General features: G+C 42.4%; 4 protein-coding genes, 1 long non-coding RNA gene and 1 pseudogene across 10 annotated transcripts; 4 read left to right on the plus strand and 2 right to left on the minus strand.

Moving 5' to 3' along the window:
* Nucleotides 1-5,474: 5,474 nt before the first annotated feature.
* Nucleotides 5,475-7,157, plus strand: LOC129824536 (uncharacterized). The gene is made up of 3 exons (XR_008754762.1): nt 5,475-5,955; nt 6,769-6,869; nt 7,083-7,157. It is a non-coding gene; the product is annotated as an uncharacterized LOC129824536 (long non-coding RNA).
* Nucleotides 7,158-17,479: 10,322 nt separating this feature from the next.
* Nucleotides 17,480-37,958, minus strand: LOC129824049 (E3 ubiquitin-protein ligase RNF31-like). Of its 4 annotated transcripts, none has more exons than XM_055883334.1 (23): nt 37,669-37,958; nt 37,108-37,309; nt 33,119-33,265; nt 32,240-32,395; nt 32,089-32,145; nt 31,746-31,914; nt 31,240-31,399; nt 30,948-31,090; nt 30,534-30,706; nt 30,142-30,375; nt 29,507-29,854; nt 29,081-29,266; nt 23,837-24,043; nt 23,484-23,657; nt 23,165-23,263; nt 22,669-22,758; nt 22,397-22,511; nt 21,877-21,989; nt 21,526-21,636; nt 18,819-18,867; nt 18,631-18,727; nt 18,334-18,499; nt 17,480-18,241 (listed from the first exon to the last, which is right to left on the minus strand). In XM_055883334.1, exons 2-23 carry the CDS (start codon nt 37,306-37,308, stop codon nt 18,191-18,193), a joined length of 3,246 nt encoding a protein of 1,081 aa, XP_055739309.1. In that variant the 5' UTR covers nt 37,309; nt 37,669-37,958; the 3' UTR covers nt 17,480-18,190. The 4 variants fall into 4 exon arrangements, with proteins under 4 accessions (XP_055739309.1, XP_055739308.1, XP_055739307.1 ...); XM_055883333.1 differs by having other exon boundaries at nt 30,948-31,087; nt 33,098-33,265; XM_055883332.1 differs by having other exon boundaries at nt 33,098-33,265.
* Nucleotides 37,959-43,118: 5,160 nt separating this feature from the next.
* Nucleotides 43,119-79,253, plus strand: LOC129824604 (uncharacterized). The gene is made up of 5 exons (XM_055884288.1): nt 43,119-44,950; nt 45,086-45,190; nt 46,018-46,128; nt 78,804-78,883; nt 79,038-79,253. Exons 1-5 carry the CDS (start codon nt 43,123-43,125, stop codon nt 79,251-79,253), a joined length of 2,340 nt encoding a protein of 779 aa, XP_055740263.1. The 5' UTR covers nt 43,119-43,122.
* LOC129824052 (E3 ubiquitin-protein ligase RNF152-like) lies at nt 68,932-82,816 on the plus strand. Of its 3 annotated transcripts, none has more exons than XM_055883337.1 (2): nt 68,932-69,344; nt 81,716-82,816. In XM_055883337.1, the coding sequence occupies exon 2, from the start codon at nt 81,900-81,902 to the stop codon at nt 82,422-82,424; it is 525 nt and encodes a 174-aa protein (XP_055739312.1). In that variant the 5' UTR covers nt 68,932-69,344; nt 81,716-81,899; the 3' UTR covers nt 82,425-82,816. The 3 variants fall into 3 exon arrangements, with proteins under 3 accessions (XP_055739312.1, XP_055739313.1, XP_055739311.1); XM_055883338.1 differs by lacking the exon at nt 68,932-69,344 and adding an exon at nt 71,269-71,397; XM_055883336.1 differs by lacking the exon at nt 68,932-69,344 and adding an exon at nt 76,703-77,611.
* A 25,622-nt stretch (nt 82,817-108,438) lies between these two features.
* LOC129824053 (melanocortin receptor 4-like) lies at nt 108,439-110,476 on the plus strand. Its single transcript, XM_055883340.1, has one exon. The coding sequence runs from the start codon at nt 108,904-108,906 to the stop codon at nt 109,903-109,905; it is 1,002 nt and encodes a 333-aa protein (XP_055739315.1). The 5' UTR covers nt 108,439-108,903; the 3' UTR covers nt 109,906-110,476.
* A 23,113-nt stretch (nt 110,477-133,589) lies between these two features.
* On the minus strand, nt 133,590-137,497 carry LOC129824605 (UPF0489 protein C5orf22 homolog; annotated as a pseudogene).
* Between the last annotated feature and the right edge of the window lie 6,682 nt (nt 137,498-144,179).

Raw genomic sequence — 144,179 nt, forward strand, 5'->3', positions numbered from 1 at the left:
ACAACAATTATACATCAAAGGAGTTTCTGATCAGTCTGACCTTCCTGTCAGAAGGAGTTCATTTCACTCTTGCTATCTGCAATGATTAGATATGTAAGACACACTGATGCAGAATTCAGAGGTGATGAATATTGAAAAAAGTTATATCTATCAGCAGGTCTAGAGCAGATCTTGTATAAAGTATGCACATCATTCTGTAAATGAATGAATGTGATCTGTTTGTCAAGCGAATAATCTTTTCATATGTTATTAATTGAATGCAGCTGTAGCTGCTCCGCAACAAACACCAATGTTTAAAATGAATTGAGTGAAGATCTGTGGTGAGACAACATGTCATTGTGACAGTTCAGTGTGAGTAGTGAGAGAGCTACCAAGCTGAAAGTGGGACAGTGGCTTCTGCTAGCTAGAGCCACTCTCTCTTTTCAGACTGGCATGTAACAGTGGAGATGGTGACACAGGGAGGCTTGTCTACTGAACCAAACAAGCCCTGTCAGGAGAAGAGGCTTCGGCTGAAACTTTAAAAAACTGGGTTAAATGTCTTGGGTATACTAGAATAGAAAACGCCAAGTGTCAAAACATTAAAAAGCTATGGTGCAGTTCCAAAATAATAGTGACAAAATTGGCTGTGGAAATGGGTTTGAAATCCCCAAATCCTTTGAAGTGAAACAAGCCACTAACCAACAGATAAAGGTTCAATATCATTAGCTTCATTCTTTGATTTCTCCTTTTATTGTGTTTTCTGAGTGAGAGGGAGAGAGAGAAAGAGAGAAGCACAAGTCAACAACAAAATCAAAGACCTGCTGTCACCTGCCAACTCAGCCAATGGGTTAGTGAGTTCCATATTCAAATAATTTCTCTATCTGTCAATCTGTCACTCGTTCCACTGTATAACTCCCACTGGTAGGGGAACACTGTGCCTGCTGTCTGTCCCAGCCCCACTGTGTACAACCCTAAGATATCTTGTCTGCATACTGTCTGTCTGGCCCCCGGGTCTGACACCAGGGTGTTTGTGATCCATGGTCTACTGGGGGGTGGGGGGGGGGCTGGATCGGCTAGGGGAAACAGGATTCATTAGCCCAGACTTAATTGCTGTGGCATTGCAAATTAGATGTTTTCATTGGTAAACAACACAGAACGATGCATGTATCGCTCACATTTATGAAGAAGAAGCTGCTTATGCGTTGACTTGTGTTACATAATGCTGTATAGGAGCAGAGACAATTTCATAACAACCAACCACAACATAATATGTTGTCCTCAGAGTACAGAGGGGTTGTTGGCAATATCTTGGTTATATAGAAAGAAATGCAAGTGCTGTTTCAATAATATGAAAATGAAACAAAACATTTCAATGACAATCAACAACTAAAGCTCTCATACGTTGACATTACACAGAGCCAATGAGTGTTCTAATCTAAAGGTCTATTTGGAGGGTGCTGCTGCTGACCCCATCCCCTGCCTTTGTCCAGTCTTTTCCCAGCAGGATAATCTGTAGAGTGAGATAGAGGGAGTGACACGTCTGGGTGGCAGTGGCCAGACCCGCGGGGCCATACCAGAGTTCAGGCGAGGAGATGGGAGGAGACAAGCTGGCCTTGCGGCCCCCTTAGCTGCTGCAGATAGGGTAGATGACCATGCCCTGATTTATGCGGACAATCACGCATCAGCCACATCACACGATAGATGTATTTAAATCTCTCACTTGAACACGTTAGCTAGCTCTTACAATAGTAAGATTGGCAAGTAAGTGCTGATGACGCCTTAACTGCTTGATACATTAAATAAAGCAACAGTTCAGTATTTCAGATTTTAAGTCATTCAGTGTTGACAGTAAAATACCAAAAATCTGTATATATTAGACTGATTGTCTATCAAGGGTACATAAACCTACTGATTATATAAGGATGTCCCTTCAGCTGTTCATCATGGTTTTAACCTATCTAGACATACAGCACTTAGTTTTACACTTTTGATATAATAACCATCACATCGAAGCAAACTTAGTCACACATGTGTGGTCCTCCCCAGAGTGAAAATCGTTACATTCAGGGAGGCGGAGTCTTTACTTTTTTCTTGTCCCCTCCCAACACACACATTTTGCATGAGAAATTATTTGTTTTGGCAAACTCACTTCAGCTTAGTGGGATAAATTAACTGTGAACTTGTCATGTCTACTCAGGTTCCTCCCCTCCGGCGTTCGATGTCGCTGTTTTACTAACCACCGGTCCTGGGAATCATCATTACCGCACCTGGCTTTCATCATCAAGCACACCTGTTCTCCATTACCGCACTCCCCTAGGTTCCTTCCCCAGGCAGTATTGTTTCTGTTTGTTCATGTCTAGACGCTATTCCTACGTTGTATTGAGCCATGTTAATTGTTATATTAAACGTATCACATGCTTCTCGACTCCCAGTGCATACGTTACAGAACCTTGATTCCAAACGGTAATATTTGTTGTGCTATCATGTACTGAATGGTGAGACTACCTTCTCATTTCAAATCAAATCAAATCAAATTTATTAGTCACATACACATGGTTAGCAGATGTTAATGCGAGTGTAGCGAAATGCTTGTGCTTCTGGTTCCGACAATGCAGTAATAACAACAAGTAATCTAACCTAACAATTCCGCAACTACTAATATGTACATAAAGATATATGAATGAGTGATGGTACAGACGGCATAGGCAAGGTGCAGTAGATGGTATAGAGTACGGTATATACCTATGAGATGAGTACTGTAGGGTATGTAAACATAAAGTGGCATAGTTTAAAGTGGCTAGTGGTACATGTATTACATAAAGATGGCAAGATGCAGTAGATGATATAGAGTACAGTATATACATAAGAGATGTGTAATGTAGGGTATGTAAACATTATATTAGGTGGCATTGTTTAAAGTGGCTGGTGGTACATTTTTACATAATTTCCATCAATTCCCATTTTTAAGGTGGCTGGAGCTGAGTCAGTTTGTTGGCAGCGGCCGCTAAATGTTAGTGGTGGCTGTTTAACAGTCTGATGGCCTTGAGATAGAAGCTGTTTTTCAGTCTCTCGGTCCCTGCTTGGATGCACCTGTACTGACCTCGCCTTCTGGATGATAGCGGGGTGAACAGGTAGTGGCTTGGGTGGTTGTTGTCCATGATGATCTTGTCATTAGATGACAAATCCTACTGTTTTGAGACACGCGATGCAACTGCCATACCTGGCATGAAGCAAGTTCTGGCCTGGAGCACCAATCATATCATGTGAGGCCTACAGCGTGTTCAAGACCAAGATAAAACAATATGAGGGGTATAGGGATGGATACTCAATATACAGACTTCGGTACACATCCTGTCCCTAACAATTGTCAAAGACCCCAGCCACCCCAGTTAGAGACTGTTCTCTCTACTACAGCATGGCAAGCGGTACCGGAGTGCAAAGTCTAGGACAAAAAGGCTTCTCAACAGTTTTTTACCCCCAAGCCATAAGACTCAAATCAAATGGCAACCCGGACTATTTGCATTCTGGCTGCAGAGGTTGACTATTAGCCATAGCCAGCAAGCAAGGACCTACCTCCAGCCTACCTGGTGAAATAAATCAAATAAAAAGGGATAGGAATGTTGCCAGCGAGAATGGTAAGGGAACATAAAGAACGAACAACTGGGTCTTGTCTAGTTAATCGAACGAACGACTGGGTGACGTCTAGCAACAATAACGCCTCCGTTCTGTACATTACCTTGGAAAAAATGAACTCCGCAAAGGGACACGGCTCCACCTCATCCCACTGCGTCGTCCGTTATTTCTAAGATAATGTACAGAACATTGACGTCTATCCCTTACATAAACTGGTTACCAACGTAATTAGAGCAGTAAAAATAAAAGTGGTCATACCCGTGGTATATTGTTTGATATACAACGGCTGTCAGTCAATCAGCATTCAGGGCTCAAACCACCCTGTTTATAATTCCCTATAATGCACACAGTATATTTACACAGTAGAATGCAATGTCTATAGTTCACTTTTACATGTTCTATTTTTGAGCTGCTTTTGAAAGCTAAAGTCGAATTGAAAACATTGGCTTTGTTAGAATTTGATTTTCATAATAGCAAGCTAGGACTGATGGTTTGGTTAGCTAACTAGTAAGTCAATCAACTGATCAAAGCAGCCTACTGCACATTGTATTAGCATATTAATAAGGTGGTAACACAGACCATTCAGCGCTTCAGGGTGTGTTCATTGTCATAGTGACAACTGTAAATAATACTTCAATGTATGCTACATGTAGCCTGATGAAAAATATAATATAGAAAATCGTATTTAAATTAAATGTAGATATTCAACAACAAACGCTGTTTAGCCTGCACATCATGCCATTGTTTGCCTCATTGCTCACGTGGTTTGCAAGTGATTTCCATTTTTCTAATGGATGTCAATTGGTTTGGATTTGTTTTTCACTACTCACAACTGTCTGTTCTGTGCAACCATTTAATACATCAGTGCAACAATGTTATCGTCACCCTCTCTCCGCAACTTTCACAGACAGTTCATTTGGTCTAGGCCTATTGTACATTCAGCAATTAGCGAGAGCAAGCCTACTTCTCTCCATGAAAAGCCTATTAGGACGAGTATAACAAATACATCTCCTATAGATTTTGTAGCCTATGTTTTTCCTGGGATTTCACGAATCTTGCGTCCGTTGCCTGTAGCCTATTGCGCACAGGAATAGCTGGAAGAGAGAGGCTGGACTTGTGTAGCCGAAGAAGCGAAATATTAGGCTATAAATATTTTACGTGTCAAAGTGCAAGAAAAAAGTTAGATGATGAAATGGCATTCCTCCCATAGCAGCCATGGGCGTATTCATTAAGGAACACTTTTACCGTTCATAACCAAATGAAAGCAAACAAGAGTTTCTATTGGACAAATTCAGGTAGGTCACTCCCTGTTTGCTTCCATTTAAGAAAAGCTTTGCAGCAGAATAGGCGTAATGAATCCACCTCAGTTCTTTTGGTTTCTGTATTTTACGTTCAGCAAGCAAGAGCAAGCTGTAGTAGTAAATAAAAGGCTAGAAATAAGTGTACAACAAGCAATCTATCTTTTCCTAGGACTCCAAGAGGTAAAGAGTAATTATTAGGAATAATACTGCAGTGAATAGGCCGACCTAATGAATTTACACAAGGAAATATTTTTTTACAAATCAGATTTATATGACATGACAGGATGCCTACGATAAACATATCACTCGAAAAGGGGGAGAACAACTCATATGCATACAGATAGTCCACATGGACTGTTGTCCTCCCCATTAGGTAGCAACTCCTCCAACACTTGATATAATCCATTCACCTTTTTTCTTTATTGAGGAACCATCTCCTTTCGACTCCAAAATTCCATTGAACTTTTCTAGACTCTCTTCAGTGGCAGAGATTGGCAAGAAACCCTTATATTATTGTGAAGATAACTTTTCACAAGCTGTGGTCCTTGCGTAATTGTGTAACGTCATGCTTGTTGTGATAAACCCGTTTTTTTGGTGCTTTCAATGCAACTGGGAACAAATCATGACATCAGTGATATTCAGGTCGGAAGCCGGAGCTTTAGAAAGATGCCAGAGTTTCTGACTTTGAATTCAGAGTTCGATGACCGTCCATAACGATTTTTCCCAGTTTGTTTCCCGAGTTCTTAGCTGTCTTGAGCGCTCGGAAGTCGGAGATTTCAGTTTCCAGTTTTGAACCCAGCATTTCTGTTGCGCCCTAGCTCCATACGTCATCACTACAAGTGCTATTTTATCTGCCAGATACTATAAACGCCCACGTTCTGGATACGCCAAGCAAAAAGAGGGACTGATCGAACAGCCAATGGAAAGGCAAAGGCAAAATGCCCACCCAGCCGGAGTCAGCTAGGAGAGAGAGTACTTTTTGTCTTTATTGAGGAACCATCTCCTTTCGACTCGAGAGAGAGAGATCAGGGTTGTACAACAGGTTTGTTACACATAGTCGAATTCAATATGTAAAAACTCTTACAAAGGCCTTGAGTCCTATAGTAAAGCTTAATAAAGAGCAGTGATACTAACAGGAGCAGTGTGCAGGTTTCTTTTTTCTCATGCTATTCAACTGTTACCATGCACCTGCATCAAAGATAGCTCAGATATGAGTGCCTTTTGAATTTGAATAAGTAAATTCCAAAATGCTGGCAATTACATGTAAGTGTTTTGAAACTGATGGCGATTTTTAAATTTTTTATTACTAGGCTAATGGCTTCTTGGCTAACACTTGACAATGGTAACCAAGTCACATGGCTGATCATGTTCTGTTATAATCTCCACCTGGCACAGCCAGGAGAGGACTGGCCACCCATCATAGCCTGGTTCCTCTCTAGGTTTCTTCTTAGGTTTTGGCCTTTCTAGGGAGTTTTTCCTAGCCACCGTGCTTCTACACCTGCATTGCTTGCTGTTTGGGGTTTTAGGCTGGGTTTCTGTACAGCACTTTGAGATATCAGCTGATGTAAGAAGGGCTATATAAATACATTTGATTTGATGACCTTTCATGTACGTAAATAAGGAAGTGATTGCATTTAATTTGTAAAGAGGGGTTTACAACATTGTTTTTCTATAAAATATCACATTATTTTCATTGAAATACATTATAATGAATTAAAGTGGTCATAATTAACAAATAGTTTAAATACATGTATCAATTTATATTTAAATCTAACATCACTTTCGGTTTTACTTTTAGCTTGCTTGGACAGTTTCCCCACCTCAACCATGTGAATTCTCTTCTTTTCCCTTACAGCTTAGACTACAGGGATCACAGAAACCACACACACACCTAGCATTTCACTGTATCCTATTTCTAACAGTTCAGCAGAAGGCCACCACACCACATTAGAGTTGGTAAGTGCATGATAACACAATACATTTACTAATGAATCTGTTTCTGGTGGTCTCATTTGTCCAGTAGTCCAGTAGTCTACTAGTTAAAGGTGAGTAGGTTTCCTTTACTACTACAGTATATAATTTGCACTATTTTGTTTCTGTTTTTCATCTAACACACACACACATCAGCAGTTATATTGTGAATTCTCATCTCTCTCCTCTCCTCCCCAGTTAAGACAGAGCCTATAAACAACAGTTAGACTGATTACCACAGGAAGCAGTACTGGACAGCCATGCAGGCCAAGGTAACACACACAGTTTCAGCCTCTCATTTCTCCCTTTAAAATGGAGTCTAACATTTGCATAGCAGTACTCACAGAGGTTGTTGGTGTACCAGCCATTTTAAAACCAACTATCACTAAGTTTACCATTGCAGACATCCTTTTCCATTCACACTAATACACATAAGCTGTTCATGTGATGTCACCATTACGCTCACTCGTTACAAAATACGCTTTAACCATATTTATTCAAAATCTCATATTTTCTGTCTCCTAGGAACTATCTTTCATGCAGTGTGTTTAATATGGACAATCAAACCCATCTGCTGTTGCTGCATTGAATAATAAAATTGCCATGCAATCTAATGTCTTGTGCTTTCTGTCCATTCGTTTGAAGGAATGTGGATTGTCCTACAGGGAATTCTCTGAAGGATGAGGAAAGGATCCTGCAGGTTGTCCTACAGTGAAGATCTTGTGGAATTACCTGCAGGAATATTACCTACAGGATATCCCACAGGATTTGGGTGCCATTTTCCTATAGGACAACTCCTGCAGAACTACCTGCATGATTCCTAGTGTGTCCTGCAGGATTCCTGCATGAATTTTGTCCTACAGGAAAGTAGCCCTGAAAATCCTGTGGGATATCCTGCAGGACTTCCTAAACCTGTAGGATATACTGGATATTCTGCAGGATTGGTGCAGGATTTTTCATGCAGGATTCCTGTAGAAGTTTTTTTGTAAGGGATGGTTGGATGGAAACCAGGTTAGTGCTGAGATTATTATGGACAGAAGAGCGAGATTATTTTAATTTGTCAAATGGCAGCCAAGCATCGATCATCATGTCACCAGAATAGAACCCACAATATGTATTGGAAAGGAGCATCAAGCTCATCACCTTGCATTTTCACCACCCTGTAAAGTTCATCATTTATTTCATCTGTAGCCTAACTGCATGGTTTCCTGAGTTGTAGTGGGAGGACCACACACCATATCATCGCATGACTCCAAGTTATGTCAATATTTGTGCATAAAGACGTTTCTACCGCCATTTCTCACATAATTAATTTTACAAATGACCTGTAGACATTTCTAAAATTGTACGGAAACGTCCTGTTTCCATCACATCTGTCGTGATTTGTGTTTATATGGTAGGACTTTACTTGCATTACAACTGTGGGTGGATGGATGGCATGTGGTGACTGTGATTAGTGATGTTGCAGTAAAGAAAGTAACCTACCGCTATATGAACAGTATTTTATGGTCTCATGCTTCTACTGTTTCCAATGTTCTCCTGGATCATACTCTATTTGTGTTTTTCAACTTCCAGGGCTGCCAACTTTTAAAGAAAACTTGCTGTGAAATCTTCTATGTGAATTTCATTTCCCCCTGGCCCAACCCCTAGACATTTTTATTTTTTAACTTTTCAAGCTAATTTCCTGCAATTCTGTATTTTGACATGGCCTATGACCGAGGTAGACATTTTTAAAACAAAATTAAAACCACAGGTAGGGTGTACTCAGGATGCTTTGAATGTTAAATGAACACTGAAAATCCGACAACTGTTTGAGATTGTTTGGGGATGAACATATTTTTGGGGTGTTTCAAACTTTTCCTTCAGACAGTAATGAAATGAAATGGGTAAACAAGCTAATGGGAGAAATTGTGGGAAGGTTTGAAGCAGGGATTGTTGTCCAGTCTCCTTGTCCTTAGACTGCTTTCAAGGTAAGGACACAAACATTTGGTAATTTGGGTGAACTTTCTCTTTAAAATAGGGCTGGAAGAAAATCCTGCTTTCTCTCCAGGAGGGTTGGCCACCTCTGATATACAGTATCAGTCAAAAGTTTGGACACCTACTCATTTACATTTACATTTACATTTAAGTCATTTAGCAGACGCTCTTATCCAGAGCGACTTACAAATTGGTGCATTCACCTTATGACATCCAGTGGAACAGCCACTTTACAATAGTGCATCTAAATCTTTTAAGGGGGGGGGGGCAGAAGGATTGCTTTATCCTATCCTAGGTATTCCTTGAAGAGGTGGGGTTTCAGGTGTCTCCGGAAGGTGGTGATTGACTCCGCTGTCCTGGCGTCGTGAGGGAGTTTGTTCCACCATTGGGGTGCCAGAGCAGCGAACAGTTTTGACTGGGCTGAGCGGGAACTGTACTTCCTCAGTGGTAGGGAGGCGAGCAGGCCAGAGGTGGATGAACGCAGTGCCCTTGTTTGGGTGTAGGGCCGGATCAGAGCCTGAAGGTACTGAGGTGCTGTTCCCCTCACAGCTCCGTAGGCAAGCACCATGGTCTTGTAGCAGATGCGAGCTTCAACTGGAAGCCAGTGGAGAGAGCGGAGGAGCGGGGTGACGTGAGAGAACTTGGGAAGGTTGAACACCAGACGGGCTGCGGCGTTCTGGATGAGTTGTAGGGGTTTAATGGCACAGGCAGGGAGCCCAGCCAACAGCGAGTTGCAGTAATCCAGACGGGAGATGACAAGTGCCTGGATTAGGACCTGCGCCGCTTCCTGTGTGAGGCAGGGTCGTACTCTGCGGATGTTGTAGAGCATGAACCTACAGGAACGGGCCACCGCCTTGATGTTAGTTGAGAACGACAGGGTGTTGTCCAGGATCACGCCAAGGTTCTTAGCGCTCTGGGAGGAGGACACAATAGAGTTGTCAACCGTGATGGCGAGATCATGGAACGGGCAGTCCTTCCCCGGGAGGAAGAGCAGCTCCGTCTTGCCGAGGTTCAGCTTGAGGTGGTGATCCGTCATCCACACTGATATGTCTGCCAGACATGCAGAGATGCGATTCGCCACCTGGTCATCAGAAGGGGGAAAGGAGAAGATTAATTGTGTGTCGTCTGCATAGCAATGATAGGAGAGACCATGTGAGGTTATGACAGAGCCAAGTGACTTGGTGTATAGCGAGAATAGGAGAGGGCCTAGAACAGAGCCCTGGGGGACACCAGTGGTGAGAGCGCGTGGTGAGGAGACAGATTCTCGCCACGCCACCTGGTAGGAGCGACCTGTCAGGTAGGACGCAATCCAAGCGTGGGCCGCGCCGGAGATGCCCAACTCGGAGAGGGTGGAGAGGAGGATCTGATGGTTCACAGTATCGAAGGCAGCCGATAGGTCTAGAAGGATGAGAGCAGAGGAGAGAGAGTTAGCTTTAGCAGTGCGGAGCTCCTCCGTGATACAGAGAAGAGCAGTCTCAGTTGAGTGACTAGTCTTGAAACCTGACTGATTTGGATCAAGAAGGTCATTCTGAGAGAGATAGCAGGAGAGCTGGCCAAGGACGGCACGTTCAAGAGTTTTGGAGAGAAAAGAAAGAAGGGATACTGGTCTGTAGTTGTTGACATCGGAGGGATCGAGTGTAGGTTTTTTCAGAAGGGGTGCAACTCTCGCTCTCTTGAAGACGGAAGGGACGTAGCCAGCGGTCAAGGATGAGTTGATGAGCGAGGTAGAGGTAAGGGAGAAGGTCTCCGGAAATGGTCTGGAGAAGAGAGGAGGGGATAGGGTCAAGCGGGCAGGTTGTTGGGCGGCCGGCCGTCACAAGACGCGAGATTTCATCTGGAGAGAGAGGGGAGAAAGAGGTCAAAGCACAGGGTAGGGCAGTGTGAGCAGAACCAGCGGTGTCGTTTGACTTAGCAAATGAGGATCGGATGTCGTCGACCTTCTTTTCAAAATGGTTGACGAAGTCGTCTGCAGAGAGGGAGGAGGGGGGGGGGAGGGGGAGGAGGATTCAGGAGGGAGGAGAAGGTGGCAAAGAGCTTCCTAGGGTTAGAGGCAGATGCTTGGAATTTAGAGTGGTAGAAAGTGGCTTTAGCAGCAGAGACAGAAGAGGAAAATGTAGAGAGGAGGGAGTGAAAGGATGCCAGGTCCGCAGGGAGGCGAGTTTTCCTCCATTTCCGCTCGGCTGCCCGGAGCCCTGTTCTGTGAGCTCGCAATGAGTCGTCGAGCCACGGAGCGGGAGGGGAGGACCGAGCCGGCCTGGAGGATAGGGGACATAGAGAGTCAAAGGATGCAGAAAGGGAGGAGAGGAGGGTTGAGGAGGCAGAATCAGGAGATAGGTTGGAGAAGGTTTGGGCAGAGGGAAGAGATGATAGGATGGAAGAGGAGAGAGTAGCGGGGGAGAGAGAGCGAAGGTTGGGACGGCGCGATACCATCCGAGTAGGGGCAGTGTGGGAAGTGTTGGATGAGAGCGAGAGGGAAAAGGATACAAGGTAGTGGTCGGAGACTTGGAGGGGAGTTGCAATGAGGTTAGTGGAAGAACAGCATCTAGTAAAGATGAGGTCAATCGTATTGCCTGCCTTGTGAGTAGGGGGGAAGGTGAGAGGGTGAGGTCAAAAGAGGAGAGGAGTGGAAAGAAGGAGGCAGAGAGGAATGAGTCAAAGGTAGACATGGGAAGGTTAAAGTCACCCAGAACTGTGAGAGGTGAGCCGTCCTCAGGAAAGGAGCTTATCAAGGCATCAAGCTCATTGATGAACTCTCCAAGGGAACCTGGAGGGCGATAAATGATAAGGATGTTAAGCTTGAAAGGGCTGGTAACTGTGACAGCATGGAATTCAAAGGAGGCGATAGACAGATGGGTAAGGGGAGAAAGAGAGAATGACCACTTGGGAGAGATGAGGATCCCGGTGCCACCACCCCGCTGACCAGAAGCTCTCGGGGTGTGCGAGAACACGTGGGCAGACGAAGAGAGAGCAGTAGGAGTAGCAGTGTTATCTGTGGTGAGCCATGTTTCCGTCAGTGCCAAGAAGTCGAGGGACTGGAGGGACGCATAGGCTGAGATGAGCTCTGCCCTGTTGGCCGCAGATCGGCAGTTCCAGAGGCTACCGGAGACCTGGAACTCCACGTGGGTCGTGCGGGCTGGGACCACCAGGTTAGGGTGGGCGCGGCCACGCGGTGTGAAGCGTTTGTATGGTCTGTGCAGAGAGGAGAGAACAGGGATAGACAGACACATAGTTGACAGGCTACAGAAGAGGCTACGCTAATGCAAAGGAGATTAGAATGACAAGTGGGCTACACGTCTCGAATGTTCAGAAAGTTAAGCTTACGTTGCAAAAATAAAATAAAATAAAAGATCTTATTGACTAAAATGATATAGTACAGCTGGCTGGTGAAGTAGCCTGGCTAGCAGTGGCTGCGTTGTTGAAAGTGAAGCTGGCTAGGTAACCTCGACAATTTCTCTAAATTTCTCTAAACTACACAATTATCATGGATACAAGGACAGCAAAGACAACTAGCTAACACTACGCTAATCAAGTCGTTCCGTTGTAATGTAAGTTTCTACAGTGCTACTATTCGGTAGAAGTTGGCTAGCTAGCAGTGTTAGCTAGCAGTGTTGGCTAGGTAGGAGGACGGCAGCGCGGCAGGCGAAAATAGCTGGCTAGCTAACCGATAATTACTCAAAGCTACACAATTATCTTAGATACAAAGATAGCAAAGAAAACTATGTAGCTAGCTAACACTACACAAATCAAGTCGTTCCGTTGTAATGTAATCGTTTCTACAGTGCTGCTAATCGGTGGCTAGCTGGCTAGCTAGCAGGGTTGACTACGTTACGTTACGTTAGGACGAGAATACCTGGCTAGCGAACCTCAGCGAACCTCGATAACTACACAATTATCTTTGATACAAAGACGGCTATGTAGCCAGCTAAGTAGCTAGCTAAGATCAAACAAATCAAAGATAGCAAAGACAACTGTGTAGCCAGCTCACACTACACTAATCAAGTCGTTCCGTTGTAATGCACTCGTTTCTACAATGCTGCTATTCGGTGGCAAGCTGGCTAGCTAGCAGTGTTGGCTACGTTGCGTTACGTTAGGACGAAAATAGCTGGCTAGCGAACCTCAATAACTACACAATTATGTTTGATACAAAGACGGCTATGTAGCTAGCTAAGATCAAACAAATCAAACCGTTGTACTGTAATGAAAATGAAAATCAGACCGTTGTACTATAATGAAATGTAATGAAAAGTTATACTACTATTCGGTAGACGGTGGACGTTTGCTAGCTGCTGGACAGATAGCAGTGTGGACTACGATAGACGACGAAATACGATAATTACGCAATTATCTTTGATACACAGACGGCTATGTAGCTAGCTAAGAAGAAATTGCTAAGGTTAGACAAATTAAACCGTTGTACTATAATGAAATGTAATGAAAAGTTATACTACCTGCAGAGCGAATGCAAATGCGACCGCTCGCTCCAAACCGGATGTTACTAGTAGTGTAATGTGTAATGTCTCATTCAAGGGTTTTTCTTTATTTTACTATTTTCTACATTGTAAAATAAGTGAAGACATCAAAACTATGAGATAACACACATGGAATCATGTAGTAACCAAAAACGTGTTAAATAAATCTAAATATATTTTATATTTAAGATTCTTCAATGTAGCCACCCTTTGCCTTGATGACAGCTTTGCACACTCTTGGCATTCTCTCAACCAGATTTATGAGGAATGATTTTCCAACAGTCTTGAAGGAGTTCCCACATGTGCTGAGCACTTGTTGGCTGCTTTTCCTTCATTCTGCAGTCCAACTCATCCAAAACCATCACAATTGGGTTGCTGTCGAGAGATTTTGGATGCCTGGTCCTCTGATGCAGCACTCCATCACTCTCTTTTTTGGTCAAATAGCCCTTACACAGCCTGGAGGTGTGTTTTGGGTCATTGTCCTGTTGAAAAACAAATGATAGTCCCACTAAGTGCAAACCAGATGGGATGGCGTATCGCTATGGTAGCCATGCTGGTTAAGTGTGCCTTGAAAACGAAATAAATCAGTCAGTTTCACCAGCAAAGCACCCCCACACCATCACACCTCCTCCTCCATGCTTCACAGTGGGAACCACATATGCAGAGATCATCCGTTCACCTACTCTGCGTCTCACAAAGACACATCGGTTGGAGCCAAAAATCTCAAATTTGGACTCATCAGACCAAAGGACAGATTTCCACTGGTCTAATGTCCATTGCTCGTGTTTCTTGGCCCAAGCAAGTCTCTTATTATTATTGGTGTCCTTTAGTAGTGGTTTCTTTGCAGCAATTCGACCGTGAAGGCCTGATTCACGTAGTCTCCTCTGAACAGTTGATGTGTCTGTTACTTGAACTCTGGGACCATCTATTTGAGCTGCAATCTGAGGCTGATAAATCTAATGAATTTATCCTCTGCAGCAGAGATATCTCTGGTTCTTCATTTCCTGAGGCGGTCCTCATGAGAGCCAGTTTCATCACAGTGCTTGATGGTTTTTGCGACTGCACTTGAAGAAACGTTCAAAATTCTTAATTTTCCATATTGACTGACCTTCATGTCTTAAAGTAATGATGGACTGTCATTTATGTTTGCTTATTTGAGCCTGTTCTTTGCTTAATATGGACTTGGTCTTTTACCAAATAGGGATTCTGTATACCAACCCTAACTTGTCACAACACAACTGATTGGCTCAAACACATTAAGAAGGAAAGAAATTCCACAAATTAACTTTTAAGAAGGCACCCCTATTAATTGAAATGCATTCCAGGTGACTACCTCATGAAGCTGGTTGAGAGAATGCCAGGAGTGTGCAAAGCTGTCATCCAGGCAAAGGATGGCTACTTTGAAGAATCTGAAATATAAAATATATTTAGATTTGTTTAACACTTTGTTTGGTTACTATTCGAATCCATATGTGTTATTTCATAGTTGATGTCTTCACTATTATTCTACAATGTAGAAAATAGTAAACAATTAAGAAAAACTCTTGAATGAGTAGGTGTGTCCAAACTTTTGACTGGTACTGTATGTTTCCCAAGTGCTGGGTGTTTGAACATTTTCTTGATATAACAATTCATTTCTCAAAATAACCCAACCTTCAAGAAAAATGGAATGAATGTTCATATTCAAGTGGTTTATGCCAGTTGAAAATCCTTGCCATCATCTTACTTTACATTGACAAAATATGTGTTTATGAGTCCCTCTACCATCTCTGCCTAGCATATGCACAATAGTAAAATGTCAAATTATATTTGATGCCTGGAGCATTTAATATCCAATCCTTATTTTTTTTAAACCAGTTATTCAAAACTGTCCATGAATGGAATGAATAATTCATTGTCAAAGACACAAGTATGCATATCAAGTATGCAGATTTAAAATATGTGATTACACTGGAAAAATTGGGAAGAAGTGGAATAATAAAATACACTGTGTAAAACATTAGAAACATATGCTCTTCCCATCACAGACTGACCAGGTGAAAGCTGATGTTGTCACACCCTGACATTAGAGAGCCTTTTTATGTCTCTATTTTGGTTGGTCAGGGCGTGAGTTGGGGTGGGCATTCTATGTTTTCATTTTCTATGTGTTTGGCCGGGTGTGGTTCTCAATCAGAGGCAGCTGTCAATCGTTGTCTCTGATTGAGAACCATACTTAGGTAGCCTTTTCCGACCTGTGTTTTGTGGGTAATTATTTTCCGTGTGTGTTTGTGTGCACCTCGGATGTGTCACGGTCTATGCTGTTTACCTGTTTGTTTTTGGTTGTTTCGGTTTCACTTTTATTAAAAGATGTGGAACTACATGCACGCTGCGCCTTGGTCGATTTATGACAGGGAGTTTGAGGATAGCGAGCGTGACAGATGTAGAGGAAGGGAAGGTTGAAGAAGGATTTTTAAGCTTTGAGATAAGGATTATGCATGTGTGCCATTCAGAGGGTGAATGGGCAAAACAAAATATTTAGTGGCTTTGAACAAGGTATGGTAGTAGATGCCAAGCCCCGACCAATTGAGGCTGTTCTGAAAAAAGGGGGTGTAACTCAATGTTAGGAAGACGTTCATAATGTATGGGGAATAACAGTAGGGTTTTTGCTGACAAGCACACAAATTACCTTATATTTTAGTCCATTGTTAAATGACAATTGTTCAACGGATGAGACTTAATAGATAATAAAATCTGAAGACAAGATTACATTAATCCACACTTACACCCTAACCAAGTAATTGTTATATTTATTGTCCCCCATATAGAATCAAAAGGACACATTTGGGGTCACAATCTGTCAGTCAAAAATATCAAATTCCAAATCAGGTCACCCTACCAAACATCCCAGCTAAAAGATACTGTAGGTCTGTCTGCTGCCTTTCTGTTGTCACAGCCTAAATGCCATTCACCAAATTAAGGGACTAATGCGACAGGACAATGAGGTTCCGCTTGTGATGTTAAATTGCAGGCCCAGTTGAAAAGTTAATGCACTGACTATACAATGGACTAATCAGAAAAATAAAAGTAGTACTTTTCAATGTGTGAGATAAGAGGTGTGGCGCGTGAGAAGGGTCAAATGTATCTCACGGCCAATGCGGGAAAGTTGGCAGCTCTGAAGTTCACTTGTCATCTTTCAGTTTTTGCTCCTTGACACACTGAATGTTCTCATTTGAATTTATCTGATGGAGCCAATTTACTTTGACACAGCTGGTTGATAATCATTCCACAGATACATTTGCTTTGCAGGGCTGCTATCTGGTTGTGCAAGATAATGAAGGTCAAACAGGTGTTGTGCATGTTAAAGTCTTGCTTTCCCCAGTATTTCCAAACGAGATGCCAACTTCAGTCACACTACACCAGAGGTCAATTCCTGAGCATATACAACAAAATGTGTCTAGCTTGACTAGAGCTCAAAATATTGTGTTATGACAACAATTCTGGGTTAGGTTAACGTAAATATCATGGCCTGAGAGTGCGAGTTATGTCAGAAAATATATTGCTGTGTACTGACTGTCCTATTTTGTTCCTTTTATGGTTAGCCTCAGCAGGGGGTACAAATATGATGTCTGTCTCTTGGTAGTGTGCCCTGTTCTGTTCCAAATCCTGCCCTGTAGCGCAGGGACACATCACAGCAGTACCCATAACCCTGCGTGCTCTCCCTGCCCCCTCCTCACTAATCTCTGACCCTGCTGCTGCACCAATATCTATCTCAGAAAAGGGATGCTTCCAAACATCTAAGAGACACAGAGACAAACACAAGAGAGTTTATCCGTCACAAGACATTAGCAGCCATGTCAGTGGCTGACACATCTGACTTAGTATAGGAGAGAAAACAGCAATAAAAGTATGATTATTCATATTTGAGAAGTCAACAACTAGGCTTACTCATGCTCAGATGTTTTGAAATAGTAAGGCTCTTGCTCTGTGTGTTTGTCAGTCTGACCAGGTAATAACGGTAGCTGGTAACCATACAGCTTGGGGCTGCAACACACAGTGGGTCAAATCCTTTATAAATCAGTCCCAAATTAGTCAGTCAATTTACACAAAGAGGTATTCAGTCATAATAACCTGACACTGAAGGCAAAAGCAATTAAGGTAAAACAATGAATATCGAGTCAAATCTGAAGTTTATTGTTAATGACGGTGTATGATTCATTTACTGTAATGATTCTGTAGTCCTCAATGATTCTTGGAGGGGGAAAAAATCTCCAGTTTTGAAATGTCCTGTCTTGAAGCAGAATCCTTCCTCCTCATCAAGCTTGAGTTCACTGGCTCAATAAGCTTCAGGGCCAGCAGGGGCTGTGCAGATCTAACCCCCGAAACATGTCCACTAACTGTCAACCTTGCAGTTACTCTGAGGACACAACTACCTCCCTTACAGCAAGCATACAAGGAACATTTGGGATAAAGAGCATGACTGAGAACCATAAGAGTTTGATTGAACTTTTGATTGCAGACTGTGTCTGAACTGTTTCAAGTATTTTTCTTCACAAATGATACAGTTAAGAGCATGCACCTACAGACTGCGTGCAATGAAGTGATGCCATTCAATTATCACAGGTTATTTAAAGATGTCTTGAAATGTTACACGCACGTGCACACACACCTCTGTTTTAAAATAATGTGCCTCTGAGCATTTACTCCAAATATAGATTCATAAATAACTGCAGCTCAATCATGGGGATATACGCATAGCTTTCTGCTGTTTGGTGTAACAGTCACAATGACGCAAACACATTTGATGGTGATTTGAGTCAAAATCCCAACACTCAATACTAAAAACACTTGATTGTTAAAAGCAAACAAACAAACGAGTCATTTTCATTTCTTCCGAGGAACCTTGTCTCCAAGTGGTACTTCCTCAATAAGTTTCTGAAATAAAATTAGATGAGAATTGATTAAACCAAGTGACTAAATATTTGGAAAAAACCCAACACCCCTCCACAAGGATCATCAAAGCAAACCTCCAGCATTCGAGGATAGTACGTTACGTGGTCCTCCATCTCCCTCCGGGCATCATCCACTTGGTATCTCCGACAGGCCAAAACCAGCTCGTTGGCATTGAAAAGAGGAGCCGGGTCGATGGAATGGCCGTTGATGAGACTCACCAAGTACTCTCTGTAGTGTTTCCTGGAATTGATTAGGCAAAAAGCAGTTAGTTACATCGAGGCACGTTTTCATGTTTTTCATGGGAACACTCTGTTGTCTAAAGCGCCTTTGGGTCCTTGAAAAACACTATATTGTGGTTGGCAGTGACATACTCGCAGAGTCCTGCATGGCCAGGCTGAGTTTGAGCCCCACAGGCCGAGTCCGTCTGCTGTCCACCCTCATCCTTCTGCTCAATCACGCCACACATCCCTGAGGGGGGGGAGCGAGAGAGAATAAGTAGTACATATTTCAATTTACCCAGTTTTTTATGGTAAAAACTGAAGAACAGATAGAATCTTACCGGCTTGAGTTCCTGGAGGGGTGTCAGTGTTGAACTCAACACACTTGTTCTGCAAATAACAATCAAATTATGAACAGGTAATACAATCCATCTCCAGATATTCATAGAATAAAATCCATTATAACTAGGGCTGTCAGAGTTACCGTATTAAGAATGTGTTAATGCATGACATGTTTATCACAGTTAAATTATTTGAAACCGTTAATAGCATCTCCATTTCTTCACCGCACGGACCCTTTTAAGCAGAACACAATATCAAACACATCTACAGTTAATGCTTGTACCTTTACATTGCTCAAGACCGTGTGCCTCTAGCCAAAATCATGTAAAAGTTATGCCCAATATTACCAGAGCTATGCTTTACATTTTTTCTTTGGATTCATGCGCACGTCATGGGCTGTTTTAAACAACTTGCAATCCGCTATTTTATGGTTTGATAAGAAACAACATTGTTTAGCTAGCTAATCAGCTAGCTAATCAGCTAGCTAGAGAGAGAGAGTGTGGGAGGGACGGCGAGAGAGAGAGAGTGTGGGAGGGACAGAGAGAGAGAGGGTGTAGGAGGGACGGAGAGAGAGAGAGTGTGTGTGGGAGGGAGGGACGGAGAGAGAGAGAGAGAGAGAGGGTGTGGGAGGGAGGGACGGAGAGAGAGAGAGAGAGAGGGTGTGGGAGGGACGGAGAGAGAGAGAGAGAGAGAGAGAGTGTGGGAGGGACGGAGAGAGAGAGAGAGAGGGTGTGGGAGGGACGGAGAGAGAGAGAGAGAGGGAGAGAGAGGGTGTGGGAGGGACGGAGAGAGGGTGTGGGAGGGACGGAGAGAGGGTGTGGGAGGGATGGAGAGAGGGTGTGGGAGGGACGGAGAGAGGGTGTGGGAGGGACGGGGAGAGAGGGAGGGGGGGTGTGGGAGGGACGGAGAGAGAGAGAGTGAGAGAGAGAGGGGGTGTGGGAGGGACGGAGAGAGAGAGAGGGTGTGGGAGGGACGGAGAGAAAGAGAGAGAGTGTGGGAGGGACGGAGAGAGAGAGAGAGAGGGTGTGGGAGGGACGGAGAGAGAGAGGATGTGGGAGGGACGGAGAGAGAGAGAGAGAGAGAGGGTGTGGGAGGGACGGAGAGAGGGTGTGGGAGGGACGGAGAGAGAGAGAGAGGGGGTGGGAGGGGCGGAGAGAGAGGGTGTGGGAGGGACAGAGAGAGAGAGAGAGGAGGTGCGGGAGGGCCGGAGAGAGAGAGAGAGAGAGAGAGAGAGAGAGGGTGCGGGAGGGCCGGAGAGAGAGAGAGAGAGGGTGCGGGAGGGCCGGAGAGAGAGAGAGCGGGTGCGGGAGGGCCGGAGAGAGAGAGAGAGAGAGAGGGGGTGGGAGGGCCGGAGAGAGAGAGAGAGAGAGAGGGTGTGGGAGGGCCGGAGAGAGAGAGAGGGTGTGGGAGGGCCGGAGAGAGAGAGAGAGAGAGAGAGGGTGTGGGAGGGCCGGAGAGAGGGTGTGGGAGGGCCGGAGAGAGAGAGAGAGGGGGTGGGAGGGCCGGAGAGAGAGAGAGAGAGAGAGAGGGGGTGGGAGGGCCGGAGAGAGAGAGAGAGAGGGGGTGGGAGGGCCGGAGAGAGAGAGGGTGTAGGAGGGCCGGAGAGAGAGAGAGAGAGAGAGAGGGTGTGGGAGGGACGGAGAGAGAGAGAGAGGGGGTGGGAGGGACGGAGAGAGAGAGAGGGGGGGGGTGGGAGGGACGGAGAGAGAGAGAGAGAGTGGGTGGGAGGGACGGAGAGAGAGAGAGAGAGGGGGTGGGAGGGACGGAGAGAGAGAGAGAGAGGGGGTGGGAGGGACGGAGAGAGAGAGAGAGGGGGTGGGAGGGACGGAGAGAGAGAGAGAGGGGGTGGGAGGGACGAAGAGAGAGAGAGAGGGGGTGGGAGGGACGGAGAGAGAGAGAGAGGGGGTGGGAGGGACGGAGAGAGAGAGAGAGGGGGTGGGAGGGACGGAGAGAGAGAGAGAGGGCGTGTGGGAGGGACAGAGAGAGAGAGAGAGATAGGGTGTGGGAGGGACGGAGAGAGAGAGAGAGAGGGGGTGGGAGGGACGGAGAGAGAGAGGGGGTCTATGTGTGTAAAGTTGTTGAACAGTAAAGATGGTTAACAGTGTTTTCATAACATTGTTCGACACGTTTAAAAGCTCTTTGTATCCATAGAGCCAGTTCTTTTTTCCTATAGTTAAGTCCTTTAGAATGCCTGAAGCTTTAACAGTACTTAAAGCTGTGTGTGTGTGTGTGTGTGTGTGTGTGTGTGTGTGTGTGTGTGTGTGTGTGTGTGTGTGTGTGTGTGTGAGATAGAGTGTGTGCGCAAGTGTTGAACTTCAAGAACACTGATAAGAGGGAGTAGGGAGCATTTACAGCTGTATGTTACAGTGACTTGTGTTGTTTATGGTGAAAATGCTATGAAAACCTTCTGATGTTGATCATTTTGTGTTTCTGTCCATTACAATCAAATAATATTATGCCCGTTTCTCAATGCACTGCTTTTTTGAAATTGACACATCTTTTAGGGCTAAATTTGAGCAAATATATATTTTTTTATTAATCGCGATGAACTAATGCCATTAACTTAATTAATTATTTTAATCGTTTGACAGCTCTAGTTATAACTGCGATTGTGAGCCAGATAGCTATAACGTTGTTACGGTGATTGTAATGGCGTGTGAGCATCCGTGTTTGTGTGGATGGTGTGTGTGTGGTGTGTGTGCCTACCTGCAGCAGTGCTTGCAGTCTGACAGGCTCCCAGTCCCTCAGGTAGAAGAGACAGTCTCGAGGGTGATGGGCATGCAGGCCTGTCACACTGCACTGGATCACTGCACACGTCTACAGAAGAGGGAGGGAGGAAGGGACAGAATAGGGTAGGGAGAGAGAGAGGGAAGGAAAGAGTGTGGGAGGAGGGAGGGAGTGGGGAGAGAGACCGAGAGTGCAGAGTGAAAGAGACTGGAGGAGGAAAAACAAATTAAAGCGACATTCAAGTCAACTCTCATTGAAACCCCTTGCCAGGAACTAGCACGATCAACGAACACAACACAAAGACACCAAGTCATTTGAGAAGGAACTTACAGTGTGGAAGGGGTTGTTGCATCCGCTGCAGAACTGGTACCTACACTGGGAGCAGCAGAAATGCATACAGCCTCCTTTAGACAGGGCATATTGGAACCTGCAGTTTGGACAGGCTGAGGGGGAGAGCGAGGGAGGGAGAGTACAGACATGAGAATGCATCGGAGGAAGAGGATAAATAGTTTGATTCATTCATTCATTAATTGAAGGATGTGGAGGGACCTAAAACGCTCTGTAAATGGCTCTAACTCTTTGCTAAAACAAGGTCTTAATCAACTGGCTTAGTTCAAGCAGAAGGCCTACACTTCCTCTACGGGAGTGTTGTTCATGACGCTAATGAAATGTGCTGGTTTGGAAGATGAGTAAGTGAGTAAGACCAGTTTGATCTCTCAGCCCAACACCTAGTGAAGTGTCTGGCCGTTCACACCTCTGCAAGTACCTGCCTTTCCTGGTTAAACACTACAGTAGCTCACAATGAGGAGGTGTTGTTTCATTTAGAAGGTGTGTGTGCTGTGTGTCTCACTGATGCCGTTGTCGCGCAGGTATCCGGCCAGGCCTTGCCTCTGGTATTCTGGGTCATTCTCTCTCTTCCAGGACTGGTACTGTTCACATGACAGACCACCGTGCTGAGACTCCCACTAGAGGGCACACGGAGAGAGAGATGAGGGGATAATGGAGTGAGATGGGGCTCCAGCATCTTTACTCTAAAGCCAAATATCATCTCCTCATAGCCCCAATTAATTGCACTTTCTGATTCAGATTCCCTCACACACAGAGTTCATGTTTCACACTTACAGGTTTCTTGCATTGTGCACAGAAGCTATTCCTGCACTGGAAACAGGTGACCTTCAGTTGGTCTCCATCATAGATGAACCCATAGGAGCACTGGGGGGAGAAGTTATGAACAGAAGACAGGGAAGTGAAGAGGAATACTTCAACAGTTTTTTATTTTGTTTTACCTTTATATAACTAGGCAAGTCAATTAAGAACAAATTCTTATTTTCAATGACGGCCTAGGAACAGTGGGTTAACTGCCTTGTTCAGGGGCAGAACGGCTGATATTTTACCTTGTCAGCTCAGGGATTCGATCTTGCAACCTTTTGATTACTAGTCCAACGCTCTAACCACTAAGCTACCTGCCGCCCCGTTTAAGAGCAAGTACTGGTCATTTTTAGCTCGTGAAGATGGGTGTAGCATGTCATAATTGTTTTTTTACAGCCTCAATGGGGATTAGCAAAAATATATTTTTCCTTTGCCTTTGTATACATAGGATACTGGGATTTAAACTCACATGACTACACCAGAGGAACTTGGGGTCCTTGATGAGAGCTTGTTCAGTCAGCTTCTTATGAAACAGATCATATACCTCTGGCTCCAGACACTCCCGCAGCTGCGCACACACACACACACACAGGAAATTATTATTACAGGTGTAGCCATCATTATAGACAGTACCTCACACACCCTGAAAACACACTGACACCTGCATTTTGAAGGGAAAGAAGCCTCTGAAATCCAGAAAATTGGGCTTCACTCTCGGTTTCTTCTCTCTTCAAAGACAGAATCTGAGGGAGATTTTGTGTGAGGTTGTTCTCTGTGTGATGTACTACCTGGATGTCCAGGGTGGAGAAGTAGCTGTTGAGGTGTTCGGGGTCGTTGATGTCAGGTTCCCAGCAGACGGGACACACCATGTCTCTGATGTGCTTGTCTCTCACTGCTATGGTAAAGTGCTGCTGGAAGCAGCCACAGCACACCGAGCACTGACAGGAGGTCAAAGACTGCATCTGAAACAGGAAGGGAAGTTGAAGAGAGAGAAAGGTGTATGAGAGTTGTGGGGGGTTAGATACTGCAAAAAACACACAGAAAAGCTTCTACTTCATTTTGAACAAAGGCAAGCTAGTGCTGACATGCACGCAAACACCCACAAGTCCCCCAAAACACACACGAGAGAGAGAGAGAGTACCTTGCTGTGGGGAAAGTCCGATAGGCAGATGGGGCACTCTTTGGCCAGCACCCGGCGGATGAAGTCTCGGTCTTGTGACTCGCGTACGGCCTGTACTACATCGTCCAGGGAGTAGGGGGCGGTGCGCTCCTGCAGCAAGGACAGGGCCAGCTCACAGCGGCCCCAGCTGGGCAGGTCATACACCGCCAGCAGCCTCCGACACACACGCTGGTCCCAGGGGGAGGGAGGAGGAAGAGGACAGAGAGATCAGACCAGTGGAGTGGGCCAACTGATGCAGAGGCATGATGAAAGGAGAGATATGCTTTACTACAAAATAATGCTTTTCACTGTAAAATATACATTTACATGAGAGATCAAGCAACTGTCAGATGATTGAAGAACATATGTTGAAGAACATGTATGTATGTATCTGTGGACCTTTCTAATGGTGATAGTTGTGAGCACATTATCATCAATATAGCTATTCTCTGTTCAGCTAAATGTATGGGCCGAATTTTTTTATTTTATTTTATTTTTTTATTTATTTTATTTTATTTAACCTTTATTTAACCAGGTAGGCAAATTGAGAACACGTTCTCATTTACAATTGCGACCTGGCCAAGATAAAGCAAAGCAGTTCGACACATACAACAACACATAGTTACACATGGAGTAAAAACAAACATATAATACAGTGAAAAAGATAAAAAAATAAGTCTATATACAATGTGAGCAAGTGAGGTGAGATAAGGGAGGTGAAGGCAAACAGATATATGTATAAATAAATAAAAATATAAAAAGGCCATGGAGGCGAAGTGAGTACAACACAGCAAGTAAAATAAAAACTAAAAAAAAAAAACACTGGAATGGTTGGTTTGCATTGGAAGAAAGTGCAAAGTAGAGACAGAAATAATGGGGTGCAAAGGAGCAAAATAAATTAATAAATAAATACAGTAGGTAAAGAGGTAGTTGTTTGGGCTAAATTGTAGATGGGTTATGTACAGGTGCAGTAATCTATGAGCTGCTCTGACAGCTGGTGCTTAAAGCTAGTGAGGGAGATAGGTGTTTCCAGTTTCAGAGATTTTTGTAGTTCGTTCCAGTCATTGGCAGCAGAGAACTGGAAGGAGAGGCGTCCAAAGGAAGAATTGGTTTTGGGGGTGACTAGAGAGATATACCTGCTGGAGCGCGTGCTACGGGTAGGTGCTGCTATGGTGACCAGCGAGCTGAGATAAGGGGGGACTTTACCTAGCAGGGTCTTGTAGATGACCTGGAACCAATGGGTTTGGCGACGAGTATGAAGCGAGGGCCAGCCAACGAGAGTGTACAGGTCGCAGTGGTGGGTAGTATATGGGGCTTTGGTGACAAAACGGATGGCACTGTGATAGACTGCATCCAATTTATTGAGTAGGGTTTTGGAGGCTATTTTGTAAATGACATCACCGAAGTCGAGGATTGGTAGGATGGTCAGTTTTACAAGGGTATGTTTGGCAGCATGAGTAAAGGATGCTTTGTTGCGGAATAGGAAGCCAATTCTAGATTTGACTTTGGATTGGAGATGTTTGATGTGGGTCTGGAAGGAGAGTTTACAGTCTAACCAGACACCTAGGTATTTGTAGTTGTCCACATATTCTAAGTCAGAGCCGTCCAAAGTAGTGATGTTGGACAGGCGGGCAGGAGCAGGCAGCGATCGGTTGAAGAGCATGCATTTGGTTTTACTTGTATTTAAGAGCAGTTGGAGGCCACGGAAGGAGAGTTGTATGGCATTGAAGCTCGCCTGGAGGGTTGTTAACACAGTGTCAAAAGAAGGGCCAGAAGTATACAGAATAGTGTCGTCTGCGTAGAGGTGGATCAGAGAATCACCAGCAGCAAGAGCGACATCATTGATGTAAACAGAGAAGAGAGTCGGTCCAAGAATTGAACCCTGTGGCACCCCCATAGAGACTGCCAGAGGCCCGGACAACAGACCCTCCGATTTGACACACTGAACTCTATCAGAGAAGTAGTTGGTGAACCAGGCGAGGCAATCATTAGAGAAACCAAGGCTGTCGAGTCTGCCAATGAGGATGTGGTGATTGACAGAGTCAAAAGCCTTGGCCAGGTCAATGAATACGGCTGCACAGTATTGTTTCCTATCGATGGCGGTTACGATATCGTTTATGACCTTGAGCGTGGCTGAGGTGCACCCATGACCAGCTCTGAAACCAGATTGCATAGCGGAGAAGGTGTGGTGTGATTCGAAATGGTCGGTAATCTGTTTGTTGACTTGGCTTTCGAAGACCTTAGAAAGGCAGGGTAGGATAGATATAGGTCTGTAGCAGTTAGGGTCAAGGGTGTCCCCCCCCTTTGAAGAGGGGGATAACCGCAGCTGCTTTCCAATCTTTGGGGATCTCAGACGACACGAAAGAGAGGTTGAAGAGGCTAGTAATAGGGCTGGCAACAATTTCAGCAGATAGTTTTAGAAAGAAAGGGTCCAGATTATCTAGCCCGGCTGATTTGTAAGGGTCCAGATTTTGCAGCTCATTAAGAACATCAGCTGACTGTATTTGGGAGAAAGAGAAATGGGGAAGGCTTGGGCGAGTAGCAGAGGGGAGGGCAGTGCTGTTGTCCCGGGTAGGGGTAGCCAGGTGGAAAGCATGGCCAGCCGTAGAAAAATGCTTATTGAAATTCTCAATTATAGTGGATTTGTCGGTGGTGACAGTGTTTCCTATCTTCAGGGCGGTTGGAAGCTGGGAGGAGGTGTTCTTATTCTCCATGGACTTTACGGTGTCCCAGAACTTTTTTGAATTTGTGTTGCAGGAAGCAAATTTCTGCTTGAAAAAGCTAGCCTTGGCTGTTCTAACTGCCTGTGTATATTGGTTTCTGGCTTCCCTGAAAAGTTGCATATCACGGGGGCTGTTCGATGCTAATGCAGAACGCCATAGGATGTTTTTCTGTTGGTTAAGGGCAGTCAGGTCAGGAGAGAACCAAGGGCTATATCTGTTCCTGGTTCTAAATTTCTTGAATGGGGCATGCTTATTCAAGATGGTGAGGAAGGCATTTTTAAAAAATGACCAGGCATCCTCTACTGACGGGATGAGATCAATATCCTTCCAGGATACCCCGGCCAGGTCAATTAGGAAGGCCTGCTCGCTGAAGTGTTTCAGGGAGCGTTTGACAGTGATGAGTGGAGGTCGTTTGACCGCTGACCCATTACGGATGCAGGCAATGAGGCAGTGATCGCTGAGATCTTGGTTAAAAACAGCAGAGGTGTATTTGGAGGGCAAGTTTGTTAGGATGATATCTATGAGGGTACCCGTGTTTACGGAATTGGGGTGGTACCTGGTAGGTTCATTAATAATTTGTGTGAGATTGAGGGCATCAAGCTTAGATTGTAGGGTGGCTGGGGTGTTGAGCATGTTCAAATTTAGGTCGCCTAGCAGCACGAGCTCTGAAGATAGATGGGGGGCAATCAGTTCACATATAGTGTCCAGAGCACAGCTGGGGGCAGAGGGTGGTCTATAGCAGGCGGCAACGGTGAGAGACTTGTTTTTAGAGAGGTGGATTTTTAAAAGTAGAAGTTCAAATTGTTTGGGAACAGACCTGGATAGTATAACAGAACTCTGCAGGCAGTCTTTGCAGTAGATTGCAACACCGCCCCCTTTGGCCGTTCTATCTTGTCTGAAAATATTGTAATTGGGGATAAAAATGTCTGAATTTTTGGTGGTCTTTCTAAGCCAGGATTCAGACACGGCTAATACATCCGGGTTGGTAGAGTGTGCTAAAGCAGTGAACAAAACAAACTTAGGGAGGAGGCTCCTAATGTTAACATGCATGAAGCCAAGGCTATTACGGTTACAGAAGTCATCAAAAGAGAGCGCCTGGGGAATAGGAGTGGAGCCAGGTACTGCAGGGCCTGGATTCACCTCTACATCACCAGAGGAACAGAGGAGAAGTAGGATAATAGTACGGCTAAAAGCTATGAGAATTGGTCGCCTAGAGCTACCAGAGCAGAGAGTAAAAGGAAGTTTCTGGGGGCGATAAAATAGTTTAAAGGAATAATGTACAGACAAAGGTATGGTAGGATGTGAATACAGTGGAGGTAAACCTAGGTATTGAGTGATGATGAGAGAGATCTTGTCTCTAGAAACATCATTGAAACCAGGTGATGTCATCGCATATGTGGGTGGTGGAACTGCAGGGTTGGATATGGTATAGAGAGCAGGGCTAGAATCTCTACAGTGAAATAAGCCAATAAACACTAACCAGAACAGCAATGGACAAGGCATATTTACATTAAGGAGAGGCAAGCTTAATCGAGTGATAAATAAGGGTCCAGTGAGTAGAGGTTGGTTGGGGTCGTGGCGATCCAGACAGCTGGCCGGGTATATGGCTATCGGTAGCAGCATAGGATGGAGGTCTGTTTGTAGATACCTCGTGCGTTTCCGTCGGTAGGTTCCGTGTAGTGGGGTTTTGTTCAGATAGCAGCCGATAAGACAGCTAACGATTAGCGGGCCTCAGATGAGCGTTCAGGTAACGCCGGGACGGAGGTGCCGGTTGGATAAATCCCTCGGGCAGATAACGTCGGCAGTCAGTCGTGAAGGCCCGGTGGGGTTCCGTATCTGCAGCAGCAACAAAGAAGCGGGTCCGGATGGTGATGGAACTCCTCAGCTGGCTAGCTCCAGCATGATTTGAGTTAGCTCCGGGGTCGACGTAAGCCAATAGTCACACGGTATGCAGCTAGCTAGCTGCGAAATCAAGGTGCAAAATAGAGGCTGAGGCTGCGGTTGGAATCCGGGGAAACTGAGAGAAAAAAAGTCCCGGAATGCTCCGGTCCGAGTCGCGTTGCACTAAAGTGCCGGTAGATTATCGAGCTAGAGGAATAGCTGATGACCGCAAAACGTGGGCAGCTGAAACACCAACGCTAGCCAGCAAACCGGCTAATTTCGGGGCAGCTACAGATTAGCTTCTGGCTAGCTATCGGAGTAGCTTCTGGATTAGCTTTCAGGCTAGCTTCTGAATTAGCCCCTGGCTATCTTCCACGATGGATTTTCAGATTGAGGTGAATAGTACTTATTGTAATTGGTGAAGCGGGTTGCAGGAAAGCTTTTGCAGGAAAGCTTTTGTAGTTGAGTTCTTGGATAATAAAATAAATAAAAGATATGTGAAGAAAAGGTGTAAATATATATATATACAGGACACGACACGACAACACGGAAAAATACGTCTGAACTGCTAAGCTACCTTGGAATAAAGCACATAGTGCAGTTGAGTGCCCCAGTGTCCTACCTGTTTGTCGGGGTGGTTGATGTCGATGGTGGGCTCGGGCTGGTCGCTCCACATGCGCTGGTGGAAAGGCTCCATGAGGGGTCGCTGCAGCAGAGACAGAGCCCCCCGCACCTCTCCCCCGTTCTGCCTCAGTACCTCCTGACACCGCGCCTCGTCGGTGAACCCCAGAGAACACAGCTCCTTCACCTGTACATGACAGGACAGGTACATGAGAAACCAAACCCTTCTTTGAGTGTTAAAAGGCTAATTCAGGATTCAAAATAGTTCCTAATGGAGAATCTCCATTGAAAGTATGTTCTAGTCCAGGACTAGGCTTAATACAGGTCTGGGAAACGTAAGTAGAGTTCAGCTGGGAAAAGTGCCAGTACAACTGACCTTAGACCTGTTCTTAGACCTGGGCAATATACCTACTGCCCTGTCTCTCACCTTAGCGTGTCTGTCTCTAAGAGACTGTCTGGCTGCTCTCTCAGTTTCTCCCCCTGCAGACAACCAGGCCATCTTGGCCTCAGCCCTGGACAGGGTTACTCCTCCCCCTCTGGGCTGCTCCTCCTCCACACCAGTATCCTCTGCAGTACCAGTCTCGTTGGAGAGCCCGTTCTGGTTCAGTCCTGTTTTCAGGTCTGCTGCTCGAGACGACGCGGCCATGGCACAGATCTGGTCGAGCAGGTGAGGTAGCTCCGCTTTGAGCCAATCACAGGGTAGGATGTTGCCGTCCCCGGATACGCGCATGCCTGTGTACACCTCCTCTGGACTCACTCCTTTTTTCTCTCCATCCTGAGAGAGAGAGAAAGAGAAATAAAGACAAATCTGTCATACATATTGCCTAGGCCTCAGCTGCTGCTACTCAATCACACTGTATGAATAAGTAAGAGGAGGTTATTTTCACACATTTGTTTTCTGAAATCTGTAGTTTTAATATTCCTGCAACCAAATCGCCAAGCAATGGTACAATAAAGACTTTTCTGAATCTAAATCTTAAATTTGCTAATATCTTGTAATATTACTAGTGGGATAATGTGATTACACACCATATTATAGTTCTACAGAAAGCCTTCACTTACTCTAATAAGCTCAATCAGCTTTAGCCCCTCCTCCCTCATCAGTTTCTGTCTCCTCAAATCAGGGTCCTCCATGGGCGGGTCTTTGGGTTTGACGGACAGCACAGGAACCCTTTTGACCTGGGATGGAGGGTGGAGTTTGACTGGCATTTTGGCGGGCTCGGGACGAGGAAGGTCACACATCTCACACACTGACGCTGGAGTGTAATTGACATAAGTACAGAATTGGCACACCCACTGCAACAGAGAAATAGAGAGAAGATGGGAAAAGAAGAGAATTGACATGAGCTTAGAGACTCACGGGAATAGAGGAACAACAAACTGTTTGATGAAGGCAGAATCCAAAACGTTAATTTCAACTCAAATGTGCTGCTCCTGCACTAACAGTAGTTTACCTGGCTGTCTGGGTCTCCTGGCATGCCCAGTACTGGAGCAGCAGGCCGGTTGGGCGTAGGAAGGGGGTGTGTGGGGGTTGCAGGAGGCTTGGTGGCCAGGCGAGGGCGCTCACACACCTCACACAGGATACTACTGCCTGCGTTCACTACCGTACAGCTTTTACACTGCCACTCTGGTGACATACATAGTGAAAACACACTCAACACAGGGCTCTGGAAGAAGTGAATATGAACTCATCAACAACTTATATACATCTTAAGAGTGTCATTACATTTTCAGACAATAAAACAAGCATATGAAGTAAACACAGAAATAGAGAGGAGTGAGACTGATTGAAGTGGAGAAAAGGCAAACCACCACTATTAAAACACATACACTGTTGGTTGGGTGTGTGTGTGTGTGTGTATACTGACCAGTGATGGTGAAAGGCTGTGCGAACTCATCCTTAGCAGGGCCAGAGGAGGCCAGGCGTGGCCTCTCACACATCTCACACAGTATGTCCTGGATGGAGTTGACCCTGGTGCAGTGGGTACAGTGCCATGACGGGAGGGAGCTGCTGGGAGAGACAGAGGAAGTGAATATTGTGCCAAACACACAGAGCACAGAGACAGATGCATTTTCAGCAGTAATCACCACCTATGAAAATGTATCGATTTTCTTCCTTTACTGTGCAGTTTTGCTTTCGTCTTATTTGTCATGTTTTACCTGTGGTTCTTTCGCATTTTAGAGGATGTCACGACAGTCCTGTGGTGATTGGCTCGTTCTGCAGAGGAGTGGTACAGTCTGTCACATTCCGTACACAGCCATTGGACACAAGAGTTACAATGGGCAGCCACTGGGAATATAGCACAGATAGTGCAGTTGCCTGCAGGGGAAAAGAAACGAGAAAAGGTGAAATGTACGTTTCAGGTGTTAGAAATATACACAACACACACACAGTTTTGTATTGCTATCCTTGTAGGGACCAAATAATTGATTCCCATCCAAAATCCTATTTCCCTAACCCTAAATCTAACCTTAACCATAAGCCTAAACGTAACCCCTAACCCTGACTTAAATTCTAACCCTAATTGTAACCCTAACCCTTAAACCTAAAATAGCATTTTTCCTTGTAGGGCCCGGCAAAATGTCCCCCCCAAAAGTTCCTTGTTTTACTATCCTTGTGAGGACTTCTGGTACCCAACAAAAAAATGCCTTTCCACAGTTCTAACCTGTGTGTCTGGTAGAGATGGAGGTTGAGGTTGAGGCGTTAGCGGTCCGTACTGGAAGAAAGGCACTAGTGGGAGACTGAGACAGGGAGGACAGAGACATGTATAGGGGCTGGCTCTCTCTCAGGCTGGAGGGAATAGCTACTGTATCAGACATCGGTCCAAAGTCATCCTGGAATCAGAAAGGAGATTTCAGTCATCTGATGGCAGTGGACACCAACAGACACAAAACCACACATATATAAAAACCGTGTGAAGCAGAGAGAGGCTATTAGGGCGAACTAAAAACAAGTAGAAGGCAGAGAGGAAGAGGACAGGTTATGGGAGAAAGGAAAAGGAAAAATACCTTTTGGTTCAGTGATGGGATTATTCTCTCAAAGAACTCTGGGTGGGGGTGAGCTTCCTGTGAAAACAACAACGACTCGGTACAACTGATTTCATGAACCTCTGAAATATTTCAGAATAACCGTCTTTGAGACGATGCCATTGGTTCAGACCTTGATGAGCATGTCCAGTTCCATGCGTAGACTCATGACCTCCAAGGTGACCGCTGCGACCTTCTCAATGTCAGGCTCCACGACCACATCAGGGAAACTCAGGCCGTCTGGCTGCTGGTTGGAGTAACCATAGAGACAGAGCACTGCCCTTCCTCCCTGGGGTAGAACCGAGGAGAGGAAAGGAGATAGAGGGTTTCATACAAAAATGTTGACATAAAATTTAGTAGAGTTAATGGTGTGTGAACAATTAACTTGATCAAAACGATAGTAAGCTATAGACTCAATCAGTGTTTCCCAATATTAATTTAGCAGCAAATCGTTGCTGCTACTCCAATATATATAGGATGGTAAAATGTTTTCAGTGTAAATTTAAATGACTAAAACCAAATATAAAGTACATAGAAAAGATAATGGAGCTATATATTTTTTTAAATAAGATCATCTTTGAGAACTCACAATCACCAAAAGAAAAACTAAACGTTCTGTGAGAATCAAAAATTCCAAAAATGTCAAGGCATGGGGCCTCCATTGATTTTATTTACAATGTTTGAGTCACTCAGATACCATAAGACTTATCTCTCTCTGCCCTATGGTAAAATGTGTAGAATTGCCAGAAATTAGCTTAAAAAGAACAACATTTTGTTTCTGCGGTCAAGAGGACTGCCACTAAAATGTTAGGTCAGAGACCGCGACCTATGCCCCCCGCCCCCCCAGCCGCTACAGACTAACTTTGCCACTGCTGCTGAAAGAAATCCTCGGGGAAACACTGTATTGAACTAGGCCTATATCAACATATTGCCAATAAGTTTATAGTGATAAGGTAGTAGACAACATATCATTACCCAGAATCTAACCTACCTGTATTGAAGACATCCTCACCTGAATGGCATCTACTGTTGCTCTGAAGACGGGGTTGTTGTGCTTGACAGTGCGCCAGTACTTGGGCCTACTGGAGCTGGTGAGATTACAGCCATACTTCTCCAGAATGTTCAGTGCTGTGGACAGTCTCTGCAGGGAACCTATGGTCTGGCAGGAGAGAGAACAAAGATAAGAAGGTTTGATACAGAAAGAGGTTGACAAAAGAATTGACACTGAAAAAAAATATTTAGCACAATTAAAGAGAGAAATCAAAGAAATCGGTAATCAAAGAAATCGGTAATGCAGACATTGTCATCCTGCAAGAAACCTGGTATAGAGGAGACGGACTCACTGGTTGCCCTCTAGGTTACAGAGAGCTGGTAGTCCCATCCACCAAACTACCAGGTGTGAAACAGGGAAGGGACTCAGGGGGAATGCTAATTTGGTATAGAGCAGACCTAACTCACTCCATTAAATTAATCAAAACAGGAACATTTTACATTTGGCTAGAAATTCAAAAGGAAATTATCTTAACAGAGAAAAATGTCCTCCTGTGTGCTATCTATATCCCCCATATTTTAATGAAGACAGCTTCTCCATCCTGGAGGGGGAAATCAATCATTTCCAGGCCCAGGGACATGTATTAGTCTGTGGCGACCTAAATGCCAGAACTGGACACGAACCTGACACCCTCAGCACACAGGGGGACAAACACCTGCCTGCAGGTGACAGCATTCCCTCCCCCATATGCCCCCCTAGGCATAACTATGACAACATAACCAACAAAAACGGGTCACAACTCCTGCAGCTCTGTCGCACGCTGGGTATGTACATAGTCAATGGTAGGCTTCGAGGGGACTCCTATGGTAGGTACACCTATAGCTCATCTCTTGGCAGTAGCACTGTAGACTACTTTATCACTGACCTCAACCCAGAGTCTCTCAGAGCGTTCACAGTCAGCCCACTGACACCCCTATCAGATCACAGCAAAATTACAGTCTACTTGAACAGAGCAATACTCAATCATGAGGCATCAAAGCCAAAGGAACTGAGTAACATTAAGAAATGCTATAGATGGAAGGAATGCAGTTTGGAAACCTACCAAAAAACAATTAGGCAACAGCAAATCCAATCCCTTTTAGACAACTTCCTGGGTAAAACGTTCCACTGCAATAGTGAAGGTGTAAACTTGGCAGTAGAAAATCTTAACAGTATATTTGACCTCTCAGCTTCCCTATCAAATCTAAAAATCTCAAATAGAAAACCGAAGAAAATGAACAACAATGACAAATGGTTTGATGAAGAATGCAAAAATCTAAGAAATAAATTGAGAAACCTGTCTAACCAAAAACATAGAGACCCGGAAAACCTGAGTCTACGCCTTCACTATGGTGAATCACTAAAACAATACAGAAATACACTACGGAAAAAGAAGGAACAGCATGTCAGAAATCAGCTCAATGTAATTGAAGAATCCATAGACTCTAACCAATTCTGGGAAAATTGGAAAACACTAAACAAACAACAACACGAAGAATTATCTATCCAAAATGGAGATGTATGGGTAAACCACTTCTCCAATCTTTTTGGCTCTATAACAAAGAATAAAGAGCAAAAACATATACATGATCAAATACAAATACTAGAATCAACTATTAAAAACTACCAGAACCCACTGGATTCTCCAATTACTTTGAATGAGTTACAGGACAAAATAAAAACCCTCCAACCCAAAAAGGCCTGTGGTGTTGATGGTATCCTTAATGAAATGATCAAATATACAGACAACAAATTCCAATTGGCTATACTAAAACTCTTTAACATCGTCCTTAGCTCTGGCATCTTCCCCAATATTTGGAACCAAGGACTGATCACCCCAATCCACAAAAGTGGAGACAAATTTGACCCCAATAACTACCGTGGAATATGCGTCAACAGTAACCTTGGTAAAATACTCTGCATTATCATTAACAGCAGACTCGTACATTTCCTCAATGAACACAATGTACTGAGCAAATGTCAAATTGGCTTTTTACCAAATTACCGTACAACAGACCATGTATTCACCCTACACACCCTAATTGACAACCAAACAAACCAAAACAAAGGCAAAGTCTTCTCATGCTTTGTTGATTTCAAAAAAGCCTTCGACTCAATTTGGCATGAGGGTCTGCTATACAAATTGATGGAAAGTGGTGTTGGGGGTAAAACATACGACATTATAAAATCCATGTACACAAACAACAAGTGTGCGGTTAAAATTGGCAAAAAACACACACATTTCTTCACACAGGGTCGTGGGGTGAGACAGGGATGCAGCTTAAGCCCCACCCTCTTCAACATATATATCAACGAATTGGCGCGGGCACTAGAACAGTCTGCAGCACCCGGTCTCACCCTACTAGAATCCGAAGTCAAATGTCTACTGATTGCTGATGATCTGGTGCTTCTGTCACCAACCAAGGAGGGCCTACAGCAGCACCTAGATCTTCTGCACAGATTCTGTCAGACCTGGGCCCTGACAGTAAATCTCAGTAAGACCAAAATAATGGTGTTCCAAAAAAGGTCCAGTCGCCAGGACCACAAATTCCATCTAGACACCGTTGCCCTAGAGCACACAAAAAACTATACATACCTCGGCCTAAACATCAGCACCACAGGTAACTTCCACAAAGCTGTGAACGATCTGAGAGACAAGGCAAGAAGGGCATTCTATGCCATCAAAAGGAACATAAATTTCAACATACCAATCAGGATCTGGCTAAAAATACTTGAATCAGTCATAGAGCCCATTGCCCTTTATGGTTGTGAGGTCTGGGGTCCGCTCACCAACCAAGATTTCACAAAATGGGGAAAACACCAAATTGAGACTCTGCATGCAGAATTCTGCAAAAATATCCTCCGTGTACAACGCAGAACACCAAATAATGCATGCAGAGCAGAATTAGGCCGATACCCACTAATTATCAAAATCCAGAAAAGAGCCGTTAAATTCTACAACCACCTAAAAGGAAGCGATTCCCAAACCTTCCATAACAAAGCCATCACCTACAGAGAGATGAACCTGGAGAAGAGTCCCCTAAGCAAGCTGGTCCTAGGGCTCTGTTCACAAACACAAACACACCCCACAAAGCCCCAGGACAACAGCACAATTAGACCCAACCAAATCATGAGAAAACAAAAAGATAATTACTTGACACATTGGAAAGAATTAACAAAAAAACAGAGCAAACTAGAATGCTATTTGGCCCTAAACAGAGAATACACAGTGGCAGAATACCTGACCACTGTGACCAAAACTTAAGGAAAGCTTTGACTATGTACAGACTCAGTGAGCATAGCCTTGCTATTGAGAAAGGCCGCCGTAGGCAGACATGGCTCTCAAGAGAAGACAGGCTATGTGCACACTGCCCACAAAATGAGGTGGAAACCGAGCTGCACTTCCTAACCTCCTGCCCAATGTATGACCATATTAGAGACACATATTTCCCTCAGATCACACAGATCCACAAAGAATTCGAAAACAAATCCAAATTTGATAAACTCCCATATCTACTGGGTGAAATTCCACAGTGTGCCATCACAGCAGCAAGATTTGTGACCTGTTGCCACAAGAAAAGGGCAACCAGTGAAAAACAAACACCATTGTAAATACAACCCATATTTATGCTTACTTATTTTAACTTGTGTGCTTTAACCATTTGTACATTGTTACAACACTGTATATATTTAATATGACACTCGTAATGTCTTTATTGTTTTGAAACTTCTGTATGTGTAATGTTTACTGTTAATTAGTTTTGTTTGTTTCACGTTTGTGTATTGTCTACCTCATTTGCTTTGGCAATGTTAACACATGTTTCCCATGCCAATAAAGCCCCTTGAATTGAATTGAATTGAATTGAGAGAGAGGGAAAATGAGCTCTGTATTCCAAGATGTAGGCTAAGTGAAGGTGAAATTTGATATGGACATAGTTTGAGTGTGTGCTCGAAACAGTAAACTAACTAACCTCTTTCCTGTTGTTACCGATGCTGTTCTCAATGATCATGGTCTCAGCAGTGATGTAGTGGTATTTGGCTGACGGTGGTAAGGGTATGTTGGCCATGGCTAATATTCCTGCCCGGATCTCCAGCACTGAGCCAGTGGAATGTAGACAGGCTTCCGCATGGCATCGTACCTCCTCTAGCTGGTTTGAAAGTATACTGGCCATCCTGGAAAAGAGATATCATCATCATCATCATCATCATAATCACACAGATCAGATAGCAAATCATTGTGGGCACTGACACACCACATGCAGCATTGATGAGCAGTGGCAAGATTCTTGCCTTACTGACATCCATTCATAAGAGGTTAGCTGTATGCCCTGACAGTGTGTCCTGCTGTTAAACCGCAAGGATCAGTCATATCAACGGACACACATAGCCACCAGAGAAACACTGATTTACTTATTATGCAGTACTCAATATTTCCAACAACACAATGAGTAAACTAAACGTTGTTGTAGCAATTATAGCAAGGTTCAAGCCTACAACTGCACCTATGTATAAATACTGTCATATCCTCTTACCCAGTGCTTTCGTTCAGTTGTCTACACTGACAGCCATTGAATCACGATGAGATATCAATTCATTAAAAAACAGGTGCTTTCAAAACACCATGTTACGCACGCATCTCAACACAGACCTGTTCGCTAAAAAACTAAAATACGTCTTAATTCAATTCCAAAACCAGCAGTAACAGGGTCGAAAAGTATAACTGCAGTCTAGCTATAAATGTAAACAACTGCATGAGAAAAATGCCGTATTCTGCCTTGCGCAAAGAAACGAACCTCCATGCATCGCCATTGTGTGTCATAACCATAGAGAATGATAGAGACCTCTAGTGGCCGAAAGGCCATTCTCAGCCTGGGCAGCGCATGGGGGGCTTCCACCATTTGGATGGTGTCAACTCATAGGCAACAACAAAAAACAGTAAATAGTGACAATACTGATGTCATCCACGTATCCCCAAGGAAAACTCCCGATAGCACATGACGCCAGAAGTATTTGAATTGGAAACATGCCATATTGCTGAATGGCACCCAAAAATCGCTAAGGATCATGGTAAAAGTGGTCGTAACTAGCAAAGGATAATTGTCGACCCTGCCTGAGAGTCAACAGGAGCCTCCTTGTAGCCTGCTGGCCTGTGATTGGTCTGTGTCAGCACATGGTCCTGTGTGATGATAAATGTAGTAGTCAGAAGGTTTCCATATATCTCGATTTGTAGCACAATTTAAAATAATTCACTGTGGGGTCGAACTTGATCATAATAAAAACATTTTAGAGCCCAAAACGGCTGTCAATGTTTTTTGGGGGGCCTTTCTGACTATTGTAATTTACATAGGCTTTCTAGGGTAGACAAGGGCTTTTGGTACCGCTACGTTGCTACGCAGTAGCCACCCAGCAGAGCTTGTGACTTCATGCTCCAGACCGGACACTGGGGGCCTTTGTCAACTGGGTTCGTGGGACTTCCAACTTCATTGGCTGATCCCTTCTGATGACCCTGTTGGAGTCATGTCTGACCAAGTCATCAGGAGGGATCAGTCAAAATGGAGATGACATTTTTTAAACATTTTAGTCATTTAGCAGACGCTCTTATCCAGAGCGACTTACAGGAGCAATTAAGATTAAGTGCCTTGCTCAAAGGGCACATCGACAGAAATAACCTCAATGGCGCTGCCCATGCTGTCACAGATGCTATATTGGCACAGATACAAAGAGGAGTTCATCTATCTATCTCTATGGCCATAACCTTATTCTCAAAGAGAGATCAGGGGAGCCAAAATGGCTTGGTTTGAAGAAACGTCGTAAAGCTGATGCGGTACACGCATTTTTGTAGTTTTGGTGCCACCTTGTGGTGAAAATGACTAATTGCCTAATTTGACTGTCAGCTCACAGTTCGTTACACCCTAATTGGTGTGGGATGCGCGTGTTGCAATGGCCCACGCACCGTAGGTGATACAGCTGATGGGGAGGGTGAGTAATGGGTGAGTTTTGTTTTGCTCTCGTTTAATATACGGTCTCACTTTTCCCTGACCATTACGTTCACGGTTAGGTTTGTAACGTTATGTCTTTATTAATTTTTAGTCACCTCATTTTCATGTGTTTAACGCCAATGTAATGGCATATACTGTACCTATATTTCTTGTTGTTCATGGATGCAGTCAGATTGTTGCCTTATTGGAAGGCTTAGCCTCTGCAGCTCACTACCAGTTTATACACTGACTTGGGACCACAATAAAATGATGTGTGTAGGCTAACTGACATTTTAACTTTTAGTTTCCTCTTTGCAGTAGAATTGTGGTGTATAATATCCTGTGCTGTCTTTCTGCCCCTGACAAAGCAATGGAAGGTTATTTATTTATTAGCCATCTCAGTTTGATAAATTGAAAAATTACTCATTGATTCTTTGTGATGGATGAAGTGTCAAGTCAATCAACTACTGTATTTTCTCACTTGTCTCAAATATGAATAATCCTTCACACTAAATGGGAGTTGGGCAACCACACCGTATAATTAATCACACAAGGCCATTTTTCTATGTTCAACCACCAACTCAACCATTTTATAATATGTATCAATGGAACATCAATCCATATGGTCTTCTCCCATCAGGTAAAATGGCTACTTTCTTCAAAAATCTTTGTCAATTCATTTGTGTCATGTAATTTTCTAATAGAATTCTAATATTTTCTCTCTTTCAATTTCCAGCTATGCCTTATGGGCGTCCATATATGGCTTCATATGCCGTATCTGGGGTATGTGGCTCCACAGGCGCCGACACAGCCTGTCGAGTACAGTAGGATGTTTAACCCCCACATCTCCTCTGCAACCTATGACGTCCAGTTCTGCCACCACTACCAGCAGCAGGCCTGTGTTGTGAGAGAATGTTTGTTCTGAGGTTCAAACTTATCCCAGCCACACAGTTCACAAGCTGATCGACAGCCTGGACAGGCTCAGAACCAGTGAGAACCTACCTGGAGACAGGGAGTCCCTAATCTCAGACGAACGTGTCTTCCCCTGGGACGACCGTGTCTTCCCCTGGGACGGGAGTGTCTTCCCCTGCCTCTGCCACAGAGACAGCCCCAACAGGGTAGGATGAGGCCGAGGGACTCTCCTCTGCCCAGCAGCGTATTCAATGACTCCACTAGTACAGTGGTGGGCTATAATGCAGAGTCCAACCAGAGCCGCCTGGAGGAGCTGGCCAAGCAATACCACTCTGAGAAGCTCCACCTGAATACTGAAGAACCTTGGATAGGCCAGAGAACAGAGGGTCCACCAGAGGATGTAAAACATGACTGTGGGGCCTTGAACTGAACTGGGCTTCACATGACCACCACTCACTTGACTGTCTGGCTCCGTGACAAGGTTCTGATTCCATCCCACTCTGCTGAGCTGAAGGACCCTGTTTAAAATCTGCTGTGAGGACCACAATGAAGTCATGAAGAGCAGGAGCAGTTTGGGGAAACCCTGACCTAATATATAAATTCACTTGCACACCAAGCACATTATAATAAATTAAGACACTCGTAATGTTTGAATAAGTGTTACAAAAATAATATCTAAGGCAGCAGTTCAACAACTTGCTGTACAGTTGATGCCTGCATTTCCAGTGCTTGATTGTAGCCTTGATGGACGCTGTGCATCGATCCTAATCACAGCCTGGGCTGCAGCCTAACCGAACTATACTGTGACACTAACCCCATGTTGACCAGCAGACCAAACTGGACCTGGGAGGGATAGGCTCAGTCTACTCTACAGCATTTCAACTCCTCTTACAGTGTCAGTGTATTGTTCACTGAGGGTGAAGCCCAGGCAATACAAATATAAAGCAGTGGAAATGCAATTTCTTGGTGAGAGAAGATGTTTGGCTTCAAGTGCCAGCCGAAGTTTACATGTCTCGTTTTGTTATTATGCAGATATTTTGAACATCGCTGTGTAAACTTGCCTGCACAGTGTTGTCAATAAAACCTTACACTTTTAAAACCTGTTTTTTCATTTTACATTAAGAGTACAGGGCTGCATTCATCAACATGGATAATAGATTGATGCTTCAGTAGTTTCATGAAAGCTGTGGTTAGTGTTCTACAGATTGGATCAGTAATTGAAACGTGTTAGGCCCAGCATAATTAGCCTTGCAATCTAGGTTGTACGAATACTTCTAGATAATCACATGCATTCTTTATTCTGACATTAAATTAAGACTTTTATGAGGGAAATGTTGCATGTCTTCCAGTAACTTGTACACACCCCTGAAGTTTCACCTTCATTTTTGGAGAATAGAGACAGTAAACTCAAAACTATTTTGTAAAGCAAATGAAAAATAACTACAGTATAACAAATCAGGCTTGTTATTGAATGACTCATAGCTTTAATCAAATTATTTGGCGGATTAGGAAGAACTGTTCAAATGCATGACCTAATTGAGTTTGGAGGGGTGTACTGTAAAGGCAATACTCTAAGTGTCGGAAAGATATGTAGCATTTAGATTAAAGAGAGACCAGTGCTTGACTTGGTTAAGGAGCTGAGTACCGGCACCTCACATGTTTTACTACTGGAGCCCCTGTTCCTCTTGTAGATTATTAGCTCAAAAGTATTGTGGAGCTCCTGCACCTAAATATAAACAGTACCGGCACCTGTTCTAGTCCAAGTCAAGCACTGGAAGAGATTCATAAAATGGGGTGAGGGTTGACTTTTGATGTGTGCTTATTTTTTCAGAATGACTGAAATTACCGAATCAGCTTGGAAGTAAAACTGTTGTTTCCGAGACATCCCAGGAACTGTTTTTCAAACTGAAACCACACCTTTGGTAATCATCAACTTAAGGCCAGGTGTGTCTGGCTCACACTTTTAATCAGTTTGTTGTGAGGCAAGTCAAGCTGATCTAGTGTTGTGGTGGTGAGCAGGTCATTTCTTACATTTGTGTGCTCTGTATTTCAGTTATTTTCTTATTCACGGTAACTATAGTTAATTGGTGGTGTCACCATTTGTAAGATGCACTTATTTTTCAATGGAATTATTTAATGACCTGAATTCACTTAATCACCTTGTTGGTACTGATGGGCAAACAAAGCTTGCTGAAGTGTTGAGGCTTTCCATCCAATTGTATTATACTGCAAGTTCATTACTCAAGGCTTTGATCAACATAGTGTACACTAGTGGCACATTTATAGTTGTCCCACACCCCATAGTGCATTCGAAGCGTAGACTTTTTGTCTTCTACCGAAACCAATACAGAACCAATCGGGTTGTTTGATGAAACAAAGCTTCAGATGTCATTGATCATGTGCTTCTGATAGTGATACAGGCATCGGCCCACTGCTTTGAGGTAAACTGCTTAGCGATTTCGACACACCTCAGCGCTCCGTGACATCACTAATTGTTGGACTGTTCATTGATTTTTTTTTAAATGCATTTCCTTTTACTTTCCATCTGTTTCTTTCCTTAGTTTAGGTATGGCAGCAACACAATTTGAAAATGGACCACATGTGGCAGCAGGGCACATTGGGCCACACCAGCCAGTTCCTCAGCCCAACCCTGGCACATGGCACCCAGTGCATGGACCCGAAGGATCAGGGCCCCATCTGACTGATCATCAGCCCCATCCTCATGTGCACCAGTATCGACCATACTTCTATGTGCAGCCCCCTCCTCCTCTCCCCCTCTACCACTACGAGTGGCCCATGCCCTACAACCCCTGCTCAGGATTCCCAGGGATGGCTAAGTTTAAATATGTTTTTCTTACGCAGTAGTATAAAAGCTGTATAATGTCCAGTCTGGCGGTACAAAGTAATATTCATGATCAGTAAACCACATTTTTGTTCTGATCTACATGTATTGTACAGCTCAAAATGTATACCTCCATAATTTGAGGAACCCCATGTTTTTCAGCTGTCATTTTTTTAAATGTAGTTAATGTTATTCAATACAATTCAAAGATTCAATGACACTCATTCCTTCTAATTTTGTATTTAGGTTACGGTATGCCGGGAATGGTTATGCCACCTTTCCTTCCCCACCCATACATGGAGGTTCCAGGTTATGTTCTTCCTCATTCCCAGCTGCACCCTGCAGAATACAGACAATACCAATTCCCTCCTGCTGCCATGGCCTACCAGAACAACAGCAGGATGTCCAGAACATTTTACCACAACGCCACACCCATAGAGATGGTCAACTCTGAAGTGCAGACTGAACCACCACCTGAAGTGGTGAAGGATGGTTCCCCCTTGGCTAGGTCAGACTTTGGAAGAGGCACCAACTCTACCACCCCCTCATCTCTAAGCTCCAAAGCAGAGAAACAGAGCTGCACAGAAGAACCTAATTCCCCCATTGCCTCCAAAACTGGATTCCAGGGGATGGTGAGGAGCCAGGGTACTGGCAAAGACCCACCTGCAGGAAAAAAGACCATCCACTCACGTAGCATCTCTATAGAGTGGATGACACAGAATGGACTGATGGCGCCAGAAGATGTGGCACAAGAGTTGTCTGAAAAAGGGTCAGATGATCATCCTAATCAAAGCCAGATGTCCTTTTATAGTCAGGTACCGAAAAAGTTGAATGAGTCCGTATGGTCAGTGCAGTCTTTGGCCCCGTATGTCCCCTCCAAAGAGTTGCTTATGGAGAACGGCATTGTGGTGACTGAGAAAGAAGCAGATCCTCCCAACATCAGTCAAGACCTCACAGACAGTCAGGTCATAGTTATAACAGAGAGGAGGAGAAGTCTAAGGTTTTCGCTGACTTTAGAAAATGTGAAAGAGGCTGAGAAAATGGCTGATGTGAATACTTCTTCATGCCAAGAGTCCTTCCATGATAGCCAAATACAGCAAAAGGCTAATGCGTCTGTTTGGTCAGTGCAGTCTTTGGCGCCGTATGTCCCCTCCACAGAGTGGCTGATACAGAATGGGCTTTTGGATCACGAAGCGTCAACTGCGAAAGAATCAGATGCGAATGTCAGTCGAGGCCACACAGCTAGTCAGCTGTTGGCTATAACCGAGAGAACTCAAAGGTTGTCCCTGTCATCGGTAGACACACTTCCCCCTTATGTTCCCTTTTCTTGTTTGCTGGCCGACATGGGAAAAATGTACTACAGAAAGCATCAAGTAGGCACTGTAGAGCATAAGCAAGTTTTCAGCACACCAATTGATAAATTCATCCCATCAAAGAGGCTGAACGCTGAAGCTCTTCCCAGTATTAAAAGGCAGCTCAAACCTAGCCACAACCTACACATGGAGCTTGTGGAAAAAGCCAATGTGTATGGTTCTCCTACAAGCCAAAGTGCAATGATCCCAAGTGTTGAAGGATCATTGAATAGCACTCAAGGGCCAGTGAAACCCAAGGCTCAACGTAGCCCAAATCAGAAGGCTCTGGAAGTTACAGAGCCCAGGGTCCTGAGTCCTCCCTGCTCTCCAGATGACCCTGAAACATATTCCTCCAAATGCCTAGCAGGAGACAAAGCGCCTGGCTGCAGTTGTACGGGTCGCTGCAACCAGGAAATGGAGGCGGAGGTGATGGAACCTGCCAAACAGACTGGGCCTATTGTACCCAGTCGACAGGACTGCGAGCAGATTGCGGATGTTAGGATGCCAACGGCTCCCTCATCAAACGGACACTTTAAGACGTGTGGTCTGATGTGTTCAAAGCTACAGGAGAGGAACTGCTACTGTGAGGCGCCGAAGCCAAACGGAGTGAGTTTCAGGAAGCGCCCCACAGGCAGACTGAATAAGGGAAATGTGGCCAAGATGGCCGCCGATCTCATCAAGCCTCAGGCGCAGCAGCGTCTCATTCCACAGAATCAGAGAAGACAGATGGGTAAAGAGGGCATACCATACTTTTTGATAATTCCTAAACTTGGTCTAAGTTACTGTCTGCTTTGATATATTCTTACACAAATACACACTGAAACGATGCTGTAAAATGACACTTTATAGTACCTTTCTCCTGCAGATTCCAGGAGAGCAAACAAGGCCATGCCTGATCATGTAACTTGTGATAATGGATACGGGCTGAACAACTCAAAGAAATGGGGACGATGGCAAAATAGACCACAGGGTATGTATACTGAACAAAAATACAAACGTAACATGTAAAGTGTTGGTCCCATGTTTCAGGTCCTGAAATAAAAGATCCCAGAAATGTTCCATACAACAAAAAATATTTTCTCTCAATTTGTGCACAAATTTGTTTACGTCCCTTTTAGTGAGCATTTCTCTTTTGCCAAGATGATCCATCCGCCTGACAGGTGTGGCAAATCAAGAAGTTCATTAAACAGCATGACCATTACACAGGTGCACCTTGCACTGAGGACAAAAGGCCACTTTAAAATGTGCAGTTTTATCACACAACACAATGGCACAGATGCAATTTGCATGCTGACTGCAGAAATGTCCACCAGAGCTGTTGCCAGAGAATTGAATGTTCATTTCTCTACCATAAGCAGTCTCCAATGTTGTTTTCGAGAATTTGGCAGTACTTCCGACCGGCCTCACAACCGCAGACCCACACCTACCCAGGACATCCACATTCGGCTTCTTCACCTGCAGGATTGTCTGAGACCAGCCACCCGGACAGCTGATGAAACTGAGGATTATTTCTGTATATCATTTTTGGGGGGGAAACCCATTCTGATTGGCTGGGCCTGGCTCACCAGCTGTGCCCCTACCCAGTCTTGTGAAATCCAAAGATTTGGGTCTAATCAATTTATTTCAATTTACGGATTTACTTATATGAACCGTAACTCAGTAAAATCATTGCAATTGTTGCATGTTGCATTTTTATATTTTTGTTCTGTATGTTAGTCATTCTACTGACTATTTTCCACGGTATTGTTAGTGTTTTCAATGCTGAATACCTGATGATGTTACTGGTTTCTTCACCAGACAGAGCACAGACTAACCCATCAAACAAGCCTTTTGGACAGCAGAACACCCAGAGGAATGGTGACGAAGACCCCTGGACTGGGTATTATGTCAGATCTGGTAAAACAAGAGGCAAGGATAACAACCTTGATTTATGGTTTAGACTGATATGGATGCGTTCTATGAATGGCCAGTCACGCCATTCTGTCTGTTCTAGAAAGTAAGGTTAAATTGTCAATCAGCAGTTGAAACAATAACAGTGTTTTCCCTGCCCCCGTTTTGGTAAAAAGCTGAGGTATGAGGCTGGAGAAATGTAACTACTCAAATTCATAGACCGAACTATGGATGCAAGGACTGACAATCTGATATCATTAGTTTTAAACATGTTTTGAGATTACACATTGTTTCCATTTACTTTTACAAACATTGGAGTAAAACAAGCTTATAGTTTTGCTTCTGATAGGATACGACAGTCCACATGAGGCATGTATAAGTTATATTTTTCCAGAATCAATAGGTACATATAATTCATTTTTAAGTCCAAAAATGTATGTAGCAACTGTAGATTGCCCATTTTTTAAATTGTTAATTGCCAAATTCATTTTTGGACATACAAATTAATTACATGTATCTATTGATTGTACCTCGTTCAGAACCAAAAATATGTTTGTTTTACTCCAATGTTTGTAAAAGTAAATGGAAACAAACACTGTATAGTCTCAAAACATGGTTAAAACTAATATTGATATCATGGATTGTCAGTGCTTGTGTCAATAGCTCTGTATGAACTTAAGTTGTTACATTTCTTCAGCCCCATCCCTCAGCTTTTAACCTACAGAGGCCGGTTTAGCTTCAATTAACATTCCAAGATGAAGCCCTATGCTGAAGTTGTTTTTAATTGTTATTTATTAACGCTGTGTTTTCTCTACAGGAGCAAATGGAAGAAACCCTAGATACTGACTGACCAGAGACTGTCAACAAATGACAATGAAGACATTTTTAATAACCCTATTTATAGGCCTATCTAAAATAAACGTGTTTTTTTTTCAAATTAACTCATTGAATTTTGAAGTGGTGGAGGAATTTGAAATTAAAAGTAGAAACTGTTCATGAAATGGGGCTTATGATCAGTAAGGGGATCTGGACTCGTCATGACTGCTGAACTCTATAAAGACTTCACAAAAGCAAGATTTATTCACTATCGATTGCAAGAGGCACAGCAGATTCATTGTCAAGGAGTCCCAAGTGAAGGATGAATTTAAATATTCCCATAAAGGTTATCAAAAAGGTAGTCTACCCAACACTCCTACTGATAGGGCTGTGACGTTGCCTACCCACAATGAGGTTGGTAAGCGTGGCTAACTTCAGACGGGACAATGTTTTGACTGCACACAGGAGATCGAGGGTCTATGTTTAACTTGAGCAAAACAAGCAGGCTACCACAAGAATCAGCGCTGCTGGAAAATGAGACAGCATTCGATCCCAGTACTTTTCAATCTGTTTACCAGATATCTTAATTAGTCACGTCATACAAACAAATGTTTTGAAACGGAAAAGGAAGCTGCCGTTTCTTGTTGGACAAGTTAACCTAGTATCTCCCACAATTTCATCCTGTTTGCCTCTGTGTAGTGAATACAACCCTGTCCCCCCCCCATGCTCGCTGCGACAGTCAGTGGTCTCCTAGCTACAGCCTACAGAGTCATCAACCACACCTCAACTTAATTTGGTTGCACCAGCACCTCGTTGAACCTGTTATTTGACTCTCCACTTGGTTTCTTTCTTTGATAATGCACCTCTTCTGCCTGCCTTGCTGCCTGCCTCAACTAAACCTAACCCCAATCATACTGCTAAATTTATGCCTAAACCTAACTCTTTTTTTTTTTCAGCTGAAAGACTACGGTATGCCCGGAGCTTACCCATAAGGTTGTGTAACGGATGTGAAATGGCTAGCTAGTTAGCGGGTGCGTGCTAGTAGCATTTCAATCAGTTACGTCACTTGCTCTGAGACATTAAGTAGGGTTGCCCCTTGCTCTGCAAGAGCCGCGGCTTTTGTGGAGCGATGGGTAACGACTGTGCTTCGTGGGCGACCGTTGTTGATGTGTGCAGAGGGTCCCTGGTTCGCGCCCGTGTCAGGGCGAGGGGACGACGTAAAGTTACTACTATTACATTGGTGCCGTGACCCGGATCACTGGTTGCTGCGGAAAAGGAGGAGGTTGAGTGTAACGGATGTGAAATGGCTAGCTAGTTAGCGGGTGCGTGCTAGTAGCATTTCAATCAGTTACGTCACTTGCTCTGAGACATTAAGTAGGGTTTCCCCTTGCTCTGCAAGGGCCGCGGCTTTTGTGGAGCGATGGGTAACGATGCTTCGTGGGCGACTGTTGTCGATGTGTGCAGAGGGTCCCTGGTTCGCGCCCGTGTCGGGGCGAGGGGACGGTTTAAAGTTATACTGTTACAGTTGCACAATGATTTAAGTCAAGTCAAGAGATAAAATTACGCACATTTCGATCTGACTATACGTGTCTTGCGAGGGCTGGCTTTAGTTAATTTGGAACCACCTACAAAACATGTACATGTGTGGGCTCATTACCTCCGGTTTACAACCTGGTGATACGGCTTCTGTCTGTGATGCACTTAGTTCGATCTGGAGCCGTTGGAAGGGCTGACAGTGAGTAAGAAAATTGCCATTATTTTGATGAGCTACTGAAGTTCACTTGGCTATAGTAAGCAGCCTGGCAAGGCACACGTTAGCTGAATTATCAGGAGCTAGCATCATGGCTACCTAGCTAACATTAGCTGTAAGCTAGCTAGTGACAAAAGTCTATGAAGACATGGATAGGTGAAATGTCAACACAACTGGGATGCGTAGTTGTTTATGGAGACATGTTATGCACAGCAGTGCTACAGTAACATCAGCAGCAAGAGTAGGCCTATGGGCCACTAACACGTTTGGCTAGCTATCTATTGTAGGTAACTGCGGTGGAGTAAATCCATAAGAAGTAGCTAAGTTCATGTATAACTCAGTGAGTAAATCACTGCTCTACCAGAACTAACGCTACTGCATCCCCTTTGTTAACAAACACAAAGCTTTCTCAAACTACAACGTGTCTCTACAGTAATAAATCTAGCTGTCAAAGGGAATTTGTGCTTGCTGGCCAATGTGATATAAAAACGTGCTAACGGTTCAAGGAAAGTTGTAAGGGAAAAACAATAGTTTTAATTAGCTAGCTTGCTTTCAAAGATGAGCGATTGGGTGTATATAGCTTGTGAAATTTGTTCATCCCTCAATTTTGCACTGTTGAGCAGAGTAAAGTTCTATTCAACAGGCACGATGTGAGCGCTAATGTTGTAGTTGCCTATATGCCATTTTCTTTTAGGCTACCCATCCCAGCCCCCCTCTGCTCTGCATGGCCACAGAAGTGAAATCATGGCCAGACTGAAACCTTCAAGTTCATAACATTTTGAGATGTTTTATTGTATGGGCTACGTCTCAATCCGCATCTATATCGCCTTTCTGAAAGTGGCAGAGAATAATATAGATTTATACGCTGATTCGGTGAGTGAGTTAAGGAAGTGCATAGGAGATGTTGTAACCACTGTGACTATTAAAACCTACCCTAATCAGAAACTTTGGATAGATGGCGGCATTCACACAAAACTGAAAGCGCGAACCATTGCATTTAACCATGGAAAGATGACCGGGAAGGCCGAATAGAAACAATGTAGCTATTCCCTCCGCAAGGCAATCAAACAAGTGAAATGTCAGTATACGGACAAAGTGTAGTCACAATTTACCGGCTCAGATACGAGACGTATGTGGCAAGCTCTACAGACACTCACAGACTACAAAAAGAAAATTAGCCACGTCATGGACACCGACGTCTTGCTTTCAGACAAACTAAACACCTTCTTTGCCTGCTTTGACGATAATACAGTGCAACCGACGCGGCCCGCAACCAAGTACTGTGGGCTCTCCTTCTCCATGGCTGACAGGAGTAAGACATTTAAACGTATTAACCCTCGCAAGGCTGCCCGCCCAGACGGCATCCCTAGCCGTGTCCTCAGAGCATGCGCAGAGCAGCTGGCTGATGTGTTTACGGACATATTCAATCTCTCCCTATCCCAGTCTGCTGTCCCCACATGCTTCAAGATGGCCACTATTGTTCCTGTTCCCAAGAAGTCAAAGGTAGCTGAACGGAATGACTATCACCCCGTAGCACTCACTTATGTCATCATGAAGTGCTTTGAGAGACTAGTCAATGATCATATCACCTCCACCTTACCTGTCACCCTAGACCCACTGAAGTTTGCATACTGCCCCAATGGGTCCACAGACGATGCAATCGCCATTACACTGCAGACTGCTCTATCCCATCTGGACAAGAGGAATACAAACAGTTGAAGTCGGAAGTTTACATACACTTAGGTTGGAGCCATTAAAACTAGTTTTTCAACCACTCCACAAATTTCTTGTTAACAAACTATAGTTTTGTCAAGTCGGTTAGGACATCTACTTTGTTTATGACACATCATTTTTCCAACAATTGTTTACAGACAGATTATTTAAATTACAGTGAATTATATCACAATTCCAGTGGGTCAGAAGTTTACATACACTAAGTTGACACTGCATTTAAACAGCTTGGAAAATTCCAGAAAATGATGTCCTGGCTTTAGCAGCTTCTGCTAGACTAATTGACATGATTTGAGTCAATTGGAAGTGTACCTGTGGATGTATTTCAAGGCCTACCTTCAAACTCAGTGCCTCTTTGCTTGATATCATGAGAAAATCAAGAAATCAGCCAAGACCTCAGAAAAAAGATTGTAGACCTCCGCACGTTTGGTTCATCCTTGGGAGAAATTTCCAAACGCCTGAAGGTACCATGTTCATCTGTACAAACAATAGTACGCAAGTATAAACACCATGGGACCACGCAGCTGTCATACCGCTCAGGAAGTAGACGCGTTCTGTCTCCTAGAGATGAACGTACTTTGGTGCGAAAAGTGCAAATCAATCGCAGGACAACAGCAAAGGACCTTGTGAAGATGCTGGAGGAAACAGGTACCTATATCCACAGTAAAACAAGTCCTATATCGACATAACCTGAAAGGCCATTCAGCAAGGAAGAAGCCACTGCTCCAAAACCGCCATTAAAACAAGCCAGACTACAGTTTGCAACTGCACATGGGGACAAAGATCATACTTTTTGGAGAAATGTCCTCTGGTCTGATGAAACAAAAATAGATCTGCTTGGCCATAATGACCATCGTTATGTTTGAACGAAAAAGGGGGAGGCTTGGAAGCCGAAGAACACCATCCCAACCGTGAAGCACGGGGGTGGCAGCATCATGTTGTGTGGGTGCTTTGCTGCAGGAGGGACTGGTGCACTTCACAAAATAGATGGCATCATGAGGTAGGAAAATTATGTGGATATATTGAAGCAACATTTCAACACATCAGTCAGGAAGTTAAAGCTTGGTCGCAAAATGGTCTTCCAAATGAACAATGACCCCAAGCATACTTCCAAAGTTGTTGCAAAATGGCTTAAGGACAACAAAGTGAAGGTATTGGAGTGGCCACCACAAACCCCTGACCTCAATCCTATAGAACATTTGTGGGCAGAACTGAAAAGGCGTGTGCAAGCAAGGAAGCCTACAAACCTGACTCAGTTACACCAGCACTGTCAGGAGGAATGGGAAAACTTCACCCAACCTATTGTGGGAAGCTTGTGGAAGGCTACCCAAAATGTTTGGCCCAAGTTAAACTATTTAAAGGCAAAGCTACCAAATACTAATTGAGTGTGTGTAAACTTCTGACCCACTGGGAAAGTGATGAAAGAAATAAAAGCTGAAATAAATCATTCTCTCTACTATTATTCTGACATTTCACATTCGTAAAATAAAGTGGTGATCCTAACTGACCTAAGACAGGGAATTTTTACTGGGATTAAATGTCAGGAATTGTGAAACTGAGTTTAAATGTATTTGGCTAAGGTATATGTAAACTTCCGACTTCAACTGTATGTAAGAATGCTGTTCATTGACTACAGCTCAGCATTCAAAACCACAGTACCCTCAAAGCTCATCATTAAGCTTGAGGCCCTGTGTCTCAACCCCGCTGCGATTGGGTCCTGGACTTCCTGACGGGTCGCCCTCAGGTGGTGAAGGTAGGAAACAACATCTCCACTTTGCTGATTCTCAACACTAGGGACCCACAAGGGTGCGTGTTCAGCCCCCTTCTGTACTCCCTGTTCACCCATGACTGCGTGGCCATGCACGCCTCCAACTCGATCATCAAGTTTGCAGACGACACGAGTAGTAGGCTTGATCACCAACAACGACAAGACAGCCTATAGGGAGGAGGTGAGGGCACTCGTTGTGTGGTGTCAGGAAAACAACCTCTCACGTCAACAAAACAAAGGAGATGCTTGTGGACTTCAGGAAACAGCAGAGGGAGCACCACCCTATCCACATCGAAGGGACAGCAGTGGAGAAGGTGGAAAGTTTTAAGTTCCTCGGTGTACACATCACAGACAAACTGAAATGGTCCACCTACACAGACAGCGCCTCTTCAACCTCAGGAGGCTGAAGAAATTGTACTTGTCACCTGAAACCCTGACAAACTTTTACAGATGCACAATTGAGAGCATCCTGTCGGGCAGTATCACCGCCTGGTATGGCAACTGCACCGCCCACAACCGCAGGGCTCGCCAGAGGGTGGTGAGGTCTGCACAACTCATGGGGCAACGACCTGCCCTCCAGGACAACTACAGTACCCGATGTCACAGGAAGGCCAAAAAGACAATCAAGAACAACGACCACCCGAGCCACTGCCTGTTCACACCGTTACCATCCAGAAGGCAAGGTCAGTACAGGTGCATCAAGCTGGGACCGAGAGATTGAAAAACAGTTTCAATCTCAAGGCCATCCGACTGTTAAATAGCCATCACTAACACAGAGAGGCTGCTGCCTACATAGACTTGAAATCATTGGCCACTCTAACAAATGGATCACTAGTCGCTTTATTAATGCCACTTTAATGATGTTTACATATCTTGCATTACTCATCCCATATGTATATACTGTATTTTTTTTAATTTTTAATTTTTTATCCCATTTTCCCCCCAATTTTCGTGGTATCCAATCGCTAGTAATTACTATCTTGTCTCATCGCTACAACTCCCGTACGGGCTCGGGAGAGACGAAGGTCGAAAGCAGTGCTAACTGCGCCACCAGAGTCTCTGGGTTCGCCCCCAGGCTCTGTCGCAACCGGCCGCGACCGGGAGGTCCGTGGGGTGACGCACAATTGGGCTAGCGTCGTCCGGGTTAGGGAGGGTTTGGCCGGTAGGGATTTCCTTGTCTCATCGCGCTCCAGCGACTCCTGTGGCGGGCTGGGCGCAGTGCGCGCTAACCAAGGGGGCCAGGTGCACGGTGTTTCCTCCGACACATTGGTGCGGCTGGCTTCCGGGTTGGAGGCGCGCTGTGTTAAAGAAGCAGTGCGGCTTGGTTGGGTTGTGCTTCGGAGGACGCATGACTTTCGACCCTTGTCTCTCCAGAGCCCGTACGGGAGTTGTAGCGATGAGACAAGATAGTAATTACTAGCGATTGGATACCACGAAAATTGGGGAGAAAAGGGGATAAAATAAAATAAATAAAAAATGTACAGCTGTGTCGTCTGCATAGCAGTGACAGTTGACATTGTGTTTCCGAATCTCCAACGGGTAGCATATATAGTGAAAACAATAATGGTCCTAAAAGAGAACCTTGAGGAACACAAACTTACCATTGATTTGTCAGAGGACAAACCATCCACAGTGATTAATTGATATTTTTCTGACACATAAGATCTAAACCAAGCGAGAACTTGTCCATGTAGACCAATTAGTGTTTCCAATCTCTGCAATATAATGTGGTGATCGATGGTGTCAAAAGCGGCACCCTTGTACTTGATTGATGAATTAAGGTCACTAATTAGTAAGGAACTCCAACCCCCCCCTTCCATAATTTGCTTTATAAGGATCATTGTCTTTTTGTCAAATAAATTCATAAATACATCACTGCTGAAGTGAAGGCCATACTCACTTGGGGAAGGCTGTTTTTTAATTAGCTCTGCGACGGTATCAAAAATACATTTTGGATTGTTTTTATTCTCCTCAATCAGGTTGGAAAAGTAGGCTGATCGAGCAGCAGTGAGGCCTTTTCGATATTGCACGGTACAGCCTTTCCAAGCTGTGGAGAGCCATTTCAGTTCCATTCTTCTGAAAGTTTGCTTCAGGGCTCAGCCATTTTATGTATACCATGGAGCTAGTTTCTTATGACAAATGTTTTAGCGGTGTGACTGTCTACAGTATTACACAAGGCTAAGTTTAGATCCTCAGGTGGTTAACTGATTTTGTACTCTGACGTCCTTGCGTTTGTGGAGGGAGTCTCGAAGGATATCTTGGAATCTTTGGGTTGTCTGGAAATTTATAGCACGGCTTTTGATAATCCTTGGTTGGGGTCTGAGAAAATTATTTGTGGCGATTGCAAATGTAATAAGATGGTAGTCTGATTGTGCATGATTATGAGGAAAAACATTTAGATCCACAATATCTATTCCATGGGACAAAACTAGATCCAGGGTATGATTGTAAGCATTTCTCTGGAAGATATATACCATTGTATCCCATATATATAACTGGGTACAGTGTATGCCCATCCCTGACCTAGGTAACAAATCAATAAACTCATCAATCCCAATCTAGAATACGATGTCATGGACCAACACCACCACCATTATTGTCAAGAGGGCCCAACAGCATCTTTACTACCTAAGGCAGCTGAAAACATTCAGCATGCAGCCCTGCGTCTAAATACTACTGCAGCACCATAGAGAGTGTCTTGACTGGTTGTATCATTGCCTGGTACAGGAATTGCTCCGTCCATGACCACCAGGCCCTCCAGTGGGTGGTGAAGATGACCCAGTACATCACTAGGACCGTGCTCCCACACATCCAGCACAACTACTCGAAACGGTGCCTTAGGAATCATGCAGCATCATCAAGGACCCCACACACCCCAGCTGTTCTCTCCCTTACCATTGGGCAGACGGTATTGGAGCATGAGGTCTGATACCAACAGGCTCAGAGACAGTTTCTATCTTCAAGCCATCAGACTGCTGAACACTTGAACTGGACTGACCACCTGCTCTGATTCTACGCACCTTAGCACACATGCACACACATATACATTCATGCTACACACACATCACAACTGATAAAATATTTGATCTATTCTACTGGCATTTACTTTATGTTTGTATTCTTTTAGTTTCTAAGTGGGTCTACAACAGATGCGGAAAGCAGCATGGGGCTGCTGATGGCTGAGAAACAGACCTCCAGAGCTGTGGTTCCGTAGGTGAAACTGTCCATGGTGATGCTGGTGCGTGGCATTCATTGTTTTTGTAGGGTCTCTTCAGTCAGTACTCTTCAGCACACTTCTTTCTTCATTATTCCCGTCATCCGTCCAGAGTGTTTCTGGGACTAATGAGGAGCTGCCACCTTAAAGCGCTCCAGCTAGGCAATCACTGGGCAGTGAAGTATATAGTCTGAGGTGCTGGGAGGTAGTCCGATCCATAGGAACAAGCAGCTGTTTGACTCTGGCTCATATCTGGAGGATGTTCTTGGTCTGACATGCGGAGAGAGGTATGACTAGCCCTGCCCTGCTGCACCTCACCTCACAGCACATACAGGTTGTCCTTGCAGCATGTGCCAATTTAATCAATTCAATTGATGGTTTTATCATTGTCAGAAATGTGAGTCTTGATCAAGGTCTTTTGAAAAGCATTCACAGAGGTGATTTAAATGTAGCAATAACATTTAGGAACTGTATTCTAACTCCCACAATGTTTCAAGGAATCAGCTTTACTGTAAGTGTGCTTGTAGCCTAATCATTCATCCCCAGCTGTTGAATATATTACATTGTTGTGCAGCCTCCCCTGTCCTAAGATGAATCACACCTCTGACTCAGTCAGCGCTTCACATAGCTTTGGGCTGGCTCTCTGGCCTATCAATTACACCTCTAGGTGTCTGAGAGATGAGTACGGATTGGTTTGCCATGTAGCCTGCTTCTGTCTATAAAATGAGCTGTTCAGTATTTGTGGATATTTTTTTGAAAGAGATCTTGAAGAACTGAAAAAGGTTTTCTACTGCTCTCAACATTGCTGCCCTGAAGTTAATAGTGCTATTGACAAAGATGTAGCATGCTGACTGAGGAAATCCCTGATTTTAGGTAAAAACATTTTAATTGAACCAGACATTGTAGAGTCTTCTGATGACAGTGGTAGGGAAGAAACAATGTCATTGTCACGGAAGAGGTTGACCGAGTTTTTAAATCAGACGAGTGCCCGGTGGCAGCAGAGAGATGATTGCCAAATGCAGAGAGAGTCCAAAAGAGAACACAAGAATGCTGTTTTTTAGGATCTCTCCATTAATATTTCCCTAGATCCTGACTAGTCTCCCAGTCCCTGCCAGCTGAAAAACATCCCACAGAATGATGCTGCCACCACCACCATGTGTCACAATCTTGGCATTCAGGACAAAGAGTTCAATCTTGGTTTCATCAGACCAGAGAATCTTGTTTCTGATGGTCTGAGAGTCCTTTATGTGCCTTTTGGCTAACTCCAAGCGATCTGTCATGTGCCTTTTACTGAGGAATGGCTTCTGTCTGGCCACTCTACCATAAACGTGTGATTGGTGGAGTGCTGCAGAGATGGTTGTCCTTCTGGAAGATTCTCCCATTTCCACAGAGGAACCTCTGGAGCTCTGTCAGAGTGATCATCGGGTTCTTGGTCACCTCCCTGAACAAGGCGTTTCTCCCCGGATTGCTCAGTGTGGCCAGGCGGTCAGCTCTAGGAAGAGTCTTGGTGGTTCCGAACTTCTTCCATTTAATGATGGAGGGTACTGTGGTCTTGAGGACCTCCAATTCTGCAGATTTGTTGGTTGCCCTTCCCCATATCTGTGCCTCGACACAAGCCTGTCTCGGAGCTCTACAGACAATTCCTTTCACCTCATGGCTTGGTTTTTGCTCTGACATGCACTGTCAACTGTGGAACCTTATATAGACAGGTGTGGGCCTTTCAGAATCATGTCTAATCAATTGAATTTACCACAGGTGGACTCCAATCAAGAAACATCTCAAAGATGATAAATGGGAACATGATGCACCTGAGCTCAATTTTGAGTCTCATAGCAAAGAGTCACTCGCAAATGACTTCAGTGCCACAAATAATGAATTCAAGGTTTAATTTACTAGACTAAATAAGTTAAAAAAATAGGTAGTTAAAAGATACAATATAAAACATGGTTCAATATAAAACAGGGTACAAAGGGATATAATGCAGGTATTCAGGTGAGAGGCTCCACGGGTCAATATAAATGAACTTCCGTACTCAACTCAGGCAAATACACCACCACATTCTGAGGGCGTTTGAGAATGTTGTGCTCTTATTCATTGAAAGAGAAAATGTGAGAAGGATGCATAGGCTTTCACAACCGTGAAATTATAGAACTCACCAACCAGGAATAGACATGAACTAGGCTACCAATTAGCATCCAATGTGGACAGTAGCGAGACAGTATTAATTCATGATTTGTAATACTCAAGGACTTCCAGTACTTTACACACACAACACCCCTTTCAGAGGAAATTAAGAATGTAACAGGGTAATATTACTTGTATACGGTGTTGTCTGCCCAGTTAGATTCCATTAGGATGGAATAAAGCTGGGATGGAGCTGGGAAAAAGAGCATTGTCCAAGTGTCTGTCTCACTCACTCAGTTCAAGAAAATAAAGTCTATGAGAGCTCTTCCGTGCAGCAAATTCTCCCTCTGATTCCAGCCGGGATGGATTGTAAACTCCGTCAGTTAGTCTCGAATGCAAACAGTACGTTCTGCAGGATCAACTCTGGAATGATTGCTTCTGTCTGAGTTTGACTTCCAATGAGATTGGATCATTCTGTTCAACTTCGAGTGGCCTCGCCGCAAAGAAACTTGATCCACTGTCTGTTAGCAATCCTGTAATTTATAGGGATATTCACAGAGGGCGGGCTCTGATAGGTCGGACAGGGTGTCACGACCACCCCGTAGATTCTGAGAATTCAGCACATCCCTATTGACACAAACTTGAGATTTCTACAACATGTTCCTATTGTACAGAAAACAGTTAAACTGTCCCTAAGATGAAATACGTGGCCTGTAGGTTAAAAACATGCTTTGGGTAAAAGACACACTGTACATTCAATGTTACAGCAAATACACATTATACCCTTTTTAATGACAGAAACATTTTGATAAAAATGTTACATTATGCTTCAAGTTATACGAACATGTAATGAGTCCTTTAATTTGATACACGGAACGTTATCGCACATTAAAACTTAAAACTAAAACTTGAACAGTGCGCTAACGTTCTTTGTTCAGCCAAGCAGCTAGCTAGCTAGCCAAGCAGAGAGCTAACTAGCTATTTTGCTGCACATAGCAAGCGTAGCTTGCTGATATTAACAATAGTATCCAGCTGCAGCCTGTGACTAAGACCAGCTTGTCAATAAAACTACTACATACTAGCCGGGGTTAATCACTACCACATACATGTGAACTCCTCCTTTTCCCCCCTAGATTCAATTCTTCCTTTCCTTGCTCTTTCCTTGTTCCATTCCCTTTCCTAATTTACTAAATTAATGTCCTCCTTTCCTAACTGATTTTCCTTCCCTACCTCCATTTCTTTCCCTCCTTTCCTAGCTTCCTTTCCTCATTTCCTAGCTTCCTTTCCTTCCCTACTTATATTTCCTCTCCTCCTTAATCATCTCCTTACCTTTCATAGTTCGTTTCCTCTTTTTCCTAGGTTCCCTTTCCTAGATTCCTTTCCTTGCTCCCTTTCCTTTCCTTCTTTCCTAGCTTGATTTCCTCCTATCCTTCCCTACTTCCCTGTCCTCGCCTCTCTCCTTATCTCCCTTTCCTTTCCTAGCTCCTTTTTCCTTTCCTAGCTTGCTTTCCTTTCTTAGCTTCCTTTCCTCTTTTCCTAGCTTCCTTTTCCTCTCCTCCTTCCCTACCTTCCTTTTCTAATTTCCTAGCTTCCTTTCCTTTCTTACCTAGCTCCCTTTCCTTCTTCCTTTAATTTCCTCCTTTTCTTTCCTAGATTAATTACCTCCTTCCCTAGCTCCCTTTCTTGTCTGCCTTTCCCAGGATTATCTCAGGCAGGAAAGGGGCTAGGAAAATAATTGGGATAAGGAAAGGGGGATAGGGAAGGAGAGGAAGCTAGCAAGGAAGAAAAAAGGGAACGAGGAAAGAAAGGAGTAAAGAAAATAACTTGAAGCTAGAATAGGAGTAAATGAGCTAGGAAAAGAAAGATAAGGAGGAAAGGAAAGGAAGCTATGAAAGCAGGCAAAAAAAAGTTAGTGAGGAAAGGAATATATGAAAGAAAAGGAGGAGATCACATGTATATGGTAGGGATTAACCACCAGTAGAGAGGAAATGAAGTTAGGAAAGGAATGAGGGCAGAGGAATGTAGGAAAAGAAAAAGACCTAGGAAAAAAGTAGTGGAAAAGGAGAAAAAAAGTAGGATTTCACGTGTACAGGTAACTGCCAAAATAAAGGAAACACCAACATAACTTGTCTTAATATGGTGCTGGGCCAACACGAGCCGCCAGAACAGCTTCCGCCAGAACCTTGGCATAGATTCTACAACTGTCTGGAACTCTGTTGGAGGGAAGCGACACCATACTTCCACAAGAAATTCCATAATTTGGTGTTTTGTTGATGGTGGTGGAGCACTGCTCCAGAATCTCCCACAAGTGTTCAATTAGGTTGAGATCTGGTGACTGAGACACACACACACACACACACACACAGTTACCTGTATGTGGTAGGGATTAAATACAGCCAGTAGAAAGGAAAGGAAAGCAAGAAGGAAAATAAATTACGAAAGGAAGAAAATAATCTAGGAAATGAAAGGAGTTCACATGTATGTGGTAGGGATTAACCACAGCCAGTAGATGGCGATAGTATTGGTTTTAGTGACAGGCTGCTGTGGGGCTGCAGCTGGATGCATCTCAATATTTATCTGACAAGTCACAAATGGTACCTTGTTTCTGGTGCATATATGTCATGACACTCGTTTTCTACAACACCTTGCTGCAACAACTGTCAACTTTGTTTCAACGTTTGATCACCTCATTGTAAAGAGTCACACAGTGGAAACTGCAAATATCGTCTCGTCTTCTTGATCTGAATTCCCCCGTCTTTAGTCAGCTGTTGTTGATGTAACATAGTAAACTACATCTGGGACACTCCAATTAGTCTATGTTAGTTTTCGTATGGTATGTAATCATTTGTGGATGTCGATCATCTATTCCGTATGAAATGTTCCAAATTGCAATTCGTACAATATGTTCTGAATTCCATTTTTCACAATATGTTACGAATTTGCAAAACATATGTAACGAATTACAATCTGTTGTTGCTCATTTTGGCTAGATGACTAACGTTAGCTAGGCAAGGGGTTAAGGTTAGGGGAAGGGTTACTTAACATACTAAGTAGTTGTTACTAATTAGCTAAAATTGCCCGTGATGAGATTCAAACACGCAACCTTTGGTTTGCTAGACGTTCGCGTTATATGCCCACCTTTCCACCTCAACCAACCCTCCAATTTAGTTTTTGCCTGAAGTAACCCTCTTTCTTATATAACCATACCAAACGTAACATATCATACTAATTTCGATAGTCCCAGATTTCCTTTTACTATGTTACGTCTAGTCTATGAAACCAGGCTGGTTGTACAACACAACATTCTAAAACTAGCTAGTTTGATGTCGTTTCATCTCATGTCGGCTGTTGTATCTGAGCTGGGCTTCATTACTTGATGTCAAAGCTCTAGAAAATATTTCTGAACTTGAAATATAATTTTTCATTCATGAAAGGAAAAAATCTACATCAACACCTGGCAAGTCTGTGTTTCCAGACCCACCATTGTCAAGTATTGGAGCAGAATCAGGAACTGGTTTCCCAATAGCAATGGAATTTAGGCATATGAGTGTTTTCATGATGAATCTTAAAAATAAAAGAAGTCACACGAAGATGTGTAACTATGTCGTTACAGGAGCTGTATGATTGATTCCAGAATATATAGGCTAAAGAGCTTGCTGTAGCTCTTAAATGTATTTTTTTTCATCCATGAGATACAAATATTTAGCGGCTCAGGTGTAACCTAATGGCTTAATACAGTAGGTCTATCGATTGTGCATACAGTTGAAGTCGGAAGTTTACAAACACCTTAGCCAAATACATTTAAACTCAGTTTTTCACAATTCCTGACATTTATTCCCAGTAAAAATGCTCTGTCTTAGGTCAGTTAGGATCACCACTTTATTTTAAGAATGTGAAATGTCAGAACAATAGTAGAGAGAATGATTTACTTGAGCTTTTATTTCTTTCATCACATTCCTGGTGGGTCAGAAGTTTACATACACTCAATTAGTAATTGGTAGTATAAGTTGGGTGATTTTTGGCCCATTCCTGACAGAGCTGGTGTAACGGAGTCAGGTTTGTAGGTCTCCGCACACGTTTTCAGTTCTGCCCACACATTGTCTATAGGATTGAGGTCAGGGCTTTGTGATGGCCACCCCAATACCTTGACTTTGTTGTCCTTAAGCCATTTTGCCACAACTTTGGAAGTATGCTTGGGGTCATAGTCCATTTGGAAGACCCATTTGCGACCAAGCTTAAATTCCTGACTGATGTCTTGATGTTGCTTCAATATATCCACATAATTTCCCTACCTCATACCTCATGCCATCTATTTGTGAAGTGCACCAGTCCCTCCTGCAGCAAAGCACCCGCACAACATGATGCTGCCACCCCGTGCTTCATGGTTGGGATGGTATTCTTCTGCTTGCAAGCCTCCCCCTTTTTCCTCCAAACATAACGATGGTCATTATGGCCAAACAGTTCTATTTTTGTTTCATCAGAGCAGAGGACATTTCTCCAAAAAGTACGATCTTTGTCCCCATGTGCAGTTGCAAACTGTAGTCTGGCTTTTTTTATGGCGGTTTTGGAGCAGTGGCTTCTTCCTTGCTGAGCGGCCTTTCAGGTTATGTCGATATAGGACTCGTTTTACTGTAGATATAGATACTTTGTACCTGTTTCCTCCAGCATCTTCACAAGGTCCTTTGCTGTTCTGGGATTGATTTGCAGTTTTCGCACAAAAGTACATTCATCTCTAGGAGACAGAACGCGCCTCCTTCCTGAGCGGTATGACGGCTGCATGGTCCCATGGTGTTTATACTTGCGTACTATTGTTTGTACAGATGAACGTGGTACCTTCAGGCGTTTGGAAATTGCTCCCAAGGATGAACCAGACTTGTGGAGGTCTACAATGTTTTTTCTGAGGTCTTGGCTGATTTCTTTTGATTGTCCAATGATGTCAAGCAAAGAGGCACTGAGTTTGAAGGTAGGCCTTGAAATACATCCACAGGTGCACATCCAAATGACTCAAATGATGTCAATTAGCCTATCAGAAGCTTCTAAAGCCATTACATAATTTTCTGGAATTTTCCAAGCCGTTTAAAGGCACAGTCAACTTAGTGTATGTAAACTTCTGACCCACTGGAATTGTGATACAGTGAATTATAAGTGAAATAATCTGTCTGTAAACAATTGTTTGGAAAAGTACTTGTGTCATGCACAAAGTTGATGTACTAACCGACTTGCCAAAACTATAGTTTGTTACCAAGAAATTTGTGGAGTGGTTGAAAAATGAGTTTTAATGACTCCAACCTAAGTGTATGCAAACTTGTGATGTGACATATTGAAGTGATGTCAATATGTAGCCTAATCTAGCTATCATATAATTAGGTTATCTTGGTTTAGTTCTTTTTTATGTAGTGGACAGCCAATAGCCATGGGTAGTTGAGCCAATGGCCACCATACCGCATGCAAATTATGATTATATTTTGTCCGTTTTATGCAATGTGTCATGCATATGAACTCAAGATAGAGCATTTATTATAGTTACAGAGCAGACATCACCATGCCCAGTGTATACAGATGTAAAACAAGCAGGGGTCTAGCCCCCCTTGATGTTCTTGAGAGAGGAAATGAGAGAAAGGAAGAAGTCCATTCGAGGAGCAGCAAGAAAAATATATATTTTTTGACTGAATGACACTGTACATGAACAATAAGAAAATGAATATGTACCTGTGCAAAAGAGATGCTATGCTAGAGTAGCAGAGACACACAAGGTCTTATCTGATGACAGTCAGAGCTTGTTTTTTTTGTTTTGCCTTTATTTAACCAGGCAAGCCACTTAATAATTTATTCTTATTTACAATGGTGGCCTACCCCGGCCAAACCCTAACCCGGACGATGCTGTGCCAATAGTGCACTGTCCTATGGGACTCCCAATCACGGCCGGTTGTAATACAGCCTGGAATCGAACCAGGGTCTGTAGTGATACTTCTAGCACTGAGATGCAGTGCCTTAGACCGCTGCGCCACTTGGGAGCTAAACATGCTAAACATAGCATTGGCTTTGTTGCCTCAAATGCAGAGAACTTGCCTACGAATTGGCACATTGAAACAACATCACCGTTCCAGACAACTGGCCACAAGATATAGGCTGAATGTAGGCATACATTTAAGATATACCACAGCCACATTCCATGAATTCAACTTTGACCTAACAGCACACCAGCATTTTTACGTTTACATGAATTCTGATTATTTCCTGGGATACACAGCATTCTGAAATATATGAAGATATCTTTATTAGAAATAATACTAGATTTCACTTGACGTAGTGATTCTGAATGTAAAAAATGGCTCAGCTTACCCCACTCTCCCATTTTTAGAAAATTAAATATTCAATTATGATGATTTTGGCGCTAATAAAGACGGTTTGGGAAAACGCCTCGGAAATGTTAAGATGCTCTTTCTTGTGAAGGTTCTAACGATGAACATAGCTTTGAAGATGCTTTTGGGAAACCGGACTAAGAGCGGTAAGCACAGACTTAAGTGGGTGTGGCTCATGTTGTCTGTTCCATCATTGTTTCCCCTAGCTAGCCAAGAACAATGTTTTACCTAATAACAAAGTAGACATCCTATAATGCTAGGCATCTACAGTGCATTCGGAAAGTATTCAGAACCCTTGACTTTTTCCATATTTTGCTACGTTACAGCCTTATTCTAAAATTTATTAAATAAATAAAAAATCCTCATCAGTCTACACACAATACCCGATAATGCAAATTTTTTCAAATGTATAAAGAATTTAAAACATAAATAGCTTATTTACATAAGTATTCAGAACCTTTGCTATGAGACTCGAAATTGAGATCAGGTGCATCCTGTTTCCATTGATTGTCCTTCAGATGTTTCTACAACTTGATTGGAGTCCACCTGTGGTAAGTCCACCTGTGGTGATCTAGGTCTTCATCTCAGCTGGAGTCCTTCCAGAACTACATACTCATGTATGCAGTTTGCTTTCCCTTCTTCAGTCTTTAAAGATTTGCTTTCCCTCCTCCAGTCTCTGGAGAAAAAGGTTTGTATGATGTAAAACCAAAAACTCATTACAATAATAATGTGGAGACTCCTTCAAATGAGTGGATTTGGCTATTTCAGCCACTACCACTGCTGACAGGTGAATAACATTGAGCACACAGCCATGCAACCTCCATAGACAAACATTGGCAGTAGAATGGCCTTACTGAAGAGCTCAGTGACTTTCAATGTGGCACTGTCATAGGTTGCCACCTTTCCAACAAGTCAGTTTGTCAAATTTCCGCCCTGCTAGAGCTGCCCCGGTCAACTGTAAGTGCTGTTATTGCGAAGTGGAAACGTCTATGAGCAGCAACGGCTCAGCCACGAAGTAAGCCACACAAGCTCACAGAACAGGACCGCTGAAGCATGTACAGCGTAAAAATCATCTGTCCTCGGTTGCAATACACCGAGTTCCAAACTGCCTCTGGAAGCAACGTCAGAGTCGGCTGGAGTGGTGTAAAACCCGCCGCCATTGGACTCCTGAGCAGTGGAAACGCATTGTGTGGAGTGATGAATCACGCTTCAACATCTGGCTGTCCAATGGACGAATATGGGTTTGGCAGATACCAGGAGAACACTACCTGCCCGAATGCATAGTCCTAAATGTAAAGTTTGGTGGAGGAGGAATAATGGTCTTGGGCTGTTTTTTATTGTTTGGGCTAGGCCCCATTGTTCCAGTGAAGGGAAATCTTAACGCTACAGCATACAATGACAATTTAGACGATTCTGTGCTTCCAACTTTGTGGCAACAGTTTGGGGAAGGCCCTTTCCTGTTCCAGCATGACAATGCCCTGGTGCACAAAGTGAGGTCCATGCAGAAATGGTTTGTCGAGATTGGTGTAGAAGAACTTGACTGGCCTGCACAGAGCCGTGACCTCAACCCCATCGAACACCTTTGGGATGAATTGGAATGCTGACTGTGAGCCAGGCCTAATTGCCCAACATCAGTGGCCGACCTCACTAATACTCTTATGGCTGAATGGAAGCAAGTCCCCGCAGCACTGTTCCAACATCTAGTGGAAAGTCTTCCCAGAAGAGTGGAGGCTGTAATAGCAGCAAAGCGGGGGCCAACTCCATATTAATGCCCATGATTTTGGAATGACATGTTCGACGAGCAGGTGTCCACATACTTTTGGTCACATAGCATACATCCTTGATCGTTAAAGAGCAGTGTTGAGAAGAATGGGCTCTCAACTGGGGCTACCAAGGAGAATGATCTTAAGATCAGATGACCCAAGACTCCCTGAAGTGCCACCACCAACATTGGCTGAGCTGCTACAACTTTGATGAGAAGTCGCCACGCAACACAGGATGCAATTAGCACACCTTTGAATGGGGAAGGACCTGCACTTTCTCTGTTGTCAGACTTCCCGGGAAGTCTAAATACCTACAGAGTACTCAGAAATGTTGTTGAAAGAGGTGGGCCTACAACCAAACATATAAATCATGTGTAAATAAGGGAAGTTTGTGTGGGCAACAAACTTGTGTGAGAAACAATATTTGTGCATTCTTTATCAAGCATATAGGCATCATTATTTTACTTTTGGAATGGTTTCAGAATTATTTACTTATCAGTACAAAACAACTCGGTCCGATTACACAGATCAGATCAAGTCTTATTATGGAGAAACCATAACCTCCTGTAACCTCCTCCGAATAACAAAAGCACAGTGTAAGGGAAATATTCTGATAAAGTACTGAACTGATATCACCCAGACTGAGGAAAAAAATAAAAATAAACTACTCTTAGATACAGTATTACCAAATGGAATATTTTTCATAATTGGGATCCAAATGAAGAATAAAGTACAGTGTAGTTGTGGAATGTGTTAAACTTTTATGTAAACATACAGTACATGGTCATACATAAATTGAATAGTGTAGCAGTGAAATGGCAGCAGTTGTGGGTTGTAAGGTCATGATCATGCACGCCACAAATGACATGTAACTATAATTTCCTTTTATTTTATTTTGCTGGTGCCTCTTCATTATCTGGATAAACACTTGTGCTGTTTAGCTAACGTCACACCATTCAAAGCAGTGGAGCGTGTAGTGAAGTAGAATTATAGTGGTCAAAAATATTCATTTTGGGGCGACGAGGGGAGCGGGTTTGCAAAATACTATCATATCAAGCAATTATCCCATTTATAAAATGGTCAGATATATAAAAAAATATTTATAATATATACATATATTTTTTATCCAATGGATTATAACTTTCTGGTAAAAAAAAGTGGAGGTGCAAAACCCTAAGATTTTCTCCCCTATGTCAATCTACTCCAGGACTCAATCGGCCAAGTGGACACAAGGTTGTTTAGCTCATCTCAGTTGCGAAGAGGAAGAACTTTGCAGCTGTTTCTGATTAATAAACAGAGCCATGCTGGTGGGTGGTAACAATGAAATAAAACCCTGAAATTAAACATAAACTAAAAAGAATTGTATGTCTTATCATAGAAAAAGACAACACATTCACACAGATTTGCATGGAGTGGGCCATTCGGATTTGGCTCTTCAAGCCAAACACACTGAGTTTACAAAACATTAGGAACACTATCCTAATATTGAGTTGCACCTCCTTTTGCCCTCAGAACAGCATCAATACGTTGGGGCATGAACTCTACAAGGTGTCGAAAGCGTTCCACAGGGGTGCTGACCCATGTTGACTCCAACGCTTCCCACAGTTGTGCCAAGTTGCTGGATGTCCTTTGGGTGGTGGACCATTCTTGATACACACTGGAAACTGTTGAGCATAAAAACCCAGCAGCGTTGCAGTTCTTGACGCACTCAAACCAGTGTGTCTGGCACCTGCTACCATACCCTGTTCAAAGGCACTTAAATACTTTGTCTTGCCCATTTACCCTCTGAATGGCACACATACACAATCCATGTCCCAAGTATTTTGAGGCTTAAAAATCCTTCTTTAACCTGTATCTACACTGATTGAAGTGGATTTAATAGGTGACATCAATAAGGGATCATAGCATTCACCTGGATTCACCTGGTCAGTCTGTCATGGAAGGATCAGGTGTTCCTAATGTTTTGTACACTTTGACTAAAACGATGACTTATTGACTTAAATCATTGTGCAACATCATGGGTAAACTCTGGCCATCGTCTTTCAGTTCTAAAAAAGTTTTAACTTCATGAATTAAGCTATATTGTAGTAATGTTTGGCTTCATGTAATATTTTGCTCTCAAATTAAAGCTCCATCCAGGTATTCACAGAGCCAATGTCCACTTTTCTTTTCAGGTGATTATCACCTTGGGTTGTGTACATGTTTTTTTCTGTAGGATTACAGTTTAGAAGAGCCACTGACTGTCCAGGGGCACAGGCAGGATTGCAGAAATGATTGGACAGGAAGACCGACTGCAAGGAGAGGCTGACCGAGATGAAGGTTAGTAAAAATCTTTCACCTGTGGTACTGTTTACCCGTTTCACAACATTCAAATCACATCACACAGCATTTGGTTGCATTCTGTAATGTTATGTTGCTTTTTTAAAATATAATTACAGGCTAAATTACAACGACTCTCCTTGGAAGAAAGGGGAGAGGTGCTTGAGCTGGTCGCTTCCAGTCTACCTGATTTTTGAATACCGGAGAGGTATCCCAGGGTCTCCAGACATCCCAGACCACAGACAACCTCGCTGGTGCACCTGCCTGAATTGCAGGGAGACTTCTACACCTTACAACACACAACTGCGGCCATTTCACCGCTGCACTATTCCATTTATTTATTACAAAGTATGTTTACGTAACACTTGAACTTTCCACCACTGCACTGTACTTTATTCTTCATTTGGATCTCAATTATGAAAAATATTTCATTTGGGGATATCTTTGTAAATAGTATTGTTTTTGTGATTATTATTTTCCCCCAGTTTGGGTGATATCATTTCAGTACCTTACACCAGGGGTGTCAAACACAATCCATGGAGGGTTTAATGTCTGCAGGTATTGGGGTTTTCCTTTAATTTAAGACAACCAGTTGAGGGAAGTTCTTTACTAATTGGTGACCTTAATTAATCAATCAAGTACAAGGGAGGAGTGAAATCCCACACACTCAGCCCTCCATGGAATGAGTTTGACACGTGGCTTACTGTGCTTTTTTTATTTGGAGGTTACAGAAATGACCTTGTATTTTTGTTTATCTCTCTAATAAAACTTTATTTGACCTTATCTGTGTAATCAGACCGACTTGTTTTGTACTGTATTTACACCAGAGTAGTTCATCCATTTTTCTGGATATATACCCACCTGTAGGTCTGCTAATTTGATGTGAAAACTGTCAATAGTATAGATTTCAAGAAAAAGATAACAGCTTAGTAAATAATTCGAAAACCATTCCAAAATTAAAATAATGATGCCTATATGCTAGATAAAGAATGCACAAATATTGTTTCTCACACAAGTTTGTTGCCCACACAAACTTCCCTTATTTACATATGATTTATATGTTTGGTTGTAGGCCCACCACTTTCAACAACATTTCTGAGTACTCTGTAGGTTTTCACACTTCCCGGGAAGTCTGACAATAGGGAATGCTCAGGTGTGCTAACTGCATCTTGTGTTGCGTGGCGACTTCTCCTCAAAGTTGTAGCAGCTCAGCCATTGTTGGTGGTGGCACTTCGGGAGTCTTGGTTCATCTTATCTCAGGATCAATCTCCTTGGAAGTCCCAAGTGAGAGCTGTTCTTAACAGTGCTCTCTTCTGGGATGGATGTGTAGTCCTATGAAGTTTTCAATGCGTAGACACAGTCTCATGTAGCTGAAAGAGAATATTTGGTGAGTATTTTGTCTATACAGTTATAGAACTGTAGTGTTGATATCTGTTGAAAATATAACAGCGATAACATGTATTATATTGTAATGAGTTCTACTAATTGATATTTGGGGGTTTTACATCATACACATTTTTCTCCAGAGAGTGGAGGAAGAAAAGCAAATCTCCAGAGACTGAAGAAGGAAAAGCAAACTGCATACATATGTATGTAGATCAGGAAGGACTCCAGCTCCGATGTAGACCTAGATAGACAACAAATTAGAAAACTCTATAAATCCCAATCGTAATCTGGAATACGCTTTTAGCATTTGACAACTATGGCTGCGTAAAATGCAGCCTATTACAGAATTGCCTTTGAAGATCCAACCTTTTTATGCTAGTAAAGTACATGACGGATAAAAAAATATAATGACAGATCTAAGAGAAACAGGTAATGTGTCTGTAAACTTTCCAAATGTCGACAAAAGAAAATACCTAGACATGGTGGGATCTTTTTGTGTCTGTTTAATTCATTATGCGAGAAATGCAGGTGGAAACACTTTTATGCACAAATATTAATATAATAACCATCATATAGAAGTAAATTTGGAGTCACGTGATGATATTCCACTTGGTGTCAATTCAACATTTACTACACATTGGTTCAGTGTAACGTCATTGAAATGACGTGGAAACAACGCTGATTTAACCAGTGTGTGCTCAGTGGGATGTTGTGTGGTTCCCCCACTACAATTTAAGAAAGCATGCAGTTTATTAGGCTACAGATGAAATCAATTATGATGAATTTCACAGGGTGGTGAAAGTGCACGTGATGAGCTTGATGCTCCTTTCCAATAAATATTGAGGGTCTTATTCTGGCGACAAATATCGATGCTTGGCTGCGGTTTGACAAATAAAAATAATCTCGCTATTTTGTCCATAATAATCTCAATTTATCTGCGAGATGTTGGCTAGAGCGCATGTGCCAAGACCAGAGACGGGCTCATAACACAATATTTGTTTGTGACAAAACCATCAGTAGAGTTGAACATGCGATGGAAACCCATGTAACTTGTATGTTTTATTCAGTACATGGGGAATTTAACCGCAAAAGTATTTTTTTATGTGCACTACGGCATCATGCAAATACTTTTATCTGCAACAAGTCAATTTCACGGAAACACATCTCTGGTGGGAAAAAGTGCAATTTGTTTTTATGTGGATTTTAGAATATTCGCTTTAAATCTGTCACCAATAGGATAACAAACCTAGCTACTCAGTCGGCACAGATGTCAATGTAATGTATTTTCCATATTGGTTCAGAAACAACGTTGATTCAACCAATGTGTGCCCAGTGGGTAGTCTTAGATTTCCAGGGTACATTCAGTTTAAGGTGAAGGGAGTTAGTCTTTCCCCCCCCCATTTTTGGAGAAGGACGCTACTTGGCAGAATGTGGTGTGGTGGAGGCATTTGAAATGAAACATTTGAAATGTGGATGGAAATGGGGATTATGATCAGTGAGGTATTTTGAACTCCTACTGATGACAGCTGAATTCTATAGACACAACACTTCACAGAAGCAAGATTTATTCACTATCGGTTGCCAAAGGCACTGCAGATTCCTTGTCTAGCAGTCCCAAGTGAGGAATTTAAATATTTACATAAAAATTGTCATCTAAAAAGTATCCAATACTCATCCTGATAAATAAGGTTGTGAAGTAGTTTACTCACCATGTAGTAGGTAGGCGCGGCTAACTTCAGACAGAACAATGAGGGAGTTCTATTAACCTGAGCCGCGGTGCACCGGTCTATTGCCCATTGACGTGAACTGGCAAAAGCACCGAGGCTCACCCCGGAAGGCAGCCCGGTTCCAAAACTAATGCAATCACTTTTCACCACAACAAACTCCTCCCACCGGGGTAACCCGGGCCAGATAATAGAATCCTCTGATTGTTTTGACTGAACAGGAGATCGAGGGTGTGTGTTTAACTTGGTCAAAACAAACAGGCTACTACAAGAATCACTGCAACAAAACAAGGAACAAGGAGTTCCGTAGGACTGGCATCACAAAGTACGGTAAGATGGTCTGCATGTCGGTTCTTTAGTTGCTGACTGATATGTGGGTTTGCGGTGTAGTTTCAGTTTGCATGTGCAATTTCGAACCTTGTTCAGTAGGCTGTCTACCTTGAAAAGTTGCCTGTTGTGTATGCTCGCCTCAGTTCAAGTTAAAGCCGATTATGTCTACATGCTCGAATGCCAAAATCCAATACAGCAATTGCAGATAATACATTGATACTGCTTGTATCAATGGAAAAAGAAGCCTACTTGTTATGGCATTCAGTGTTTACATAACCTTTAAATTAGAGACATGCCTTTTAACTTTACTATTATAAAGCCTAATGTGTGGCTTCATGTAATATTTTGCTGTCAATTACAGCTCCATCCAGGTATTCACAGAGCCATTTTAAGATGAATTTCAATTTAGACTTCATATTTACCATTTTGAAGTTAGTGGCAAAGCATTATCTTGCGTATGGAAAGTCCAAGGACTTTGTCCTAGAAGGCTAAGTTGGCTAATTAAAGTTAATGTTCTTTGCACAAACCTTAGCACTTGGGATAGGCCACTGTAGTAACTGTGGTAACCAGGTTACAGCACGGTTACCACAGTTATGCGTATGTGTCTTATTTAGAGAAGCTGGTGAACTGGTTTGGTTGGTATGTCAGTTCAAACTATTTTCTGGTGCTTTTTTTTTTTTGGAGGAGGGGAGGGGAGGGGGGGGGGGGGGGTAGACATGCATTCTGGAACTCACGACTGCTTCTTCAGCTAAACTTCAACCTGAACTAAGCCCATAAGATTGCCTTGTTGAAGCTGCCCTGCATGTGTAACAATGTGTGTACTGGTGTTTTTGGAGACCCCTGTGGCAATAATGCAGATTATAATTTTTTTGTCTATTTGAACACCGTTTTCCAGAAACGACAGTGCTCGTTTGGCAGGGAGAGATGGCGAAAGTGGATGCCGAGTTCGAATCAAAAGTTGCATGTGTAACAATGTGTGTACAGGTGTTGGTGAAGATGAATGTTCTGAATGGACAATAGTCCAAAAATGGAACAAAAAGAAAATTGCCTAAAATTGGAGTGGAGTATATGTTTATGTTGGATAATTAATCGTTTCTTGTTGGGATCTGTTTTGTTGAGTAAGAATGCATATTTGGGAGACTGGTTTGAGGTGTTGAATGGTGAAATATGCGCTGGGAAAAGTGGAGTGACCAGGAGTGTGGTCTTATTCTGATTAATTGTATTTCTGAAGAACAGAGGAAGATTGCAGTGATCCTCAAAAGAATCCGGACAACAGAAGTATTGTGATTTGAACTTCGGCGCAGAGCGCTCATTGAAGGAGTCATCTCAGGGGTGACGATTGATGTTCAGGTTGAATACCTGAAGCGAAATCCTGGTATGGTTTGTGCCTGGCGTCCGACTCGCTGGGTGAATGGAGAAAAAGAAGAAAGTCTGTTGGAGAAAGAGTTGAGAAAACAAATGACACTTGTGAAATTATGGTAGTGGATGCACCACAGCCTGTAGTAAATGTTTGCTGCCAGTCAAAAGGTACACTGTGTGTTTAAAAAGGTGGATTTCTGTGGTGCTCATTGCCGGTGTCAAAGAAACTGGATATTACTTTGGCTGCGTCAAACGTTTTTGGGACTTCAGTAGATTACATTGGAAACCTTGCAACGGGTACTGGCGCCAGAAGATAGCCTGCCCTCCCAGGCTGCCTGTGAGTCTGTGTAGGGATCAGATCTGTTTTTACTTTTAACAGAAAAGTAGTTTGATTTTAGTTTATTTTTTGTAGTTTGTATGAATATATCTCGACCCCGTCCCCACATCGGTGGCAGCATGCACACTATATTGTGCGAATGCCAATATACCATAGAAGAACCCCAGCTTTCGGAGTAGTCTCCTGTGCTCAAAAGTGCTGTCTGTGGGAAGGAATGGATGTTCTGTTTGATACTGATGGCGCATCAGGTGTGAATGAGTGGTCTACAGTGGTGAAAAAGATAGGAAACGAGAAGTAAAGTTGTGGTGGAAAATATGAAACCCCTTTAGTCGGAGTGAGGTTTCTGTTCCCATGTTTGCTGACCGACTCCTTTGTCGTCTTGAGGAAAAACTGGGAAGCGTTGGAGGATAATGTGGCAACGGTCAGAGTCACCAGAAGTGGTCCTATTTTTCGTGAGTCCGTGGAGCAGAAGAAGTATGTTTTATGCCTCAAAGATATCAGTATGGAATGTTTTCTGTTTTGATTTTCGAAGAAGGGCGTCTATCAAGGGGGTTATCTCTAGGGTGTTCTAATTATCATTGCAGGCTAAATTGCAAGAGCTGTCCTTTTAAAGAAAGGGGAGAAGAGCTGGTTGCTTCCTGTCTGAAGTGATGTTTTACATCATGGAGAACCAGAGAGCTATCCCAGGGTCTCCAGACATCCCAGACCACAGACAACCTCGCTGGTGCGCCTGCCTGAATTGCGCATGAAGACTCCTGCACCTTACAACACACAACTGTTACCATTTCACCACTGTACCAAATACTTTCCATGACTACACTGACTACACTGTACTTTATTCTTCATTTGGATCTCAATTATGAAAAATATTCCATTTGGTGAAATCTCTGTAAGTAGTTTTATTTTTTCTTTGTCTGGGTGATATCAGTTCAGTGCTTTACCAGTTCAGTAATTGTTCATAATGTTTCCCTTACAGTATGATTTTGTTATTTCGATAAGGTTACAGACACTACCTTGCATTCTTGTTTATCTACCTAATAAACACACACACACACACACACACACACACACACACACACACACACACACACACACACACACACACACACACACACACACACACACACACACACACACACACACACACACACACACATTTAATATATATCCGTGAACATATCGGAATCGGCCGATATTAGCTGAAAATGCCAACGGAATCGGCCGATGTGCAAAACCGATGTCAAAGCTGACGTGCATACCTATATAACGTAGGTACCTGACGTAATGACGCTACGTAAAATTTTGCGCTATACGTGCAACACCGCATTCCTAACCTAGCCCACAATGTCCGTTGTGTTGATCGAGCAGTCAACAAGTTGAGCAGTCATTTGAAAGAGTAAGAACATTTCAGCAAGACAACTCAAAGGCAAAATCCATTAAAGCCAAGATAATGGAATTTATTGCCCTTGACAATCAACCGTTCTCTGTCGTGGGTGATGTTGGCGAATAATATTTGTATTTTGTCCATAGGATTTCATTACTATCAGCAGCTAGGTTGTCATCCATTTTGCGACATATTGTCATGCGATTATTCAAAATTCTGCATGAAGAAAATATGTGCATTTTCCCACCAGTGTTTCCACCAAACTGACTTGTTGCCATAAAAAAGTGCATGATGACATAGGGCACACAAGTTGTCATCTTCCTGAATACAAATCTAAAGTTCAATGCGTTTCCATTGCATTTTCAACTCTATCGATAGTTTTGGTACAAAGACTGATGGGTTAAATAGCAAATGTGCCTACTCTGGTCTTGGCATGTGCGCTCTAGCCAACAGCTCACAGATACAAGTAAAGATCAACATGTCACCAAAACCCTCAATATTTATTGCAAAGGAGCATCAAGCTCATCACCATGCACTTTCACCACCCTGTGAAGTTCATCATAATTTATAGGGTGTCCAATCAAACACGCATCTTTTGACCAATGGGTAAAATATGTTAATTGTGTAGATACTCCTATATGAAAGCCAATGATCCAAAACTCATGTCTCTATCATAATTAGCTGAGTTATTATGGTGTTTACTGTTGTAGGATGGCCAGAAATAAGGTGACTAAATCAATGGAGGCCAGAGCAGGGGGAAAAAAGTAAAGTAAAAATTAAGATTTTCTTTTCTCAATGTCAGCCAATCAGATCAGCTCTGAAAAAGAGCTGACTTGAAAAGAACTGATGTGATTGGTCAAAAAGCCAATTAGTGGAATAAATATCAGAATTGCGATGCCTGTGTAATATGCAGCGTTTGACAGAATTTCGTTTGATTACCATCAGTCTTAGATTTTCAGGGTAAATATTCAGTTTAGGATGAAAGGAGTTAGTATTTTATTTTTTATTGGAAAAGGAGGCTGTTAGGCAGAAATAAAGAATTCATGTTTACAGTCATTCAATATAATGAGCGACAGGTAGTCTAGTGGTTAAGAGCAGTAACTGAGAGGTTGCTGGTTCGGGCTAGGTGAAAAAACTGTTGATCTAATTTTATTTGTCACATGCGCCAAATACAAGGCTTACTTACAAGCCCTTAACCAACAATGCAGTTCAAAAAATATAGTGAAGAAAATATTTAATAAATAAAAAATGTAGGTAGGGGTAAAGTGACTACATTGATAATAAACAGCGAGTAGCTTCAGTTTAAAAACAAATGGGGGGAGGGGTCAATGTAAATAGTCTGGGTGGCCATTCAATTAATTGTTCAGCAGTCTTATGGCTTGGGGTAGAAGCTGTTAAGGAGCCCTTGAGCAAGGCACTTAAAACCTTAATTGCTATAGGGTCGTCGTCAATGGCTGATCCCTGGCCGTGACCCAAAAAATGAATTGTCAATTCATACATGCGTATAATATACTGTATGTACACTTGTACTAGCAACGTGCATGCCCCACCCACCTTAGATCTGTCTTTTTCAGCCATCTCTAGTTCCTTGCTTAAATTTTACGCTTGCGACTCTTTCATACATGTGCTTGTGCCTGTCGTTTTTTCCCTTTAACGTTGCGACCATGTAAATGTTTAATGTTCTGTCAAACACATCCCGGTAATGGCTGAAATGGGGTCAATGTCTTTCATCAGGGAATCCTTTTAAATGTTTACAAATTATATGCGCTGAAATGAAAGCATCTTCCGAAAAATGAGTTATAGTGACATTGTCTGATTTCGCAAAAAACTTAAAGTATGTATAGATGTGTGTAATCTAAAGCCAAGCGTGTTGATTTTTAATCCAAGGCCATCCTGCTATTGATACAGAATGTGACAACAACAGTAATTAATGAGGCAGTGTAGACCGGGCAGGTGAGTGCAGGTAGGCCTAGACAGCACGTTTTTGGTGGTTGCAAACCTTCTCCGCCCATTTGTTAATATATGCAAATACACCCTTTATTTTAACACAAAATATTTTGAATTCCCACAAGTCTTTCATATATTATTGGCCTGTGCAGTAAAATGTTTTAAAATCAAATCAAATTGTATTGGTCACATACACATGGTTAGCAGATGTTAATGCGAGTGTAGCGAAATGCTTCTAGTTCCGACCGTGCATTAATATCTAAAAAGTAATCTAACAATTTCAAAACAACTACCTTATACACACAGGTGTAAAGGAATGAATAAGAACATAAATATATGGATGAGCGATGGCATAGGCAAGATGCAGTAGATGGTATTGAGTACAGTATATACATATGAGATGAGTAATGTAGGCTATGTAAACATTATATAAAGTGGCATTGTTTAAAGTGACTAGTGATACACTTTATTACAGGGCTTTGTATGCGTCGTGGAAGTTAGAGTAGCAATGATCCAGAATGTTGCCAGCCCGTGTCGTGCATTCGATATACTGATAAAATTTAGGGAGCCTTGATTTCAGATTAGCTTTGTTAAAATCCCCAGCTACAATAAATGCAGCCTCAGTATATATGGTTTCCAGTTTACATAGAGTCCAATTAAGTTATTTTTAATCGAAGAGGATTCCCTTGGTAGATAATGCGGTCGGCATTTGATTGTAAGGAATTCTAGGTCAGGTGAACAAAAGGACTTGCGTTCCTGTAAGTTGTTATGATCACACCACAACTCGTTAATCATAAGGCATACACCCCCACCCTTCTTCTTACCAGAGAGATGTTTGTTTCTGTCGGCGCGATGCATGAAGAAACCGGGTGGCTCTACCGACTCTAACATATCCGGAGTGAGCCATGTTTCCATGAAGCAGAGAATGTTACAATCTCTGATGTCTCTCTGGAAGGTAACCCTTGCTCGAATTTCGTCTACCTTGTTGTCAAGAGACTGGACATTGGCAAGTAGTATACTCGTGAGCGACGAGCCCGTCTACGGAGCCTAACCAGAAGACCGCGCCGTCTGCCCCTTCTGCGGCGTCGTTGTTTTGGGTCGCCTACTGGGAGCCGATCCATTGTCCTGGGTGGTGGTCCAAACCGAGGAACTGCTTCGGAAAAGTCGTATTCCTGGTCGTAATGTTGGTGAGTTGACGTTGCTCTTATATCCAATAGTTCTTCCCGGCTGTATGTAATAAGACTTAAGATTTCCTGGGGTATTAATGTAAGAAAAATAAATAAATAAACAAAATACTGCGTAGTTTCCTAAGAATGTGAAGCAAGGCAACCATCGTGAACGTGAAGCGAGGCGACCATTATGTGCTATCATTCAGCCAATATCTGATGGATTTTAAGAATTCTAAAAGTTTGGAGTATTTTCATCCATTGTACAATTGTTGCATTTATTAGAATTGTTTTAACCATTTTAAAATGTTAATGACTGTTTCTACTTGTACATGTGTAAAATAGGATAAATGTAAGCACCTACCTAATATTGTTATTATGGAATGTTACTTTTATACTCAATACATGTGTAGCATACCTTGAGCTTGCTCAAATAGGGAATAACATACTCTGTGCATTAGGCTAAAATTGGGATGGTATGTCCTCAATACTCAAAGTAAATCCTGGATAGTTAATTTTCCTAAACAGCTGAGCTACATAGATGCCTATCATTATAAGAAGTCTACTTTGTTATTCGGTAAATTATTCCTATTCTTGGCCAGCTAGGTGAAACAAAATTAAGGAACAGACGTAAAAAATAGGTAAAAAGGTAAAAAATACATCGCTAAAGTCTGTGCTTACCAATCTGATTCTGCTCCTATACTCGACAATGGTGGGGCTTGAAAATACAGGCATGCCAGGCATTGATGTAGATTTATTTATTTTATGACTGAAATTATATCTGAAAATATATTTTCTAGAGCTTGAACATCAAGTAATGAAGCCCAGTTCAGATTCAACAGCCGGCATGAGACCAGACGAGATCAAACTACCATAGTTAGTTTTAGAATTATGTGTTGTAGGCTACAACAGCTCAAGACGACGAGCAGTGTTGCCAACTATTTTTGTGGCACAAATGTAGCATTTTAGCCCCCTCTCCCGCCGCACAATCCCTTCTCTTGTCGCTAAATTGGCAAAACTGAAGACAAGACTTGCAGTTGAGACAGTTTGTAGCAAAGGAGTGTCATGAAATACATGCATTAGATAAATATTGAGATGCAGCCCCACAGCAGCCTGCGACTAAAACTAGCCTGTCATTAAAACCAATACTATCGCCATCTACTGGCTTTGGTTAATCCCTACCACATACATGTGAAATTGTTTTCTTTCCTAGATTCCTTTACTCACTCCCTTTCCTCCTTTCCTAACTTCCTTTCCTCTCTACTGGCTGTGGTTAATCACTACCACATACAGGTAACTGCCAAAATAAAGGGATAAAAAGTATATTGAAAGCAGGTGCTTCCACACAGGTATGGTTCTGGAGTTAATTAAGCAATTAACATCCCATCATGCTAAGGGTCATGCATAAAAATGCCCCGTTGACCATTATTTTGGTTACCAAGACTAGAAGAAGAGATCTCAGGCGCTGATTGTAAACTACAAGAGGAACCAGGCTGTACACGCCCATATCCTCATCAACGGGGCCACTGTGGAGAAGGTCAATAACTTCAAATTCCTTGGCGTACACATCTCGGAGAAGCTGAAATGGTCTAACGGTCAAGAAGATCATCAGGGACCCCAGCCACCCAAACCATGCCCTGTTCTCCCTGCTTCAATTACTTAGACGCAGGCAGTACAGGAGCATCATGGCAAAAACTGAAAGAGTGGCCAATAGTTTTTATCCTCAGACCATCAGGCTGCTGAATAACCCCCACTAGTCAGCTACCAGCTCCCCCTTCTGCTACTTCCCCAATGGACATTGTTTTATTTCAGTTAGTTCTGAATGTTGGAGCTCGAATACTACGATTTTTACTGTACCTTGCAATCCTGTACATGTGACTATTAAACGAGGGTTCTCAAAGGAGCATAGGGGATTTAAAGGGTATGTGTCTCAGTCATCAGATTTCAACCCAATTGACTACTTATGGGAGATGCTGGAGCAGTGCCACCACCATCAACAAAACACCAAATGATGGAATTTCTTGTGGAATGTTGGTGTTGGATCCCTCCAATAGATTCTACTCTATGCCAAGGCGCATTGGAGCTGTTATGGTGGCTCGTGTTGGCCCAACGCCCTTTTAAGACACTTTGTTGGTGTTTCATTAATTGTTTTATTTTACCTGTTACATGTGAACTTATCCTTTCCTTCTTCCTTTCCTCTACTGGCTGTGGTTAATCCTAGGAATGGAGGAAAATAAGTTGGAAAAGGGAGCTATGAAAGGGATCTAGGAAAGGATGAAAGGCGCTAGGAAAAGGGAGTAAATGAAATTGAGCGAGGAAAGGTAGCTAGGGAAGGTGGAAAGGATTTAGGAAAGGAGATGATGGAAAGGGATTTATGGGATGGAGAAGAGGCAAAGAAAGGATAAATAGGAAATTAAGCTAGTAAAGGAGGAGATGAAGTGGAAGGAGGAAAAGAAAGAAGGAAAGGGAGCAAGGAATGTAATCTAGGAAATAAGAGTTCACATGTATGTGGTAAGGATTAACCACTGCCAGTAGATGGTGATAGAATTGGTTTTAGCGTCAAACTGGTTTTAGTCACAGGCTGCTGCGGGCTGCAGCTGGATACTATTGTAAATATCAGCAAGCTAGACTAGATATGTGCAGCAAAAAAGCTAGCTAGCGCTCTGCTTGGCTAGCTGCTTGACTGAAGACAGAATGTTAGTGCACTGTTCTTTGATTGGCTAAATGGATCCGTCTCGTCGCAAGACTTCGGCTAAAGATTTGAATCTTGGAAACTCCAACCAAAGAAATCACACGTCCTAAAACTAGACTGCTCAGATTAAACAAACTGTTGCGTTGTGTCTGTCTTTATATCTAGAAATATATTATATCTAGTTAGCAATATCGTACCTTTTCAGCAGAAAATATGCAAACTCGGTCGTTTTTGAATGCCTTCAATCAAATGTATTTATAAAGCCCTTTTTACCTCAGCCGATGTCACAAAGTGCTATACAGAAACCCAGCCTAAAACCCCAAACAGCAAGCAATGTAGAAGCACGGTGGCTCGGAAAAACTCCCTAGAAAGGCAGGAACCTAGAAAGAAACCGAGAGAGGAACCACGCTCTGAGGGGTGGCCAGTTCTCTTCTGGCTGTGCCGGGTGGAGAATATAACAGTACATGGCCAAGATGTTCAGACGTTCATAGATGACCAGGAGGGTCTAATAATAATAATCACAGTGGTTGTAGAGGTTGCAAAAGGTCAGCACCTCAGGAGTAAATGTCAGTTTGCTTTTCATAGCCGAGCATTCAGTTAGAGACAGCAGGTGCGGTAGAGAGAAAGTGTGAATGCAGATCCAAGGTTTACTCTCGTCTTGGCCTGTGCTTTATTGCTTTCCAAAGTTCTCGGTGTCTTTGGCGTAAATGGAGTAGTAGCTGCTGCTGGGTTAGGTCGTTGGCCCCTCGCATCTGCCATGTCTGTAAGCTAGCTATCTCTGCTCACCAAGTGTGGACATGGGCTCTGCTAGCTAGCTATCATACAGTTAGAATATCCCTAAACTACGGAAACACGTCACTCATTATCCACAGCACAGAATATGCTGGGATAATCTGACTCGACAGGGAGAATTGTTGTCAGGCAGGCTAGAGGTTGTCAGGCAGGCTAGAGGCTCAATATTATGACTTTTGCTTCACATTGGATGACCACTAGTGACTTACTGGAGTAGAAAAAAGTTACAAAATGCTGCTTTAAGAAATGTGCAGCAATGTCATGCAGGAACTTTGCCTTAGGCTGCTGAGTGATAAAGGCTGCTGAGTGATAAAGATCTAGTGGTCAACATTCTTGCCAGTCCAGATCAGAAACAGGTTTGCTCATTTACTAAGGTTATTTTCCTGTTTTGGTTAATGACTAAATAGGCTTATTGTGCTTTATTCTTATAGTCACAGGGTCGTGAAGCGGACACACACACACACACACACACACACACACACACACACACACACACACACACACACACACACACACACACACACAGAGAGAGCTCAGTGGGCAGGACATGACAAAGTAGTATTTTTGCTTTTTCAGTATGAGTTATTTAATGAGGATTACGGAATCACACACTGACTTGACGAATGTCTTCTCTCTAATAGGGTTGATGGAGCCAGACATGGATTAAACTAAGTACTGTGACACAACATCTGTAAAGACGAGAGGAGGAGAGACGTCAAGAGCAGAAACATCTGTAAATCTATCTATGGTTCCATAATCTGCATATTCATACCGCGGGAACCACAGACTGTTTGTGGTTTGACATAACAGACCAAACTCATCATAATGGAATCTCTCTCACAACAAGAGTCCATTCTAGATTGTCAGATCTTACAACAAGACTCCATGTTAGAATGTCAGATCTGTTTCAACTATTACAGTTCGTGGCGTAGGCCCAAGCTCCTGGACTGCCAGCACACCTGCTGCTCAGTGTGCTTGACCCAGATGAGGATGAGCCAGAGTGAGCTGCGCTGCCCCTGGTGTCGCTGTGTCACCACTCTGCCCCCAGGGGTCTCTGTCTCCCAACTCCTAGATGACCCGGACACTATGGCCATCATCTCTGTCCCATACACACCTGTCTTCATACGGCTGCCGTGTAACGCCTACCTTCCAGTAGAACACCATGAGAGGGCTACAGGGATGGAGGAGGAACATGGGATGAGGGAAGGGGAGGGTAGTTGTAAGGGCGCATTTGGGACCAGGTTCTGCTTAGTGGTTGTTGTGGGATTTGTCCTACTCTTACTTGTGTACATTATACTGCACAGCATGACCTGCAAATCAGAACAGTTCACCATGATATCCTGTGGCTGAAAGACTTGATGATAATAATAAGCTATTTGGGATCTTTTTCTCACTCCCCAAAATTACAGGACATTGTCACAATGCCAGCATTCAGGCTATTTCTTAACCAGGAATAGTACTGCCATACTGAGTAAGGAAATGGTTGTCATACTTTGTATTTCGAAAGTGTTCAGATATATTGAAGATTTTTATTTTTACTTTTTCAAATTATTTCTCATGTCTTTGTGCAATAGACAGTTAAAAAATTAAACCAATCACCATTATGCTTCTCTGTTGTGATTCACCCAGAAAAGCACAAATCAGATGTTATTGTCACAAACACATTGAGCAGATGTTATATGTGTAGCGAAAGGCTTACTTGTGTTAATTCATATGAAAAACATAAAACGGACCCATCTTTAGAGGTCTGTGATTTGTATTTGTTCAAGTCTTCCTTTTCACCTACAGATGATGCTATGTGACATTTTAATCTTTAGGTCCCACACAATCAAGGCTCTAAATTAATATTTTTAAGCTGGAAGAACTGTCAGAAAAGCAAAAACCTTTTTGCCCATCAAGACCTGAATCCAGACAGCTGTCAATACAGGGTTTGCTCTAATCATTTCATCACTGGTAAGTCAAGTCTGATCGATTTTCAAGTTTAGTTTCACTGTTTTGCTAACCATGTGTTAGCTGAAATTAGCTAAGCTGGATAGCTTGTAGTCTAGTCATTAGCATGTGGCGCTTGAGTGTCAAGTTTTGGGGAAGCAAAATTATTTTTTACCATTAAAAATGCCCCTTTAAAACATGCCTCTAGTATTGCATTTGCCGACTAATGTAAGCCTACTATTCCTAATGTGATGAGTAGATTCGATAGTGATGATTTATGCTATTAATAAGCACGTAGTGACATCGGCTATATTTCCTTTGCACTGAAAAATGTGGCTTTTGACAAACATTTACTGCAATTATACTACACTTTATAGGAGTGGAGTTATTAGCAGAATTTTTTAAAATAATACTCTGACACTGATAACAGATCAATTAAAAACGACCTCGTCTTGAAAGCAACCATGTAATCTAGGCCGAAAAGGGGTCCTGGCTAAAAGGGACACAGCTTTTGTGAAATTAATGTAGAAGGTTTAGCTAAAATACAACTTAACTTTTTCTGAACCTTAACCTAATTCTCTTAACCTGCTGTGTAAATTCTGCTAATCTGCCATGACATGTCAAATATTACGATAATTTGACAAAAGCTGGATCCCTTGAAAAGGGGAGACAAATTGTACAATATGACGTCCATATCAAAAATCTAATTTTATTTGTCACGTGCCGAATACAACAGGTTGCCTTACAGTGAAATGCTTACTTACAAGCCCTTAACCAACAATGCAGTATTTAAGAAAAATACGTGTTAAAGTATTTACTAAAATAAACTGAAGTAAAATATATATATATATATATATATGAAAGAGCAACAATAAAATAACAGTAGCGAGGCTATATGCAGGGGCTGCCGGTACAGAGTCAATGTGCGGGGGCACAGGTTAGTTGAGGTAATACAGTAGGGAGAACAAGTATTTGATACACTGCCGATTTTGCAGGTTTTCCTACTTACAAAGCATGCAGAGGTCTGTAATTTTCATCATATGTACACTTCAACTGTGAGAGACGGAATCGAAAACAAAAATCCAGAAAATCACGTTGTATGATTTTTAAGTAATTAATTTGCATTTTATTGCATGACATAAGTATTTGATCACCTACCAACCAGTAAGAATTCCAGCTCTCACAGACCTGTTAGTTTTTCTTTAAGAAGCCCTCCTGTTCTCCACACATTACCTGTATTAACTGCACCTGTTTGAACTGGTTACCTGTATAAAAGACACCTGTCCACCCACTCAATCAAACAGACTCCAACCTCTCCACAATGGCCAAGACCAGAGAGCTGTGTAAGGACATCAGGGTTAACATTGTATAAATAACATCAGGAACTCCAGGATTCTGTTAGAGGAAGGTGTTTAGTCCCAGGGTCCTTAGCTTAGTGATGACCTTTGAGGGCACTATGGTGTTGAACGCTGAGCTGTAGTCAATGAACAGCATTATCACGTACAGTAGGTGTTCCTTTTGTCCAGGTGGAAAGGGCAGTGTGGAGTGCAATAGAGATTGCGTCATATGTGGATCTGTTGGGGTGGTATACAAATTGGAGTGGGTCTAGGGTTTCTGTGATAATGGTGTTGATGTGAGCCATGACCAGCCTTTCAAAGCATTTCATGGCTATAGATGTGAGTGCTACGGGTCGGTAGTCATTTAGGCAGGTTAACTTGGTGTTCTTGGGCACAGGGACTATGGTGGTCTGCTTGAAACATGTTGGTATTACAGACTCGGTCAGGGACAGGTTGAAAATGTCAGTGAAGACACTTGCCAGTTGGTCAGTGCATGCTCGGAGTACACCTGCTGGTAATCCATCAGGGCCTGCGGCCTTGTGAATGTTGACCTTTAAAACAGGTCTTACTCACATCGGCTACAGAGAGCGTGATCACAGTCATCCAGAACAGCTGATGCTCTCATGCATGCTTCAGTGTTGCTTGCCTCGAAGCGAGCATAGAAGCTATTTCGCTCGCCTGATAGGCTCGTGTCACTGCGCAGCTCGAGGCTGTGCTTCCCTTTGTAGTCTAATACACTGCTCAAAAAAATAAAGGGAACACTTAAACAACACAATGTAACTCCAAGTCAATCACACTTCTGTGAAATCAAACTGTCCACTTAGGAAGCAACACTGATTGACAAATTTCACATGCTGTTGTGCAATATGAATGGAATAGACAAAATGTGGAAATTATATGCAATTAGCAAGACACCCCCAATAAAGGAGTGATTCTGCAGGTGGTGACCACAGAGCACTTCTCAGTTCCTATGCTTCCTGGCTGATGTTTTGGTCACTTTTGAATGCTGGCGGTGCTCTCACTCTAGTGGTAGCATGAGACGGCGTCTACAACCCAGACAAGTGTCTCAGGTAGTGCAACTCATCCAGGATGGCACATCAATGCGAGCTGTGGCAAGAAGGTTTGCTGTGTCTGTCAGCGTAGTGTCCAGAGCATGGAGGCGCTACCAGGAGACAGGCCAGTACATCAGGAGACGTGGAGGAGGCCGTAGGAGGGCAACAACCCAGCAGCAGGACCGCTGCCTCCGCCTTTGAGCAGGAGGAGCACTGCCAGAGCCCTGCAAAAAATATATATATATTTTTTTATTTTACCGTTATTTTAACAGGTAAGTTGACTGAGAACACGTTCTCATTTGCAGCAACGACCTGGGGAATAGTTACAGGGGAGAGGAGGGGGATGAATGAGCCAATTGTAAACTGGGGATTATTAGGTGACCATGATGGTTTGAGGGCCAGATTGGGAATTTAGCCAGGACACCGGGGTTAACACCCCTACTCTTACGATAAGTGCCATGGGATCTTTAATGACCTCAGAGAGTCAGGACACCCGTTTAACGTCCCATCCGAAAGACGGCACCCTACACAGGGCAGTGTCCCCAATCACTGCCCTGGGGCATTGGGATATTTTATTAGACCAGAGGAAAGAGTGCCTCCTACTGGTCCTCCAATACCACTTCCAGCAGCATCTGGTCTCCCATCCAGGGAGATGACCTCCAGCAGGCCACAAATGTGCATTTGTATGCAAATGTACAATTTAAACACATTTGGCGTAGACAATGTAATTGTTGTGGAAGTCTTAGGCAAAACATCTTCATTATCACAGTAGCCCATCCAAGTGCCACTCAGACCTTCTTGTATAAAAGTATCTGGCATTGAATTTGGTGGTAGTAGTTGTATGTTTGAAGAGAAGGATCCCATCTCCTACTTCCAGACGTTTCACCACCTAGATTACAAGGGTTGGATTTGCACTAAACAATTTCATGTCAGCACAAGGCATATACCAAATCTAGTATAATGATTAGCCTCATACATTGTTTACTAGTATTGGTTTTAAATTGAGAACATATAGCTAAACAATGTGCGAGTTAAGCTATTCTCTACTTCAGATGCACAAAGTCAAGGGGTGCATTGCAAATTCCCATAAGGTTAATGCTATCAAACTGTAGGGCAGTGGTTCCCAACTCCGGTCCCCTAGTACACCCAACAGTACAGTTTTATTGTAGCCCCGGACAAACACACTTGATTTAACTTGTCAACTAATCATCAGGCCCCCTGAGTTGACTCAGGTGGGCCTCACAGACAATATTTTGACAGACACTCCAAAGTTTCCGAAACTATCATAATCTGTAAATTATATGCATATTCTACGATCTGGATCTGAGAAATAGTCCGTTTACCTTGGGATCGTTATTTAAAAAATATATGACCCCTAGCGTCAAGAGGTTAAACAGCCATCACTAACATAGAGAGGCTGCTGCCAACATACAGACTCGAATCACTGGCCACTTTAATAAAGAGATTTATTAATGGTATCACTAGTCACTTTGAATAATGCCACTTTATTAATGTTTACATATCCTGCATTACTCATCTCATATGTATATACTGTATTTTATGCCATCTATTGCATCTTGACTATGCCACACTGCCATCGCGCATCCATATATTTATAATACATATTCTTATTCCATCCCCTTATATTGTGTGTAATAGGTAGTCATTGTGAATTTGTTAGATTACTTGTTAGGTATTACTGGACTGTCGGAACTAGAAGCACAAGCATTTCGCTGTACTCGCATTAACATCTGCTAACCATGTGTATGTGACCAATATAATTTGATTTGATTTCTCCCACTGCCTCAGTTTTCTGGCTCCTTAGAAAAAATGAATGATGAGCAATCTTCCGGTGGTAGCAGAATGCAGCCAGCAATGTGGATGATTGGAGGCATCCAACAAACTGACTCTGGGCTTCCAACATGGCACATGGTGCGGTTGCTAGGTGATTTGTGACGCAACAGCAAGCCCTTTATAGAGAATATTTCCAGATTCTTGATATCCTTTCATTTGTGTTTATGGACTGTGTTTATGGACCATAGGTTTTCAATGGGGTTCAAGTCTGGCGACAAAATGTAGATTTTTTGGGTAAATTACTTATTTTGATGTGTGTTTGAGGTCATTGTCTTGTTGGAACATCCAGTTTCTGACTCCTGGCAAAGGCAACCAGGTTTTTGGCTAAAATGTCCTTGTACTTGGTAGAGTTCATGGTGCCGTTGACCTTATCAAAGACCCAAGGACTATTGGAAGCAAAACAGCCCCGTAACATCAAAGATCCACCAGATTCTGCTGAGCAAATTGGCCCTTGTATTACTCATATTGTTAATCTCTCTCTTGAACAAGGCACCTTTCCCAGGGACATGAAACAAGCTAAAGTTATAAGAAGGGGATAAAGTCTGACCCTGGGAATTATAGGCCTGTATCTATCCTCTGTGTAACATCAAAGATCCTGGAGAGAATTGTACATGAGCAAATGTATGAATATGTTAACAAACAGGGTCTAATGTCGTGTTTTAGAAAAACATACTCCACTGATTCATGTCTACGTTACTTGACTGACTTCATCAGGAAAGAGATTGATGATGGAAATCTGTGTGGAATGGTACCACTTGCCCTACAGAAGGCCTTTGATACAGTTAACCACTGTCTCCAAACTTGAGCCACTGGGGTTAAGCAGTATCCCTCTAGGCTGGGTAAAGTCATATTTATCAGGAAGGGAGCAAGTAGTAGAGGTTAATGGTTCACTGTCTCAGGCAAAAACAATGAGTTGTGGCGTTCCACAGGGAAGCGTGCTTGGGCCTCTGTTTTTATTGTATATTAATGATATGAAAGATGCTTGTTCTTGCCGTCTTTTTCTTTATGCGGATGACTCTACACTTCTGGTGTCTCACAAAAGTAAAACTATGTTGGAGAGCATACTTAACACAGAGCTTACTAACATTAGCAAATGGCTTGGAGATAATAAGTTCTCTGCACTTAGGGAAAACTGAAGCAATTATTTTTGGATCCAGACCTAAATATTGTAGGTTGTCTGAAATCAGAGTGGAGTTAGGGGGTGAGGTGCTGACTACTAAAACCTCTGTTAGCTACTTGGGATGTATCCTTGATGGAAGCTTGGGAGGTGTGAGCATGGCCAATAAGGTGCTAGGGAAGGTTAATGCCAGGATTAAGTTTTTGGCTAGAAAGTCCAAGCTGCTTGGTAAGGACTCCATGAAAGTGATAGCTACTGCCCTCATTCAATGCCATTTTGACTACGCTAGTACTTCCTGGTTTGTGGGCTTATCTAAACTGATGAAGCGGAAGCTCCAGATAGCCCAGCATAAGTTGATCAGGGTAGTTTTGAAGGTGAGTCCATGTACTCACATAGGCAGGAGCTGCTTTCAGGAACTAAACTGGCTGCCTGTTGAGGCTAGGGTGTCCCAGATTAGACTAGGTTTGGTTTACAGGAGTATTTATGGTCCTGCGCCCAGATATTTAAGTGATTACTTTCCTCGTGATAGGGATGCACAAAATCACAGCACCAGATCAGGTGTTGCTGATGTGTGCTTATACAGGTTCAGGAGTAATGCTGGGAAAGGTACTTTCTTGTATACTGGAGCCTCAGAATGGAATGAGTTGCATCTGCCTATAAAAACAACATCCTCTCTGGACAGCTTTAAAAATAAAGTAAAAATATGTTTGATGTCCTCTGTGCCCATATGAATAACCCCTATGATGTAACTGGAATGATGAGATAGATGTTCTTCTTTTATGTTTTTGTTTTATTATTTCACTGCCATACTCTGTTCGATCTTGTCTAGCCATCTTGTCTCAAGAGGACCACAATGGAAATAAGTCCCAGACTTTATTGTGTGTTATCCTCCATGATTTTATTCATGTGCATGTATGGCTTTTAAGTTTTGTGTGCTTATTTTTTAAAATGGTTGAATTAATAAACTTAACCACCGTATTTTACAGTAGGTATGAGGTTATTTTCTGCATATCCATCCTCTGACCATAGCACCTGTTTCCAATCCAAGTGCCAATGCCGTTTAGCAAACTTCAGGCGTTTACATTTGTTGGTTGCTCTCATCAATGGCTATTTTCTGGAAACCAAAGGCCACAATACAGTTCCTTAAGCTGAGATGAATTTAACAAAAAAAAGTACAATGTTAATGCAGATACAATAACTGTTATTTCTAAGAATCATTAGTGGGGCCAGTTATTTTGACACCTATTTATATATATTTTTTTAAATTATCATACCATATAGCTCAGAAATTTCTATTACTTATTAAAAAAATGTTTTGCTCATCTTAATGGAAAGATGAAGGCAATGGGGACTGTCTATTTGTTTGATTTTTTTTTACAATATTGCGGACATGCAGAGAATTAAGTTGGATTACTTCAACGTAACTTTAGGTTACTCCCAAATCATCCTTTTCAACATTGTGACCTTCTATTATAGAGCTTTCCTTTGGTGTGGATGTATGCCTATACATTCATATATGTTGTGTTCTTACATTGTATTCTCCTTTCTTTATTTCTATTGTGGATTGTGTTTCTGTGCCCCAATAGAAAGTCTACAAAACTATGAGCAAACCAACCTTTGTATTGAATGCTTGCAATTGGATTGTGATGATACAGATGAATTAATCCTGCATACAATGTGGTTATTTTTCATTCCATTTTTTCTCAGGAAAAGTTTTCAATTTTAATGGTATAATGTAGTTTTGATGAATGTATTTAAGTTTGGAGAAAGCAACTACATTTTGAAAACACAACTGTTTTGCAAAAAGCCAGTGAGTTCTGTGTCTTATTGTCACGCTCTGTCCATAGAGGCTTTTATTCTCTATTTTGGTTTAGGCCAGGGTGTGACTAGGGTGGGCATTCTAGTTTCTTTATTTCTATGTTTTCTGTTTCTATGTTTTGGCCGGGTATGGTTCTCAATCAGGGACAGCTGTCTATTGTTGTCTCTGATTGGGAATCATACTTAGGCAGCCTGTTTTTCCACCTTAGTTGTGGGTAGTTGTCTGTGTTAGTGGCCTGTATAGCCCTAGTCAGCTTCACGTTCATTTTTGTTGTTTCCTGTTTTTGTTGGCGACATTCATAATAAAAAAGAAATGTACACTCACCACGCTGCACCTTGGTCCGGTCATTTCCGTGACGACGATCGTGACAGAACTACCCACCACAAACGGACCAAGCAGCGTGGTAAGGAGGACTGGACATGGGAGGACATCCTGAATGGGAAAGGATCCTGGACATGGGAGGAGATCCTGGTGGGAAAGGATCGCCTGCCGTGGGAGCAGGTAGAAGCAGCGAGGAAGGCGGAGGCAGCGAATAAAAGGGCCCAGGATTACACAGGTCACGGATGGCACAAAAGACCGGGAGGCCACTCCTCCCAAAAATGAGGAGGCACATGAGAAGATTGGCTGAGTCAGGTTGGAGACCTGAGCCAACTCCTCGTGCTTACCGTAGGGAACGTGGTACTGGTCAGGCACCGTGTTATGCGGTGAAGCGCACGGTGTCTCCAGTGCGCGTTCACAGCCCGGTGCGCTACATTCCAGCTCCCCGCATCGACCGGGCTAGAGTGGGCATCCAGCCAGGACGGGTAGTGCCGGCTCAGCGCATCTGGCCGCCAGTGCGTCTCTGCGGCCCAGGATATCCTGCGCCGGCTCTGCGCACTGTGTCTCCGGTGCGTCTGCACAGCCCAGTGCGTCCTGTGCCAGCGCCCTGCCTTTGCCGGGCGAAGGTAACCATCCAGCCAGGACGGGTTGTGCAGGCTCTACGCTCGAAACCTCCAGTGCGCCTCCACGGCCCAGTGTATCCGGTGCCTGCTGCAAGAACCAGGCCTCCAGTATGTCATCCCAGCCTGGTGAGTCCTGTGCCTGCTCCCAGAACCAGGCCTCCTGTATGCCTCCCCAGCCTGGTGAGTCCTATGCTTGCTCCCAGAACCAGGCCTCATGTATGTCTCCCCAGCCTGGTAAGCCCTGTGGCAGCTCCACGCACCAGGCTGTCCATACGTTTCCTCACTCCAGTGATGATCCATAGCACGAAGCCTCCAGTGATGATCCATGGCACGAAGCCTCCAGTGATGATCCATGGCACGAAGCCTCCAGTGATGATCCATGGCACGAAGCCTCCAGTGATGATCCATGGCACGAAGCCTCCAGTGATGATCCATGGCACGAAGCCTCCAGTGATGATCTATGACACGAAGCATCCAGTGATGGTCCATGGCCCGGAGCCTGCAATGAGGATCCATGGCACGAAGCCCCCAGTATTGATCCGCGGTCCGGAGCCTGCAGCGACGTTCTCCGGTCCGGAGCCTGCAGCGACGTTCTCCGGTCCGGAGCCTGCAGCGACGTTCTCCGGTCCGGAGCCCGCAGCGACGTTCTCCGGTCCGGAGCCCCCAACGACTGTCACGCCCTGGCCTTAGAGAGGCTTTTATTCTCTATTTTGATTAGGCCAGAGTGTGACTAGGGTGGGCATTCTAGTTTCTTTATTTCTATGTTTTCTGTTTCTATGTTTTGGCTGGGTATGGTTCTCAATCAGGGACAGCTGTCTATCGTTGTCTCTGATTAGGAATCATACTTAGGCAGCCTGTTTTTCCACCTTAGTTGTGGGTAGTTGTCTCTGTTCGTGGCCTGTATAGCCCTAGTCAGCTTCACGTTTGTTTTTGTTGTTTCCTATTTTTGCTGGCAACATTCATAATAAAAAAGAAATGTACGCTCACCACGCTGCACCTTGGTCCGGTCATTTCCCAGACGACGATCGTGACACTTATGGACAACATTGTAAAAAAATATATATTTGCCCGCAATTGAGAAAAACTGTAAGCACTTTAATAACCCTTCAGTTGATACAATTACCAAACTACAGCATCAAAGGTTGCCTACTTTTAACAGTTCTATTTTGAAATGCATGAAACTATGACATTTCAGAAATTATATAGAAAAAAAATGAACAATGCTCATTGTCCTCTTAGATAGGCTACGTTCATGTTGTACACTAATAAAATTAATGTAGAAATAAACTGGCTACAGTATAACGCTTTCCTGATGCACTGGAATACAAATAATATGTATATATATTTATAGAAAGGACTGTATTTACACAATACAAAATTTGATAACAATTAGTGTGTCTAGAGATAGTATATTTTGGTTTCTGATAGTTATTACCTTTTTTCCTCTAAATGTTTACAGTTGATCTGAGACACAATCTGATTCATAAAGTGGTCTCAACCTTATTCACCAATCCCTGATTCATAAATTGGTCTCAATCCTGATGCATATATCATGACCAACACGACCAATCTCCTCCAACAGGTAGTCCACATCCTCTGTCTGAGTTGCTGGATGGAGAAGACATCGGAAGAAGCAAACCCCCTGCTCCATATTGGCTTTGATTTTTGGTGCCACCTTAGAAACTTGACAGTTACATTTACATTTTTACATTTTAGTCATTTAGCAGACGCTCTTATCCAGAGCGACTTACAGTAGAGTGCATACATTTAATTACATTTTTACATACTGAGACAAGGATATCCCTACCGGCCAAACCCTCCCTAACCCGGACGACGCTATGCCAATTGTGCGTCGCCCCACGGACCTCCCGGTTGCGGCCGGCTGCGACAGAGCCATAGTTATTTAGCTATAGCTTTATAGAGTATGAACTGAAGTCATGATGTGTTGCCGCTAGTTATGAGTACAGATGCAGTATCTAATGGATAAAGGACCACTAAGGATGAATTAAGACACATCTAATATATCACTTAGTGTTTCCCTATGTTTATTTAGCAACAGTGCACCGCACTTTTAAAGTGAACGTGTGAGATTTTGGCAATTTAAGCCCTTTTCTAAGTACCCAGAGTCAGATAAACTATTGGATAGCATTTTTATGTCTCTGCATGCAGTTTGAAGGAAGTTGATAGCTAGCATTAGCACATTTTCGAACTAGCGTTAGCGCCAATTCTAACTAATGTTAGTCATACTAGATGTTCCTGTAGACTTCCAGTCATTGCGCTAATGCTAGTTAGCAATGTCTAGCAAAACTATCTTCAACTTCCTTGCTCATAGAGACAACTGCTCATAGAGACATACTGTATAAATTGTATCCATGAGTTCATCTGATTCTGGGACAGTAGAAAATCTTGTACTATCCCTTTAAGGTCAGAGTGACAAGTTATAACACATATTTGTAGCAAACAGAGTGAGCAGTGGCACAGCACCACGAGTGCACAGCCACCGCTTGCTCCTCAACATCTCTACAGTGTAGTGGCGTGCATCAGTTATATTTCAGATGGTGTTAACGTAATTTACGCTCACCCATTATGCAGCTGGACCTCACTTCACGTGAGAACTGTGAGCCCACCGAGGAGAGACATGATGATCTTTACCGCTGCAGGTGCTGTAAGGAGTACTGTGTGTGGACCAGACCAATGCTGTCCCAACATCCCTGCCTGGTGTATCTTGATGTACAGTCAATCTCCAGAATTCAGCCCGTGCCTCGGTTATCTCCTGCTCCTCATGTGCTGCTTTCACCTGAGGATATACACACTGCAACGCATGGGTCATTTCCTGACAACATAGACTCCTTCTTTATAGCCAAATCAATAATTTGTGACATTTGAATAACAGCCTCCGGTAATCGGTCTCCCAGTTACCAGCTACCAAGCCATGTGGCATGAGTCCTCAACTGATATCCCAACAATGCTACTAAAGTAAGCCCTGCTACTACTGACACTGCCCATGACGCATACCTCAAACTCCATCATTTGCGCCATAGTCCAATTACATGCTGTTACTATAGCCTCCTTTAATTACTGTCCCAACAGCGACTGCCGTGAGTATCTACTTCATGGAATCTGTCAAGTGTTCACTGGCTGTTAGAAATTGGGAAAGAGATGAATGAAGTTGGAAGAATATCCAACCTAACAAAACTCTTGAGTCACAGGTTTCTTGAAAGTTTACCATGGTCTGAAATGCAACCACTATCTCTTCTACTCTCACCATGATCTGGGTATGTGTAACGTTCAATTTAACTTCATAATAGTCACTATATTGTGCAGTTAGCTCGGAGGAGAGCTATCTCCTGTAACAATATACATAGTCTCTGGGAATGATTCCACTCTACCACAACAACCTTAATTTATAATCCACCACAGATCTCCACCCCAGTCACATTCCATCCCACTTAACAGCCCTATGTAAACATTCTGTCTCAAACACAGACCTCATGTGTACCTCGCCTCCTGCTACAGATACATTTGCACATATATCATTCCATCTGACCCATAACACAATAGTCGCTAATCCTAATGCACTCCTACAGTTATAAACGTACTAAAACATTCTCAAATCAATACATCAGTCCCTCCTGTCATGTCTTTGGCATCATTATTAATACCTTGTATTAGAACCAATACTATAGCGTCTGCAACTTTATTACTCGAGAATACGGATGACCTAATGTCTTATTCCAGTATTGCGCCTCAAATATCACTGTTGTTGATAACACACATTACCAAAATATACACACTTGTCATCCTTCCTATTTCCGCATAATCTGTCACGGTTCACCACCCCAACAGGGCATACAACCAACCTCTCTTTATTGCTACTGCTAATATACCCAAATCCAACAGCGTTAAAATATCTTATTGCTTTTCTTTTAACCCCGAATGGCAACTTTTTATCCTAGTACACAACAGGGAACCAGGTCTTACCCAATAGGACTTACCCTTTGCAGATACCAGCCTGCTCGGGCTTACATTCCGGGACTCACTCAATTCTTATAGTAGTCACATGACCTAGCCTACTTGAAATTTACCCCCTATGTCATGGCTGTCGTAAGAACGGGACCAAGGCGCAGCGGATGTTGAGTTCCACATATTTAATTCAAAGAGAAACTTAAACAAAACAAAATATATCAATAAATGAATAACCAAACCTGACTACGGGGTGCACATGCACAAACACAAAACAATATCCCACAAACACAGGTGGGAAAAATAGCTACTTAAATATGATCCCCAATTAGAGACAACGATTACCAGCTTCCTCTAATTGGGAATCATACAAAACACCAACATAAAAAATATAAACTAGAACACAGCATAGAAGTTATAAACTAGAATATCCCCTAGTCACGCCCTGACCTACTACACCATAGAGAAACAAAGTCTCTCTATGGTCAGGGCTTGACACCCTAGGACTTACCCTACAGGTACTAGCCTGCTCGAGCTTACTTTCCGGGACTTACCCTATACTTTATAGTACTAGAAGTAACCAACCTACTCAGGATTTACCCCCTAGGACTTACACGGAACACAAACCGGCCGCGTGTGTACTCCATCGTGCATAAATGTATTTTTCCCCCCCACACCAAATGCGATCACGACACGCAGGTTAAAATATATTTTTTCAACTGAACCAATTATATTAATTTGGGGACAGGTTGAAAAGCATCAAACATGTATGGCAATTTAGCTAGCTAGCTTCCACTTGCTAGCTAATTTGTCCCATATAGCTAGCTTGCTGTTGCTAGCTAATTTGTCCTGGGATCTAAACATTGAGTTGTTATTTTATCTGAAATGCACAAGGTCCTCTACTCCGACAAATAATCCACACATAAAACGGTCAACCGAATCGTTTCTAGTCATCTCTCCTCCTTCCATGATTTTTCTTCTCTTGACTTTATAATGCGATTGAAAACCTTCATAAATTAGGTGCCGCCACTGACCGCCACTTACCTCATTCGTCTTTCAGTCACCCACGTGGGTATAACCAATGAGGAGATGGCACGTGGGTACCTGCTTCAATAAACCAATGAGGAGATGGGAGGTCTTGCAGCGCGATCTGCGTCAGAAATAGAACTGACTTCTATTTTAGCCCTTGGCAACGCAGACACTCGTTGGCGTGCGCGAGCAGTGTGGGTGCAATAATTGAATAACATATATTTCTGAATTTATTTTTCAACGCACGCGATGCGAGCGGTGTAGTCAGCCTGTTACCCTCTACAGGTATCAGCCTGTTCGGGTTTACCTTCCGGGGCTTACACTATACCATAAATCTACGACTGATCATAACACAATGAGCCTACTGAATAAACTCAGGCTTTTTAGGTCCGTATTCTATAATTATTCAGCCAACAAATCTCCAGTACACTTTAATCCAGTACTAGACACAAATTATGTCCAGTACTGGACTAAAAAGGATGCCTAATTGAAATATATTTTTAGTCCAGGATAAGGCTTAATCTGTGTCCAGTAAACAATGATTTCTAGATAGATGCTGTAAGTTAACTACAACAACATGCAGCCAGAGTCCATGGCTCTTACAGATGTCTACGATGGCATTGAAAGGATCAAAGTCTCAGTATGTACACAGTGGTGCCTGCTGTGGCATTGAAGTAGAATTGGACACAACCCTGAAGAGAGAGAGAGATGACAGGAATTATGATGAGTGTGTTGACCTTTTCCTGTCAAATAGTCCCTGCCAATGCACTGGAGCTCTAGTATCTCATTTAATGCACCTGACAATGTCAGTGACTTATTTGACTAAATCCTTCCCTGGCTGAAAATATATGCTAATTTCTTTCACAAAGCCCTCTATCCCTCAGTTTGGCAAGAGCAGATTCATTCAACCATTTTAACAGTTATGATACTGGACTCCAATTCTGCAGGGATCATCTTTCCCATTGAATAAAAAGAAAACCACATCACTCATCAAGCTCTGATGATATTGTCAACATTCAGTATACAGTGCCTTCAGAAAATATTCACAACCCTTGTGACTTTTTCCACGTATTGTTGCATTACAGCCTGTATTTAACAGCTTATCTTGAGATTTTGTGTCACTGGTCTACACACACATGTAAAAAAATTCTTAATTTGAAAAAAGTCTAAGTGTTCCACCGATTTTTTATGGAAAGACTAAATAAGTTAATGAGTAAAAATGTGCTTAACAAGTCACATAATAAGTTGCATGGACTCACTCTGTGTGCAATAATAGTGTTTAACATGATCGTTGATTGACTACCTTATCTCTGTACCCCACATATCCAATTATCTGTAAGGTCCCGCAGTCAAGCAGTGAATTTCAAACACAGATTCAACCACAAAGACCAGGGAGGTTTTCCAATGCCTTGCAAAGAAGGGCACCTATTGGTAGATCAATCTGGTCTCATAGACTACACATAACATAGTAAATGTAAATCCGAGCCACTAAAATTAGTATGTTATGTTTGGTATGGTTACATAAGACAGATGGTTACTTAAGACAAAAATGAAAGTAGGGTGGATGGGTGGGCATATAACGCAAACGTCTAGAAACTCAAAGGTTTCAACTTTGAATCTCATGACGAACAACTTTGGCATTTTAGTTAATTAGCAACTTTTCAACTTCTTACTACTTTTTATTTACTTTGCAACTACTTAGTATGTTAACTATCCCTTCACCTAACCCTAACATTAACTATTTTAGCCAACCCTTCCCCTAACACTAACCGTAACCCTTTAAGCTAACCCTTCCCCTAAACCTAATCTTAACCCTGTAACCTAACTCCTAAACTCAACCCTAACCTTAATCCTAACCCCTAGCCTAGCTAACATTAGGCTATAGCTAGCCAAGCAAATGGCTACTTCTGTTAAAATAGCTAGCTAGACTATCTTACCGTATACATCATTCATGGATGGACGTGTCTCTGGTCTGATGCCATGGTTGCCCTTAGTTTGAAGATATTTTCTCCATCTCCTTAGCTATCATACTCGAATTCCACTGATTTCAAAACTCAGTCCTCCAGAAAGTGAAGAGCAACACTTATGCAGTCTTAAAAAAAAATACATAAAAAAGCTGTGTTAGACAAGCATGCTATATGGCAGACCAATCCAAGCTCTTCTCTCGGCATGTCCAGCCCACTCATTATCTCAGCCAATCATGGCCAGCGGGAAGATTGCTCACTTTTTCTGTGGCTAAACCAACTAGGCTCGTAATTTAACAATTTTATTTGCATTTACAGATGGCATACAAGTTTGTTATTAAGGCACATAAAAGTTCACATGTCCGAGAAGGCATTTTTGGCAAAAAACGAATTTTGATTTAAAAAAAGTTTACTTACAAACGGCTCTCCTGTGAAGTAGTGACCCGCGACTTATGCCTAGTTTCCTGAAACGGGTCACATTTAGTAACATATAATACGAATTGTAAGCCATAATATATAATACTTAATGGGTGATGGACATCCACAAATTAATACGTACCATACAAAATGTAACAAATCAAAATGGAGTGTTTCGGAATAACCTACAGAATAATATGAAATGCTCTGAGATCAGTTTGGGTAGATGGGTAAAAATAAAGAAAGCAGACACTGAATATCCCTTTGAGTATGATTAAGTTATTAATTACACTTTGGTAGATCTATCACTACACCCAGTCAATACAAAGATACAGGCGTCCTTCATAACTCAGTTGCCGGAGAGCAAGGAAACCACTTAGGGATTTCACCATGAGACTATTGGTGACTTTAAACCATGACAGAGTTTAATGGCTGTGATAGGAGAAACCCGAGGATGGATCAACAACATTGTAGTTACTCCAAAATACTAACCTAAATGACAGAGTGAGAAGAATGAAGCCTGTACATCCTGTTTGCAATTCGGTACTAAAACAAAATGTTATGTCCTGAATACAAAGTGTTTGGGGAAAATCCAACACAACACATCACTGAGTACAACTCTTCATATTTTCAAGCATGGTGGTGACTGCATCATGTTATGGATATGCTTGTCATTGGCAAAGACTAGAGATTTTTTTAGGATTCAAAGAAAAAAAATAGAGCTAAGCATACCCATAACATGCCTACAGTAGGAAAACTTGGTTCAGTCTGCTTTCCAACAGACACTGGGAGACAAATACATCTTTCAGCAGGACAATAACCTAAAACACAAGGCCAAATACATACTGGAGTTGCTTACCAAGACAACATTGAATTTTCCTGAGTGGCCTTGTTCATTGGTGGTCAGTGATGTTTAAGTCAAGGGAGGACAATTATTTTTCATGAGCATGGCCTTATTTCTATTACAGCATATTGGATGACTCTCATTCATATTCTATTCACCCAGTTCAATGTAACTGCGATAGACTTTATATCGTACAAATTCAGGTATGTTTATCCCTGTTTTGTTCCGTTTGCTTCCGTTTAAGAAAGTTTTTCAACAGAATCGGCAGAATGAATACACCCCTGATCACGCGTAAACACTTTACTTTCATAGCAGCCACGTTGTATTCCTTCTCGCATCTATGCACTCTCCTCCTCTCACCTCTTCCCTGACACTTGTGACCAGATGAAAAAACCTTTCCAAGCCATCCCGCTACAGACAGCTTACATGAGTGTGTCACCATATTAGCTAAAGTAACATCATAGTTGCCATAGCTAATCGAACTAACGTGTTAGTATACCCGCTACAATCATGCAGTAACGTTACAGTGCACAGTCAGTAAGCAGTTACACCGGCGGGCCCCGGTGGCAATAAATTAGTAATACCAAAAGCTTACCTTGACTTGGAAGAGTTCCAGTGTTGTGTTGGAAAATCATAGCCCTCTAGCTAATATAGCATCCCTCTGTCTGAGCAGGGTGTTTCAGTAGGCTAAACTAGCTAGCTGCATTTGCTAGCTAAGTAAGTGAAACTGAACAAAATTACAATCTTTTTTTCTATTTCTCTCTTGCTTCATCCTTCATTTTATACACTGCAGTGGTAGCAAGCTGTAGCTTATGCTTCCAGTACTAGATTAATTATCTGATCCTTTGATTGAGTGGACAACATGACAGTTCATGCTGCAAATGCCTTTAAAGACTGGAGGACGTCCTCCGGAAGTTGTCATAATTACTGTGTAAGTCTATGGAAGGGGTGAGAACCATGAGCCTCCTAGGTTTTGTATTGAAGTCAATGTACTCACCGGAGGATGGAAGCTAGCTGTCCTCTGGCTACACCATGGGGCTACCCTACAGAGTGCTGTTGAGGCTACTGTAGACCTTCTTTGCAAAATAGTGTGTTTTAATCAATTATTTGCTGACGTGATTATATTAAGTATAGTTCTACTAAAAGGATCACTCTTTCAATGTTTTACAATAAATAATTAAAATTCACTGAGGATGGTCCTCTGAGGATCCTCCACTGGCCTAGTTACAGTTTTGACTTAAATCGGCTTGAAAATCTATGGCAGACTTAAAAATAGTTGTCTATCAATGATCAACAACCAACTTGACAGAGCTTAAAGAATTTAAATAATTAAATAATGTCCTATCATTGTACAATCTAGCTATGCAAAGCTCTTAGAGACTTACCAAGAAAGACTCGCTGCAAAAGGTATTTCTAACATGTATTGGTGTGTGAATACTTATGTAAATTGGATATTTATCTATTTAATTTTCAATGAATTTGCTAACATTTCTAAAAACATGGTTTCACTTTGTCATTATGGGGTATTGTGTGTAGATGGGTGAGAAAAAACATATATTTAATACATTTTGAATTCAGGCTGTAACACAACTTAACGTGGAATAAGTCAAGGGGTAGAAATACTTTCTGAAGGCACTATAGGTGTTATCACTTGTCTGGAGCATTGATATTGCCAGAGGAGCTTCTCTGTTTACTCTCTGCCAAAACCTGCACACCTGGTTTAGAATTTGCTATGATGATTTCTGGAACAAATAAACCCAGTGTACATGATGATCCAATACCAACATTGACATGTCTATATTGTCGTGAGGAGTTCTTAGAATTTTTACGTTTAAATTCATGCAAAGGCCTGTAAAGTAAAGATTGAGACTGAAGATTGAAGGAAAGTGTAGTAGTCAAGTGGGAAGTGGGGCGTGAGGGCAGGGTGAGAAGAAGCATAATAGTAATTTATTGTAATCTGCATAAGAATCTAATTGTTACCCATATATTCATATATTGAAACCATGTAAGCAGCAGTAGACTCAGGCCATGTATTCAGGAGCAAAGTTTTTTGTGTTATCCAGTCTGCCCATTTGAAGGATCATAATGTAACCAAGGTCCAGGTCAGAGAAATAAGCAGACTGCAAAGAGATGGTGAGACCGGCCTGGAGGGACGTTTGTGTGTGTGCAGTTATACAAAAAAAAGTATAACTGCAAAGTAATTGGTACACATTAAACCAACTAAGAAGTAGAGTTCCCAAACAGATCATTTTGGATTTGCATTTACTTACCATGTGTACCATGTGAGTCCAAAATGTTGTGCAAATAGATAGATATGCTACAAATAAGTTGTCTTGCTCATCGATATCATAAATGAGAAACCCGAAAAAAAATGTTTTATTACATATGCATATATAGTATACAAAATATGTAATTATGACACAATTGGCATAACTCCATACAGATACATCTCAATAATGGATTTCATGCTCATTTGACTCTTACCTGGCAGCTGCAAATAATCCATAATGAGCCCACATATGATTGAGTTCTGGGAGCTATGTTTGTCCTGTATCTGCACATCCATGAGATGCACCTGGCATGGTTCTGTTGATTATATAACCCCCTGGAGGAACTACAGTAGGCATGATGGCGGCCGTATAATGACACAAGGGTTTTCAATCACTAGCCACCCCATCAATTAATTATCGCCGATTTGGTCCTTTGTTGTCCTTTTGTGTGTAATGATTTGGCTCAAAATATGTTTGTGTGTGCTACTCAACTTGCTTAGAGGAAGAGACATTTAGAAAAATAATATACTGTAATATCTAAATACAGTATATGACTCTGGAGGCTCTGTATGTTTTCTCCACCGAATACATATAAGAGTCTTATCAGGTCTCTCAGAAAAGGAGATTGAAAACCTCAAATTATCTCCATGTAGTAATAAATGTAAGACCGATAAACTCTTTGAAAAAGCTATTCTTCCACCATTGCTTTTGTGATTTATTACCATTGATGTTGCAGCCATGTACAGCTTCTAAGGGCTCTATTAAATCTGTATCGCTGAAGCCGATTCAGCCGACGTATGCAGCGTTTACCGTGAATGGAATCTCGGCCTCTTGAACATTGGGAATAAATTTCAATTGGGCTTCAGTGCTGAACTTCTGAAATATGGATTGAAGTTTGCCTTGTTCATGAGCACACAAAAGAGAAAGGACAGTGCCTTTCTTTCACCAACTTGTCCCAGCCCAGAACATAGAAACTAACTCCACCCTTGTATCAAAACAAAGCAGAGAGTCACTGACAAAGCATGAATTAGTAAAATATCAGAGGAAAAACGGAATGATTCTAAGGATTCTAAAAATAGGGATATTTCTATGTACAGTACATGAAGGGATGGGTGCTGCTGATGAAATATATGAGTCCCCTGAAATGATCAACCTGTGGATGGTTTAGCAGATTCTTGGAAAGTGCCCACATCGCCCTGCAGCCATGGCAACTGACTGGAACGATGGAGGGTTTCCGTGTTAACCCTTTAACTGTTTTCTAATCCGGCTGGTAGAGCATGTTTTGACAGTGGATATGAAACAAACATCACCTGAAATTGATTGTTCAACTCCCCCAGCCCTCCTGCATCAATTTACATAATTTGTACCTTTTGGATTGAGTGTTGTGGCAATCTAACTTTGCCCGCTCAGAGGGCTGTATGGAAACTCAAAATCAGTCACCAATGATATGGGATAAAAAACAGGAATTCAGTTGGTGAGGGGTAAATATTGCACCATTCCTGTTAGTAGAGACCTTGAAGAGTAGGAATGTGTAAATAAATAGTTCAACATTTGTAAAAAGGCCAAAAGGTATGAATTCTGGACATGCTGAATCAGGTGGTTGATTAGTCAATATAAGGTACTAACTGTCATTAAAAAAAACATTGTCATTAAAATCTCTTTGGTGAAAAATATGATTGAGTGGTTGACAACAGTATTATGCAACAAATTGGATAGACAGCATTTCATGACTGAATTAAAAAATGATTCCTATAATAGTAATAAAAAAATGTAGTCTGAATATATCTCAAAAGGTAGTCTGAATATGTGTGAAATATGGTGAAAAAACCTTGATGATTTCAAATTTAAGAGAACTGTTTTGGGGACATTGTACTATACACGAATATTCATGTTAGGACACACCAAATTACCATTATTTGTTCTAATTTCAAATCTGCCTTCATTTAACAATGCTGACCCTCCTATAAAGTCCATTAAAGCATAACTATAGTAATTTATGCAATATTGAGATGAGTACAAATGCTATTCAAATGACCCTTCTAACATGGAATTGCTGGTATGACCCTCTTGACTTCTCAGCCGCTTGGTAGGGATCTTTGAGTTGCAAGTAGTAGGATTTTAAGGTGAAATCAAGAAAAGACAGTTACAGAAATATTTACTTTTTTGGTTTAACTAAAGCTATCCCTGAAAAATAAATACTTTTTCCAAAATACGTACATTTGTTGCTGAGTGATATGGAGTGATGCTTTATGTACGTGAAGCCATCCTCTCTATTAGAAACCCACTTAAGGTGGCCTTGGATGACGCCTAGTACATACTGTTACAGTTAGGTAATTCTGCAAACCAACCTGACCTCTACAACAATTTGCATAAACAGAGTAAATCTGATTTATGGTAAAAAAAATACTATACTTTTGTGTCTAGCAGTGTTTAGGCCTTGTTGAATGTGACTCGTCTCTTTTCCCATTTCCATACATTCAAGATAATTTGAGGTGATTACAATCCTTCTTATGATAGTAATATACCTGCCTCACATCAGAATACCTCGAATGGGATCGAAAGATGTTACAAAGCTGTCAGCAAACAATGAATGCAGGATTGAAAGAAGATTATATGTTATCTAACCTTGAGCTTCCTGAATTTCAAGAATGACATACTGTCTTATTCCATTCATACCCAGATGAAAACCAGCCATCTTTACAGTAGCATGCAGTCTTCTTTTTTACCGCCTTTTTATGTTGCGAGGTATTGCAGGTAACAAGCATGTACTTTTATTTTTGACAGCTGAGGTAGTCATCAATGCAGTATTATGTTTCAAATTCCCATCAATGCTTCAGTATAAAATGTCCCCTTTCCTCTTACCGGCTTTGGCACGCATTAAATCATGAATATTCTATTGTTGTCCGACATCAAACTTGTCCTTGCTGTTATGAAAAGGTATAATCACAAAAATGTCAGTCTGCATGGCATCGCAGCAATTAATATATGGTAATGAACAGATTCCAAAGACATCAGAAACAATGCGGTATGATGTGGCATTGGCCAGCCAGTAGACAAACACTAGGATCTCCAAGATCTTGCCCCATCCATTGTACCCTTCTTCTGGGTGTAACCCTCCCACTAGACTGTCAAATGAAGGTCGGTTCATCCAAAAATGCGGCTTTAGGTCTTTATCATCCAAATAGAGTCTCAAGATGGGAACATTGGGGTTTAGAGTGGTGTATGGCCCTCTGCTTTGGTTTGTTGCTAGCTTGTTAGCTAGCTATCTAGCTAGCCAGAACATATAATTAACAGAACATACTTAAACAGTCATAAGTTTGGACACACCTACTCAATCAAGGGTTTTTCTTTATTTTTACTATTTTCTACATTGTAGAATAATAGTGAAGACATCAAAACTATGAAATAACACATATGGAATCATGTAGTAACCAAAAAAGTGTTCAACAAATCAAAATATATTTATATTTGAGGTTCTTCAAAGTAGCCACCCTTTGCATTGATGACAGCTTTGCACACTCTTGGCATTCTCTCCACCAGCTTCATGAGGTAGTCACCTGTAATGCATTTCAATCAACAGGTGTCCTTTGTTAAAAATTCATTTGTGGAATTTCTTTCCTTCTTAATGTGTTAGAGCCAATCAGTTGTGTTGTGACAAGGTAGGGGTGGTATGCAGAAGATAGCCCTATTTGGTAAAAGACCAAGTCCATATTATGGCAAGAACTCAAATAAGCAATTTTTCAAAAATTGTAGAATAGTAGTGAAGACATCAAAACTATAAAATAACACATATTATCTTTAAAAGTGTTAAACAAATCAAATATATTTTATATTTGAAATTCTTCAAAGCCGCCACCCTTTGCCTTGATGACAGCTTTGTACACTCTTGGCATTCTCTAAACCAGCTTGGCATTCTCTGTCCTTCTTAATGGCAATCAGTTGCCAATCATTCTCTTTCCTTCTTAATGCCAATCAGTTCTGTTGTGACAAGGTAGTGGTGGTATACAGAAGATAGCCCTATTTGGTAAAAGACCAAGTCCATATTATGGCAAGAACAGCTCAAATAAGCAAAGAGAAACGAGAGTCCATCATTACTTTAAGACATGAAGCTTTGTCAATCTGGACATTTTCAGGAGCTTAGAAATTTTCTCAAGTGCAGTCGCAAAACCATCAATCGCTATGATGGAACTGGCTCTCATGAGGACCTTCCACTGGAATGGAAGACCCAGAGTTACCTCTGCTGCAGAGGATAAGTTCGTTAGAGTTACCAGCAACAGAAATTGCAGCCCAAAGAAAGGCTTCACAGAGTTCAAGTAACAGACACATCTCAACATCAACTGTTCAGAGGAGACTGCGTGAATCTGGCCTTCATGGTCGAATTGCTGCAAAGAAACCGCTACTAAAGGACACCAATAAGAATAAGAAGAAGAGAGTTGGCTTGGGCCAAGAAACACGAGCAATGGACATTAGACTGTTGGAAATCTGCCCTTTGGTCTGATGAGTCCAAATTTAAGGTTTTTGGTTCCAACTACCATGTCATTGTGAGACACAGAGTAGGTGAACGGATGATCTCCGCATGTGTGGTTCCCACCGTGAAGCATAGAGGAGGAGGTGTGATGGTGTGGGGGTGCATTGCTGGTGACACTGTCAGTGATTTATTTAGAATTCACAGGACAGTAAACCAGCCTGGCTACCACAGCATTCTGCAGCGATACGCCATCCCATCTGGTTTGCACTTAGTGGGACTCTCATTCATTTTTCAACAGGACAATGACACAACACACCTCCAGGCTGTGTAAGGGCTATTTGACCAAGAAGGAGAGTGATGGAGTGCTGCATCAGATGACCTGGCCCCCACAATCACCCGACCTCAACCAAATTGATATGGTTTGGGATGAGTTGGACTGCAGAGTGAAGGAAAAGCAGCCAACAAGTGCTCAGCATATGTGGGAAATCTTTCAAGACTGTTGGAAAAGCATTCCAAGTGTAGCTGGTTGAGAGAATGTCAAGAGTGTGCAAAGCTGTCATCAAGGCAAAGGGTGGCTACTTTGAAGAATCTAAAATATATTTTGATTTGTTTAACACTTTTTTGATTTATACATGATTCCATTTTTACTATTATTCTACAGTGTAGAAAATAGTAAAAATAAAGAAAAACCCTTGAATGAGTAGGTGTGTTCAAACTTTTATATGTATATATATTTTTTTTAAACTAGAAAAGATGACACCTGTTCTTTCAATTAGTACAAATCAAATAGTTGGCTCATACCAGTTCTCTGACACGCTTTTGGAACACCTGCAGCTTCATTGGCTCATTTACAAACAGTAGCTTTCAAGCTGACTCATTGATTGGCTCACTGACATTTGGTGCAGATCTATCCTCCAATAGTGTGGCCTGATGGGGACTGATGAGGGACTGATGAGGGACTTTGGCCATCTCTGTCTATACAGACTACTGGCTAATCATTCAAACAATGCCAGTGTGAAACAGTGCCAGATTCATTCAAAAGGCTTTAACGAACACACATTATTAGCCAAAGTGATCCATTTGTGGCTCGGCTCAGTTTTTCAATTCACGTTCCAGACAATGCTTTGACGTCAATAATAGCCTGTAACAATGACTCAATAATCATCTAACCCACTAGATCAGTATATTGTATATTCTTATATCCCTGATCACATGACCACTTGGGTATTCAATTATTTGCTCAGTCATTTGATCTCTATAGATGCCTACTGTTGAAAATGTGGACATAAGCTAATTGAGCCTTGTTAGCAAGTGACTTTGCCTGTTGAGAGACTTTCCTTCTAGAGGTCTTCACAGGTCTAAAAAGTTGGTCCCTTTCCAATCGGACGCGAGGACAACTAGAGCCGTTCCGCATAGACCTGGTTGGATCCAGACCCGGTCCGATCAGAGTGAGGGAAGCAGCAGAAAAGTACTTTTGTAAGCTACTTTTTAACCAGAGCTGATAAAGCGCGAGATGGAGAGAGTGGTGCCGCTCTAGAAGGCGGGGAGGGGCCATACTGTGAGCGAATGACACGGGGAGCAGGGACGAAGAGACAGCAACCAATGTCTTGGTTGTTGTAGCCTATTCTTCTCCTTTAACTTAATTCCGTAATTTTTATTCTATCTTCCATTAATTAGATACTTTATCTCCTAACTTTTGCCACACCTGTGCGTATGCATGTGTGCGTGTCTCCATGCCTGTGTATGTGTCAGACATCAAGGGGTGTAATTGATAGCCCCGAGAGCCAGCCTAAAGCGCTGGAAGGCACTGACTGAGTCAGAGGTGGGATTCATCTTAGGACAGATGGGGAGGCTGCATAACAATGTGATATATTCAACAACTGGGGATTAATGAGTAGGTTACAAGAGCATTTCCAGTAAAGCTGATTGCTTGAAACATAGTGGCAGTTAGAATACAGTTCCTAAATGTTATTGATACATTTAAATCACCACTGTGAAGTTTTTTTTAAACACCTTAAAATCCAGACTCACATTGCTGACATTGATTAAACCATCAATTAGATTGATTAAATTTACACATGCGACAAGGACAACCTGTATGTGCTGTGAGGTGCGGTACAGCAGGGCATAGTTAGTCGTACCTATCTCCATGTCAGACTAAGAACATCCTCCAGATATTATGCCCATCCTTGTAAACACCCCCTCATTGGCTGAGAGACAGGGAAGAGTTAGGGATGAGATTGCTGAGGGGTGTCTGGAGGAAAAGTGAGAATGATTCTGCCAAGTGAAAATCTGGCTGTCTGTGTGTGCTTTAATACATATTCTTTCAGTTAGTGTCTCAAACTCTCTGGACTCAGCCACTCACTCACTCACAGACACACACACTCTTTCCATGTATCTCTCAAACTCTGCCTCCCTCTCTCTCTCTCTCCCTTTCTCCTTCTCTCCATTCTCTCGCTCTCACTTACCCCTCTCCCTCTCTCTCTCTTTCTCTACCCTGCTCTCTTCTCTTCTCCTCTCTCTCTTTCTCAGATACCTCTCTGGCTGAAGCTGTGGTAAATAGATGGCAGCGTGAGTCCAGAGGATGATGAGGCTTTCCTGCCAGTGGAGTCTGAGGTAGATGCAAACGACCACCTGCGGTCACGGATCGGACTGCCTCCCAATGTCTCAGACTATACTTCACTGCCCAGTCTCTGCCTGGCACTCGAAGCTGAAGCGCTTTAAGGTAGCAGCTCCTCGTTAGGCACAGAAAGTCTTTGGACATATTAAGGGAATAATGAAGAATGGTGCTGAAGAGTACTGACTGAAGAGACCCTACAAAAACAATGAATGCCACGCACCAGCATCACCATGGATCATTCCACCTACGGAACCACAGCTCTGGAGCTCTGCCTTTCAGCAATCAGCAGCCCCAGGCTATGGTGGAGAGAATACGTGGTTTGCCTGGGTGTTACGAGCAGCTGCTCATCTCCACTGAGGTTTTCCTCACGCTGGGCATCGTCAGCCTGCTGGAGAACATCCTGGTTATTGCCGCCATCATCAAGAACAAGAATCTTCACTCTCCCATGTACTTCTTCATCTGTTCTCTGGCCGTTGCTGACATGCTGGTCAGCGTCTCCAACGCCACTGAGACCATTGTCATGGCGATGATCACTGATGGCAACTTGGGGATTGGCGGTGGCATGATCAAGAGCATGGACAACGTGTTTGACTCCATGATCTGTAGTTCCCTGCTGGCGTCTATCTGGAGCCTGCTGGCCATCGCTGTTGACCGTTACGTGACAATCTTCTACGCGCTACGCTACCACAACATTATGACCGTACGCCGGGCTGCCGCCATCATCACCAGCATCTGGACCTTCTGCACTGTGTCAGGCGTTCTCTTCATCGTCTACTCGGAGAGCACTACCGTCCTCATCTGCCTCATCATCATGTTCTTCAGCATGCTGGTGCTCATGGCCTCGCTCTATGTCCACATGTTCATGCTGGCGCGTCTGCACATGAAGAGGATTGCCGCTCTGCCGGGCAACGGCCCCATCTGGCAGGCAGCCAATATGAAGGGGGCCATCACCCTCACCATCCTCCTGGGGGTGTTCATAGTTTGCTGGGCGCCCTTCTTCCTCCATCTCATCCTCATGATCTCCTGCCCCAGAAACCCCTACTGTATGTGCTTCATGTCTCACTTCAACATGTACCTCATTCTCATCATGTGTAACTCTGTCATCGACCCGCTGATCTACGCCTTCAGGAGCCAGGAGATGAGGAAGACCTTCAAGGAGATCTTCTGCTGCTGGTATGATATTACCTCTCTGTGTGTCTCTGTGTGAAATTCCCAGCAGACACTGAACCTTATGGAGATACTGTATGTGAACTGTTCAGGGACAGTTTCAAAGAAACAGTATTATAATATCTGTAAATAAGGACAACTTTTCATTTTTGCCTTATGAGCCAAATAACAATTGCAAAATAGTTGAACATGACTTAATGTAACGACATGTTGATATATTTATCTCACTACCACACAAACTATTGAGTCAACACATGTAATGGCTATCATTACATAGAGAGGTTTGTGAATAGTTTTTGCTTGTCTTTATCAAGGATTCCAATCATTTGGATTCCTATCTTTTTGAGAAAAACATTTATTACTTGTTAAAGATTTTTTTTCTTCAATATTGATAAAGATGAGCAAAAAATAAATACATGAAAAATAATATAAACTCAGCAAAAAACAAACCTCTTCTCAACGTCAACTGCGTTTATTTTCAGCAAACTTAACGTGTAAATATTTGGATGAACATAAGATTCAACAACTGAGACATAGACTGAACAAGTTCCACAGACATGTGACCAACATAAATGGTGTAATGTGTCCCTGAACAAAGGGGGGGGGGGGTGGCAAAATCAAAAGTAACAATCAGTATCTGGTGTGGCCACCAGCTGCATTAAGTACTGCAGTGCATCTCCTCAACATGGACTGCACCAGATTTGCCAGTTCTTGTTGTGAGATGTTACCCCACTCTTCCACAAAGGCACCTGCAAGTTCCTGGACATTTCTGGGGGGAATGGCCCTCACCCTCGGATCCAACAGGTCCCAGATGTGCTCAATAGGATTGAGATTCGGGCTCTTCTCTGGCCATAGCAGAACACTGACATTCCTGTCTTGCAGGAAATCACGCACAGAACGAGCAGTATGGCTGGTGGCATTGTCATGCTGGACGGTCATGTCAGGAGGAGCCTGCAGGAAGGGTACCACATGAGGGAGGAGGATGTCTTCCCTGTAACGCACAGCGTTGAGATTGCCTGCAATTACAACAAGCTCAGTCCGATGATCCTGTGACACACCGCCCCAGACTATGACGGACCCTCCATCTCCAAATTGATCCCATTCCGGAGTACAGGCCTCGGTGTAATGTTCATTCCTTCCACGGTAAATGCGAATCCGACTATCACCCCTGGTGAGACAAAACCGCGGCTCATCAGAGAAGAGCACTTTTTGCCAGTCCTGTCTGGTCCAGCGACGGTGGGTTTGTGCCCATAGGTGAGGACCTGCCTTACAACAGGCCTACAAGCCCTCAGTCCAGCCTCTCTCAGCCTATTGTGGACAGTCTGAGCACTGATGGAGGAATTGTGTGTTTCTGGTGTAACTCGGGCAGTTGCTGTTGCCATCCTCTACCCGTCCTGCAGGTGTGATGTTCGGATGTACCGATCCTGTGCAGGTATTGTTACACGTGGTCTGCCACTGCGAGGACGATCAGCTGTCCGTCCTGTCTCCCTGTAGCGCTGTCTTAGGCGTCTCACAGTACGGACATTATAATTTATTGCCTTTGCCACATCTGCAGTCCTCATGCCTCCTTGCAGCATGCCCAAGGCACGTTCACGCAGATGAGCAATGACCCTGGGCATCTTTCTTTTGGTGTTTTTCAGAGTCAGTAGAAAGGCCTCTTTAGTGTCCTAAATTTTCATAACTGTGACCTTAATTGCCTACCGTCTTTAAGCTGTTGTCTTAACAACCGTTCCACAGGTGCATATTCATTAATTGTTAATGCTTCATTGAACAAGCATGGGAAACAGTGTTTAAACCCTTTACAATGATGATCTGTGAAGTTATTTGGATTTTTACAAATTATCTTTCAAAGACAGGGTCCTGAAAAAGGGACGTTTCTTTTTTTGCTGAGTTTAAATAGTAAGCTATATTGTATGCAAAAAAAACCTGAAAATTATATATTTTTACACTAAAACAATGAAAAAAAATAAGAGATTTTGTTTAACAAGTAATAAATGTTTTTCTCAAAATGATAGGGGTCAAAATCATTGGCACCCATGTTTTCAATACCTTTCAATACCTCACCTTACGAGGATAATGGAACTGAGCCTTTTTCTATACTGCTTTATGAGATTAGAGAATGCATTGGGAGGATATTAGACCATTCCTCCATAAAGAATCCTTTCAGATCATTGATATCCTTCGCCTGTGCCCTCTTCAGTTCAAACCGCAGGGTCATTGTCTTGCTGGAAGATCCACTTATAGCCAAATTTTAGCCTCCTGGCAGATGCAACCAGGTATTTGGATAACATTTTCTGGTACTGGGTAAAGGTCATGATGCTCTTGACCTCAGCAAGGGCCCCACAACCAGTAGAAGCAAAACAACCCCATAACATCAAAGATCCACCACCACAACATTTTAGAATAGGTATGGGGTTATTTTCTGCATATGATTCCTAATTTCGATGCCAACCCCACCACTGATGTGTGTGGTCAAAGAGCTCTATTTTCATGTCATTCAACAAATGTAAAGTCCTGGAGTTTGCTAACTGGCATTGACGCTTTGATTGGAACCAGGGCTATGGTCAGATGACAGGAAAATAGAGCTCTTTGGCCACACTACTGGCGGGTTTGGCGTAAAAAAGAGGAATCATATATAGAAAAGAACCCCATACCTACTGTAAAATATGGTGGTGGATCTTTGATGTTATGGGCCTATTTTGACTATCTTTTTGAAAAAAACATTTTTTTTCATTGTTTTAGTTTAAAAATATATAATTTTCAGTTTTGTTTTGCATACAATATAGCTCAGTATTTCTATTATTTAATTTAAACAGTCTGTTTTGCTTGTCTTTATCAAGGGTGCCAATAATTTGTATTCTTATCTTTTTCAGAAAAACATGTATTACTTGTTAAATATGTACTATGCAAAAATCGCTCCGCCATTTCCCAGTTGTTAAAATGTGAATAGTTCACCTAATTTCAGTTTGTGAAAAAACAAGCAAGTATAATGTAGAGAATCATTGTAGCATCTAAACCGCTGTGAAATATATTATCCATAACCAAACATATTGTATTTTCAGCTGTTTGATTTGTGTACAAGACCGAAAGTAAAAGAAGCAAAAACAAAACTTAAAAATGGGAAGCATAGAAATAACCTACATAGAACAGATTCTTAGATTTGCTTTCAATGAGATATGAGAGATCTAAAGCTCAAATTTCTATGTGAATTTTGTCAGGTTGCCTAGCATAAAAGCACATAATTTTCAAAATAATTGGGCATACAATACAGTTATTTTTTGCTCATCTTTATCAAGGGTGACAATCATTTTGGACCTGACTGTATATGTGATGAAAAAAGGAACTAATCCTACTGCTATACAGAGCCAAGGAAGTGAATGAAAAAATGTATTACTTGGCTGTAGGAAATCTGCTACAAGACAAGAGGAAACCTATACAATATTGTTTCAGTGACATGTGCAAGTAAAATGCATGTGTGCTTTCAATTAAGTAGACTTTGCATTATTCCGGATAAACATTTTCCAGATATTTCATTTCCAGATGTGGTTTCCTTGTTTTTATGATGTGACTGGAGTATTATGTAGATATGTGATTTAACTTATTCATGAGGCATCTTCTGTGGATTTATTTTGGTGATGATGATTAGCCTATTCATTCCTTGTGGAACATTCTGCCTTCAATGTTTACTATGACTCTAGGCTGAGTGCCAAACATGACTAAACGCTGCCAGTGGATGTGATTACGTATCATTTTTTTCTTCCTATTTTAGTGTGAAATTAAATTATGTGTTTTGAGGTTTTGAATGTTTTTAGGTTGCAATTGAAATCTTCTGAACGTTTTGAGGTTGCAAGTGAAATCTAACCAAGATTTCTACTTGTTCCCCAGTTTTAAGTTGCTTGCTAGTGGCATAGCATGGTTGCCAGGGAAACTAACACTTGATAGAAACATACAATTCCCAATATTTTTGTATATTTCATTTTGCTTAATGGAATGGATTTAAAGTGGAACTGCAGAGCATCGTTCTAGTAGGCTAGTTCCTAATGTCAAACAACAGTTAGCTCTACTGGGAATGAGACAGCAAGGGATACAAAATTACATGCTGATCTGTTCTTATTGATTTTGGTTGTTTAGTTGGTTCCTTGTATTGACAATAGCATACTTCACTGAAAGCTACTAGGGAGCCAGGCAGCATTCACAGCGTTCTAGAACAGGTGGATCTTGACACAATTCTCTTTGGAGCAGGAGCTGAAAGTTACAGTGTCTAATGATGATGTGGAGTTAAGCACTGGAAGACAAAGTTGCCCATCTGTCTCTTATTAACAGAAGAGTATATGATAGGATTTTCCATCAATCTATTAGCCTGTTTTAATTAAATTATTATGCAGTATTTTATTAAATGTGTCACCCCCATATACAAATATCTGAGTCTGAAATAAGCAAAACAAAGAAAGTGACCTTGGCTATAATTAGGCTTCTATTAGTGCACTAGTGTGACGCCACCTCAGTTTTATTTTCAGTTTTAACAACAGCTGCCAGACTGCAAAACATAAAATGAGAAAATGGGAGAAGGTGGGTGTCAGTAAGAAATGTTTTCCAAGGCAGAGAACAATAATGATGCTCTCTCTCTTTGATGTCACCTACTATACCCAGCAGCCTTCAGGTTTATTAGAAACAGTTACATAACTCTAATGCTTGAAGGTCGCTGACTCATCTCTGAAGGTTGTCACAGTGCCTACTTCCACATTTACAATTACTAGCTCACCTTGGATCTAACAATCCATGTTTGCACTTAAAGAGGCAATCTGCAGTTCAAACAACAACAAAGCCATCACCTGCCACGATTTTGGTAAACAGCTATGGGATGGGGCTGGAGAAATGGAACCACTCTCAAATTCATAGACAGCACTATGGACGTAAGGACTGATCATCCATGAGTGTATAGTTTTAACCATGTTTTTGAGGCTATATGTTTTTTTTTTATTACATTGATTACAAACAATGGATTTTGGGTTCTGATGGGTTGCAACAGTGAAACTAAGCTTATGAGTCATTCTAAGTTATATTCCTCAAGAATCAATGGGTTCTTAATGTTTTGTACACTGTGTACAAAACATTAAGAACACCTTTCTAATATTGAGATCCAACCCCTCTCCCCTTTTGTCCTCAGAACAACCTCAATTTATTGGGGCATGGACTCTACAAGGTGTCGAAAGCGTTCCACAAGGATGCTGGCCCATGTTGACTGCATTGCTTCCCACAGTTGTGTCAAGTTGGCTGGATGTCCTTTGCATGGTGGACCATTCTTGATACACACGGGAAACTGTTTAATGTGGAAAAACCCAGCAGCGTTGCAGTTCCGTACACAAAGTTCCCTCCCCTTCATCTACACTGATTTGAAGTGGATTTAACAAGTGACATCAATAAGGGATCATAGCTTTCAACTGGATTTACCTGGTCAGTCTATGTCATGGAAAGAGCAGACATTCATAATGTTTTGTACACTCAGTGTATAGTCCAAAAACGTATGTAGCAATTGCAGATTTCCCCTTTAACAAGTTTTCATGTTTCACTGACTCCGCTCTCCAGACAGTACATTTTTTCCCCAATAGAATATAGGATTCTCACAATCCTATAGGATTTTGTGTCACCTGTATCAGAATCATATTGGAATTATATTGGACTACATTTTTCCTATTGGGAATCACAATTAATCCTATTGGACCAAGATTCTCACAGTCCTGTAGGTTTTAGATAAATCTTGTAGGATTTTGTCACCCCAATCAGAAACTTATTCAAACTTTTTTTCTTTATTTAACCCAATAAATTATAGTTTTTGTCATAAGTTCCAGTACAATACAATAACATTAATTACAACATTTTTGTTGATTGGAAACAACAGTTCTATATTAATTTCTGTTTTATTCACCTGTAAGAAAGCCTGTCCCTTTAAGAGTGACTGATGACATCACATCTAGCACGAACTCCCAAGTTCAGCTCAACACCTCTAACTGTTTTATCATTCACTGTGAATGCAAGAACTGTGGGTACAGTATTTGTTTCCTTATGTTTTAGTCATATTTTTGTCATGTTGCAGCATTTTATGCACTTGTTTTCATGCTAGCTAAGAAACTACTATTAGCCACATTTTGCTGTTAACTGACTAGCTAGCTAACGTAAACTCACTCACTTTTGTACATCGCCTTGGTCCGTACAATTGACCGTATTTTAGCGCCCCAACAACGTAATACTTCCAGATCAACTGTAATGTCAATACCATTGTAAAGCACACTTTCTCCCCTTGCCAACAAAATAAATGACATGACCTAAACGCTGCCCGTTTCTGCATGAAAAGAAGGCAATGAGCCCCGTCGGGTCTTTTTAAAAATGTCGGGTGGGGAAGCGAAACTAATGCGTGATAGTGAGAAGGAGAGTGGGAAAATTGCTTTTGTTCACTCGATCTGTCCAACTTATCACCTTATCGCCTCTAAAATGTAAATAAAACACTCTAAAGAGTTTATATAATGTGTCATTACATACCTATTTGAAGGTTTGTGTCGAATTTGAATCAGGTTTTTAGAACGGTGCTAAAGTGATCTTCAGAAGTAAACAGTTTTTTTGAGAGTCGTGATCGCTTGCAGTGACGACGCAAAATATGACTAGGTATCCCCCCTTACCCCGTCACTGTCCATTTCATGTTTTTAAACGATGAGAGAAGTGCTACACCTGGTGGAGAGAGATTGTAAGACAGAAATAGTTGCTTTATGCGTGTGGTACGTTACGGAATGACACGTCACGATGTAAAGGAGGGTCCGTTTTTTCAACTTTTCTCCAATACTATAGAGCCATTACCATGTCGATCAACGCTTGAATAGAAACGTAGTTCATATCCCAGATTTTGAAGTCAACACAGTCCCTACAGTCCCATTCGTTTTCTTTGCAGCCTCGTTTGACTGTCGCGGTTGCGCACATTTGTACGGAATGGGGTGAGTTTATGTTAAGTTGTAGCCATTTATCTCTTTTTTTGTCACTGTATTGTTATAGCAGATGAGAAATGTTTAGATTGGTTGTTATTACTAAATATACTGCATGTGCCTTATTATAGGCAAGTCAAACCCGTTTCCATGATTTCTGGTAGATCATCAAAATAAATAAATCACGTCATCATGTTTTTGGACTCATTCAGCAGTTTTTACCTAATTAAGTTGAATACCTATGGAAATTAAAACCTCTACAGGAGCGGTGTCCCTCCCATGGGACTGTTGAGCTAACATAGGCTAATGTGATTAGCATGAGGTTGTAAGTAAAAATAAAATTTCCCAGGACATAGACATATCTGATATTGGCAGAAATCTTAAATAATTTTTTATCTAACTGCACTGTCCAATTTACAGTAGCTATTACAGTGAAATAATAGCATGCTATTGTTGGGGAGAGTGAACAGTTATGAACTTGAAAATGCATTAATAAACCAATTAGGCACATTTGGGCAGTCTTGAAACAACATTTTGAACAGAAATGCAATGGTTCATTGGATCAGTCTAAAACTTTGCACATGCACTGCTGCCATCTAGTGGCCAAACTCTAAATTGCGCCTAGATTCCTAAGTCATATATTGGCCTTTCTCTTGCATTTCAAAGATGATGGAAAAAAACCCATCTGGTATTATCTTTTACCAGATCTAATGTGTTAAATTCTCCTACATTAATTTGACATTTCCACAATCTTCAAAGTCTTTCCCTTCAAATGGTATCAAGAATATGCATATCCTATCTTCAGGTCCTGAGCTAAAGGCAGTTAGATTTGGGTATGTCATTTTTGGCGAAAATTGAAAAATAAGCGTCCAATCCTGTTGAAAGTTCCACTTCTGTTCCTAAAACTTAAGTTGAAAATGACGCTGTCGCTGCTTCCTGTTGACAAGAACTTTTGATAAATAGCCCATTTCAAAACACTGTTTTGAAGTGTCCAAATCAGTAATCAATAAACGGTTTGTGATATATTGAAAACCTAAATATAACATGTGTACCTACACATACATGTGAAACAATAGTAATCATATGACTTGTATTTTTTTAAATTAGCACCTTATAAACTGCATTTGCACCAAAAACTCTGTTGTTTTGACAAGTGGCAATTAATCACTCATTGATGAGGGGGAAATCAGGTTGTATGCACTGTTGAAACTAGCAAAACTCCAAAACCACCTGGAAACCACATGGATTCTGGTTGACACATTATTATTCTCACTGGTTTATCCTTTACTGTGCGTGAAGGCAAGAACTGTGAATAGAGTATTTGTTTCCCTATGTTTCCTGACAGTTGTCAATGTTTTCATAATTGTACAGTATTTTATGCACTCGTTTTTATGCTAACTAAGTAACTGCTGTTAGACACATTTTGCCTGTCATCTGAAGTTTTAGCCATTTGTAAGTCATTTTTGAGTCGCTGTCACCTTATTATATGCAAGTCAAACCTGTTTCCATGATTTCTGGTAGATCATCAAAATAAATAAATCACATCACATTTTTTTGTAATTTTATTGTACCCCCATTTTTCTCCCCAATTTCGATCTTGTCTCATTGCTGCAACTTCTCAACGGGCTTGGGAGAGGCAAAGGTGGAGTCATGCTTCCTCCGAAACATGACCCGCCTAACAGTGCTCCGTAACACCCGCCAGCTTTAACCTGGAAGCCAACCACACCAATGTGTCGGAGGAAACACTGTTTAACTGGCAACCGGGGTCAGCCTGGAGGCACCCGGGCCGCCACAATGAGTCGCTAGAGTGAGATGAGCCAAGTAAAGCCCCCCGGCCAAACCCTCCCCTTACCCGGATGATGCTGGGCCAATTGTGCGCCGTCCTATGGGACTCCCGGCCACAGCCGGTAGTGGTACAGCCCGGGGATGTACCCGGGCCTGTAGTAACACCTCTAGCACTGCGATGCAGTGCCTTAGACTTCAGCGCCACTCAGGAGGCCCATCAGTTTTTTTACCAGTTAAGTAGATCTAGGCTGTATCACATCCGGACTCCCATAGGGCGGCGCACAATTGGCCCAGCATCATCCAGGTTTGGTTGGGGTAGGCCGTCATTGTAAATAAGAATTTGTTCTTAACTGACTTGCCTAGTTAAATAAAAGGTTACATTTTTTGTTGTACAAAATAAAATTAAAATAATACGATTGGAAATTAATGTTGAAAGTTCCATTTATATTCCTAAAACATACTGTTAGTTGAAAATGATGAGGTTGCTGCTTTCCATTCACAAAAACTTTTGATAAATATCCCAATGTCAAAACACAGTTTTGAAAACTCAAAATCCATAATCAGTAAACAGTTTGTGATATATTGAAACGCTAAACATAAAAATTACTACATACACAGTCAAAAGTTTGGACACACCTACTCATTCAAGGGATTTTCTACATTGTAGAATAATAGTAAAGACATCAACATATGAAATAACACATGTAATCATGTAGTAACCAGAAAAGTGTTAAACAAATCAAAATATATTTTATATTTCAGATTCTTCAAAGTAGCCACCCTTTGCCTTGATGACAGTTTTGCACACTCTTGGCATTTTCTTAACCAGCTTCATGAGGTAGTCACCTGGAATCTATTTCAATTAACAGGTGTGGCTTGTTAAAAGTACATTTGTGGATTTTCTTTCCTTCTTAATGCATTTGAGCCAATCAGTTGTGTTGTTACAAGGTAGGGGTGGTATACAGAAGATAGCCCTACTTGGTAAAAGACCAAGTACGTACTATGGCAAGAACAACTCAAATAAGGAAAGAGAAATAACAGTCTGGGGTGGCAGGGTAGCCTAGTGGTTAGAGCATTGGACTAGTAACTGTAAATGTTGCAAGTTCAAATCCCCCAGCTGACAAGGTACAAATCTGTCGTTCTGCCCCTGAACAGGCAGTTAACCCACTGTTTCTAGGCCGTCATTGAATTTTTTTATTTGTTCTTAACTGACTTGCCTAGTTAAATAAAGGTTCAATTAAAATTAGTTAACTTCTTTCAGCTAGGGGGCAGAATTTTTATGTTTGGAAAAATAACATTCCCAAGGTAAACAGACTATTTTTCAGGTCCAGATGCTAGAATATGCATATAATTGACAGATTAGGATAGAAAACACTCTAAAGTTTCCAAAACTGTCAAACTATTGTCTGTGAGTATAACAGAACTGATTTTGCATGCAAAAACCTGAGGAAATCCAACCCGGAAGTGCCTTTTATTTGGAAAAATCCCTGTTCCGTTGCCTGCTCCTCCTCCATTTAAAGGGGTAACCAGAATCCTTTTCCAATGGCTTCCTCAGGCTGTGACCAGGCTTTAGACATAGTTTCAAGCTTTTATTTTGAAAAATTTGCGAGATTTTTCAAAACGCATCAGGTGTCCTTTAATTAGTTCCTGCGCGCGAGAGATGTAGCTCGACATTTTCTTTCTCTGTAGTATTGAATAGGTTACCGTCCGGTTGAAATATTATTGATTATGTATGTTAAAAACAACCTGAGGATTGATTATAAAAAACGTTTGACATGTTTCTACGAACATTACGGATACTTTTTGGAATTTTCGTCTGCCTTTCAGGACCGGAACGAGCATGTGGTTTTCTGAACATAATGCGCAAACCAAATGGCGGTTTTTGGTTATAAAACTAATCTTTATCGAACAAAAATAACATTTATTGTGTAACTGGGAGTCTCGTGAGTGCAAACATCCGAAGATTATCAAAGGTAAGCGATTCATTTTATTGCTTTTCTGACTTTCGTGACCAAGCACATTTGAGGCTAGTTGTTCGTACTGTTTTGTCTAGTGATTGATAAACTCACAAACGCTACTCGGTTCCAACCGCTGTGTCTTTGTGAGACGCAGAGTACTGTAGGTGACCGGATGATCTCTGCATGCGTGGTTCCCACCGTGAAGCATGGAGGAGGTGTGATGGTGTGTGGGTGCTTTGCCGGTGACACTGTCAGTGTTTATTTAGAATTCAAGGCACACTTAACCAGCATGTCTATCACAGCATTCTGCAGCGATACACCATCCCATCTGGTTTGTGTTTAGTGGGACTATAATTTGTTTTTCAACAGGACAATGACCCAAAACACACATCCAGGCTGTGTAAGGCTATTTGACCAAGAAGATGAGTGATGGAGTGCTGCATCAGATGACCTGGCCTTCACAATCACTCAACCGCAACCCAGTTGAGATGGTTTGGGATGAGTAGCCAACAAGTGCTCCTTCAAGACTGTTGGAAAAGCATTCCAGGTGACTACCTCATGAAGCTGGTGGAGAGAATGCCAAGAATGCAAAGCTGTCATCAAGGCAAAGGGTGGCTACTTTGAAGATTGTAAAATATGTTTAGATTTGTTTAACAATATTTTGGTTACTAAAATGATTCCATATGTGTTATTTCATAGTTTTGATGTCTTCACTATTATTCTACAATGTATCTTTGCCTACTCACACCAGTGATAATTCCCTGAGGTTCTTAACCTCTTCAACACACCATCACAATATGGGAGTGATTCAGGGCTGCAATTTCCAGTATGACCAATAGAAAAATCCTGTCAGATTTTAGAACCAGTCCTATTGGAGTCCTATAGGATTCTATCATATAGGATTTTATCCTATAGGAATCCAATACAAGAACCCAATAGAAAAATCCTATCAGATTTTGTAACCAGTCCTATTGGACTCATATGGGATTCTACCTTATAGGATTTTATACTATAAGATCCTATAGGATTCCAGTGCAAGAATCCAATGGAACCAGTCCTATTGGACTCCTATATGATTCTATTAGATTATTATAATTTTTTATCCTATAGGATTTTTTGACTAGGGACTTTTTTGCAGGCATCACTAGAGCGTGTCCACGGGGTTGGTCATTCATGCTCATCCAAATGTAATGTGGATGGCGAAGCCTTCCTGATCCCGTCCATGGCAGCTAAGACATGCAGGTCAGTGGGAAGGGAAGGTGTCAGGATCCAACAGCCTTGGTTGGGGCATCAGTAATCTGAGCACACAGGTCCATCTCAATGCTCGGTCCAACACCATCATTTACAATGCACAGGAAGGACCTGGGATACAGCTTGGCATACAGAATACAGGTCTGAGTCCTGTGGAAGGAGGAATCAAGGTTGTCTGTGGTGGACACAGGAAGGAAGGATTAGGATTGAAATGGTGGGGAATGAGAATGATTCCCTCGGTGTGTAGGTTCATTGCAATGAATAAAGTTGTTGAAGTGGTCTTGAATAAGACTGCACACAAAGAATACCATGGTCAGAATCATATAGAGTATATACAGCTCTGACCATGGTATAGCGTCTTTCATACAACTAAGTTGTGTCTATAAGTCTATGGTACAAACCTGTTCCTTAATTCACATTGAGTCATCATATAGCATATATTGTGTACTGAATGTTATTGATGTTTGGAATAGGCTACATCATGCTGTGGTATACATTAATATTTAAATGGTGAGCTGCAATCAAAACAATCATCATTATGTTTTGAGGAGCATCAATGTCCGCTTAATTGGAGATATCGTATGCATGAAGATATTGTATGCAACGCCATGAAGATTCTAATTGGACAATGTGTCATGGGTGTAAACAAAAATGCATCTGTTTTGTTCAAAAGAACATGGTGAATAATCAAAACAGGAGACAAAGCAACCCCACTGGGAGTCTATTATACCCACGGAAAATGTAATAGATTTCCTGACAGCAGCTATAGCCTACTCTAAAGGGCATCCCATCTTTCCTTGGAAGATGTTCAAAATTGGAACAAAATCATGGAGAGCATCTGTAAGAATTGCATAAGAATAACATTACAATGAAGTATCATATGTTCATGTACAAGCATGAATAGGTATGCTTGTATACTCAAAATGACAGTGCAGTATTTGGGACAAATTGTACTCTGCATTGACAACCAAGGCATTGAAGTTGTGGCATAACATGCAATAGCTTTGACTGACTTAGAGACAAATCTATTCATTAAGTTTTAAAAACATTGAGATGAAGATGTCAAAGCATATCACAGAGTTGCTAACGAACTGGCCATGGGAGCAAACAAACTGGAGTAGGTGTGGTAGGATAGGGTCTAATCACAATAATTTTCTGATTTGAAGTACAAAAACCTAATACAAATATTAAAAGTGGTCAGCTAAGGTCATAAGTGCGTCCTCAGATTTGATTAAAGTGATACATTATATTAGGGAAAGGATTTGTGAGTAATGAGCAAAAGGAGATTGTTATGGGCACAAAAAACATATTTTTTCATGAATAATTCCTACAGTTGAGCATTTGTCAGTGCCATCACTGCATTTGGCCTAGAAATGTCACTTAGTGAATTCTGCCTGCGTCCAATATTGTCAGGACTGGGCAAGAAATTGGCAAACAATCAATTATACACAAATGATGAAAACTGACAAAAAATTAAGTCCTCATTAGTACAGTACAGTATCTGATTAGACAATAATAATGTCAGGTAAACATATATTTTCGATACCTGCTTACCTGAGTAAAACTTAGACATTGGAGCAGGTAGACATGCTATCTTGATTTCCAACCATTCAACTCATACTTTAAAGCCTTTCAAATAACCTAGTACCTGCATGTCACCACAGGTACATTTGCAAATAAGAAATACCATCTTCAGGCTGAATCCCCTGACACCAGTGGATGATTTATGGGTCTAAGTCAGAGTTACACGACAGATACATCTCAAATTACGATGTGTCCTGTCATCACAGTGATTTGTATCATGATGTCTTGGGCAGATTGTCCTCTGGTTTGGTTTCATGTATGTTATTTATAATGAGGGATACCTGGAGAAAACCGGACCTCTCTGAAATGAAAATTGATGGTCCTCGCCTTCAGTAAAACATATTTTTACCCGACCCTCCGCCAATACCCGAAATAATAATTAAAACAAAGTGGATAGCAGAGAACATGCCTACCATTTACCTTCAATCCTAGGACAGACCAGAGCCTTAGATATGCCGTTTTTGTAAGCATTACATGGCAAAGTAGACACAAAGTTGTGGATTCGCAGACCACCGTGGACAAGGGTAGGCGTGAAAAGATATCTATTATAATAGCAGCACTGCATTAATCTATCATCTTATTTGCGGTCAGTTCATGCATTTCAACGTCGTTTTACATGACTGGAGACAAGCAGGATCTTTTTTAAATACCTCAACAGAGCATGACAACGAATGAGGGCATGCTGCAGCACCAGAGACGTTTTGATCTCTATACAGGATATGGTTAAAAAAGAAGACAGTCTAAGTTTGGAACAGTGCTAATGTTGTCTATCAACTGTAAAAATGTAGTGTAACAGAACCAGTTCCAACTGAAGTATCTGATCGTCAATGAATTCGAGCAGCCGCATATCATATCAGGTAGGCCTTTATGCCCTTGTAACTTTTTTTCATTTGAGAAACTAGCATTTTTTTATTTATTATATTTTAATCCATGATATTGTTGTTACAAAATAGATTTGTGTTGACTCTGATTAGGGCATGGGAATATAAGACCATTTGCTAAGCAAAATTAAGGCATGCATAGCTCACTGCATGATCCTCAAACCAAGGACTGGCCAAACACGTGTTTCTAAAAGGAAATTCAAAAGCACTGTAGAATGACTTTATACAGTGCCTTCAGAAAGTATTCACACACCTTGACTTTTTCCACATTTTCTTGTGTTACAGCCTGAATTTCAAATTGAGCTTTTTTTTTTTATCACTGGCCTAAACACAATACAACATAATGTCAAAGTGGAATAATGTTTAAGACATTTTTACAAATTAATAAAATATTAAAAGCTGAAATCTCTTGGGTCAATAAGTAAACAACCATTTTGTTATGGCAAGCCTAAATAGGTTCAGCAGTAAAAATCTGCTTAAAACCTTTTCTCAATAGGGGGTGCTGTTTTCACTTTGTAAAAATTTCGTTCCCAAATTAAACTGCCTCGTACTCAATTCTTGCTCGTACAATATGCATATTATTATTACTATTGGATAGAAAACACTCTCTAGTTTCTAAAACCGTTTGGATTATATCTGTGAGTAAAACAGAACTCAAGTTGGAGCAAACTTCCTGTGAGGAAGTGAGAAATCTGAAATCAGGCAGGCTGTTCTGGGGTCAGTTTATTAATTTGCATGTCTTCTATTGGTCGAGATGCACTGCATACGCCTTCCCCTAGATGTCAGCAAATAGTGAGAATTGGAATGGAGTTGCTAGGCAGATCTGTGGCCATATAAAGGGTCTTGGAACGTGAGGTGCAGTCTTTTCAACATTCGCCATGACGCAAGACAGACCTCAGGATGGCGTTCTGGAAAGCTCCCATTATAGGCCTTAGATATATCCGGCTCTGATTTTATTCGATATAGGTGTTAAAGACATCATAATGTTGTTATTTTAAACCGAGTTATATCAGTTTATATCAGTATATTGCGATTTTCGGATATTTCTTTGTGCTGCGTTATAGTGAGTTGGGCACGTCTTCACCGCATGGCTAATGTTTACTGCTAATTCCAAAGTTGAAGGCGACAATCTACAACCGAGCAACGATTTTTCTGGACAAAGGACAACTTGCCCAAGATTCTGATGGGAGCTCATCAAAAAGTAAGAAGTATTTATGATGTTAATTCGTTGTTCTGTTGAAAAATGTCAAACTACTATTCCGCCATTAATTTCGGTGCGGTCTCGCTTTAATGTCGTAGTAAGGTTAATTTAAAAAATCTAACACAGCGGTTTCATTAAGAACTAATGTATCTTTCATTTGCTGTCCAACCTGTATTTTTTAGTCAAGTTTATGATTAGTTACTGATTAGATTAGGTGCCTCTCCCAAGATTTCTCCCGACATTTTGTTAGCAGCTTGGCTACTATTCTCATTGTATAACCACGATTTGTGCCGCTAAATATGCACTTTTTCGAACAAACTATATGTATTGTGTAACATGATGTTATAGGACTGTCATCTGAAGAAGTTTGAGTTAGTGAAAAATGTAATATCTTTTGCTGGTTTATTCGTTATCGCTATTGTTGGCTTGAATCAATGCTGTTGTGTGGTTGGCTATTGTAGTAAGCTAATATAATGCTATATTGTGTTTTCGCTGTAAAACACTCAAAAAATCTGAAATATTGGCTGGATTCACAAGATCTTTGTCTTTCATTTGCTTTACGCTGTGTCTTTTTCATAAATGTTTTATGATGAGTATTTAGGTAATTCACGTTGGTCTCTGTAGTTATTCTAGTTGCTCTGGTGAGAGTTGTGATGGTGGCTGCAATGTAAAACTATGATTTATACCTGAAAAATGAACATTTTTCTAACAAAACATATGCTATACAATAAATATGTTATCAGACTGTCATCTGATGAATTTGTTTCTTGGTTACTGACTATTTATATCTTTATTTGGTCGAAATTGTGATAGCTACCTATGCAGGAAAAAAATGGTGGGGAAAAAAAGTTGTCTTTTGCTATCGTGGTTAGCTAAATGAAATACATATTGTGTCTTCCCTGTAAAACATTTTAAAAATCAGAAATTATGGCTGGGTTCACAAGATGTGTATCTTTCATCTGGTGTCTTGGACTTGTGATTTAATGATATTTAGATGCTAGTATTTACTTGTGACGCTATGCTAGGCTATGCTAGTCAGCTTTTTTACTGATGGGGGTGCTCCCGGATCTGGGATTGTGTGCAAGTAGAAGTTAAGAAGTCATATAATAAGTTGCATGGCCTCTGTGTGCAAAAATGGTATTCAACATTGTTTTATAATGACTTCCTCATCTCTGTACGCCACACATACAATTATCTGTAAAGTTCCTCAATCGATCAGTGGATTTCGAACACAGATTCAACCACAAAGACCAGGGAGGTTTTTCAATGCCTCACAAAGAAGGTCACCTATTGGTAGATGGGTAAATCAAATAAAAAAAGCAGACATTGAATATCCCTTTGAGCATGGTGAAATTATGAATTACACTTTGGATGGTGTATCAATACACCCAGTCACTACAAAGACACAGGCATCCTTCTTGACTCAGTTGCTGGAGAGGAAGGATACTGCTCAGGGATTTCACAATTTGGCCAATGGTGACTTTAAAACAGTTACAGAGTTTAATTGCCGTGATAGGAGAAAACTGAGCATGTATCAATGACATTGTAGTAACTCCACAATATTAACCTAATTGACAGAGTGAAAAGAAAGAAGCCTGTACATAATACAACATATTCCTAAGCATGCATCCTGTTTGCAACAAGGCACTCAAGTAATACTGCAAAAAATGTGAATACAATGTGAATACAAAGTGTTATGTTTGGGGCAAATCCAATACAACATATTCCTGAGTACCAATCTCCATATTTTCAAGTATAGTGGTGTCTGCATCATGTTATGGGTATGCTTGTAATCGTTAAGGACTGGGAGTTTTTCAAGATAAAAAATAAACTGAATGGAGCTAAGCACAGACAAAATCCTAGAGGAAAACATGGTTCAGTCTGCTTTCCACCAGACACTGGGAGATTAATTCACCTTTCAGCAGGACAATAACTTAAAACAAATGGCCAAATCTACACTGAAGTTGCTTACCAAGAAGAAAGTGAATATTCCTGAGTGGCCAAATTACAGTTTTGACTTAAATCTACTTGAGAATCTATGGCAATTTGACAGAGCTTGAAGAATTAGAAAATAATAATGGGCAAATGTTGCACAATCCAAAAGTGGAAAGCACTTAGAGACTTACCCATAAAGACTCACAGCTGTAATTGTTGCCAAAGGTGCTTCTACAAAGTATTGACTCTGGTGTGTGAATACTTATGTAAATTAGATATTTCTATATTTCATTTTCAATAAATTCGCAAACATTTCTAAAAGCACATTTTCACTTTCTCATTATGGGCTTTTGCGTGTAGATGGGTGAGGGGGAAAAAAAAAGATTGAATTAATTTTGAATATAGGCTGTAACAACAAAATGTTGAACAAGTCCAGGGGTATGAATACTTTCTGAAGGCACAATAGCCTAATAAGGCATTTTTTCCCATTATTATTTCATTCTAAATAATTATATATTTTTTATTTCATTTTATACAGCCTAAATGCGAAATGTGTAGGCATGTTGTTGAGGTGCTGTTGTTGATGTGTTACTGAGCGCTCATGCCAGCGTGTCACCAATGCTTCACAATTGATTTCTTAAATGGCAGGCTATAGCCTTGAAATAATAATATAGCCTAAATACTTCCTTTTCGTTCCTTCTTAGGCTACCTGGCTTGTTCCTGACTGATTTAGAGTTCGTATGTTGTTGAATAGCCTGTTGAAATGTCTTACGTCAATTGATATTGACAGAATCACACATTACTTCCCAAGCAAAATACATTTTTTGTCTCCATGGTTATAGAAGGTTGCGCAGCCTCTGAATGTCATAGAGACAAACCAAAGACATCCCAGAGTCACATCTTTCTCCTGCTTTTTACAGCTTGCAAACTAGCATAAAGCATTGTGGACTAAAGCGTTGTTATAGATCGCTTTATATATATATATATATATATTTTTTTTTTTTAATTTAACCTTTATTTAACCAGGTAGGCAAATTGAGAACACGTTCTCATTTACAATTGCGACCTGGCCAAGATAAAGCAAAGCAGTTCGACACATACAACAACACATGGTTACACATGGAGTAAAAACAAACATATAGTCAATAATACAGTGAAAAAAAATAAGTCTATATACAATGTGAGCAAGTGAGGTGAGATAAGGGAGGTGAAGGCAAACAGATATGTATAAATAAATAAAAATATAAAAAGGCCATGGAGGCGAAGTGAGTACAACACAGCAAGTAAAATAAAAAAAATAAAAAAACACTGGAATGGTTGGTTTGCATTGGAAGAAAGTGCAAAGTAGAGACAGAAATAATGGGGTGCAAAGGAGCAAAATAAATTAATAAATAAATACAGTAGGTAAAGAGGTAGTTGTTTGGGCTAAATTGTAGATGGGTTATGTACAGGTGCAGTAATCTATGAGCTGCTCTGACAGCTGGTGCTTAAAGCTAGTGAGGGAGATAGGTGTTTCCAGTTTCAGAGATTTTTGTAGTTCGTTCCAGTCATTGGCAGCAGAGAACTGGAAGGAGAGGCGTCCAAAGGAAGAATTGGTTTTGGGGGTGACTAGAGAGATATACCTGCTGGAGCGCGTGCTACAGGTAGGTGCTGCTATGGTGACCAGCGAGCTGAGATAAGGGGGGACTTTACCTAGCAGGGTCTTGTAGATGACCTGGAACCAGTGGGTTTGGCGACAAGTATGAAGCGAGGGCCAGCCAACGAGAGTGTACAGGTCGCAGTGGTGGGTAGTATATGGGGCTTTGGTGACAAAACGGATGGCACTGTGATAGACTGCATCCAATTTATTGAGTAGGGTTTTGGAGGCTATTTTGTAAATGACATCACCGAAGTCGAGGATTGGTAGGATGGTCAGTTTTACAAGGGTATGTTTATATAATCAGGTCCATAAAAATAAAATAATTCTTAAGCTAGCAAGGGGTAGGCCTATGCTTTTAGCCATTTTCTTTAACAAAAGCCACAATACCCTCACATACCCCCTTAATAATAGCTGTCACGATCGTGTGGCGGATTGATGGACCAAAACGCAGCTTTTGGAAAGTAAGCCATCTTCTTTTATTTTTAAAGATGACGAAAAATAAACACGACACGAAACACTTTAACAAAACGAACAAAACAACAAACGACCGTGAAGCTAAATAACGTTGTGCACTTACACACACAGGCTACAAACGTTCTGACATAGACAATTACTCACAACCAATGAGAGCCTATGGCTACCCTAAATAAGGCTCCCAATCAGAGACAACCGAAATCAGCTGTCTCTAATTGGGAACTCATTCAGGTAACCATAGACTCTCCTAGACAACTAAACATACATAGACAACACTAGACACATGTACTCCACACAAACCCATATCCTATACCCAACAACCCCTTTACCATAAAAAACACCCAGAACCAACAAAACACAAACATTCCCCATGTCACACCCTGACCTAACTAAAATAATAAAGAAAACAAAGAATACTAAGGCCAGGGCGTGACATAACCCCCCCCTTAAGGTGCGAACTCCGGGCGCACCATTACACAGTCTAGGGGAGGGTCTGGGTGGGCTTCCATCCACGGTGGCGGCTCCGGCTCTGGTCGTGGTCCCCACGTCACCACAGTCCCTAACCACCTCCTTAGCTTCTTCAAAATGACCCCTCTCCACATTAACCCCATTGCATTAAGGGGCAGTTCCGGACTAAGGGACAGCTCCGGACTAAGGGCCAGTACCAGGGTAAGGGGCAGTACCAGGGTCAGGGGCAGTACCAGGGTCAGGGGCAGAACCAGGGTAAGGGGCAGCACCAGGGTAAGGGGCAGCACCAGGGTAAGGGGCAGCACCAGGGTAAGGGGCAGCACCAGGGTAAGGGGCAGCTCCGGACTGAGGAATGGCAGCTCCGGACTGAGGAATGGCAGCTCCGGACTGAGGAATGGCAGCTCCGGACTGAGGGACTGCAGCTCCGGACTGAGGGACTGCAGCTCCGGACTGAGGGACTGCAGCTCCGGACTGAGGGACGGCCCATGGCTGGCTGACAGATCTGGCTGCTCATGGCTGGCTAACGGATCTGGCTGCTCATGGCTGGCTGACGGATCTGGCTGCTCATGGCTGGCTGACGGATCTGACTGCTCATGGCTAGCTGACGGATCTGGCTGCTCATGGCTAGCTGACGGATCTGGCTGCTCATGGCTAGCTGACGGATCTGGCTGCTCATGGCTAGCTGACGGATCTGGCTGCTCATGGCTAGCTGACGGATCTGGCTGCTCATGGCTAGCTGACGGATCTGGCTGCTCATGGCTAGCTGACGGATCTGGCTGCTCATGGCTAGCTGACGGATCTGGCTGCTCATGGCTAGCTGACGGATCTGGCTGCTCATGGCTAGCTGACGGATCTGGCTGCTCATGGCTAGCTGACGGATCTGGCTGCTCATGGCTAGCTGACGGATCTGGCTGCTCATGGCTAGCTGACGGATCTGGCTGCTCATGGCTAGCTGACGGATCTGGCTGCTCATGGCTAGCTGACGGATCTGGCTGCTCATGGCTAGCTGACGGATCTGGCTGCTCATGGCTAGCTGGCGGATCTGGCTGCTCATGGCTAGCTGGCGGATCTGGCTGCTCCTGTCTGGTTGGCGGCTCTGGCAGATCCTGTCTGGTTGGCGGCTCTGGCAGATCCTGTCTGGTTGGCGGCTCTGGCAGATCCTGTCTGGTTGGCGGCTCTGGCAGATCCTGTCTGGTTGGCGGCTCTGGCAGATCCTGTCTGGTTGGCGGCTCTAGCGGCTCCTGTCTGGCGGACGGCTCAGTGGGCTCATGGCAGACGGGCGGCTTTGCAGGCTCATGGCAGACGGGCGGCTTTGCAGGCTCATTGCAGACGGATGGCTCAGATGGCGCTGGGGAGACGGATGGCTCAGATGGCGCTGGGGAGACGGATGGCTCAGATGGCGCTGGGGAGACGGATGGCTCAGATGGCGCTTGGCAGACGGGCAGTTCAGTCATCGCTGTGCAGACGGCAGACTCCTGCCGGCTGAGGCGCACTGTAGGCCTGGTGCGTGGTGCCGGGACTGGTGGCACCGGGCTGGGGACACGCCTCTCAGGGCTAGTGCGGGGAGCAGCAACAGGACGCACAGGACTCTGGAGACACACAGGAGGCTTGGTGCGTGGTTTAGACACTGGTGGTAAAGGGCTGGAGACACGCACCATATAGCTAGTGCGTGGAGGAGGCACTGGTGGTACTGGGTTGGGGCGGGGAGGTGGCGCCGGAAATACCGAACCGTGCAGGCGTACTGGCTCCCTTGAACGCCGAGCCTGCCCAACATTACCTGGTTGTATGCTCCCCGTCGCCTGACCAGTGCGGGGAGGTGGAATAACCCGCATCGGCCTATGTAGGCGAACCGGGGACACCATGCGTAAGGCTGGTGCCATGTACGCCGGCCCGAGGAGACGCACTGGTGACCAGATGCGTTGGGCCGGCTTCATGACATACGGCTCAACGCTCAGTCTAGCCCGGCCGATACGTGGAGCTCAAATGTACCGAACCGGGCTATGCACGCGTACAGGAGACACCGTGCGCTCTACTGCGTAACACGGTGTCTGCCCGTACTCTCGCTCTCCACAGTAAGTACAGGGAGTAGGCGCAGGTTTCCTACCTGACTTCGCCACACTCCCTTTAAGGCCCCCCCCAAGAAATTTTTGGGTTGTACTCACGGGTTTCCAGCCTTGTCTCCGTGCTGCCTCCTCATATCGCCTCCTCTCGGCTTTAGCTGCCTCCAGCTCTTCACGAGGAAGGCGATATTCTCCCGGTTGAGCCCACGGCCCCTTACCATCCAGTATCTCCTCCCATGTCCATGAATCCTGTGTAGGTAGGTCCTGTTGCCGCTTTCCATGTCGCTTGGTCCTATAATGGTGAGTAATTCTGTCACGATCGTGTGGCGGATTGATGGACCAAAACGCAGCTTTTGGAAAGTAAGCCATCTTCTTTTATTTTTAAAGATGACGAAAAATAAACACGACACGAAACACTTTAACAAAACGAACAAAACAACAAACGACCGTGAAGCTAAATAACGTTGTGCACTTACACACACAGGCTACAAACGTTCTGACATAGACAATTACTCACAACCAATGAGAGCCTATGGCTACCCTAAATAAGGCTCCCAATCAGAGACAACCGAAATCAGCTGTCTCTAATTGGGAACTCTTTCAGGTAACCATAGACTCTCCTAGACAACTAAACATACATAGACAACACTAGACACATGTACTCCACACAAACCCATATCCTATACCCAACAACCCCTTTACCATAAAAAACACCCAAAACCAACAAAACACAAACATTCCCCATGTCACACCCTGACCTAACTAAAATAATAAAGAAAACAAAGAATACTAAGGCCAGGGCGTGACAATAGCAGAGCACATGGTCTCTTGTGCTAGAACAAACTGTGTCTATAGGTGTCAAGACAATTCTTTTCACAGTCACATCTTTGACATATGCCTAAAGCTTCTGTCTTGCTCTCTACATTTGACAAAAAGCAAATTGACGGCTATCAACAACCACAAAAAATGTTTGCTACATGTCCAGTGCTACAACGTGTCCCATGTTCTTCAGTTAAGTAAGATGTCTGTTTTCCAGGGAGGATGAGTGGCGCTGACCAGTGGTTGAAAAAGTATCCAAATGTCATACTTGAGTAAAAGTCACCCAGTAAAATACTGCTTGAGTAAAAGTCTTTGGTTTTACATATACTTAAGTATCAAAATTAATGTAATTGCTAAAATACACTTAAGTATCAAAAGTCAAAGTGTAAATAATTTCAAATTCCTTAAATTTAGCAAGCCAGATGTCACTATTTTCTTGTTTTTGTTTTGTTTACGGATAGCCTAGGGCACAATCCAATACTCAGACATAATTTACATATGAAGCATGTGTGTTTAGTGAGTCCGCCAGATCAGAGGCAGTAGGGATGACCGGAGATGTTCTCTTGATAAGTGCACGAATTGGACCATTTTGGGTGTCAGAGAAAATGTTATTTTCTTTAGGAATGCAGTTAAGTAAAAGTTCTTGAAAATATAAAAAGTAAAGTACTGATACCCCTAAGAACAACTTAAGAGGTACGTTAAAGTATTGTTACACAACTGGCACTGACATTCTTGGAGACGGTGATAAGGGTGGGCTGGGTCAGCGCCTCCAGAATGAGCTCTGCCGCCAGGACCAGTCTCTCAGTCTCATCCTCACCGCTAATGTGGTGGGGTAGCTCCAAGTAGTCACAGGTCAAACCCTGCTGTTGCACATTCATCATCACCACCACCATCACAGAGGGAGACACAATCACAGGTTGCTGTTGCACATTCATCATCATCATCATCAACAACATCCTCATCATCACCCCTATTAGAGAGGGAGAAGCACCAGGAAGGGATAGAATAGTATGAGCCATCCACATAATGAAAGCCATCGTTTTATCAGCATTGTGCCTTTAAGAGTAAAAGATTGAAAAGAAGCCGCAAAGTAAAACCCTTTTAGCTGTAAATGACAGGCTACATTTAGAGATTGATTGTAAATGACAGGGTACATTTAGAGATTGATTGTAAATGACAGGGTACATTTAGAGATTGATTGTAAATGACAGGCTACATTTAGAGATTGATTGTAAATGACAGGCTACATTTAGAGATTGATTGTAAATGACAGGCTACATTTAGAGATTGATTGTAAATGACAGGCTAAATTTAGAGATTGATTGTAAATGACGGCTACATTTAGAGATTGATTGTAAATGACAGGCTACATTTAGAGATTGATTGTAAATGACAGGCTAAATTTAGAGATTGATTGTAAATGACGGCTACATTTAGAGATTGATTGTAAATGACAGGCTACATTTAGAGATTGATTGTAAATGACAGGCTAAATTTAGAGATTGATTGTAAATGACGGCTACATTTAGAGATTGATTGTAAATGACAGGCTACATTTAGAGATTGATTGTTAATGACAGGCTACATTTAGAGATTGATTGTAAATGACAGGCTACATTTAGAGATTGATTGTAAATGACAGGCTACATTTAGAGATTGATTGTAAATGACAGGCTACATTTAGAGATTGATTGTAAATGACAGGCTACATTTAGAGATTGATTGTAAATGACAGGCTAAATTTAGAGATTGACCTTTGTCATTAGTGCTACATTATGTTCTTCCTCATTCCATTTCTCTTCCCTGGAAATATATTGAATTAGCAATGTAGCAAGAAAAATACACCAATGGTGATGACCATATCGGTGAAAAAGCAGTAATTTTACAAGTTCGTAGTCCCAGGCCACGTTATGATTGTGCAAATATTTGATTAGAAAACAAATATGAGATATGTTTCCAACATGAACATCACCTCCCCAACCAGGAGACACCCTACAGTACCATGCATGTATCGTTTAAGCTACAATGATAGCCTTATGACATCCAAATCTAATTCAGACAGTGAGCAGCCAGGTTACCCATGATACAGGTCAGTACTCGATGTCCATCCGTGTCTGAGGACGTCAGAAGATGACGTGGAAACCGGCCACTCGGGGCAACAGTGAGCTCTGTTACCTTCAAGTTGGTTTCGGGTTTGCTAGGGAGTTGTGGACGGAGATGGCTGATGGGCATAAGTATCTGCCTCTTGCCTCTGATTCGAAAGGTTGTTCAGCTATAGAAAGTAGTTATGTATATTTTTTGTTTTAAGCCTTTCCCAAACCTTAACCCTTACCGTAATAATTTGGAGATAATGCCTGAACTTAACCTTAAACATGGATGAACGTCTAATTCTGACATGAGACTATGACAACTGGTATCAACGAGGAGGCAGACAACAGAGAGGTGATCAACCCCCAAGAAAAACTTGATTACACACAAAATATATTATATCTGTTCATGGGAGGAATAGCATAGATATTGATGTATGAGGGAAAAATCACCAGACGTAGATCTCAATCTAACCTCTCCCCAGTTCTGATATTGTGCTGGTATTATATGACTGAACAGTGCTGAGAGAAGGGTTCTTAAGAAAAAAGGTTTCCGACTGAAGATTAGGCCTAGTTGGGGTGATGCAGCAGTTTCTGCCTGGCAGCTAGAGCAGATTTATCCGGGTTGGCAACAGAGTTACTGTAAGGCAGGTAGAAATTTACCCTACCCAGGGTTGGCAGCCCAGCACCTGACAATCTCCTTACTATCATCCTCCACCAGGTCTTCAAATGCTGTCTCCAGATCCTCCAGCTGCTGGATATGTCTCTTCACACACTCTGTCAATTCTTCCTGAACACAACACAACACAGTTGTAGTGTACAGTAGAAGAGAAACACCACATACTTCTGATACAAAGACACCTTCTGAAACACATAACACTTTTGGAAAAGACACAGTATTTTCTCTTATCTCATCTGGGTCTTCACTAGGTTTAATAAAGCTGTATACATAGCACCTGTAGAATAGTGTACTGCTCCTATGGTAGGAGGGGGAGTAAAAGAGGAGGGGGAGTAAAACTGATGGCGTCAAATCATGACATGATTTCCAAAGAAAAGCAACACATCTAAACATCTTACAACACTTTTGCTGATACTAAGTAAGAAATCTGCTTCATCTCAGCAGCATATGTTTCCTTGAGAAGGCTAAGCCTCTCGTTTCCAACAGTTACAGATCATTGCCTTTACCTGTGTGTGGACATCTCCTTGAAGGGATTCTTACAAGAGACAAAAATCAAGGTCGATGTCAAGTATGTATGGATCAGTTTGCTGAGAGAAGGCTGTGCACAGTGTAGGTCGTTGAGACATCAATGTCAGTCTTTGAACAAGCCTGTTTGCATGGCTCCTTATCCTCTACCAGGGGAGGAAGGTAGCCTAGCATTTAGAGAGTTGGGCCAGTAACCGAAAGGTTGCTAGATTGAATCCCGGAGTTGACAAGGTAAAGAACTGTCATTCTGAGCAAGGCAGTTAGCCCACTGTTCCTAGGCTGTCATTGTAAATAAGAATTTGTTCATAACTGACTTGCCTATTTAAATGATGGTAAAATTATTTGTCGTTGCCATTCCTGCTGCAGCTGCTCCCTGAGGTTCTACTCCCACCTGGTGGCTAAAATCGGTCAGTACAGCTACTAGATCTGCTCTCAGGCTTGGAAGCTGAAGCAGAGGAAGGTTGAGCATCATTCACATCCAAAGCTCCCTTGTTCTCTGTCCTGGGTCTTTTCCCAATGTTACACTCCCTGTCTTTCCTCTGGCAACACTCCACATGGTTCACTCAGATAATACTCAGTCCCAGAGGTTTAGGATTTGCCAGCTGATCCTGATGAACATATAGGCCAGGCCGACACTTAAAAAGTTATCGTCCTTACTTGTAACTCTGAAACAAAACAAAAGAAAGGAGAATAAGAAACGTCTTTGGGTCAAACCACACCTTTCTGTATAAGGCACCCAGAAAGACAGGAAGCGGCTTGCAAAGAAAACCAGGGTCGAGTCAGGTGGGTTAATGTCTTCTCCTGTGCACAGTAGGGATGGAGCTGTGAGACTCATGCCCAGCATATAACATGGACATGATCCAATTCTTAATGCTCAGCTCACTGCAAACAGAGAACAATACATGATCAGTGAGTGAATGTATGTAATGTAAATCAGTAGTGATCGGTGCCGTTTAAGATGCGGAGGATGATTATTTTTTTCATTAATATTCCATTCATCCAGCTTAATGTAACATCGATAGGTTCAAGCTACTACATGCTACTCAAATTTTCCCTGTACCATCATGAGGTTGCTACAACCTAGCCTATGAATGAAAGTTTACAATGTAGGTACACAGGTTGAGCATGATCACTTTGCTCGTTGTACATATATAATTCCTTCTCGCAACTATCTACACGCTCTCCTCCTCTCACCTTTTCTCTTCGCTTGTGGACTTCAGTGCACAACACATCAGATGTCTGTCACCAGGTGAAAAACCTTTCCAAGCCAAACCTTCATACCATGACCCCTACACATAGCTTACATCGTTGTCATGTTATAGTCAACTAGAACTACTAGAACTAACACGTTAGTAAACCCGCTACAATCATGCAGTATAGTGTACAGTCATAAAGCAGTTTAGCAGTTAAAAAGCTTAACTTGACTTGGAATAGTTCCAGTGTTGGATAGCCATAGCCAGCTAGCTAACATAGCATACCTCTCTGTTTGAGTAGGCTTAACTAGCTAGCTGCATTTGCTAGTTAAGTGAAAGTAATAAATAAATATAATATAAAAATAACAAAAATAAATACAACCAAATATAACTAGCTAGCTAGCTCTCTCTCTCTCTCTTGCCGTTGTGCCCTTGATCAAACCCCCACAAAGTAGAACTGCACTGTTAGTCACATGTTGTTAAAATGTGGTCAACCCTCCATCTGGAGAGCTCCTGGTAGTGCAGGCTTGGCTTTTGATCCAGCCCTGAAACACCCAAGTCTGCTTATCAAATCAAATCACATTTTATTGGTCACATACACATATTTAGCAGATGTTATTGCAGGTGTAGTGAAATGCTTGTGTTCCTACTTTAACAGTGCAGTAGTATCTAACAATTGCCAACAATACACACAAATCTAAAAGTAAAAGAATGGAATTATTAAATATTCAAATATTAGGACGAGCAATGTTGGGGTGGCATTGACTAAAATACAGTAGAATAGAACACAATATATGCATATGAAATGAGTAAAGCATTATGTAAACATTATTAAAGTGACTAGTGTTCCATTATTAAAGTGATCCCATGTCTATGTACAGGATATAGGGCAGCAGCCTCTAGGGTGCAGGGTTGAGTAACCGGGTGGTAGCCGGCTAGTGATGGCTATTTAACAGTCTGATGGCCTTGAGATAAAAGCTGTTTTTTCAGTCTCGGTCTCAGCTTTGATGCACCTGTACTGACTTCACCTTCTGCATGGTAGCGGGTTGAACAGGACGTGGCTCGGGTGGTTGATGTCCGTGATTATCTTTTTGGCCTTCCTGTGACATCGGGTGCAGTAGGTGTCCTGGAGGGCAGGCAGTGTGCCCCCGGTGATGCGTTGGGCAGACTGTACCACCCTCTGGAGAGCCCTGCGGTTGCGGGTGGTGCAGTTGCCGTAGCAGGCGGTGATACAGCCCGACAGGATGCTCTCAATTGTGCATCTGTAAAAGTTTGTGAGGGTCTTAGGGGCCAAGCCAAATGTCTTCAGCCTCCTGAGGTTGAAGAGGCGCTGTTGCGCCTTCATTACCACACCGTCTGTGTGCTTGGACCATTTCAGATTGTCAGTGATGTGTGCACCGAGGAACTTGAAGCTTTCCACTATCTCCATTGCGGTCACGTCAATGTGGATAGGGGCGTGCTCCCTCTGCTGTTTCCTGAAGTCGACAATCAGGTTATTTTCCTGGCACCACTCCACCAGGGCCCTCACCTCCGCCCTTTAGGCTGTCTCGTCATTGTTGGTAATTAGGCCTACTACTGTTGTGTCGTCTGCAAACTTGATGATTGAGTTGGAGGCGTGCCTGGCCACGCAGTCATGGGTGAACAGGGAGTACAGGTGGGGGCTGAGCATGCACCCTTGTGGGGCCTCTGTGTTGAGGATCAGCAAAGTGGAGGTGTTGTTTCCTACCTTCACCACCTGGGGGCGTCCTGTCAGGAAGTCCAGGACCCAGTTGCACAGGGTAGGGTTCAGACCCAGTGCCCTGAGCTTAATGATGAGCTGTCAAGTAAGGTAGAGGTGATATGTTCCTTAACCTCTCAAAGCACTTAATGATGACAGAAGTGAGTGCTACGGGGTGATAGAATTTAGGAACAAAGGTGGACATCTTGAAGCAAGTGGGGACAGCAGACTGGGATAGAGAGAGATTGAATATGTCCGTAAACACTCCAGCCAGCTGGTCTGCGCATGCTCTGATGACGCGGCTAGGGATGCTGTCAGGGCCGGCAGCCTTGCGAGGGTTAACCCGCTTAAATGTCTTACTCACGTCAGCCACTGAGAAGGAGAGCCCACAGTCCTTGGGAGCGGGCCGCGTCAGTGGCACTGGGTTATCCTCAAAGCGGGTGAAGAAGGTGTGTAGCTTGTCCGGCAGCAAGACGTCTGTGTCCGCGACGTGGCTGGTTTTCTCTTTGTAATTCGTGATTGTCTGTTGACCCTGTCACATATCCGTCTCATGTCTGAGCCATTGAATTGCGACTCCACTTTGTGTCTGTACTGACGTTTTGCCTGTTTGGTTGCCTTCTGGAGGGAATAACTACACTGTTTGTATTCAACCATATTCCCAGTCACCTTGCATTGGTTAAATGCGGTGGTTCGTGCTTTCAGTTTTGCACAAATGCTGCCATCTATCAACGATTTCTGGTTTGGGTAGGTTTTAATAGTCACAGTGGGAACAACATCCCCTATACACTTCCTGATGAACTCGGTCAATGTGTCCGTGTATACGTCAATGTTATTCTCAGAGGCTACTTGGAACATATTTCCAGTCCGCTTGACCAAAACAATTTTGAAGCATGGATTCAGATTGGTCAGACCAGCGTTGAATAGACCTTAGCACAGGTACTTTCTGTTTGAGTTTCTGCCTATAAAAAGGGAGGAGCAAAATGGAGTCATGATCTGATTTGCCGAAGGGAGGGTGGGGGTGGGCCTTGTAGGCATCCTAGAAGGGATAGTCACAGTGGTTGAGCGTTTTAGCAGCGTGAGTCCTACAGTCAATGTGTTGATAGAACTTCGGTAGTATTTTCCTCAAATTTGCTTTGATAAAATCCCCAGCTACAATAAATGCGGCCTCAGGATATGTGGTTTACAGTTTGCACAAAGTCCAGTGTAGTTCCTTGAGGGCCATCGTGGTATTGGCTTGAGGGAGAATATGCATGGCTGTAACTTTAACCGAAGATAATTCTCTTGGGAGGTAATACGGTCGGCATTTGATTGTGAGGTATTCTAGGTCAGGTGAACAAAAGGACTTGAGTTTCTGTATGTTATCACAATCACACCATGAGTAGTTAATCATGAAACATACACCACGCCTTTCTTCTTCCCGGAGAATTCTTTATTCCTGTCTGTGCAATGTACTGAGAACCCAGATGGCTGTATGGACGGGACAGTATATCCGGAGAGAGCCATGATTCCGTGAAACAGAGTATGTTACAGTCCGTGATGTCTCTCTGGAAGGAGATCCTCACCCTGAGCTTGTCTACTTTATTGTACAGAGAATGAACATTAACAAGTAATATACTCGGAAGCAGTGGATGGTGTGCATGCGTCCTGAGTTGGACTAGAAGGCCACTCCGTATACCGCTTCTCCGACGGTGGCGTCTTGAAGCAGCCTCTGGGATAAGATAAATTGCCCTGGGGTTAAGAACAAAGGCTCCAATTCGGGAAAGTCGTATTCCTGGTCATAATGCTGGTGAGTTACCGCTGCTCTGATATCCAAAAGTTCTTTCCGGCTGTATGTAATAACACAAAAAACCTTCTGGGCTAATGATGTAAGAAATAACACACAAAAAAACAAAACACTGCAAAGTTGCTTAGGAGCAAGAAGCAGAGCTGCCATGTCTGTCGGTGCCATCTTATCATGGCCCTGCTGAGCAGCTGATGTTTAGGCTACATTGTGGTTAGACCAGGGCTTGAACAAAAGCCTGCAAACCCATGCAGTAGCTATCCTGGAGGATGGTTGCCCCCCTTGATATAAAATATTGTAACATTACAACCAAATTCTTTTGTCTTTATTAAATGATTCCCTCATTCAATGAATCAGGGATCAAATGGGTAAGGTAAGCTACTTCTGGGGTAAATATTTTAATCAATAATGAGGAGAGACAAGGTCAATCACCAATCAGGATATAAACTTTATCAAAATAACTTATCGATAAGGGAGATGGTCACAATACCTCCACAAAAGGGAATAGAGTGAAGGCCCACTGAGTGGAGTGAGTCTCTTGGTTATATACCATCGCAAGATAGGTGCAACCTCAGAGATGACGTACAATGGTTCCAAACACCAACCCCACACATCCTGTGCCAGCACTCTGCCTCCAGTACAAAGAACTTGTTGTTTTGTTCAGTACCAAGAACACAAAATGACATCTTTCGTTACTTATTCTCCATCTTGCTAAAAAGGAAACCAGGGGAGAGGACAATCTCCCCCAAGACCCAAAGAGGGGGTGACTGACGCACAGACATTGTTTCCATAGGTGAATGTGTATCTAATATGAACCATGTGAAGGGATGGTGTCAGTAATGGGGAACCAATCACTTGTCTCCACAATGTTCCCTTCTCACCTCCTTTGCCCTAATCTCTTTCTCATATTCTGCATAGCAACAGGGACATGTGATAGACAAGCCTGACTTCTCCCCTCATATGGGCCCCAGGTGACTGAGGCCCATATGAGGGAGGAAGTGCAATCGCCAACACCAGAGTCTGAAGGGAGACATTCTAATAACAAGAATTCAGCAGTTCAATCATATAAACATATTCTGCAGATAAGACATCTTAATTATCTATGTTACTTAGCTAATTCTGATTCTCCCACAACACTTCAAAGCAAAGTACAGTATCTAACTAGACATGTTTATATCTACTGAACAAAAATATAAACGCAGCATGCAACAATTTTAAAAATGTTACTGATTTACAGTTTATATGAGGAAATCAGTAAATGTAAATTAATTAATCAGGCCCTAATCTATGGATTTCACATGACTGGGAATACAGATATGCATCTGTTGGTCATAGATACCTTAAAAATATGGGCCTCACAATGGGCCTTTTTGTCAATTTTGTCACAATTGTGTTCGTTGTCCGTAGCGTATGCCTGCCCATACCATAACCCCACCACCACTACGTTGACATCAGCAAACCCTTCGCTCACATAACTTCACACTAATGGTCTGCGGTTGTGAGGCCGGTTGGACGTACTGCCAAATTCTCTAAAACAACGTTGGAGGTGGCTTATGGTAGAGAAATTAACAATCAATTCTCTGGCAACAGCTCTCTTGGACATTCCTGCAGTTAGCATGCTAATTGCATACTCCCTCAAAACTTGAGACATCTGTGGCATTGTGTGTGTGACAAAACTATACATTTTAGAGTAGCCTTTTATTTTCCCCAGCACAAGGTGCACCTGTGTAATGATCATGCTTTTTACTTAGCTTCTTGAAATGCCACACCTGTCAGGTGTATGTATTATGGGCAAAGAAGAAATGCTCACTAACAGGTTTTGTCCAACATGTCTCCGGACCTACTCACTGCCACAGTCATACTCTGGACCTAGTTTTGTCCCGTGGAATAAATGTTGTGGATCTTAATGTTTTTCCTCATAATCCTGGACTATCGGACCACCATTTTATTATGTTTGCAATTGCAACAAATAATCTGCTCAGACCCCAACCAAGGATCATCAAAAGTCGTGCTATAAATTCTCAGACAAACCAAAGATTTCCAAGATGCCCTTCCAGACTCCTTTCGCCTAACCAAGGACGTCAGAGTACAAAAATCAGTCAACCACCTAACTGAGGAACTCAATTTAACCTTGAGCAATACCCAAGATGCAGTTGCATCCCTAAAAACAAAAACATTTGTCATAAGAAACTAGCTCCCTGGTGTACAGAAAATACTCGAGCTCTGAAGCAAGCTTCCAGAAAATTGGAACGGAAATGGCGCCACACCAAACTGAAAGTCTTCCGACTAGCTTGGAAAGAGTACCGTGCAGTATCGAAGAGCCCTCACTGCTGCCCGATCATCCTATTTTTCCAACTTAATTGAGGAAAATAAGAACAATCCAAAATGTATTTTTGATACTGTGGCAAAGCTAACTAAAAAGCAGCATTCCCCAAGTGAGGATGGCTTTCACTTCAGCAGTGATAAATTCATTAACTTCTTTGAGGAAAAGATCATGATCATTAGAAAGCATATTACGGATTCCTCTTTAAATCTGCGTATTCCTCCAAAGCTCAGTTGTCCTGAGTCTGCACAACTCTGCCAGGACCTAGGATCAAGGGAGACACTCAAGTGTTTTAGTACTATATCTCTTGACACAATGATGAAAATAATCAAGGCTTCTAATCCTTCAAGCTGCATACTGGACCCTATTCCAACTAAACTACTGAAAGAGCTGCTTCCTGTGCTTGGCCCTCCTATTTTGAACATAATAAACGGCTCTCTATCCACCGGATGTGTACCAAACTCACTAAGTGGTAGTAATAAATCCTCTCTTGAAAAAGCAAAACCTTGACCCAGAAAATATAAAAAACTATCGGCATATATCGAATCTTCCATTCCTCTCAAAATGTTTTGAAAAAGCTGTTGCGCAGCAACTCACTGCCTTCCTGAAGACAAACAATGTATACGAAATGCTTCCGTCTGGTTTTAGACCCCATCATAGCACTGAGACTCCACTTGTGAAGGTGGTAAATTACCTTTTAATGGCGTTCGACCCGAGGCTCTGCATCTATCCTCGTGCTCCTAGACCTTAGTGCTGCTTTTGATACCATCGATCACCACATTATTTTGGAGAGATTGGAAACCCAAATTGGTCTACACGGACAAGTTCTGGCCTGGTTTAGATCTTATCTGTCGGAAAGATATCAGTTTGTCTCTGTGTATGGTTTGACCTCTGACAAATCAACTGTAAATGTAAAAGGTTACGTTTTAGGACCACTATTGTTTTCACTATATATTTTACCTCTTGGTGATGTCATTCGAAAAC

The sequence above is a fragment of the Salvelinus fontinalis genome, chromosome 26 (genome assembly GCF_029448725.1).
Source record: "Salvelinus fontinalis isolate EN_2023a chromosome 26, ASM2944872v1, whole genome shotgun sequence".
NCBI classification, from domain to species: Eukaryota; Metazoa; Chordata; class Actinopteri; order Salmoniformes; family Salmonidae; genus Salvelinus; species Salvelinus fontinalis.

Bases quoted from the DNA above. Each gene is read 5' to 3' on its own strand.
- LOC129824049 (XM_055883332.1), bottom strand. From the start codon at position 37,308: ATGGCCAGTATACTTTCAAACCAGCTAGAGGAGGTACGATGCCATGCG. The intron at 33,266-37,107 runs GTTAGTTAGTTT...CTCTCCTGCCAG, and splicing joins TCGGTAACAACAGGAAAGAG to ACCATAGGTTCCCTGCAGAG. The intron at 31,091-31,239 runs GTAAAACATGAC...TGTCTCTCCCAG, and splicing joins AAAATGCGAAAGAACCACAG to CAGCTCCCTCCCGTCATGGC.
- LOC129824604 (XM_055884288.1), top strand. From the start codon at position 43,123: ATGCCGGGAATGGTTATGCCACCTTTCCTTCCCCACCCATACATGGAG. The intron at 44,951-45,085 runs GTAAAGAGGGCA...TTTCTCCTGCAG, and splicing joins GAATCAGAGAAGACAGATGG to ATTCCAGGAGAGCAAACAAG. The intron at 45,191-46,017 runs GTATGTATACTG...TTTCTTCACCAG, and splicing joins ATGGCAAAATAGACCACAGG to ACAGAGCACAGACTAACCCA.
- LOC129824052 (XM_055883337.1), top strand. From the start codon at position 81,900: ATGGAATCTCTCTCACAACAAGAGTCCATTCTAGATTGTCAGATCTTA.
- LOC129824053 (XM_055883340.1), top strand. From the start codon at position 108,904: ATGAATGCCACGCACCAGCATCACCATGGATCATTCCACCTACGGAAC.